Raw genomic sequence first — 144,179 nt, forward strand, 5'->3', positions numbered from 1 at the left:
TCAGCTCCAGTGGTGTTTGTGCTTCCAATTTCTTTCCTCTTCTCTCTTTTCAAGGGTCACCAAAGAGCAGATGTGAGCATGCCATTCTCCTGCCTAAGAGCTTTCTATGGTTTTAGAGGATAAATTCTAAATACAAAATCACATTTAAATACAGATGCTTCTTGACTTATGATGGGGTTACATCCTGATAAAGCCATGGTAAACTGAAAATACTATAAATCAAAAGAACATTTTCCATTTGCCGTATTTTCAACTTAAAATAAGCTTATTGGGATGTAATCTCATAAGTCTAGGAGCACACTGAATGCATATTTCTTTGACACCATCATAAAGTTGAAATATCATAGATCAAACCATCTTAAGTTGGGGGCCTTCTGTACTAATTTTCCCAATCTCCTTGTATCCCTCATTTCTCAATTTGTGCCTTGCTCATGATTAGTTCTCTTTTTACAATGTCTTTACTCATTATCTCTTTCCTTGTAAAAATATGACTGTTTGAGGATCTAGTGCAAATACTACCTCCTAGACATTTGTATATCTAGAGCATATTGCTGTAAAGTATTCATCTATAGGTTTATGTGTGTGTGTTTCTTTACTCTCATGTAGGACACTACGGACCAAGAAAGGTGTTCACAATTGCATGCCTATACAACTCTGGCCGTTAATTTTTTTTTTTTTTTTGAGACGGAATCTCACTCTGTCACCTAGGCTGGAGTGCAGTGGCACAATCATGGCTCACTGCAACCTCTGCCCCCCAGGCTCAAGTGATTCTTCTGCCTCGGCCTCCTGAGTAGCTGGGATTATAGGCACCTGGTTAACCACCACGCCTAATTAATTTTTGTACTTGTAGCAGAGGCAGGGTTTCACCATGTTGGCCAGGCTGGTCTTGAACTCCTGACCTCAAGTGATCTGTCTGCCTCCCGAAGTGCTGGGATTACAGGCATAAGCCACTGCGCCCAGCCAAATTTTGATTCATCAAATTGGATTTCCCAGGTCATAAAGGAAAAAGGAAAGAATAAAAGTTTGTTTTTTTTTGTTCTCAGCACATATTACTTTTCTGTGGCATAAATTTTACATCATAGACGTGTTGTATGTTAGATTCTGCACTGAATTCTTTTTTTTCTCATGAGACATTGAGTGACTGGCACATCAATCATTTGCGTTCACAACTTAATACAGGAAAATGAAGTGTTGAAATTTTGGAATCCCTTCCTCTCCCTCAGGATAGTGAGAGTGGCAGACAGAAGGGGTGGTGTCTGAGTATTGTGCTTGAGGCCAGCTCAAATCGTACCACCAATAATTGCATGAACCCACTTGTAGCCACCAATAATTGCCCCATATTGAAATGTAACCCCCAAGGGTTCTCATCTGTCTTCTTGACCACTGTGTGCCTAACATATAGAGCAGTAGACACTGAATATATTTGGTGTGTGATGAATAAATGGATGAATGAATAAATGCACATGTGTATTAGATACCTGAATAAGATCAGACTGCAGTGTTGCCTAAAGAATTCTTTTTCTCAACTTGAAACTTTTTAACCAATGTGAAAATTATATTTGTGACTGTCACTTCATCACTGCCAAGTTCAAACACTGTAATGATTTTTTTTTTTAACCAAAAGGCCCCTCTCTAACCACCTGAGGAAAAGCAATTAAAAACCACTTATGTTTAGAAATTCAAGAAATGCTTCTTATGAGTTTGCCAAAATTCTCATTAGTTATTTATAGAATGTTATAAGTCAGGCCTTCCCTCAAAAAAATATCTTGAGAAACCACAAAGCAAAGAGAGTGGCATGCATCTACGAGCTTCTTCCATGTTAGGCTGGGAGACCATTCTGTAACAGGAAACCACCGTGCTCATGTGTGCCCTGAGAGAGAAGAAAATCTTCACACAAGAAGTAGAGAATAAGGAAAGAAATGCATAGCAATGAACCTCAGAGGCAACACCTGTATTTGCTGTGAGCTGATAATGTCACTTGGAAGATAACACATAAGAGGTTGTTCCCAGCCCTGCTCGTCTCATGTAGGACATGTAGGACAAACCTGTGTATTTTGCTTTCTGGGGAGAGGGTATCAGTTGTATGCCTCCCTTTATTATTTCCTCTTCACCAGTTCTGGTTTTCTAGGTTTGAGGACTGAAATCCTGAGAAGTAGGATCTGATCTTCCCTCCAAGAAGCTCTTCTGTCCCCACCTGTCCCTGTGTTCTTTACCCCATCAATAGCTAAGGAGCAGAACCTATCACTTTTTCTTAAATGTTTTAAATTAAGCAAATAGATACATTATGAGGCTGCATTTTAAACTTCAGATTTTCAAATAAGACATGCAATATAGAGTCTTAAGGTAAAACAAAAGAGCATAATGCTATAAAGCAGGCAACAAAAAGGAAGCTAGAGCTTTGAACTAGCTAGTTAGGTAAACAGAGCCCTTTGATCGTATTTTTAAAAAACACACACACCCTAAATCTTGTTTTATAGAGGAATTTTACTGTGTCATGGATTTGGAGCACATTCTTTACTTCTCAAGCCATTTGGTGTATCCTAAATTCTAGATATATGTGAGACTAAAGGAGAGATTACTCACTGATGTGCCTCCATAGGGAGTGATAGTTGGTGCATGGGAAATGACAAGGGCTGTTTTGTTTCATTCTCTATTCCCTTTGTGACTGTACCTTTGTATCCCTACAGAAAATCTGGGCAATGCTGAGAGGTTAGAATTGTGGAGTTTCTGCTAGCCACCTTTCTTCTGTTTACTTATTTTGTTAGGATTCAAGGGAGAGGACAGACCAGAACACTCACTGCTTTTCAGTTAACAAATATTAAGGCAAACTTGCTGATGTATTTGCTTGTATAATTTTTAGAGTGTGTTTCACTGACCATCAGCATCAGAATCACCCCTGGTGTTGCTGAAAATAGAGATCCCCTCATGAATCAGAGTGACAGGAGTAACAGGCTAGTAGGGGAAAAGTATAGAAGCCTTCACTTTTTAATGCATTTCCTGGGTCATTTTTTCATACTCTAAAGTTTGACAATCATTGATAGGGTTTTAATAACTGGGTTTATTGATTGTTTGGTGGTTTATGAAACTTAAGTATTTTAAGTTTGCTTTTTCATATAAAACATTAAGCAAACTGCTAGAAATGTACCAAAGAGTTGAAACACATTGATTAGTAAAACTCCACAATGTCTGTAAACTAAGCATTTCAGAGAGTATGTTGTTCCCCGTGGTTTCTATTTTCTACATAGATGTGAACTAGAGAAATACTCTTAAGGTAGGATCAAGCCACATAGAAAACATTTAATAAAAAGTAACAAATTTTGCCACATAAATGCTGCTAGTCAAGAAGATGTATGCAAAGTAAGTTGCATGTATTTTTAAAAATCAGAATTGTCAAATCTCCAGAGATAAATAGAAATGTCAACAGCAGGTGGAACAGGTGACTGTCCAGAAGGCAGCAACTGTTTGGCATCACTGTGCTGTTGTGTGGGACCTGTGTCGGGTTGGGTAACAGATCATGCTCACTGACTGTGGTGGCCAGGAGCTTCAGAGGGGCCTGTGAATCACGGATGGGGGATGAGGGTAGAGACGAGACTTTTCAGTTTAAGGAGTGTTCCCCTGGGAACAGGGCCAATTGGAAAACTCCCAGGCACCAAGGACGTGAGATAACTCATAGGGAATGAGAGGCTCAGAAAGCCAGAGATGAAAGGAGTGGAGGGTGTCAATATACACAGATGTGATGCAGAGTTACCAATGAAATCAGGTAAAAGGGATTTCTCCAAAAGAAGTAAGAGAATAGTATAAAGATTCTACTCACATGCAAGGATGTTTGTCTCAGTGGCATTAAATATGTGAATAATTGAAAATAAACTAAATGTCCCGTGACAGGGAAGTAATTAAATGATGTATGATACATTACAATGTACCATAATTGAGGACAATGGAAACAACGATCACACACAGACTTTCTAGTCAGAAAGACGTGGATCCAAATCTCAGCTTTGTTTTTGCTGTGTTACCTTGGGAAATCACAGAAACCTCAAATTTCTAGCATATAAAATAAAGGCAAATTAGGAATAAATTATATAATTCACATAAAGATCCTAGCTTACTGCTTGACTCATCAGTATATCAGTAAGCAGCAGCTATCACTGTTGTGATATGATGATGGAATATCATGCAATCATTTTATTTTGAACACTTTAATTAAATGGGAAAAGACATAAAATATAGTAGTATTTTAAAACTAGGATAGGTTTCCAAATTATTATAATCTCACATTTAATTAAATATGAGACTATATATACACTAAGATACTGAGTGATAAATCCTTGATGAAGGAAATATGTATTATTTGTGTGTTTCCAAGTTTTCATTTTACCACAAGCATTTATTATTTATAAAACTGAGGGAAAAGTTCATATAAATGAAATACAGGGCAAGAAAAAACTCATAGGCTTTAGGATTTGGGGAGCTTACAGACCTGTGAAGAAAAGACTTCATCTTAGCTTTAATAAGTAAAGTTTACACTGAACATATTATATTCACAGTAAATGATTAAATTGAAAGCAAAAAGAAAATACTGTGTCATCTCACATTATCAAAATTGAGTACATTCATGTTCTTTTGGTCTTAAAATTTTACTTTAACACACTTAGGATTTGTCATCAGTAATTTGTTAGGCACTATCTAGACTAAAAATAGGTATTAATTTATTAGAATTGTCAAATAAAATATTTCAAGCAAAGTTTGCTTAATGGAAACAACTTTAAGCCAATTAAATATGTTCACTTTTTAGCAAGCTAAGCTGCTCCCTATTTCTCCTGTAGTAGACACAATTAAAGTTAATCTTTGCACAGTGAATTGCATTTCTATGCAATGTAACAGCAGTCTGGGATGGAACCTGCATTTTGGATTCCTTGGGACCCAACAGGCAAGGTTCAGATCTGGGCTCTACCACAAACCATTTGTGTAACCCGAACCTCCCTAGTCTTCAGTTTTCTCATCTGCTTTACAAAATTGCTAGAACATAGTTTTATGTAAATGTTAGGTGTTAAAATTTATTTGGTATCTACTATTTGTTAGATACGGCTTCTGCTCTCAAAAATATGTAGTCCCAGAAATGATACAAAATGTTCACAGAGATGTATTAGTAAGTGCCACAAGAAATCTGTAATGGAATGTTCTTACAAATATTAAGTGTGCACACACTGATCTTTTTTTAGCAAGAGAAGTCTCAATCCTTTCACGTTTTGATCACTACAGCATTCCTTTGGAATCAACAGCAAGCGTCCTCCTGTGGGGAGACAGGTATCCTGTGAGTTTCTCTCATCATTCAGGAAAGAAAGCTGTTAAAAGCTTACTCATTTTAAAATTTTAAACAGGTTATTTACCTTATTATAATAAACAAATTTTTATTGGGAATTTACCTTATTATAATAAACAAAATCCATTTCATTTCTTGTTGAATATTGTTCTGGCAGGCAGTTTAAGTTATTTATTAAATAAATAAATTGAGTCCTTTTGAGGTTTCTTAAGTTTTCTTAGGGCAGGTTTGGTGGAGACTTTGGGGCTAACTTATGTCGTATGCTGAGGGGTGGCTCCACCAAATGTCCAGAGTTTTCAGAGGAAAATCTTTCCTTTCCACTGCCTCAAACTTCAATAAACTTGCTACTCACCGAGATGCCTTGTGTGCATGGGACTTTCTGTGGAAACCAATAAATGGAGGCTGTATTTCACACTTGGGGTGATGCAGTGTGCTACAGTGCTCTGCAGGAATATGTAGCAGAAAATTGAGCAAATCAAGAGGAAGGAAGAGATCGGAGTGGTGTGTAGGCAGAAAACTACAACAGGCTGTCTAGAATACCTAGACAGTCTAGGAGCACTCTCACATCCTTCCACACAGGGAATGGGACACCGCCTATTTCATCTGAATCTGAATTATAGGATTCACACAAGTGAGCACTTGGAAAAGGAACTTCAGGCAACGCTTCTAGTAGTTAATAACCATCTTTACCATACTAGTAATACTGCAGCAGATGAAATTAACATTTTAAAGGCGATAAGATGTTTATTTTTTTTCACTATAACTCTCCCTTTCTGTAAAAATTTCCTATTAGAAGAGCTGATTCAGGTTTAGTGAAGTTCAAAGTCCTACTTATTCCAGTTTGAAGGTTAGTCTCAGTGTGGTGTGATATCTGAAAGAAATACAAACCTAAACCCAAAAGTTTTAAAAACACGATGCCGTTACCAGATGTCTCCTAGTAAGAAAACTAGCAGAAAAACACAGAGTTAATAATGTGTTTCTAGCAGGAAAACACAAAGTTAATACACTTATGTCATAGCAAAGCTTCTGAAAGGCAACAGAAGGCAAATTTGGTTATCTTGGGAGTGTGAGAGAATGTATTGGAAGGATATCAGAAGTTTACAGATTTGATAGGTGTACAGTGAAATAGGAAGCAGAAGCAATAGATATTGTCTTATAATGAGGGCAATACAGATAATCTCCTATTTTAGTTGTCCTCATTATGGCAGTTGAAGTTTCTTTGCAAAAATGAAAGAAACAGAAATCCCAAATACCAGTCATTTTCAGTTATGCTAATGCAATTCTTATCTCACACAAAATTTTTATATAATCATCGATTAATTTAAATTCCTCTTTGTGGCCTAACACATAGAAATCTTATGAGGATATATATGATTATAAGAACACTTCTACATAATAAAAATAATCCTGAAACCCTCTGTATTGTTGATGGATTCATAGTCTCACAAGGCTGTAAAAAATAAGGTCAAAGCAATGAAATAATTTGGATGCTTTCCTGGAGACCAGAGCAAGATTTAACTTGCAGATACAACTTCATTTTCTACAGTTATAATTAGGTATGCTATTTCTTGCAAGAATAACATTAATAATTTAAACCCTGCCAATACATTTTAGGTTTAAGCAGAAAAGAAAAACAAAAGGAAACACTTTCAGTTTTAATCATTTTTTTTTATTAAAACATTAACATTTCTAAACATTTTCTTTAAGAGAAAGGGATTGGGGATTAGGCATTTGTGCCCTCTGCATTAAAATATCTTTCATCTTGGAACAGCATATTTAAATAATGTTCTAAAGCTTTTGAAAAAGCAGACTGGAAAACTAGATTCATTATGTTGCACCTAGTTGTCTTCTTAGCATTCTAAAACAATGCTAAGATAAAACTTAACACTATAGTTGAACTTTCATATTTTCTTTTATTGAACAATAACAACGATGTTGCTCTAAAACTAAAAGTATGTTACTTTGGCTGAATAGCCAAGAAATAATAAGCAAAATTCAAGACTCAATGATAGCAATTAATGTATCTCAGTTGCCTTACTGATACCTTATTATTTTTATCTACTTCATATTTTTAAATTTCCTAAATCTTCTTTTTCAAAAGTAGGTGGGACATGAACATTGATTAAATACACAAAATGCTTGTCTACTCTCTTCTATTATGTTAATGCCAACGAGCAAAGACCAAGATCAGGGAGCACATATCTCCCATCACCACTTCACAGCTACCTAAGACACCAACCCCAAGAAAAGGACTGGCATTAGAACACATTACTCTCAAACTTTCTAAGAGTTCTTCAGGATTACTTATGTCATGACTTGTACCACCAAAAATCGAAACTTCTCAGGTTATCCATTGTCTCTGAAATCCTTATTCTCTCATGTATGGTACTTATATAATTTAACTTCCAAGTAGAACACCTTTTAGAATGAAACAGGGTGCTATTAAGAAACAGATACCTTGGAATGACATTAATAAGTCACGACTGTGTAGGACAAACTGAAATTTATGATCTAATATTTCATCCATTTCTGTGCCCTCACATGCTTCCTTCTGCCTTCCAAAATACATAGTCTGAATCCAGAAAAGTCACCCTAGACCCTTAATCTCTTCTCTGACCATTTTCTTCACCTTGTTACTGTTATTCTTGAGTGAAAAAACCTTCAGGCTACCCTCTGAGTATGACTTTTGTCAGAGACCTATCAAGTGGTGGCCAATTTTTCCTTCCCACATTCCTGGGACAGGTAGATGTCTTCCTCCCTCATCATTGTCACTGGCAATGAAGACCATTCTTCCTCCCTTCTCTCCAAAAACGGAGTCTCACATTCTTTGGTGTGAGTGCCACTAGACCACAACACCCATCATACCTTCTTGCAGACACCTATTGGTGTCTAGAAATTAATAGACATTTAGATACTCCTCCTCATTCATTAAATATTTCAGCACCTAGTGCACTATTTTTTATTTAATTCACCAATCCACTCTGTTTTCTTCAAAACATAACCATCCAAATTCTCTGATAGCTCAACTACAAAGATCTTTTTGCACCATCTCCCTTCATTTATCTATTCTCATGCCTATATTTTTGATTTTCCAATAACCTCTAACTGTGTCACATCCAAAATTGAAATTTCAAGCATCATTATCTCTAAAAACTTCCTGTTAGCTTTCTAGTTCTCTTACTCTAGCACTTCTATTCCAAATATTTATCAAAACTGGAAAGCTCTATCACTTCATTGATCTCATTGATCATTGCTCATAGGCTCATAGGCTCATTGATCTCATTTTCTTCCTTTCTCAACTTAAATTTACTTATTCATTGCTTTCATCCATTGTCCCATAACTCTCAATTCCTTCCCCCTTCTCCCTCCTTTGTAATCACTTGGCAAGACCCCATTACTCGATAAATGCCATTTTCTACCTACTTTGTGATTTTTACTTGAGCCTTGGAACATGGGGCCCTGGAACTCTCATTCCTGACCCACAATTGTACGCTGTTACGTAAGTTCAGAGATTTTGCAAACAGTGAGACACAACCCAGTGGAGGGACATAAGATTAATTTCAGAGGTGACAACATGCATTATCAATGAATTAGAAGACAAGAACAGAAATTGTCAGAGTATATTAGACATAGGAATGGTAAGTATTGTTCACAAAACATTTATTCCAGATTGCATATATGAATTGCAGAAGAGTTCACAATATTATAAATATTTCCTGTAATGGATTAGAGTCAACAATTCAAAACACTGACCTAGTCAATTTTCTATTTTACAACTACTCTTTTCTCAAATCTCTAACCTGCCTTCCTCACTTCACATCTGATTTCACATACAAAATAGGAGAAGAAAACTCCCTTAACTTTCCACCACCAACAATACTAGACTATCAACATCTGTACCATATACACTGACTTAAATCCTTTTTGAATGAACTTCTCTTCCTATTTAAGGCAGCCACTCTATTACTACATTGGTTCCTATGAACTTTTGCTTCCTCGAGACCTTTGTTCATGAAATGAAACCTCTGTCTCCTACACTGTTAATTATTCACTTTTGCCTGGATCATTCTCATTAATAAACAGAAATGTCTAATAAAAATGATAGGTATCATGTACTTAGTAGTTATTATGTGCCATATCCTGTTGTAAAATTTTACACATGTTACTTATTTTTATTCTCACTCAAATTAGGAATTCTTTTTCTTACTCTTTTATGGACTGAGGCACAGAGGGTTAGGTAACTAGCTCAGAGTGACAGTACTCTGATGTGACAGAATCAATATTTGAACTAGGCAGTCTGGCTCCTGAGTCTGAATTCTTAACCACTATGCAATTTGCTTCTTTCATATGAATAAAACTTCTTTACTAAGTTGCCCTTCAGCTATTTTTAAATTTTCTCCAGCTCCCTTTATGACACTGTCACAAATCCCTTTTGTGCGGCATACCACAACCCCTCTTCACTGGGTTGTGGCATAGCTGAGGCTGATGGTTCCTTTTATGCTGCCAGCATTCACCCACAGCACCTGTGAAGTGTCTCTTGGTCTGTGTTTAGGTACGGCCCTGGAGATCAGAAGAGTTATTGTTCCTCAGGCCCCATTCTCAAACAAAGGGGAACAGGAGTCAATGAATATGTGTCCTAGGTTCCAGTTTGTTGAGCAGACCCCCCAGTGGTTTCCTGCTTTCTAGTGACCATGCTTTTGTGTAATTTTCTTTCTCTGGAACATGGGTAGGACTTATGAGTTGCTTTTCATCAATAGAACATGGCAAAGGTAATAGGATGTCATTCCTGTGGCTGTGTTTTATAAGACTCTATTTTAGAAGACTAAAGAAGAAGTTTTCCTTGCTAGCTTGGAAGTAATAGCCATGTTAAGGAAGTCCATGTGGTAAAATCCTCTAGAAACTCCAGGTGGCCTGTAGAGTTAAACAGTGGCCTCCAGCCAATAGCCAGCAGACAGCAGGCCTTTGGTTATACAGCAAGAGGAAATCTGCCAAGAACATGACTGGGCTTGAAAGTGAGTCCTTCACCAGTTGAGCCTCCTGATGAAAACACAGCCCAGCCAATGCCTGGTGAGATTCTCAAGCAGAAGACCCAGCTCTGCCATGCCTAGACTTCTGTTACACAAAAACTGTAGACAATAAATATGTGCTGTTTCACACATAGAAGATTTTGGCAGCTTAGGGTTACTTAGTAAAAAATTTTTGTTTCAGAATATAACTCTGAGGTGCATTCTACATCATATCTTAGAGGGTATAGCCCACAGGATTATACTGCATAAATCAGCTCAATAACACACCTTTTATTGATTTTTATATTTACCCATTCTCTGCCTCTGCCTCTGGGTTTATATCCCGATAGAATAGTATCACTCACATCTGTGTTTCAGGTTCTGCTTTCAGGAGAACCAAGATGTGACAGGTGTGAGGGAATAAGGATCCGAGAAACATCTGGCTCTGCCTTGTTTTCTTTATTCTTTTACCTAGTCTATCTTTGGTTCTTCACAGTCATATTTTTCTCATCACCACTCCAGTAAAACTTAATTTCTTGTTATCACTGATGACTTTATTCATGTCAAATCAAATGGTCAGTGTTTAGCCCTAATCTCACTTGACTCCTCAAAAGATGGTGCCAGAGTTAATTACTTCCTCTTTTTTTTATTTTTATTATTATTATACTTTAAGTTCTAGGGTACATGTGTATAATGTGCAGGTTTGTTACATATGTATACTTGTGCCATGTTGCAGTGCTGCACCCATCAACTTATCAGCACCCATCAACTCGTCATTTACATCAGGTATGACTCCCAATGCAATCCCTCCCCCCTCCCTCCTTCCTGTAATAGGCCCCGGTGTGTGATGTTCCCCTTCCCGAGTCCAAGTGATCTCATTGCTCAGTTCCCACCTATGAGTGAGAACATGCAGTGTTTGGTTTTCTGTTTATGCAATAGTTTGCTGAGAATGGTGGTTTCCAGCTGCATCGATGTCCCCACAAAGGACACAAACTCATCCTTTTTTTATGGCTGCATAGTATTCCATGGTGTATATGTGCCACATTTTCTTAATCCAGTCTGTCACTGATGGACATTTGGGTTGATTCCAAGTCTTTGCTATTGTGAATAGTGCCGCAGTGAACATATGTGTGCATGTGTCTTTATAGCAGCATGATTTATAATCCTTTGGGTATATACCCAGTAATGGGATGGCTGGGTCATATGGTACTTCTAGTTCTAGATCCTTGAGGAATTTCTATACTGTTTTCCACAATGGTTGAACTAGTTTACAATCCCACCAACAGTGTAAAAGTGTTCCTATTTCTCCACATCCTCTCCAGCACCTGTTGTTTCCTGACTTTTTAATGATTGACATTCTAACTGGTGTGAGATGGTATCTCATTGTGGTTTTGATTTGCATTTCTCTGATGGCCGGTGATGACGAGCATTTTTTCATGTGTCTGTTGGCTGTATGCATGTCTTCTTTTGAGAAATGTCTGTTCATATCCTTTGCCCAATTTTTGATGGGGTTGTTTGTTTTTTTCTTGTAAATTTGTTTGAGTTCTTTGTAGGTTCTGTATATTAGCCCTTTGTCAGATGAGTAGATTGCAAAAATATTCTCCCATTCTGTAGGTTGCCTATTCACTCTGATGGTAGTTTCTTTTGCTGTGCAGAAGCTCTTTAGTTTAATTAGATCTCATTTGTCAATTTTGGCTTTTGCTGCCGTTGCTTTTGGTGTTTTAGACATGAAGTCTTTGCCCATGCCTATGTCCTGAATGGTACTACCTAGGTTTTCTTCTAGGATTTTTATGGTATTAGGTCTAACATTTAAGCCTCTAATCCATCTTGAATTAATTTTCGTATAAGGAGTAAGGAAAGGATCCAGTTTCAGCTTTCTACTTATGGCTAGCCAATTTTCCCAGCACCATTTATTAAATAGGGAATCCTTTCCCCATTTCTTATTTCTCTCAGGTTTGTCAAAGATCAGATGGCTATAGATGTGTGGTATTATTTCTGAGGACTCTGTTCTGTTCCATTGGTCTATATCTCTGTTTTGGTACCAGTACCATGCTGTTTTGGTTACTGTAGCCTTGTAGTATAGTTTGAAGTCAGGTAATTACTTCCTCTTGTTGACCAACTGTCCTCTGGCTTATGGGACACCACGTTCATAGGATGCTCCTCCTCAATCACTGGCTGCTCCTCCTTAGTCTAGGCGGAGCTGGTTCCTCTTACCCTCTGACTCTAGGAGTTGGAGTACCCATGACCTCTGTCTGCGTTCACTCCCTAGCTTTTCTCCTCCACTCCCAAAGTTTTAAAAAATACATCCCAACTGGGATCTATACTAGGCATATCAAATTTCATATGTTCAAATAAAATCCCTTGATTCTTAGCCCAAATTATTTTCCCTCATAATATTCCCTATTTAATACTCATTCTATTCACAAAATTAGTCCAAAACCCTTGAAAGGCACTCTTTAGCCTTAGTCTTAGTCTCCTCTTTTTCTCACAATGCATCTCCAATCTATAAGCCAGTCCTGCGAGGTCTAACTTCACGTTGTATTACAAATCCAAGTTTTACTTCACCTGCCATTTGTTGGCCTCTACAACCTGCCCTCTAAAATCACTCTCGCAACAGCCATAAGTGATTTTAAAAATGTATAAATCAGATCATACCACCCTCTGAATCCTTCAGTGGCTTTTAAGAACACATGAGGTTAAAACAAAACCTAACCTCTTTAGGCCATTGAGTTGTTTTTTATCTTTTTTTTTTTTTCTACTTCTTGTTCTAGTACTCCTCATTACCTCATTCTGCTCCAGCACCTGTGGGCTTCTCTGTGTTCCCTGAACGTACCCAGCTATTTGGACAGGGCTTTTACATTTGTAGTTCTTTCAGGCCAGAATACTTTTACTCCAGATCATCAATCTCTTCTATCATTCAAGTCTCCAACCAAAGTTCACATCTCAGTAAACCTTTCCCAGGAAACCTCTCTAAAATACCCATTTGTCAGGCTATTTAAACTAGCTCAGTTGTCAGGGCTGTTTGGACTTCCTAAAAGAGGTGTGTCAGAAAATTTTTGTTTCAGGCATTATGCAGTCATCATTGTTAATTACGTGTGGCCTGAGAACATTATTTATGTTCCAGTTGAGAGTGTGAGTTAGAAAGACAAAAAAGTAATTAAAGTTTGAGCTAAAAAAAGAAATTAGGACAAATCAAAACAAAAACAAAACCCCATAACCTCTAAGTAGAGAGGAACAGAACTATTTCAAAGAGAAGTAGGGTTTGATTTCAAGACTGGCATAAACTCTTTACTAATAAGGTATTGTATTGCCCCATTTAGCATGAAGACAGTCAAAACACCTATCTTTGTTCCATGTTTACTCAAGCCTTAGATAATCATTTTGGCTATCCAAGTAAGAAAAGAATACCAAAATAATGTGGGGATATATTTTTCTTGCTAATGACTGTGGACATCAAAGTAAATTGTGAGAGTTTTGTCTACTGCAAGCAGAAGAAAATCTTAATGGCAAGTACAGTCTATCTGGAAGTCATATAAAACATCAAGATTCAGGGATTAGAATAAATACTCTTTTCCTTCACATAGGGAAGAGAACCATTAGAAGCTTTCTAGCCATAAATATTTCACTAAAGATAGGAAAGATCTGGACATGAATGGTTATGTGGGAGAAATACTTTCTTGATGTAGGTTTCTACTGAAACTTGCTTGAATCAAAGGAGAGATGTTGCAAGTAAGAATAATGGAGTACAGATAACAACAGTCCAGGCAGTACAAGGGGTAGGACTGCAGTACACTTTGTTAAGTCTACCATGAAAGGACCTCATGAAATATGCAAAAGTAGATCTAAGCCTTTCTCGTTAAAACACAGATTAGACAGATTATATAAGTGCTGCAAAGAAGGCTAAGAAATGGTGAATGGAGATGTTACTTCTAAGTCAAAATAAAACAGTTTTTTTTAAAGAGTTATTTAAGAAAGTGCCTCTTACAAAAACCCAGAGACCTGAATTCTTCCAAAATTGGTCTCATCATTTCATGGGTTTTATATCTCTGTCATCATATTTCAGAGTAAGTGAAGAAACTTCAGGTTCCCAGTGGTGCACATGCTAATGGTTATGAACCACATTTTGAGAATAATTTATCTAGAGTAAGAATTGCCTCCCTGACCTGTATATTAGGGTGTCCAGGGAAGCTTTTAAATAATGTAAAACATAAAATATAGAGCCCCCATCCCCAAAGATTCTGAGGTAATTGGTTTGAGGCGGATTCTGAGGTGGGGCCTGGTGGTTGGTGTTTATTAAAAGCTCCCTAGAGACACCAACATGCAACCAGAGTTAAAAAATATTCCTCTTGATGATAATGCTCCTAAACGTGTAGCTTCACTTGTGGACGTAACAGGCCTTAGTCAGTTCTGACCCAGGTGCAGCTGAAACTTCCCACACCTTTGAGTCATTTACAGAGCTGGGCCTTTGTCTTTCATGACAATAAATCTTATCTTGGCATCCACAACAAAACTTTAAAGGGTCTTTTGGTTTAAAAGTTTAGATAGTAATGCTCTAGAGAAGATAATTTTGCCTTCTTCTTTCTACCTACAAATTCACCCTGTGAAAAAAGAACTTTCACAGTTCTTATGAAAAGGAGGAATAGAAATAAAAATTCAAGTTGTGTTTTTAACAAATAAAAGATAATTCCATTCAAAGTGCACAAAACTTAATTTTTTTTTTTTTTTTGAGACAGAATTTTGCTCTTGTTGCCCAGGCTGGAGTGCAATGTCTCATTCTCAACTCACTGCAACCTCTGCCCCGCCGGTTCAAGTGATTGTCCTGCTTCAGCCTCCCAAGTAGCTGGGATTACAGGTGCCCGCCACCACGCCCAGCTAATTTTTTGTATTTTTAGTAAAGATGGGGTTTCACCATGTTGGCCAGGCTGAAATTTCTTTTAATAAACATTTAAATAATGTATATATTATACATAATAAATAAATTTTCATTAACATTTAGTAAACATTTTTGTTACAAAACAATAAAGAACAAACAATCCAATTGTACTTACAAATGGCAAATAAGCATAGGAAATATTACTCAACATCAATAGCCATCAGAGAAAATTCCAAACACAATGAAACATAATGTCACTAGGGAAATGCAAATTTAAACCACAATGAGATACCCACAATGGCTAAAATTATAAGACTGACAAAAATGTGCTGGCAAGTATGCAGAACAACTGAAATTCACATACATTACTAAGGAAGAAGTGAGAAATTGGTCTGGTAGTTTCTAATAAAGTTGAGTACAGCATCTATCCTATGACTGGGTAATTCTACAAGTAGATATAAATACAAAAGAAATGAAAACTGGTATCTTACTAATATATTCAAACATATTGTATTAATTTAAAATATGTTGAATGAAAGAAACCAGACACAAAAGCATCGATACCATGTGGCATTCAGCCTTGAAGATGGGGTCCAATGATCTCTGCCTCCTGGATGTCAGTTCCCTGTGTAGTGCTCTTTCCTTAACTGTGGACTGTTCCTGGTGATTTATTTCTACCAATAGAATTCAGCAGAGGTGATAGGGTGTCATTTCTGATACTGAGTTACAAAAAGACTGTGACTTCCATTTTTGAAATTCTATTTTTCTCACATGTTCTTAGGGAAGCCAGGTATCCACGTTGTTTGATCCCCTAGAGAGGCCCTTGGGACAAGCAACTGATGTCTCTGGTCAGCAATCATCAAGAACTGGAGGTCTGCCAACTGCTACGTGAGTGAGCTTAGAAACAGATTCTCTCTCATCCAGCCTTGAGATGAGTGCAGCCCCAGCTAACCACTTTGATTGCAGCCTTTGAGCCAGATATGGTTCGCTAAGCCATGCCTGGATCCACAGAAACCGTGAGATAAGTCCTTCCTCTAAGCCACTAAGTTTTGGAGTAATGCACAAGTGGTGTCTAGTAGATAAAAACCGAGGCAGCAATAGGTAACTAATTCAATGTGTGATTCCATTGATGTGAAATTCTAGAGAAGTCAAAACTATTCTTTTGTGACAGAAAGCAGAACACTGGTTGCCCCAGGGTAGGGATGAGTATGAACTGGGGTGAAGGAAATATTTTAACCTGAATGATGGTAACATAGGTATACATGTTTGTCAAAACTCATTGAACTGTACATTTATGGTCTATGGATTTTATTATATATAAATTATTACTCAAGAAAGAAGGAAAGGTCAGGAATATTCTTCTTTGGCCAACTGACTGGGAATAGGTGTATGGATCACCATAATTGGATCAAATGGAGAAGGAAAAATAATTTTCAAAATTATCCAGTTTTACAAGATTAAGAGGCCAGAGATTTGAAAAACACGTGGACCTACACCAAGGCAACTACATCAGACAAGTCAACAAATAATTCAAAACTTCAGTTAGTCTCTAAGTAGGAGATTTTATGGAACTTGTCAAGAACACTGTAATCTTACTAGGAGGGGGAACAAAATAGCTTTTTTGATACATGCCTACAAACCTACTCGAACTATTACTAGCTCCTCAGTTTTTAAATGTTCAGGCAGGACCTCTGTATTAGAGTTGTTTAGAGAAACAGAGATCTGGTAAAACCCGCCATAGATGTGTGTAAGTCAAGACTAGTGCTTATCAGTTAGGGAGGGGTGTAGCTTATAACATTCGAAAGACAGATGCAGATATGAGCCTTGAAAGCAATGCAAGAAAAGAAGTGGTTATTGTTCTGCGATTGCACCTACTCAATGAACACTAAATAGCTAATTTGTAGAAAGCTACCCCTCATCTAGAGACAAAAGACTTGGGAAACTGGGTAGGTTGAAAAGAAAAGACAAATGAAGATGAACAAATCTTGAGGTAAATAGCATTAATTAATATGTAATTATGAACTAATAAAATCATAAATAATTCTTGAGTTAAATAATTTGCTAGCCCATGGGGAGCTGGTGGCAAAAGTTGCCTCTCTGTTCCTGAGCTAGTTAATAGGCATCTAAACTGGGGAATACACCCGTTCTCCAGGCTGATGTTAAGGAATGGTCATCCTGAGCTTCTGAGAAAGAAGAAGGCTGATGGGGCGGTGAATCAGGGAATGACGCCGGGATCAATGACACATGAGGTCTGGCACTCAGCCCACTCACACCTGTAACCTTCACTCTTGAGCAATGCCTTCTGAACAGACAGATGCATACAATGAGTTCCTGGAGACATGTGAATATGCAGGAGAAACTGCAGTCTCACCCAGTGGAGAGAGATTTTTCACTCTAGAGGAAATCAAAGTGAAGAATTATGTGATGATTCTTAGATGAGGTGGACAAAAAATTCACCCTGTATCAGGGCTTGGTTATATGGCTTCCGTTTAGTTGCTATAAGAAGTTATCTCTCACACAATAGGGTTTTGTCTTTTGTGTGGAAATTACCATTCCTTCCAGCCAGTGGGAAGTTACTGGAAGATTGCTCCTCCCTCCTTAAAAGGACTGGTTGAAGAAGAGGATATTTAAAGGAGTCTGAAGATTTTAGTGGAGGAAGAGTAACCCCATTGTAACAGATCTTGACTCATTAATTAACAAGGAGAGACCGGAAGGGAACTTTTCTGAGCTTGGCACGCCCTATCTGGACTAAACTATTGTAATAGTGTTACTTAGACTGGACAATGCTGAATTTGAGAAATGTACAAATGTCCGACTTTTGAATGATTGTTGCCAAGGTTATAGTGAAAGGTCACATTTCTGTGGACGGGAGTGAGCTGTCTCCTGAGAGGAAGGGATAGTCCTAGTGTCAATCATCCTGGGGAGATATGATTCCTAGGAAGAGAAGTGAGGACATGAGGAGACCCACAGCAGAAGAGGGGGAAGGGGAAATGTCCCTGGAGGCCAAGGGTCATTTGGATCTAGAGTTGAGGTTCTCATTGCTGTGTGGAGTAGCATTCCCATGGGATTGAAATTAGCACCAAGTGCAAATTAGGTGCTTGCCATGGGTAAATAGGTGAGAAGGAGGCACATCGGGATTCTGGGATGGCTCTGCTAGTGGGCAGCAATGCATGATTTCTAATTGACTTTTGACTTAAACTTTCTATTATCCCCAAGGCCCCAGCAGTCTTTTGAAATGACCAAAAAGTCATGGTTGTTCTCACTAGTGTTCTGGGAAATCTGCAGAGCCTCTAGTCACACTGCGGCTATTGATCCTAAATAATATTCCAAACATGCTTCTGAGTTCATGTCCCATGGCAGAATTCATTTTTGTGCCACAAGGTCTACACAAATCTTTTACTTGTTTTTAATTCAAGCTTTTTTTTTTTTCATAAATTCCTCTGCTTTTTCTTGTAAGTTTGTCTCAAACCTCATATAGTTGACCTGGCAGTATTTTGTAGCAGTGTTTGAGGAAACCTACAGTTGCCATGTCACTGTCCAGGTAAGCCACCGAGATGAGTAGGTGTGTTAGACTAGCACCTGTTGGTGCTGAACTGTGCAAGGCAGCCTGGCTCGTGGGCCAGAGGTCAGGTCCCACCCCTAAGATTAGTTAGCTCTTCCATAGCCAGAGATTTCTCATAGGTCCAGAGTGAGAGTACTCTTCTTCATTATCTTGTTTGCTTTCTGCTGAATATGTTACAATTCACCTGAATTCCTGAAGTTTTGTTCTTTAGTCTAAAGTCACTTCCCATTTTTGATCCTTTGTTATTGCTGCTCTTACCCTTCAAACTAAGAACATAACAAGGGAAAATAATAAATTGTTTTCCCATTTTGGGTCATTATCGTTTTAGCAGTGACTTCCAGTTGACTTTGCAGTTTGAGAGATAGGGTATTAAGATAAAGACAGTTCAGAAAACTCTTTATGCTTTATGATACCTCATGATGATTTAAAATTAATTTTATAATAGAAAGCATCCAGTTCTAACTACATCTAAACTGAAGCTCATATTTTTTAAAAAATCAATAAACTATTTAAAATCATAATTTATATGGGAAAAATATAAGCAAAAAAATATAAGCAATTTAATTTATCCTCAAGTCATATTTATGTTGTAATCTGTAAAGATTCTTCTTTATATGATAAAAATGCATTGCTTTTCATTGGGACTTAGATTAATATGCTCATGATGGACAAACAGGAAATTTCAAAATCATTACTAATACTACCTTCAGTTATTAATGTTCATATTGCACCTAGAATATAGCAATACAAGTTAAAAATATCCATAATATGTTTTCTTCCAGTTTTTCTAAAGTAGATTCTTACAGCTTTTATTTTGCAGAAGCTAAAAATGGAAACTCACAGCAATTGTCATATTAGTCATTAGGCTTAACAATATCCTCTATTACACAGCACAGTGAAAACAACCAGAGGATAGCAGTTTTAGAGTTTTAGTCTGTCAGAGGACAGTCCTAACCGGGCCAGACTCTTATAAATCTGAAGATAAAGTTGAAATCATAGAAAGACTAAGAATAGTTAGAATAAAGAAAAACACTTTAAAGTCTTTTATTCCCTAGGTATTAAAGCCATATGACAGCACAAATGGGTTCATATGTGCAAACTCACCAAAAGTGACAATTCTGTAACAGTAGCTACCCTTTTCACACACTGAATAGATGGTTCTCCATTTCCGTCAGGATGAAATTAAATTCCTCAGCAGGGTTTGTCATGAGCCACCTTTTTTTTTTTTTTTTTTTGAGACGGAGTCTCGCTCTGTCGCCCAGGCTGGAGTGCAGTGGCGCAGGTCTCGGCTCACTGCAAGCTCCGCCTCCCGGGTTCCCGCCATTCTCCTGCCTCAGCCTCCCGAGTAGCTGGGACTATAGGCGCCCGCCACCTCGCCCGGCTAGTTTTTTGTATTTTTTAGTAGAGACGGGGTTTCACCGCGTTAGCCAGGATGGTCTCGATCTCCTGACCTCGTGATCCGCCCGTCTCGGCCTCCCAAAGTGCTGGGATTACAGGCTTGAGCCACCGCGCCCAGCCATGAGCCATCTTTCTAACCTAATTCCCAGCCACGGGAGTTCTTCATCTAACCAATCTGAACCAACCCCTTTCTGCTTCCTTAGCCTGGGGCACTCTCACAGGTCTCTCCGGAGCTTCTCATGTCCTGTTGATGTTGTGTTATCTTGGAGCATTCTCCTACCTTTTTCCTTTTCTTTGCTGGGCCTGTCTTAACATTTTGCTTCTTCAAAGCTTTCTCCAGCTAAGTTAGATAATCTCCTCTAAAATGCCTTAACACCTCAACCCTTCACTCTAACAGTGAATTCAAAGTGGTGAGGGAGGGAGATCGGTACTAGGGTCTCCTTTACTCATCTAAGTTCAAGAAAACCATTCTACTTGGGTTTCTGAGGGCTGGCTGGGGCTGGGGCTGGAAGCTTTCCCCGAGGTCATGCTGGAGGCACGTGGAGGATGGGAGGCGAAAACGCTGGAGTGGAGAGAAGTTTGGAGAACTTTCTCTGAGACTGGAAGGGCTCTTCCATACAGAGACCTCCACTGATGGGTGCCTGGGAGATTGGAACTGGGAAGCTCAACTTAGAGTGTCTGAGCCCTTAAAGCTGAGCCTCATGAATTTCAGGGAAGCCCCAGACTTCAGGGAATACATGGCTTAGACGATGAGGAGTCTATTAGACTTGAACCAGAGTGAGATGAATGAAGCTCATACCACCCTTTCATGATTACTTGGCTGTCTGAAATTCTTGACCTTGAAACTTTTGAATGGACCTCGAGGAGTAGCATCACATATCTGAGGGGAATTTCCTCCGGAATCCATAGGTGGGAGCTCGGGGGACATAAAAGTCAGTTTAGAGAGAAATAAGAGAATATCCCCCTAGTGTTACAAACGACATCTCCAAAAAGTGTAGCCTAGTGGGCTAGGAATGATTGCCTTTCGTCCCTTTCTGATTTGGAATTGTTTCCCATAGGAACTGGATTTTATGCGTTTCCTTTCTTTCAGCCCCTCACACAAAGCTTGGCCGACTTTGGGCCCTGATAAATAGTCGTTGCATGATGTAGAATCTGTAAGCCTCGTTTTAGAAGGTTTCGTGTGGTAGATATTCCATTGACCACCTGAAAAACTTCATTTTGGTACCAGTAATTAGTAAACCAATAATTTACATCTAACTACAAAGTCGTTTTTAGAAGGTGCATATAAGTCCCCCAAACTGTCAGTTAATAGAGCACTGAGTGTAATCACTCGTATTTTGGTTGCGTAAAAATGGTTAGATTCGAATTTCTTATATTTGGTTTTAATTTCTGACATGCCAAAACCTGTTTATTCATGCCATTTGGCATAAATTCCTTCTGTCGTGTATTTTGTCATGTTAGTCAAATCTGGAGAGAATACTGTACATGTATTTTGCTTTAATCTGAAAACATTGGCAGAATTTGTTCAGACGTCGAAGGGCAGATCCGCTGATCCAATGACAAGGGTGTTCCTGGCATCCAGCAGGGCCCCTGTCGAGGCAGGGATCCCTGCGGGCGGATTGGGGTTCTGCATTGAGATGCACCGCGCAGCGCCGGCGATGGTGCCGCCCTGGGACGATCTGGCCTGCCAGGGCCTCTCTGCAGGCCGGGCGGGGCGGCAGCGCCGCGGGGCAGGAGGGGCGTGGGAGTGCTGGCAGAGGGTGCGCCAGAGACCGCTTTCCAGAGCGCGAACGCCCCGGTGGCTGCTGGGGAGCAGAGGGGCAGGCTCGGGCAGCTCCTCAGCTGTGTCGGCGATGATAAAACTTGAGAAATATCAAGGAGTGGCCTCTCCGCGTCCTCTGGGTCCAATCTGGTTTCAGGAGTGAAGTTGCTCCCGGGCAGGCAAGCCTGAGAGAGGCCAAAGACACTTAAAGACAAGCAGCGGCGAGAAAAGCACCTCCCGCGCCCCACACCTCAGCAGGTCTCGCTCTCGGCACCCTCCCGGCGCCCGCGTTCTCCTGGCCCTGCCCCGCATCCCGATGGCAGCCGCTGGGCCCCCGCGCTCCGTGCGCGAAGCCGTCTCCCGGCAGCTGCTGTTGACCCTCGTGGTGAGCCAGACCTCGCCGGATAGGGCTGGGATGGGGACTGGGTGGATCCGCTCTGGACGCTGCGCGGAGCTGGGGCCAAAGCGGGCCAAAACGTGACAACCGCGGCTCAGATCAATGCTGCGGGTCTGGTAGCCGCCCCAAGTTCGGGCCTGCAGGAGTGAGGAGAGAAAACGCGTGCTTGCGGGTCGACTCTGGACTCAGCTTTTTTGTTTTGAGACACCGCGTTCGATTGGTGGAATTCTGAGTCGCGCTCAGGCTTCGCTGCGCTCTGGCGGGCGCCGTCGCGGGTTGGGCAGGGGGTTGGGATTCACGCTCCTCCCCAGGTGGTGGAGCTGCTGGTGGTGGTTGGAGGGCGCCTTTGGGTGGAGAGAGAGGAAGAAAGCTTGTTGGTCAGTATTTTAGGATCCCTGAGAGCTCAAAGCACAGACGGGAAATGGGATTTAGGGGCTGCCCCCTCCCCCGCTCCGGGTCCCAGTTGACCTGGATGGGTTCGTTAGTGTGTGCAGCCGGGGCTGTGTCCCTGGGTCCCTTTGTGGGGCTGCCCCTGAGAAGCGAGTTTCTCGGTATCTCCCCTAAAGGGTATTCAGAAGCTCAGGCATGCGGTCCACCCCCGCCAGCCTCCCAACCGGGGGCGGGATGTGCCCGGGGCGCGAAGGTGTGGGAAGCCTGGGCCAGAATGGGGGTTGGGGTTGTGTTGTGTTTGGGGGATGCGGCCGAGGTGGGGAGACGGGTAGAGAGTGACAGTGGTGCGGGATGATGGATGCAGTGGGGTTGGGGAGTACTTGGAGGAATGAGCGATCAGAGCACAGCCTGGGGTTTCGAGTCTCCGGAAACCTGCCGCCCAGGACCAAATCCTCTAGGAGAGGAAGTTAGAGACAATGCTCTGAGAACACGGGAGACTTGAAGTGTTCGGAACTCTGGCGGCGCGGCTGCACGCGAAGCTTCAGGCTTCAACAGAGTTTCATTCCGCACACTCAGAAAGGATCCGCGGACCCGCGACTTCCCCGCATCCACGGATGTGCATGGGGTCCGATGGGAGCGAGGTGTATAGTATCCGCATCGGCAGTGAGTTGAATCTGGTCTCGCGGATTCTTACTGCTTCCCGGCCCTCCACCCTGGCAAGTGGGAGTGGGTCTAAGGGTTGTCCTCCCTTTAGGTCAGCGAGATATGAATATGGGATTGGTAGTTATGATCTACGATATGTTTATGCAGAAGGAATTGGACAAATAAGCGCATCTATTTGCCCGGGAACTGTTCCGACAAAGTATCTGAGCTTATGAAATGACTACACATGCAAACTGCTCGCAAAATGTGTTCTTTTGTAACATATTTAAAAGCTTTTTCAGCTTTTCAGTTTACAAGCATGCATTTGGGGTTTTGTGTTTCCTTTACAAAGGGATTGAGGATGGGGAACGAAACTGCGCGTGCTACTCTCAGATTTTCTCGCATTCGCTCATGGCTTCTGGAGGCCATAGAAGACCAGGAGATGTCCTGGCAAGGCATGGGTGGGGGTGTCGGGCTGTGGCAAGGAAGAAGGTGCGTGTAAATCTAAATGGAGAAAGCTTCAGCTTTGATCTAGGACATACTGGTTTAAGATTAAAAAAAATAATAATTCCATTGAGTTTAGATTAAATGCTATATCTGGAGACTTAAATATCCGAAAGTGTACATAAAATGACAGTTGCTTTAATCTGCAATTGTCAATTTACAAACACTTGCAATTTCGGACCGAATGGGTAAATTAACACTTCTCTTGACCATCTCATGTCTGTATTTCCTTCCTTTTGACTCATACGACTCTCAACTTTTCACTATAATATTAATGACATAGCATTTTAGAAACACTTTTCATTTTATAGAGACTTTAATGGGTATCTTTAAACCATTATTTATCTTTAAAACATTGCTTGTTCTAAGGAGACAGCTTTTCAAAGCAAGTCTTTAACAAGAATCTGAGACTTGTTAAATTTTAGTCTTCCCAGTAAGCAGCCCAACAGGTTGAGGAATTTTCCCATTCTGCACTTTTCCTGTATCTCTTTTCCACCCTGTGCCCCACCACACTCTGAAGTGTAAATACGATTTCTAATAATCACACGCACAAAGAAAAAAATGAGAGGGGAATACTAAAAGAGAAGTATATCAGAGCATCTCACTATTGTTAAGTTTTTGATTGCCTCAGAAAGTGTATTTTCTTCTTAATGTAACCAGAATTGTTAGGGATGGCGGAAACTAATTTTCATGAGATCAGTTGTCTTCTGCCTGTGACAAATAATACGATTCTTTTAAAAATATGTGTTGATACTGTTACGAAATCCACTTTAAGAATTATGTTATCTATTATACATTATAAATGGCACGTACTTGGACACAGCTAATCCATCGTTTTGTTAAATGGGCTCCTTTTCTAAAGGAACTAAAATAGTTGAAACATTTGAAATAACTCCCCTCAAATCTGTACTTTTCCTCTTTGGAGTATATGAACTCTGCCTGCAACCTATGTTGATAAATAGGCATCCAAATTTTTATATTTTATAGGGTTAATGTGAATAATGTGAGTCCTTACCAGAAAAACTTGTGTGATTGTTTTGCTCTTGATAATAGTTGATATATTCATCATTTTAAAATAAAAGGGAGTATAGTAATTTCTAAAGACTTTTACATTCATGAAAAGAAGATTATGGCAAGTAAAGGAAGTAGATGAAAACTAGTTTTAAAACTGCAAGCTTAAAAAAGTCAAAATTGTAGTATATATATATTTAGATTGATGCTTTATATCTAAATATTTATTAGATATTTAGATCAGCTGCCTTATTAAAAGGAGATTGTTGATGTTCCTATTGAGATACAGCTAGATACGGAAGCACGTTCTGAATAAATAAATGTAAACTCATGCACATTTTTTGGTCCTGTTGTAATTCCCATGTGGCAGTCCTGTTCCATAGATGGTATCTGTGGTGACCTGTAGTTAATCATACTTTCCATTGAAAGTATGATAGCTGGAATTCCCATCTTACAATGAGTTTGGATAGAAATAAATTTATTATACTCATCTAAGTACTGAGAATGCAGAGCAGTAAATCTTACAATTTACTTTTTGAAGTGGTAAGAACTGGAAAGGTAATATTTCCGTTCTGAAGAAGACTTATGGCCACAGGAGAGATGAAGAGTTTAAAATTCTGTAATTATTGTGTTCAACCCAGAAGATCCTCTTCACATTTAAGACATACCATAAATTTCCATTCTTTTTCTTCTTTCTCTACTGAAGCAGGGTGTCATTTTAGAAAGCCTACTTTGTGTATTTACTATAAAATTAAACACTAGCATAAAAGTGAAACAACTGCAGACAACACCTTTAATTTTCATTCTCTCTTTGGCATTAAATTTTTCAATCAGGATTTAGTGATTTGTCTGATAAGCTTTCTATCATGCAATTAATACAATTTGCTTAGCACTGTAAAATGCAACAAACCAATTTATTTTGCTTAGGCTGCATGCAGTAGGTAATACTTTACATTATCATTTTTAAGCTTAGTTTTTTATATTTTAATTTAAAATATGGGCACTCCTGTATACAGAAGTTATTTTTATTATAAAATAACTTTAAAGGTCATTAGTTCATCATCGTTAATATACTAGTGTCTTTACATTTTTTACTTTATTTTATTTTCAATAATGCATCCAAACCTCACAAAAACATAATCTCAATTGAATTCATAGTTTCAAGAAACATACTATAACTGAAGTCTATATTGAATATTATCCCTTTCAAAACTTGTATTAATGAATTAACTGTACATTCTTTCTAATAATGTCCTATGTGGCAATGAAAATGAATGAACTACTGCTATATAGTTAGTAACTTTGAAAATATTAGTAATGTTCCATTTCTTAACCTTGAATGTGAGTACCCTAATGTTCATTTTATTATTTATTAAAACACGCACGTATGCTATATGGAATCTTTGGTATTTATAATATATTTTAGGAAGAACATTTTTAAAAAAGGAAAGAAATGAGCAGTAGAGGGTATGAACTAAACCAAACCTCTTGAGTATAGAGAAACCCTGCTCTAATTGATCAAGTAAAAACAGAAAAGTCATAGATAAAACAATATAAGAAATGAAAAGGAGGTACAGTTTTGGAGAGAACAAATGTTAAAAGTAAAATAATAATATTAATAGATAATTCCAATTAATTTGAAAATACAGACAAAACAGACAACTTCTTACAAAATACACATAACCAACATTGACTTGAGTAGGTATATAAAATCTAAATAGACCTATAACCATTAAATAAACTAAATTAGAAGCCAGAGAGCTCCACACACACTTCTTTAGATCCACCAGGCCCAGGCTTATGACAAGTTAATTCTTTCAAAATTATATGGAACAGAGAGTCTGTACTTTCTGTAAATTGTTTCAAACAACAGAAAAATACAGTACTCTTCTTAACTCATTTTATGAGGATTGTATGAAGTTGAAAAATAGTAGCCTGATCTTACTTACAAATATGTGAAATGTTGAGATAAGTTGAAAGCAAACCAATATATTTGTAAGCATAAATATATTATGTTCCTGTAAGGCTTATCTCAGGAAAGGAAGCATGGTTTCACATTAGAACATCTATTACTGTATTTTAACATAGTATCAATGGAGAAAATGTATCAACAGAGAAAAACTGATTATTTCAAAATAAGTGGAAACAGTTCATTTTAAAAGAATTCATATAATTCATAGTACATTCAGAATATAGACAATGAACTTTTTTTTTTTGAGATGGAGTATCACTTTGTCACCCAGGCTGGAGTGCAATGGCATGATCTTGACTCACTGCAACCTCTGCCTCGCAGGTTCAAGTGATTCTCCTGCCTTAGCTTCCTAAGTAGCTGAGATTACAGGCTCGCGCCACCATGCCCAGCTAATTTTTGTATTTTTAGTAGAGATGGAGTTTCACCATGTTAGTCAAGCTGGTCTCGAACTCCTGACCTCATGATCTGCCTGCCTCGGCCTTCCAGCGTGCTGGGATTATAGGTGTGAGCCACTGCACCTGGCCAAGAGTGAACTCTCTTAATGTAATGAAACATATCTAAGAAAAATGAATGAATGAATGAATGAATGTTATAAGGAAAAAAGAAAAAGACTCATAATTAATGGCAAAATTATAAAAAATATTCTCTTTAAGTTAGAAACAAAACAAATCCGTAATGGTCAGTATAGGTGTTTCTATTCAGCATTCCAGAAGAGGTCCTAACAAGCATATCAGATAAAAATTAGCAATAATGAAAGACTTGTAGGATTAAAAGAAAATACACCTAATTGTCATTTTGCCAGCAACAGGATTAACTACATAGAAAATCCAACACTATCTATTGACAGATACTAGAACTAATAAAAGTAAGCAAGTTTCATGAATATAAGCTTAATATTTTTACGTGATTGTATATATTATCAAGGGACAACTAAAAATATGTTAAGAGGAATCCTATTCATACAACAAATCAATGTATCTAAGATAAATGTAGCAAAAAATGTGAAAGACCTTTATAGCAAAAATTACAAAGCTTTATTGAAAAGCAAACATAATTCGGCTGAGTGCAGTGGCTCGTGCCTGTAATCCCAGCACTTTGGGAGGCTAAGGCAGGCGGATCACGAGGTCAGGATTTCGAGACCAGCCTGGCCAACATGGTGAAATCCCATCTCTAATAAAAATACAAAAATTAGCCGGGCATGGTGGTGCGCACCTGTAATCCCAGCTACTCAGGAGGCTGAGGCAGGAGAACTGCTTGAACCCCGGGGCAGACGTTGTAGTGAGCCGAGATCACGCCACTGCACTCCAGTCTGGGCGACAGAGCGAGACTCCCTCTCAAAGTGGGGGGGAGGTGGGGAGCAGCAAAAAGGAAACATAATTCATAAGTAATTGAGAATGAATCATGTTCATGGATGGAAAGTCTCAAGAGCCCTAAATATCAAATCCTCTTTAAATTAACATTTAAAAGAAATGGAATGTCATCAACATCCTAAAAGAAATTTTTACAGAACTTGGGCAGCTGATCATAAAATTGTTTTGAGAGTCAAAGTCTAAAAAGAGCAAAAATACTACTTTAAAAAAGAAGATTGAGCAATGGGGACTTTGAAATTTTTGAGTATCTGGTATACATAAAATTTTAATAAAGATGTGTCAAATAGAAAAACAAAATTGAAGCACTCTGTTTATCAAAAGATTTCGTAATAAAAAGTAAAAAGCAAACTATGTAAAGCTATAAGAAAAAAATAAATTTAAAAAATGCAAACTTAAGTGATTAAAGGAGAAGAATAGACAATTTACAGAAAATAAATGGCAAATAAACACAAGACAATACAGTCAATCTCACTGAAAATTAATACAATGCAAATTACAGCAGCCGTTAGGTTGCCAACATGGAAGAAGTCATAAAATTATTTGTAAGGGAGCATATGGGAAATAGAGAGATTTAATATGCTGGGGGCATTAATAGAAATTGATATTAGTACTTTGGAGAGCAACTTGGCAATAGCTAATAAAATTGAAGATGTTCATGTATGGCACAGTAATTTCCGCTGTAGGCAGTGCTGCTCACATAGCATCATTTGTAATAGAAGAAATGAAAAACAATCTAAATAACCATCAATAGAAAAATGACTAATAATAAACTGTGGTACATTTATGGAAAAATCTCAAACATACTGTTGGGTGAAAAAAGCAAATGGCAAAGGGGTGCATATAAACACATACTACCCAATACCAGCTTATATTTTATAGGCCCAAGCATATACTATATAATAAAAGTATAAAATCCTACTGAGGAAGTGTAAATTCTAACTTCTGAAAAAACTATTCCCTGGAGAAGAGTTGGAAATATAATAGAGCATAAGACTTTAGCCACTTCTGTAAATTTTGATTAAAAAATGGAGCAAAAATTGCAAAATATTCATTTTTTTTAAAGATCTAGATGGACACAGAGCATTTATTATGTTCTAATTGATTTAAATATTTCAGTTAGCTGAAATATTTTGAAAAGAGATGTGAATAAGTATATATTGGGCGTAGCGTTTTTTAGGATTCAAAAATAGCAACCATAGAGTTACAATATATTTCAGCCAATGGGTGGTTTGTTGAAGGAAACCATTTTTCATCCCAAGGTGGCAACTATATGCTTAAGGAAAATATTAAATTAAGCATATGTATGATTTTTTTTTTAAAGGGCAAACAACTTATTACTTCATTGTCCCAGTTTGCAATCTGGTTAGGATTTTCTGAAAATGATTTTTTGGCTTATTATATCTAAATTAAACAGCATTGTTACGTGTTGGCCCTATTTGTCCATATTTTTGAGATATTTTATTTATTCTGACTAATTCAAGTGAGGGTAAGGTGAATCTTTGAGAAGTACAATAATTTTAGATCACGTATTAGAATAATTTTGATAATGTATATATTTGTATATAGATATATTTACAGTTATGTTATGTTACTATGAGTTAAAATCATTTAATTTGTGCAGAAATCTGTTTTATATTTGATTATATCAGAAATAAAATACTTCTTTGTGGTTATTATGGCATTTTATTGTGCTGAAATTACTTCTGTGAATTTATAAATTTGACAAGGCCTTTCACTACCAATTTGTAGAAGTAACTGGAAGAGTCAGTTTTTGATCAACGTCAGTGCCCTTTTTTGTTTTAAACTGCATTATTGAGATATAATTTACATTTGTAAAATTCACCTTTGTTAAGTGTACAATTCAGTGAATTTTAGTAAATTTGAAGAATGTGCAATCATTACTATAATCTGATTTTAGAAGTTTTTCATCACCTTAAAAATAAGCCTCATGCCCATTTACAAGCACTTCCCATGGAAATTTACTTTGTTCCTGCATATTTACCTATTGTGGACATTTTATGTAAATGAAATCATATAGTATGTGTTGTTTTGTGTCTAGTTTCTTTGACTGAGTATGTTTTGCAGGTTTATCCTTGTTGTAGCATGCATAGTACTTAACAAAGTAAATTTCATTGTATGAATTGTTTTCACTTTTTGCCTGTTGTGAATAATGGTATGTACTGTGAATATTCATGACAAGTTTTTGTGTGGACATAGGCTTTTATTTCATTTAGGAAGAGTGGAATTGATGGATTATTTAAGTTTATGTTTAACTTTTTGAGAAATTGCAAAACTATTTTCCAAAGTGTCTGCACCACTTTACATTTCCTCCAGCAATGTATAGAGGTTTCAGTTTCTCGACATCCTCACCAATACTTGTTATTTTCTGTCATATTTATTTTAGTTATCCTAGCAAGTAGGTATTGCATTGTGATTTAGATAACCATTTCCCTAAAACCTAACGATGTTGGGCATCTTTTCATCTACTTTTTGGCCATTTTAATATCTTTTTTGGGATAATACCTATTCCAATCCTTTGCCCATTTTTCTGTGTTATTTGCCTTTTTATTATTGAGTTGCAGGAATTCTCTAAATACTTTTGATACCAGTCCTTTATTGGTTTGAAACCATTTTCTTCTATCCCATGAGTTATATTTTTCACTTTTGTAAAGAAAGTGGTATTTTTCTGGAGAGCAGAAGTTTTTACTTTGAATAAGTATTATTTAACAACTTTTCTTTATCACTGTGTTTTTGGTGTTGTATATAATAAATCATTTCCTAACCCAACATCATAAAGATTTGTTCTCAAGTTTACCTCTAAATAATAATTGTTTCTGGCATTTAAGTTCTATTCCATTCATCTATATATTTATTCTATTGCTAGTACCACTCTGTTTTGATTATTGTAGCTTTGTAGCAAGTTTTGAAATTGGTAAATATGTCTTTCAATTTTTTTTTGTTTTTCAATTTTATTTGGGTACCTTGTATTTCTATAAAGACTAATTTTCAATTTATTCAAAAAAGTTATCTGGGATTTTTATAGAGATTGTATTGAATCTGTAAATTAATTTTGGGAATGTGTATTCTGATCCATGAAGATGGGGTAGCTCTCTATTTATCTAGGTCTTTAAAAATTTCCTTCAGCACTGTTTTATGGTTTTCAGTGTATAATATTTTATTTCTTTGATGACCTTTATTCCTAAGTATTTTATTCTTCTTAATACTCTACAAATCAATTTTCTTGCGTAGTTTTCAAATTTTTCAATGCTAGTGTACAGGAATGTAGTCACATGTTCATCTTGTATCCAGTAGCCTTACTGAACTCATTTATTTAGACAGTTTTTTAGTGGATTCCTAGGATTTTCTATCTACAAATTTATGTCATCTGTGAATAGAAACAATTTTACCTTTTCCTTTCCAATTTGGATGACTTTGATTTTATTTTCTTGTGTAATTTTCCTGGCTAGAAGCTCCAGTATAATGTTAAATAGAAGCATGGTGAAACCCCATCCCTACTAAAACTATAAAAATTAGCTGCTCATGGTGGTGGGTGCCTGTAATCCCAGCTACTTGGGAGGCTGAGGCGGGAGAATTGCTTGAAGCCGGGAGGTGGAGGGTGCCGTGAGCTGAGAGCATGCCATTGCACTCCAGCCTAGGCGATAGAGCGAGACTCAGTCACAAAAATAAATAATAAAATAAATATAAACAAAGAAGCAGTTAGAGCAGAGCAGACATCATTGTCTTATTCCTGATGCTAGAAGAAATAATTCAATCTTTCTCCTTTAAATATGAAGTTAGTTGTTGTTTGCCATAAATGAACTTTATCATATTGAGCAAGTCCCTTTCTATTCCTAGTTTGCTGGGGGTTTATTATAAATGGGTGTTGGACTTTGTCAGTTGCTTGTTTTACATCTATTTATATGATTAGGTTTTTTTAATCTTTATTTTCTACTGTATTAATGTGACCTTTTAAATTCTAGATCTTCAGTCTTGCTGGTGAAGCCTGCAAAAAGGTGATACTTAATGTACCTTCTAAACTAGAGGCAGACAAAATAATTGGCAGAGGTGAGACATTTTAAAAGTCTGTTTACAGCAGAAACGTAGTTTACATAGCCTGGAAAGAGCATGATATAATACCTTTGCCTTTTGGAGATAGCCTGAATCTACTAACAAGGGATGTCCCTCCAGGGAGTAAACCAGAAGTTATCATTCTGTTAAAAATGTGAAGATGAGAGAAATATGTCATCAGTCCTGAAGATGTTTATTTTATTTTTTTGCTAAATGTTTCCACCTGTGACAGATTTAAATTAATGTGAAAACACGACTCATGGACTGAGCAAATGAATCCTTTGAGAGGTTGTTACTTATATGAGTAGTAATTTATCCATTTGCTTTCTGTTAAGACAAATAGTTGAAGAATGGGATGGATGACAGGTACATTTTGATGTTTATATGCATTTTATTACCCGTTACTAGAGGCCAGAAATCCCAGGGAAGAAAGACTCAATGTGGAATTTCAGTGTGGGGCCTTGGAAAGCTTGGAACACACAGAGTATCGTGGGCCTCCAGGGGAAATTGTGTACAGAAAAGTGCCAGTGGGAAGAAAAATTCGGAGATCAGACTTTTCTTATGTGACTCTTTACCAAACTCATACACTCCATCACTCTTTGGCTCATGACTTCTCACTAAATATAGGTGTATCTTAAACCCTCAGATTGTATTGTTAGGGAAACTCTTCTATATGTTTATTCAGGTGTGTTGGGGGCATGTAGCTAAGTTTTGTCATGATTATAACATGCCCACATCTTTAACTGGAAGGTCATTTTCATAAGTCTATTAGAAGCATATAAAGGTTTAAAACTTTATTTAATAAAAGGTTTATTTAATAGAAATATACAGTCGATAATTATTTTTTAACTGAAAGAAAATGATTATTTTTTAAGTAATGTAAAAAACAGGTTTAGATATCTGGTAAATGCAAAATGATTGGCTGATTTTATCCCACTTCATGGTTTTTAAATAGATTATATAAATTATTTTAACACATTTTTTCTTCTCATGTGTTTCCACCTTATAACTTGGAAATTTTTACTTGCAGTTAATTTGGAAGAGTGCTTCAGATCTGCAGACCTCATCCAGTCAAGTGATCCTGATTTCAGAGTTCTAAGTGATGGGTCAGTGTACACAGCCCGGGCTGTTGTACTGTCTGATGAGAAAAGATCATTTACCGTATGGCTTTCTGACAAAAGGAAACAGACACAGAAAGAGGTTACTGTGCTGCTAGAACATCAGAAGAAGGTATTTAAAGTACATTAAATATTTTCAGGCATTTTTTTCATTAAAATACTCTCATTAAAAATTGCAAAGAGAAACAAGGATAAATAGGGTATTTTCCCCTTTTGTTTTCATTTTGTTTCCTTTCCTTTCACTTCGCTTCCATTTTCTTACCGTTTTCCTTCCCTTCCATTTTTTTACCCTGTCCCTTTCATTCCCTCCCTTTTTCTTCTCCTTTCCTTCCCCTTCTCTTTCCCCTTCCCTTTCTTCCCTCCCTGTCACCTTCCCTCTCTCCCTTTTTCTATCTTTCTCTCTACCTCTCACTCTCTTGTCTCTCCCTCTCTCTCTTTCTTAACACTTGTTGAATTCTGGTTTTGGTTTTACTTTATTAAACCTAAATTATTTCTCCTCTGTGAGGGCTTCTTCTACCTCTAAATTCTAACTATTGTCTTTTGTGCACTGGTGTCGGTTTGATTATCCCTCTGTTATAGAATTCAGAATTTTTTTAATGCAAAGCCTTTACAGTGAGGAATGCCATTATGTAAGTAGTCACAAAATGATGAAAGGTTTAGACTGGATTACACCTAATCTGTGTTAACTGTATCAACAATAAAGCTAATTTAAGTTACAGCTTAGCACTTTGCTAAATGTTTAATGCAATTATTTATTAATTAATTCTCATGAAATAAAATACCTCCCTTGTTGCATCATGAAATGAGATGGACATCACTAAAATGTCTAATAGAACTTTCTCCCGTGATAGAGACGTGCACTGTCCGCACTGTTTGATATGGTAGCTCAATATTAATGGCTACTCTGCGCTTGGCATGTGGCTAGTGTAACCGAAGGATAGAGCTTCTTATGTTATTTAATGCCACTTAATTTAAATTTAAATAATCACATGACTTATGGTGGTCAAGGGCTACCGTATCGGACAGTGTAGATAGAGCACTGTGGCAGTGAAGGACATACATTTTCTTTCTCTGACCTAAGGGCATGAGCTTTTAACTAAAAGAACAGGTAAGTGCTATCTGGAGATTGTTGTAGAGAGAATGTGTTCTATATCTCTATTTGGGACAAAGCAAGAAGAGCTAAGCATATAATGGTGATTTTCCTAACATGAAAGTATAGTCAGTGTTAGAATGGTGTACAAAAAGAAATTCTCTGTTTCTTGAAACCTATAAAACCTGGATATATTCTTTCTCACCCTCCTAATGCAGAAAGACTTTATTAACTGGTCTAACTTCAGCGTGGAAATGCCTGAAATTGAACCTCTAAAGAAGGATTAGGTTTATGAGCTGTCCACTATTTTACATAAAGTAGACTGTGATGCTTTTGTTTATTTATGTATTTGTTTCTCTCTAAATTCAGGTATTGAAGACAAGACACACTAGAGAAACTGTTCTCAGGCGTGCCAAGAGGAGATGGGCACCTATTCCTTGCTCTATGCAAGAGAATTCCTTGGGCCCTTTCCCTTTGTTTCTTCAACAAGTAGGTTTACATCTTTTCTGGTTAGGATTGCTTTAATTCTAAGAGTCTGTTTCATTGAGATTTAATACCTCTTTAAACATATAAAAATAAACAGATCTGATTAAAGATGTTCATGAGGTGTAACAAAAGTAAAATGAGAAATAAAATCACTAAAAACCTAATAATAGGTTTTCCACTGAGAAAGGCTCTAAAGCCATTGAGTGATCTCTATTTGTTTATTCATTCATTTAGCAGGGAGTTACTGAGCACTTACTATATCCTGTGGGAGGTACTGCTCTAGGTCCTAAAGATAGAAGTAAATTTAGTCATGGCCCTTGCTCTCATGTGGTTTACTGGCCTTGTGAAGGAGACAAAAGTAGGATAATAATTACAGCGTTTAGTGATGAGTGCTATATTCTAATATAGATCTGTTTGGTGATTTGGTAACAAATGAGATGAATATTAAACCCTGAGGTGAGGTGGTAAAAAACAAGAGAAGGCTTAGAGAAGGAGACAACTGAGTTGAGTCCTGAAGAATGGAAAATTTTTCTACAGGTGAATAACTGTAGAAGAAAAGGGAAGTACAGAAGTGAGAGCTCCTTAGAGGAGCTCTGAGTGGCTTAGGCTTCCGAGTTGTGATGGAATGGAGCAGGTAGATGAGGCTGAAGAAGGAGGTAGGGGTCAAACCACTATGGACTATGTGCGTTCTACTAGTAAGTTTAACTTTATCTTAATAACAAGGAGAAATTCTTAAGCAGATTACTGACATGGTCAGGTTTACTTTTCTCATTAAGATCCAAGTGGAACATGCACAACTGAAACCATTACTGAAGTAGGGCTATGGCCTTCTGCTTGCCTTTTTCCCCTTAAATTTCCAATAGTGTACTTGATATTTAATACTAATGGTGTAACCTGTGTACTAATTGTTTCAGTTTTTAACTATCCTTCCACAGTCATTCACACTTATTTTTTATTCTACCCTAGTGCTAGACATTTGTTTATTCTCCATGAATATTATAACTTGAACACTGATGAAGCATATTAAGAAATGATTTCTAATTGCCAAAGCTGTGCCAATCATAGCTAGTTTTACCCTTTGCTTTGCAAAACCAGTCACCATCTTACTCCTCATTTCCTTGACATATTTACATTTGACATAGCTGACCTTTCCCTCCTTTTGGAAGTATTTCTTTATTTGGCTCCTAGGACACCATTCATCTAGTTTTCCACTTACTTCGTTGATAACTCCTTAGTAGGTTTGGTTGGATCTTCCTCATCCATCCTCCCAGCCCGCTGTCCCAGTCTCTAAAATTTGGAGAGCTCCAGGGCTCAGTCAATGAATCTTATCTCTTGTTTCTTGATATTTACTCTCTCAGTGATCTCATCAGATCTCCTAACTCTTAAGTACTATTTATACACTGAATACTTAAAACTTTGCATTTCCAGTCCAAACTATCTTTGCATATCCAGTCCAAAAAATGCTTGTTATTTCTCCTAGAAACAGCCATCTCAATTAGCAGAGTTCAATCCTTCTAACTCTCTGGGCATTGGAGTCTGATTCATAAGGTTTAAGCTGCAGAAAACATAGTTCTGTCTAAGTTCTTAACAGATAAGGATTTATTACCATTTATTAAAGAGTTTACAGAATTGTCCAGAGGGCTGAAGAAACAAACTTTAGGTTGAACTTTCAGGAACAAATCCTCAAGCTAGCTACACTACAGAATCTACAACCAAGGGACATATTGCCTTCTCCATGATAGAGAAGACATTATTTCAAGAACCAAAGTGCCACTGGCACAGTGAGGAAAACACCATAGCCATATTCCTCCTCATGCAACTTCAGAACAGTCTCTGAACTGTGCCAACCAGCATCAGTGAAAAGACTGATCTGTATCTTATTTTGTAACACAAAGTTGGCGAATATCTAGTAGTACATATGCTATTGCAGAAAAGGAAGGAAAGAAAGAAGAAAGGGAGGGAGAGAGGGAGTGAGGGAGGGAGGGAGGGATGGAGAGAGAGAGGGAGGAGGGAAGGAAGGAAAGAAGGAAGGAAGGAAAACAAACACATCTGAACTGAGATGTCAGAAAAAAATAGCAGAAGTAGCAAAAATGAGACACCTGCCTACCTCAAAAAAAGAAAGAAAGAAAGAAATGCAAACTGTGATGCCAGCAAAAATAACAGAAGCAGCAAAAATGAGACACTGCCTACACATCTGACCATCCATGTTTAAATCCAGAACTCTGGTTTCAAGAGATTCTGCAAAATTTGGGGATTTTGGTTTATTTTTGTTTGAACATTTCTAGCATCTGCACTATGAGAAGGCACTGTAGAAGGAAAATGAAACAGATATTGAGCTTCAACTTAGCCTATATGTCTATTCTTCTCATAGTTATTTGATTTCTGTATTATACAGTATTGGCAAAGGTACATTTTACTGAAATCCCAAATAATAGTGGCTTAAGCAAGACAGAAGTTTATTCCTTTCTTGTAAAAGTGTGATCTGGTAAAAAGGCTCTAATTTGAGAAAACACCAAGGACCCAGGTTTCTTTACTTTTTAGCTTGGCTGTCCCTGCAGGTTCCAGATGACTCAACTCTGTGTCCAACAGGGAGAAGACACTCTGTCACCTTCTAGAGCACAAATGGATTTTGCACATATCATTTTTGTTCGTGTTCCCTTGACCCGACCTTTGCATGTGGCTCTAACTAATTGCAAGGGTGACTGAGAAATCCTTTCTTCTGGGCAACCCTCTGATCACTACAAATTGGAATACTAAGGAAGATGGGAAGAATAGATATTAAGAGATACTAGCACCCTCCAACATAGCATCCTTGATTTCCATCTTTATACCACACATCCAATCCATCAACAAATTTTGATGACTGTACCTTTAAATTATGTCCAGAATCTAACCACTTCTCACCACCCCATGGCTCTCATGTTAGTCTAACTAACTACAGTCTCTCTCTGGGTTTTTGCAGTAACGTCCTCAGTGGTCTACCTGCTTTTTCCCTTACCCATCCAACCACATCTAGTCATGCTTGACAAAACAGCAGGTATTACCTTTAAGGATATAAATCAGATGATGTTACTCTTGTCTAAATTCTCCAGTGGTTTTCCATTTGACTCCAAGGATAAGGCAGCATCCTCGAATTCTCCAATGTGATGTGGCCCCTATTACCTCACTACCTCTTTATCTGCTACTTCTTTTTTCCATGCTCTTTCTATTCCAATCACAGTGACTTTCTTGCTACTCCTTGAACATGCTAGGCAAAACCCCAGCCTGTTCCCTTGCACTTCCTATTTTCTCTGCCAGAAAGATCCTTCCCTGTTTATCTTCATAGCTTATTCTTTTAATTTTTGTCAGTTTTCTTCCTAAGGTACATTCCAATTGGGATTCCCTTCTTCATATGAGAATCCCTGTTTGCCTTACCCTTGCCAACAATGGTTATTACTGTTCTTTTCTACCTTTTCTATTGAAATTGTCTGTTTAAAATGAAAAGATACATCGGCTGCATTTAAAAAAATTATAACTGAATTTAGTTTTAATTGTTTTCATACTTTTTTTCCACTTTTAGGTTGAATCTGATGCAGCACAGAACTATACTGTCTTCTACTCAATAAGTGGACGTGGAGTTGATCAAGAACCTTTAAATTTGTTTTATATAGAAAGAGACACTGGAAATCTATTTTGCACTCAGCCTGTGGATCGTGAAGAATATGATGTTTTTGATGTAGGACTTTTATTGATATGCCTAACTTTAAATTATTAAACTATGTTTCTTCTGATGCTTACTCCAGCTACTCTTTCCTGTCTCCTTGCACTCCCTTCTTAGAGGGTATCTTAGAATCAAAGGGAAATAGAATGTGCAACATTTTGGAATACTTGGTCAGCTCTTTGTCTCAACTGCTGTTAGGTAAGCCTGAAATGAAGCAAAGAGGTTCAATACTGGAACGTAAATTTCAATGTATTTAGATGTAAATGTCAGTAAATTTCCAAACAGTTGGTTTTGCTTATGAGATAATCTCTCTCTCTTTCTCACTAGTTACTGGCACCTTTTCCTCACTTCAAGGCATGTCTACAGTTGATTGGAAGAATCCTCTTTCTATACTGCTCTTACTTCCATTTTTGTCTTTCTTCCACACAGATGATTACTTGATCACATCTGAGAACAACATAAGAAAGTGAAAGTGGGAGACCAAACTCAAATAAGGGTTAATAAGCCAGTATTCTGATCTAGATGAGCTTATAGTCAATGGGAAATAACTCAGATAATTTTCAGTATAATATGGTATATGCTGGGAGGTCATGTGTCATTCCTGTGATTCCGATGGAATGATTATTGGAAAGAGAGATTCTGTTCCTACAAAAAGAGAGAAGAGATGCTGTGTAAACAAACATGACTGATGTGCCCCCACGTGACATGCTTTGCATTTGCTTAGAAAATTTTCAATTCAGTATTGTAATCACATGTTGAATAGAAATATATTCTATTTGACATTACATTGCCTTTAATCAGCAATGGGGAAATTAGTACATGTATTTCGTCAGAAAAATTCTTACAAATATGTGGTCTATTAGGTAAAATAATAACAGCTCAGTAGTTACAAATTGGGCATTGCTGCTTTATTTAGATAATGTAGTAGGAATTTTTCCCATTGCAGTGAGTTTAATTGTTCTCTCCAGCACAATTTTCTGATTATAGAGAGAATTTATATTCACATTTAATTCCTCAGTCTAATGGACAGAGTGAGCCCCGACTTCACTGTACTCTGACCTTGGTTTTATTTGCGATAGCCATTTCCACCACATACTGGATGATCTTTGCAGTAAAGTGTTTCTCCATTTGGTGCTTTGATAATTAAAAATATAGCGAATACAAAAACTTCAAAGTAGTTTATTATTGAAAAGATTTCAAAGCAGGTAGTAGAGAAAGCATCTTATTCTGTCTTGCCAGAATCTGATATTAATGGAACTTTCTTCTTGCTGTTTTGCAGTTGATTGCTTATGCGTCAACTGCAGATGGATATTCAGCAGATCTGCCTCTCCCACTACCCATCAGAGTAGAAGATGAAAATGACAACCACCCTGTTTTCACAGAAGCAATTTATAATTTTGAAGTTTCAGAAAGTAGTAGACTTGGTAAGTCTGCTTTTAAGAATAAAAAGAATCATTTTAAACATGTGTGTGTACATTTTAAAAGACATTGAGCTTTTTACACTCAAGGCCAGATCAGCCTGAGATAACGCTGAACTAGTATCTACTTACCAGAAAACACTTAATCCCATCACTTTCAATTAATATGTGCCTTATCCAGATAGTACAGAAGTTTTTGTCGTTGTCAATATGATACTAATTAACTGTAAAGGCAGCTAACAGTTATTCAAGCTTTGTATGATACTTAGTTTATATATTTTATTTCATTTCCTCATTATGTGAGTTTTTCATTATTCTCAACTCCAAGAGAGGACATGCAGGGTGGAATGAACAATAAAACTAAAATTGGTATGGTTTTTTTGGGGGAGGGGGGCTTTTATTTAGGAAGGTGTTAAATGGTTTCCACTGAGGGTACAATTTTTTTTTATGTTCCTATTCATATTCTCTTCTTTTAAAACTACTACCTCACTACTTCCAATTTAGAATGAATACCAGAATAACTTCAGAGAAACTTACATCAAATGTTCTCCATTCTAAACACTTGCTCTTACCTGTGGAAAACTGAAGTATTTTAGTTTACCTGGCCCTTAAAATGTGGCACTTATGATGGCTTCTGAGACTTGTAATGTGGAGAATAACTACTCACAATAAAGTTTAAAGGAGGAGGATTCAGTCATAAAGGATGACTTTGCCAATTTGCTTTTTAAAGTTTTCAGTAGTTGCTTAGATCTTCACTGCAATATTATATCTGCTTTTTCCCTCCATGTTTTCCTTTGTTAACCTGATGTCATAGATGTTAACTTCTATGGTACAGTTTTAAAATTTTTAAAAAATTATTGGTTTGGAGTTTAGGAAACCTAGTTTTGTTTCTTTTTAAATAAATTTTATTGTGTATACACTATTGTGTATAGTGAAGGTTTACAACATGATGTTATGGAATACACACAGATAATAAAATGGCCACTATAGCATAGAAAACATAGTTTTTGATGTAGGGTCTGTTACTAACTCACTGTGGAAACTCATGGAAGTCCCTCTGAAGTTTCTTACATGTAAAAGGAGCTCATTACATTAGATGACCTATAATGTTTTTAGCCTCACAATTCTATGACTTTACATTGACATTATATTGCCTTTAATTAATTAGCAATGGGGTATGCTTTCCCTTTTTCCAAAAGGGGTAATTGGTTTCAGGCTTTCTTGAGGATTCTGTTCTCTTCCATAGTAACAGAGAAAAATAAAGGACAAACACTTTGATGCGCAGCTTAACCCAAGGTACTTTAAGTACATTTTATCAGTAGGTTCAGATCAGTTGAGGCTGTGATACTAAACTGGTTTATTAGAATAAATCAAATCAGGAAGTAGCAAAAAGATTATAGAAAGGAGAGGCTGGACTACTAAAGGTCGATCGATCATCTATATTATTACTGCATACCCCTAATCAGTCTTGATTTAGCTATCAATCAAAAGTCCAATTTTTAAAAAATCTGATTATTAAGGACACATGGTTTATTCCTCCAGCTAGGTTTGTTATTGAAATATGTGCAGATATGTATTCAAATTATTTTTGACTGCCATTTAACTAATTTCTTTAGTAATTTATGATCAAATGTGTTAAACTGTGAGCAAAACAAAAGTATACCTTCATTTTCAGCATCAGAGTGTTTTGTGTGATAAATTTGAAGTTATCTTCATCAGTCCTATCTAAAGATGAAATAATACTCTGGTAATAAATACATTTTAAATTAGGTTTCCACCATCATTGTTAGCATTTTAAGAATTTTGAAAGCATATTTAGCAATTCTGAAGATTAAAGGCTCTTTTATTTTTTAATGTGTAGGTACTACAGTGGGGGTGGTTTGTGCCACAGACAGAGATGAACCGGACACAATGCACACGCGCCTGAAATACAGCATTTTGCAGCAGACACCAAGATCGCCTGGGCTGTTTTCTGTGCATCCCAGCACAGGTGTAATCACCACAGTCTCTCATTATTTGGACAGAGAGGTAGCTCATACACTCTGTAGAATTTCATTTCGCTGAGGATTAAGCTTCCCTCCCCCATTTATTATAACTTGCTATCCTGTAGATTAATAGTTTAATCTTATTTTAGACATAAGACAGTAAGAATTCCTAACATTTTTTCTGTTTTTTAAAAATATTATTTCTATTTCCTTATGTTAGAGTAGCCATAAGGACTAGAAATGCAGATCAATTGGCATTTAGAAGGGATGGGAAAAGGAAAAATTTCATTATAAATTTTTTTTTCTTATGTGTGGCTAGTTGGTTCCAATTCAGCAAAGGTCTCAATTTTCTTGAAGGACAATCAGTTTTGCTTGTTCTATGAGTGTAGATCATGCCCTGATTTCTACTTTAATTATTTTAGATATATATATATTTTTAGTGGGAAAAGGATTAGTTGAAATAAAATTGACAGATTATTAAAAATATGTAACACTTTTTTGGATGATAGTAATAGCATATTGTCATGTATCTAGCACTTTATATATTGAACTTCTTAATGCATACTTTTATTTGCCCTTTAGAATATTTTTGTTTGACTAGATAGGTTTTATATCCAATCTATAAAGGAAAAATGTGACAGAAACCTTGATTGACTTGCTCAAGTCAAATTATTGCACTGAATCTTATCTTTAGTTTTTATTGTTCTATTTTGTCAGCAATCATGCGTTATTGACTAAGGCAGATGAATCAATTTTATATGCACAAAATAGCTTTATTGGACTAGTTCAATGTTTCCCACTACAACTAGAATACCTTATACAGAAGAGTCAATATCACTGGAAAATATAAGGAAGAAATCAATGGGATTTGATGACAAAGAAACAGGGAGGGATGGTGGGAATCCCTGAGAAGTAGTACAAACGTTTTAATTATCGTTCTTTTTATTTTCTATGGGGCTGGAGCATTTTATGTTATAGATAAAATACATAAGGATAATAATAAGTGGGAAAGTTTTAAGGAGAAAATCCAAATGTGCTTTTGTGTCTGTGGAGTATGTAGAGATGATGTGGTAATCAAGTGAATAATCGAAACTTTGCAAGTTAACAGATTTTAATCATCACATTTTTAAAATGAAGTTTAGAAAAATTAAATTTAGGGGCCTACAACTTGTAAGATACAGTTTTAGGATTAAACCCAGGTCTGCTACTTTCCTGATGAAGAAAAAATCTACCAGGATTTTGTGGGCAATAACCATGGAGCGTTGAGGGGAACAACATGAGAAGTAAAAATCATGGGAGATTAAAAAAATGAATTTAGAGGAAGATAAACAGAATATCAGGGATTCTTAAAGCATATGGGAAGAGCATTTTAAGTTGGGAATATTGGTTTACTTTCTCTGTTTGTATTTTTTTTTTTTTTGAGAGGGGGTCTCGCTCTGTTGCCCAGGCTGAAGTGCAATGGCACAATCATGGTGTACTGCAACCTCTACCTCCTGGGCTCAAACAATCCTCCCACCTCAGCCTCCTGTGTAGCTGGGATTACAGGACGCACATGGTCCTGTAAAAAAAAAAAAAAAAGGCTTATTTTTTTATTGTTTGTGGAGACAGGGTTTTGCCATGTGGCCCACGCTGGTCTAGACTCTTGTGCTCAAGCAATAAGCCTGCCTCAGCCTCCCAAAGTGTTGGAAATTACAGGCGTGAGCCATGGCCAGAATATTGATTTTCAGTATGGAAGGGAGTTCAAGTAAAATAAAGACTGAGGGAAGAGACAGAAGGAAACAAAAAATGAAGAAAAATAAAAGAATAAAAACGTGACTAAAGAATAGTAAGATAAAAGAAGAAAGCCACAAAGATGATTGTACCACAAATTAATGACTTCAATTCACTATCACCACACCATCTGCAAAATTTCATTGCCAAATCTAACAGCAACCTTAAGTCCCTGTCTGTTGCTGACACTTGTTAACACTCTCTCTTCCCTTAGATTTCTGGTCTTCCTCCTGCTTCTGTGATCTTTCCTTTTTAGTGGCCTTTGCATAGTCTTCTTATTCCCTTCATGGTAGGAATGCTGTAGGTCCTTATATCCTAGGCTCTTCTCATCTGCAACCTCTCCTGAATTGAATAATCTGATTCCTGCCATAATTTCAATCATCATCTACATACTGATGACTTCTGGATAGACATTTCCGGCCATGATCTCTTTGGTACATATGAGGCCATATATCCAGGTGTCTTTTGGACTTTACTCCTTAGATTTCCTTTTGGCACATAAGATTCAACATACGCAAAACAAAACTCAGTATTTCTACCCCTTTGCCAACCTCAGTAGTGTTTACTTCCTCTGAGAATTGTTCTCCTGAATTTCCTGTATTGTTTGGGGGTGCCCCTGCCTTCCTATCTCTCCAAATGGGACACCTGAAAATCATTCTCCATCCCTTCTTTCTCTCTTGATTTGTATATAGAATTTACTGTTAAGTCCTACTCCATTTTAACTCCCAAGTAACTTTCCTGCCATCATTTCTCTTTGTCCTCATTGCTACTGCCTCAGATTTGGGACACCTGCCCTATTTATTTATTTGTTTGTTGTTTAGAGAAGAGATCTTGCTCTGTCGCTCAGGCTTTAGTGCTGTGGTGTGATCATAACTCACTGTTACCTCAAACTTCCACTCAAGGGTCCATCCACTTCAGCCTCTCAAGTAGCTTGGGAGTACAGACACATCACTGTGCCCAGCTAAACTTTTATTTTTTTGTAGAGATGAGCTATATTGCCCAGGCCTGAGTCAAACTCGTGGCCTCAAGCGATCCTTCTACGTTGGCCTCCCAAAGTGCTGGGATTACAGGCGTGAGCCACTGTGCTGGCCCAAGCCATCTGTTTTAGATGATTGCTGCAGGCGAGTTTTAACTAATTGCTTAGATTTTTCAGCTTACTCCAAATTATGCCAAAACTTCCTTAAGAATATATTTTTTAAACACTCAAATGTTCTGGCCGGGCGTGGTGTCTCATGTCTGTAATCCCAGCACTTTGGGAGGCCAACGCGGGTGAATCATGAGGTCAAGAGTTTGAGACCAGCCTGGCCAACATGGTGAAACCCCGACTCTACAAAAATACAAAAAAATTAGCCGGGCGTTGTGGTGGGCACCTGTAATCCTAGATACTAGGGAGGCTGAGGCAGGAGAATCATTTGAACTCAGGAGGCGGAGGTTGCAGTGAGCCGAGATCACGCCACTGTACTCCAGCCTGGGTGACAGTGTGAGACTGTCTCAAAACAAAACAAAACTAAACTAAACCAAACTAAAATGTTCTTATTTTGTGTTACCCCTACGACTTCCAAAAACCTTTTAGCTATTACCTGTTACTTAAAGCATAAGTACTATTTCTGAGTACGGGTCTTTGTAATTTATTTTTTATTTTTATTTATTTATTTTTTATTTATTTATTTATTTATTTATTTATTTATTTATTTATTTTTTTTTTTTGAGACGGAGTCTCGCTCTGTCGCCCAGGCTGGAGTGCAGTGGCCGGATCTCTGCTCACTGCAAGCTCCGCCTCCCAGGTTTACGCCATTCTCCTGCCTCAGCCTCCCGAGTAACTGGGACTACAGGCGCCCGCCCCCTCGCCCGGCTAGTTTTTTGTATTTTTTAGTAGAGATGGGGTTTCACCGTGTTAGCCAGGATGGTCTCGATCTCCTGACCTCGTGATCCGCCCGTCTCGGCCTCCCAAAGTGCTGAGATTACAGGCTTGAGCCACTGCGCCCGGCCATGGGTTTTTGTAATTTAATCTCTGCCTGCCTCTTCAGTTTTATCCTTGTCTACCACATTACTAGAGTCTGTGCAAATATGGAAAGCACAGACACACACAGATGTGTGTGCATGTGAGTGAGTGAGTGCAATTGAGGTTTCACTCATAAATCTAACAAACATTTTACAAGACTAGTTAAATATTTGCTTTGTTTTCAGGTTGTAGACAAGTACTCATTGATAATGAAAGTACAAGATATGGATGGCCAGTTTTTTGGATTGATAGGCACATCAACTTGTATCGTAACAGTAACAGATTCAAATGATAATGCACCCACTTTCAGACAAAATGCTGTAAGTGTATAATATCAAAATCTGCCTCTGTCTTGTCTGCTGTCATTTTTTATTTAAACTGAATTAATAAACTTAATACTTCATAAAGTATCATACTTTGAAGTATATATATTTTATGAATAAAATTAAAGTTTAAACAAATGATATGTAAATTTATTTTATTTATTCATATTAGTGCTCCTATTATCTCCCTTCTGTTAAAGGGCAGTAACATCAGTCTTCATTTGTAATGAAACTTCTTTTATTTACAAGATAACCCTTAATGAAACAATAGTGTTTGTGATTCATAATTTTAAAATAATCTATATAAAATTATAATGGAAAGTATTTTTGGAATAGAAGAAACTTTTTCTTTTTGTAAAAGTTGTCTATAAAGTAAAATTAGTAAAATTTCAATTTTCAATGACTTTTTTCTGTTTCAGTATGAGGCATTTGTAGAGGAAAATGCATTCAATGTGGAAATCTTACGAATACCTGTAGAAGATAAGGATTTAATTAATACTGCCAATTGGAGAGTCAATTTTACCATTTTAAAGGGAAACGAAAATGGACATTTCAAAATCAGCACAGACAAAGAAACTAATGAAGGTGTTCTTTGTGTTGTAAAGGTACAGTAATGTGTAATTGACAACTTAGCAAATTAACAGATTTTTGTTAACTAATAATTTAATCAACTAGTTTCAGATCATAGACTCTGCAAGTTGGAAGAGAATTTAAAATCTATTTAAACCACTATTCCAATCTCATGCCTGTCTGTCTTCTGTAATTTTATTGCCAATTGCCAGTCACCTAGCTTTTGCTTGAACATTCTCATTTATAAGGATCTCCATAGCTCCATTGGCCACTTATTCCACATTTGAAATGCTTTGGTTCTCAGAAGTTCTTACTTCTACTGTGCCCAGGTTATTTTTCTTATAACTCATGTATTTGGTTCTGATTCTTCCTCTAATGCTATTCAGAACAGGTATAATTCTTTTGAAAAGGCTGCTATGTTCATTTGAGACTTACCTTCTGTAAGATAAATATTCTCAGTTTCTTAATTCTTACATGATGTGACATACAAGCCCATATTCTTCTCGTTTTCTCTATAATATATGCCTGGTTGTATTTGATCCTTTTAAAGGTGATATTCACAATGAAATTTAGTGTTATCTCAGACAGCAATGAACAAACTTATTTTTTGTTCAATATGTTGTATATTTGGTTGTGCTGGTACATTCTAGGGTCCAGGGTAGGAAGAGGGTAGGAAGGGATCTATTTGAAAAGGATTATTGGTTTTATACTTCCTGCCTAGAGCAAAACAAAAAATTAATATTGTCCTGTGGACAAGAATAGGGGTCATTCATTGAGTGAAAGAGGCTTATCTGCCAAAAATAGTATAGTGGCGTCTTTGATACATAAACACCTCTATTTGCAGTTATTCCTCCATAAAAATTTCCAAGGGTCATATACTGAGACTTGGCAAGTTCTGTCCAGATGTGAAGAGTCAAATATTGACTCTTGACATCAAACCTCCCTATTTCATTTTTCTATGATATGATCTGCTCAAATTGAATACTAAAAACCAAGTACTTAAAAAAAACCACTATGCTTTACAGTTGACAGTAATAGGAAAGGAAATAAGAAAATACCGCTTACTGCTTTTGTTTTTTATTAGTCTAAATCAATCTAGTCTTTATTTGAGCTCTCCAGAAAGCAGAATGCAAGACAAAGACCTGAACATGGGTAGATATTTATGGAGTGGGTCCCAGGAAGCCAATGTTGAAATGGGGAAACAAGACAAGAAAGGAGGAAAAGCCAATCCAGTCTGTGTTATTGAGCTCGTCATCTTTGGTGTTCATCCATTCTAGAAACCATGTAGAACTTGCCTCATAATTATCCCCTCAAAGATGGATACCTGGGGCATTTACCCCTCACATCCCTTCTCAGTACCCAGACCCCACTGGTTGAAGGTGGGTTTCCCCCAGGGATCCTTAAATTCACCACACTTCTGGATTGGGCTGTGCCTGCTGTCTGCTGAAGGAGTCCTCTGGTTTTAGGGGGATCCTGAATCTGAAGAGCCAAATCTTTCAGTGCTTGAGATGTAAATCTGTCAGCACTCATGGGAACTGGCTGAGGGGCTGTGGTGTATAATTGTTCTGAAAAGGGCTACTGTGTATCTCATACAGTTTTCAAGGCTGAACACTTAGGTAGTACAGGCATTTGTTTCGAATTGATGTGATTGCAACAGATGTTTTGTTAAGTGTTCTCCTGGACACCCTTCTCCCCTCTTCCTCCTGATGCAGGCGAATCCCAAAATTGGGCCTCAGCCCATCCCTGGCTTCACCCAGAAAAGAATTTAAGAGCAAGACAGCAGAGTAAAGTGAAAGCAAAGCAAGCTTATTAGAGCAACAGACAAAGGAAAATGGTGACTCCACAGACAGAGCTGGGCTACTCCCTAGGCAGAGTAGCAATTGTGGATTGCTGACTAGCTCTATTTATAGCTACTCCTTAATCATATGCTAAATAAGGGGTGGGTTGTTAATGAATTTTCTAGAAAACGGGCAGGAGTTCCTGGAACTGAAGGTTTCTTCCCTTTTAGATCATATAAGGTAACTTCTGGACATTACCATGGCATCTGTAAACCTTCATGGCACTGGCGGGAATGTCTTTTAGCATGCTAATGCATTATTATGAGCATATAATGAGCATTGAGCCAACTAGAGGTCTCGTTCATCATCTTCTTGGTTTAACTGACTGTGGCTGGTTTCTTGACTGCATACTGTTTTGATGAGATTCTGTTTTAATCAGCAGGGTCATGACTGGTGCTCAGAAAACAAGTCCTGCTGATCACCTACCTCACCCCCACCAAGCCTGGGTGTCTCCTGTAAATAAGTCAAAGGAATAGTTTAAGATTTGGGAAGGGTGGATGATGCTAACTACACTAGCTTCTGTCAGAGACCCAAGCTGACCTTTTGGTATGCTGTCTATCTGTTCCTTGGTCAGAAGGCAGCTCCTCCAGTCTCTCTCAAGGCTGTTACTCAAGAGCCATATGGAGAAACTCTATTATTATCATTATTATTTAATATCAGTGGTTTTGTCTTGCTTAGAGGAGATAAAATTTAAATACCATTAGGAATTAAATTTCTGTTTGTAAGTTTTTTTGACCAATACAACATGAGCTCTAGTAAATTTTTTCAAAAGAATATACTCTAATTTTTAAAAAGGCCTAATCAATGAGTATATGTACTCAATGGTCTTTTGTATGTTTTTTTGTCCAAGGAGTTCTGACCATAGAGGTATTAAGAAAATATTTCCAAAGATGATTGGAAATTATAACCTATATCATGAAATATTTCTCATTCCATGTGACTGATACGCATTTGTTTCATTTCTGGGTAGCACTCCAGGATTCTCCAGAATGGGGAGTAGTTAGATAAATAATACTTTGTTTTTGGTTCAGATTAACCTAATTTCACATCTGGAGAATATCAAAAATTTCCCTAATACATTTATATACGTTTGCTTCCACTATTTTAAAACATAAGATAGTTGCCCTTATATTTGATATTACATTTTAATTTCTGCATCAAGGAAATACTTTTAATATTTTTAGAATTTTAAAAGAAGTTACCATGAATCAAGTTCCTTTTATGTCACAGAAAATGCTAGACACTTTACATAAGTTGTACGTGGTTTTCACATCCCCTATATGACAAAGTGTTATTATCCCTATTTTACATTGACTAAAAAAAAAAAGCAAACCCCAAAAACACAACAACCACCTAAGGCTGATGAAGGTAAATAACTTCCTCAAAGTCAAGCATATATTAACTGTCCACCCTGGAGTACAAACCTGGTCTGTTTTGTTCCTAAATTAATTATCTTTCCATTACCGTGTGCCATGCCTCATTAAGCCCACATGGCAGTTTGTATTCAGTCTGTCACAGAATCTATTATATCTGCAGCCCCTTATCATGAAATCCAATTATGTTCTCAGATTCATACTTCATATTAAATGCAAATTAACAATAATGGCTAACATTTGTTATTTACTAAATGCCAGACACTATGCCAAGTGCTTAACCTGTAGTATCTCATTTAGTTGTTTTAAATGTCAATAGATTATTTATTACATTTATTCAATAATAAAAATAATAATTTTAAATTTTTCAGTAAGCAGTTCATTAGTTCAAAGTTCAAAAGAACAAAAATTCTAAGTTCAAAAGAAACAAAAAGCATGGTGTAAAACGTCTCACTTTTACTTGGTCTGTCAGCCACTCAGCTCTCCTTGGAAGAATTAATACATGCCACCTGTTTCCTGTATATTATTCAAAAGATATTATCTATACACACAAACATGTTTAGGTAATCTTATCATGTTTCTTTTTTAAAAATAAATACATTTTACTTCAATTAGCATATCTCTTGAGTTCATTACATATACATTGGTAATATTTCATGATATGGTATGGACATATCATATTTTTTTAAGCAGTTCCATATCTATGGACATTTAGACCACAGCCATGGATATTCTGTATTCCTTATTCTGTGCTCTTCTTCATTCAACAACCTTTCTCTCAAGTCATTACACATTGGTATGTAAATAGCTTTGCTATTTTTTATAGTTATCTATTTTAGACATTACAGTAAAATATCCATCATATGAATGTAAATTATTATTTAACTAGTTCATTATAAATGGAAATTTAGACCATATCAATTGAAATTCTAATTTATTTTCATTATTTCAAAATATACTACAATGAATATACAACAATTTAAATGCAGGATAATTATCTAGAAATGGGATGGCTTAGTCAAGGACATGGCTATTTTTTCTGTGGTGGATTTATGCCTGATTGTCCTCCCGAGAGGTGGTGCATGTTGACATGCTCACCAGAAGTGTACACACATGCCTGTTGTAAAATAATTGCCAATTATATTTTCAAGTTTTGATATTTATCAGTCAAATAGCAAAAAAAAAAAAAAGAAAACGGTGTTTCAGTGTAGCTGAGCATTCCTTTTATATGAAGACACCATTGAATATATTTCATATCTTCAAGCTCACTAGTCCTGTCTTTTAGCCACTTTCTATGTTTTGCTCTTCTCATCTATTAACTATTCATTGATAAGAGTTTTATGGTAGGAAATATTTTTGCAAATATTTTTACCCATTTTTATTGTTGTGTAAGTTTGCTTGTGTTGGTTTTTGACCTCTAGGATTTGTTTTGTTGGCAGGGTTTGCTTGTTCAAGGTCACGATTTATCAGAGGCTTCTATGGTTATGAGATTTGTGTCGTTATGATGGTATTGACATTATGAAAGTATTTTATCTGAAATTCTTCTAATTTATTGTTGTTTAATTATCCATCCAGTTAAATTTTTGATCTGTATGAAATTTATCCTAGAACAAATGTGATATGAATTCAATTTTAGTTTTTCCATCTGTTCCAACACAATTCATGTTTTGACATATTTTCATTGTCATAAAATAAGATACATGTATATTTGAGTTTGTTCTTGACTTTCTCTTTTGTACCATTAATTCATTGTTTATTAATTAGCATCTATATGCTGCTGTATTATTGCTAGCTATTTAAGAATATCAAATATATAATATGCATTTTAGTATTTGCAGTGTTCCATGCCATTCTTACCTAGTGATCTTCCTTTGTGGATTTTGTTCTTATGAATAGCTTGCTTGTTTGTTCTTCCATGTGAACTTTCAGATCGGCTCCCAAGTTTAAAAATATTCCTTTTGATGTTTTTACAATTATATTAATTTCGTAGAAAGAGTTGGGGAGAATTAGCATTTTTCTCATAAGTCATACCCAAGATCATAATTTCATTTTTTCAGCTGTTGTGTCTAATATCTGTCTAGGATTTACATCCATATCCACAAAAATGATTTATCCATAGTTTTTCCTTTTGTATAATTGCTATTAAGTTTTTACTATCAAGTATTTGCTTGCTTCATAAAAATAATTTATTTTCCTTATTTTTTTTCCACGCTCTGAAACAGTGTCCCACAAAACCCCCCAAAAACATTGAATTAAAAGATTTATTCATCCTTCCAAAACAAGCCCATGTGGTTATTACTCTCATTCTTCTCATTTGCAGATGAGTAGACTGAATCAAAGAGAAATAACATGCTGCAGCCCATACAGCTAGGATAGGTGATTTGTACCCCACAATCAGGTGTTGAATGTCCAAACTATCTAGGAGAGATAACTCTGTTCGTACATCCAAGATACAAATCCAGATCTGTCTGATGCAGAGCTCTTACTCATAATTCCCGGGCTATTCTCCTTCTGGCTTGGTATCCTTGCTTCCCTTATGTCGCCTCTTTTCCATACCTGAGTTACTTAGCTTGATAAAGCCATAACTTCATTTGCACAAGAGGATCTTCTCTTTTTGGAACCTTAATTCATTTCTACTTTTGGGTGTTTCCTTTTTAAATTATATCCTTCTTCTGACATTACTAGCTCCTTTGCTAATCGTACCTTCTCTTTTCCTTTGAGTCATTCATATTATTTGCTAACATTTTGATTAATAAAAATTTGCTTTTGCCATGTTATGTTATCCTTTTCATATTTTATCCAAACCCTTAGAAAAGCTGAATTATCACAGGGCTCCTTTGATAGCCATGCTAGTCTTTGAAAGTATCTTATTCCTTTCCTTGGGAAAGAGTTGTGATTGTGTGGTTAAATCATGTCTTTAAGTACTTTTTTTTTTGGAGATGGAATCTCACTCTGTCTCCCAGGCTGGAATGCAGTAGTGTGATCTTGGCTCACTGCAACCTCTGAATCCCCACCTCCCAGGTTCAAGCAATTCTCCTGTCTCAGCCTCCCTAGCAGCTGGGACTACAGGCACACACCTCCATGCCCGGCTAATTTTTTGTATTTTAGTAGAGATGGGGTTTCACCACGTTGTCCAGGCTGGTCTTGAACTCCTGAGCTCCGGCAATCCGCTCACCTTGGCCTCCCAAAGTGCTAGGATTACAGGCGTGAGCCACCGCGCCTGGCATCTTTAAGTACTTTTTAATCTCAGTGAGTCACCTTTTATTTGAAAATCAAACCCTATATAATCAGGGTGTTCAAAACCCATCTTTCTGTCATGTAGGCTATGTACCTAATGATAAGTAACCTTTTGCATACTGATTAAGGAATGACATCACTATGTTGTTAACTCGAAAGGAATCTTCCTCTTCCGATGCCCTGGTTCTTCCTTGCTAGTGAGAATTGTATTCAGGGACAGAGTGCACCTTATTCATTCCTTTATGCCTCAAAGAATTAAGTAATCAGTAGGCCAAACCAAGAATTGCTCTGGTATACTTCTTTTAGCGGAATAAAGTTTGCAAACATTTTCTTGTTAGTTAGCGTCTCTTTTTATCGCATTACATTGGCTGTTAACAAAAACATACATCATTTACTGCCTTCATTTGCCTCTGCGACAGCTTGAGAGATTACTCAGAATTTAGTGTAAAGCACTTATTTTATGCTGTAGTGTTAAATGTCATTCTTACAACAATTTCACAGAAAAGTTAAAGAGACTAAATAGCTTTCCCAGTGCCACACAGCTAGGATGTAGTGTAGACAGAATTTGAACCTAGCTCTTTGACTCTAAGTATACGCTGTCAAGCACTATGTTAAATTGTTTTCCACAGCTGTGTGATCTTGGAAAGTTAGCCTCTGTGTTATCTGTAAAATGGGGACAATACTTCTCTCTGCCTCCTTAATAGCTTTTCCAATATAATATTGAATGTAAAAGCGCTTGGTAAACTGTAGGATATTATTATTTTATTTTTAAAAGTTATACTATGTCCTTGAGACTAGTGTTATACTGTTCCATAATAGATAACTTTTCTGTAACCACAAAGCATGAGTGACACGGCCTTTTGCTGAGTTCTGGGTAAACTCATTCCATCTCCGTGGCTTCTGTCCATTTGAGCAGCAGCAGTGACGCATGTGGGCTTGAGTGAGGATGATATTATTCTTGGTCATTCTCAACATGGAGAGTCCTCAGCTCCATTTCCACAGCTATCCATTTTCTAGGGAGTTGTCATCTCAGTGCAGATGTGGGATATTTTTAAACACTTTTTTTAAATGGCGAAACAAAAACGTACCCTGAGGTGGAAAAGAAGTTACATCCTTTCCTATTAATTAATGGGATTAACTAATCTCGTTCATCTTTGGGATTTCATCTCACCAGATTTTTAATTTTGGAGAGTTTTAAGCTACTAAGACAATATCCATCTTAAGGGTTGAAAAATGGGACAAAGAAACTTCAAGGCTTCAGTGAGTGTTTTCGGATCGAATAGTTGCACCTCCTCCAGTGCAGCCACTGTTCTCTACATTTCCATCCATTTCTCATTGCCAGCAGTTGCTCTTACTCTCCATGTGATCACACCAGCGCATGAAATTTGTGAAGCAGTGTTCATCAGCACCAAATGAACAGATATTAATATTTTTTTCCTTGACTTTCCAGTTTCTGGGATACTCAAACAAAATAAAAAAGATTTTACATACATTTTGTAGATTCTAAGATTCAGAAACTTTCTTTTTAGTAGACTCGTGATATTAGTGTCTTACTCCGTTAATACCTAGGTGTGGAGAAAGATCTAAAATAATTTTATTCACCCATTTTGATTATGTTCAATGTTTAGCCAGTGATTGTTCTGATAAGCAGAAAGAGAAATTGAAGAAAAAGTGCTTCAACTTTATAATACAGTGTAACATAATGTTTTATGGGTTTAACTTGATTTGTTATCTAAAACTGAATTTAATCAAAGATTGATTTGAAAATCTTTTAGAGACCAGTGAGCCAATTAAGCAGCACACGATAGCATAGGGATTATAGCATGGGCTAAGGAAATGGGCTCAGGTCAGCCTACCTGGCTTCAAACTCAAGCTCAAATGATTATCTTTTGGCCTTAAAAAAAGTAAGTTTAACTCCTTTTCCCATTTTCTGCTCTGTAAAATGAGGATGAGGCCAGTAATACTTAGTTCATAATGTCATGAGGATTTAGTGAGTTTATTTTCACTGTTAGAGCAGTGCCTGAGATTCAATGTCATTGAAATTAATCACATTGTATTTCCCTTACTCCTCTGTGTATCCACTGTGAAAATTTCATCGGATGAATTATAGACAAAAGCAAAGTATAATTCTCAAATTTTCAAAAATTTAATTTTCATAAAAATAGGTAGTGGGCATGGATGGATAAAGATTTTAACTCATTCATGAAGGAACCAGAAAAAAGACAAGTTGATTCCTAAGAAGAAATGAGCCTCTGGATGGATTTTGATAAAAGCAAAAGCAGAAATTAGATGGCTCAGTTAGATGCCTTAGAGGGCAATTATAACAGACATCTGGGCCCGGGCATGGTGGTTCATGCCTGTAATCCCAGCATTTTGGGATGCCAAGGGAGGTGGATCACTTGAGTTCAGGAGTTCGAGACCAGCCTGACTAAGATGGCAGAACCCCATCTCTACTAAAGAAAAAAATACAAAAATTAGCTGAGTATAGTGGCACGTGCCTGTAGTCCCAGCTACATGGGAGGCTGAGGCAGGAGAATTGCTTGAACTAAAGAAGTAGAGGTTGCAGTGAGCCAAGATTGTGCCACTGCTCTCCAGCCTGGGTGACAAAACAAGGCAAGACTCTGTCTCAAAAATGAAATAAAATAAAATAAAATGAAATGAAATAAAAAAACACCCAGACATTGGGGATATCTTTTCTATGAGACAGAAAATGAAATCATTGCACCTTTTGGTTTTGTGAAAGTCAACATCAAACTTTACAAGAGTTATAAAATGCCTGGGCCATAGTCAGTAGTAACTGATAAGCCAAATAAAGGCACCTTCCCATACTCAGGTGACCCTTAGCCCAGCCTGTTAGACAGTGCTCCAAGGAGGGCCATAAGAATACTGTCATCTGTTTGCATTAGTTTTTGAATCAGAATCATTTTCCTTAGTAAGAGTGAAATATAAAAATACTTCAGGAATTTCTTTTGTCCGACTCTGTAAAACCACCTGCAGAAGCTTTTGGACCATTCTTGGTAAAGGCTTAGCACAGGATCCACTCTCTTTCTAGCAAGGGATAAAACAGTGTTAACAAAATGTGAACATAGAATTCATGCATCACTGATCAGAATGACAAATGTTCATTTGCCTTTTGAAATACCAAATGTATTTTACACTGATAATGACATCCATGGACTTTATTTTAAAGCCACTGAATTATGAAGAAAACCATCAAGTGAACCTGGAAATTGGAGTAAACAATGAAGCACCATTTACTAGAGATATACCCAGAGTGACAGCGTTGAACAGAGCCTTGGTTACAGTTCATGTGAGGGATCTGGATGAGGGGCCTGAATGCACCCCTGCAGCCCAATATGTGCGGATTAAAGAAAACTTAGCAGTGGGGTCAAAGATCAATGGCTATAAGGCATATGACCCCGAAACTAGAAATGGCAATGGTTTAAGGTAAAAATAAATCTATAACCACATACTAATAATGTATTTGTAATCATTGAGATAGTAACGTATTTGAAAACATTTTCTAATGCTAAAGATTATTTTTTTTTTTATTAACAGGTACAAAAAATTGCGTGATCCTAAAGGTTGGATCACCATTGATGAAATTTCAGGGTCAATCATAACTTCCAAAATCCTGGATAGGGAGGTCGAAACTCCCAAAAATGAGTTGTATAATATTACAGTCCTGGCAATAGACAAAGGTAAAAAAGAAGTTTTAATCTGGTATTTTATAAAGGAATTAGAGAATAAAATATAATTATGCAGTTTTTTTGGTGGTAAGTATATGGAATTCTTTGAAATTAAAGACTCTTTCTGTCTCTCTTAATTATCTAACAAGGTGAAACTGGTGACAAGAAGCCATGTTTTATTTATCTTTATATCCCCAATAGGGCAGGACCTTATATTTTTATATCTTTCTGTGCTAGAGGACAAAAATAAAACTGAAATCTAAAACTAGATAAAATGGTCTCATCAGTCTTCCACATCTGTTTGTGTCACTTTAAATTGAGCTTTAAATTGAACTATATGTTCAGCCGAATATTACGTCAAAGTGATCCTTTTCTTGAATTCTGTTCCTTAAAGTAACCCAGAGTTTTTCAACCTTGTCTTCACATTAAAATAAAAAGAATACTCTGTAGATACTTTGTTAGAATAACTGAATCAGAATCTCTGGTTGTGGAGCCTGGGAATCTTATATTTAAAAAAATATCTTCCTAGTGGTTTGAATATATCCTGGGATTAGAAATCTTATCTGTAACCACTTTACTGCTCATTAACACCTGGCACCTGGAACCCCCAAAAATAGAGATTGAAATTGAGACATTTATTTTTATTTGGTAGTAATTCTGGTAAAAGATTTATTGGCAGTTGTATCTGATATTATCAGTAGCAATAGTCCTTTCAGACTAGCTGCAGATTCTATTTATCCATCTATATTCTTATTTATTTATCATTTCCTTTAATAATCACTTTATTTAAAAACAGATATCATATATAGAATGAACCTGGGAGGCGGAGTTTGCAGTGAGCTGGGATTGTGCCACTGCACTCCAGCCTGGGCAACAGAGCAAGACTCCGTCTCAAAAAAAAAAAAAAAAAAAAAAAAGGAATATAATTGAATTGACTTTTTATTCTTTAAGAAACTATAAAATAATTTTAAAATAACACTAAACCTTATTCCTCTGTCGTTAGATAATAGGTCATGTACTGGAACACTTGCTGTGGACATTGAAGACGTAAATGATAATCCACCAGAAATACTTCAAGAATATGTAGTCATATGCAAACCAAAAATGGGGTATACCGACATTTTAGCTGTTGATCCTGATGAACCTGTCCATGGAGCTCCATTTTATTTCAGTTTGCCAAATACTTCTCCAGAAATCAGTAGACTGTGGAGCCTCACCAAAGTTAATGGTATTTTAAAAAAAATAATGAGTTATAAACTCTGAAATAACTGAGAATAACTGGAGGATAGATTGACTTGCTTACTTACACAAAGCATGAAGTAAAACTGAGTCTCATTAATATATTTTAGAAGGATAAACTAACCTTTTATAAATATTGTATGGGGGCTCTGTTATATATAAAATGAAAGAAGTTGTAATTTTTATGAAGGCAAAATTTACATTTACAACAAAGAAAAGCTTTGTTAAAATGTTGGGCAGCTTATCATTAAGACAAACTGTGTGTGTATGTGTGTGTGTTTGTGTGTGTGTGTGTTTTTAAAAATAATACCGGTGGCTGGGCACGGTGACTCATGCCTCTAATCCCAGCACTTTGGGAGCCCTAGATGGGTGGATGACTTGAGGTCAGGAGTTCAAGACCAGCCTGGCCAACATGGTGAAACCCCCTTTCTGTTAAAAATACATAAATTATCTGGGCGTGATGGCGGGCACCTGTAATCCAAGCTACCGGGGAGGCTGAGGCAGGAGAATCTCTTAAACCCAGTAGGCAAAAGTTGCAGTGAGTTGAGAGATGGTGCCACTGCATTCCAGCCTGGGGCACAGAGGGAGACTCCATCTGCTCTCTTCTCACCAGTGAGGTGAGGAGAGAGCAGAAGATGTGTAGTTTAAATTGTATTGTAAGCTGACTCTGGAAGTGAGGAACTCAGGTGTATAGACTAAGCACTCTAGGGTATCCTGGAAGTGAACTTGGTGGGATATGGAAAGGGATATGAGAAGGACTGTTGAGGGGCTGCTGCCTATTGTAGCAGTTTATGGGGGGTGTCATGTTCTGTACTTCATCGATACTTCACTCTGTTGTTACTGCCATGTTCTTTCATGCAACTGGGCTTTTGTGTGTATAGCCCTATCTACATAGAATACCTCTTTTTCCGATTCTTAGCTTGATATTTATGAGTATGATATTTTTTCATGATATTTATGAACACCTACTATCTATTAAGCACTAGTCCAGATCCTGAGGATTTATATACAGATGAACAAGACAGACACAATCCCAGCTGAGATGCTCCACCTCTGAAGTTTGTCTTGAATTGGAAGGAGTGGCACCATGACCCTTTGTTATTTGCATTGCAGTGCCTTTCCTGTTGTATTAACATCTGATTACCTCTCCCTTCCAATACATGAGTTTCCTAGAGCGTTTGCAATTCATCTTTGTACTTCTAGCACCTAGCCTAATGCTTAGTAGATACTAACTGCTTCATAAATGTTTGCTTGTTCAATAATTGATTAATAATGTGCATAAAAGAAGAAACATACCAGAAGAATTAGTACATCCATGTCATTAGAGTTTAGAAAGTTTTAGTAAGAATGCCAAGAGGTTGGGTGGAAGAAAGGGTGGAATCTGGTGGTGAAGGGCCTTGTGTGCCAGGCTGAGAGGACTAACCTTGGTACAGTAGGCAACAGCAGTTATGCACTGGGAATGTGCAAGTAAGGCAATGCCATCCCAGGATTTACGTCTTTTAAAGGTGACACTGGTGACAGGAGGGCAATATGAAGGGAGCATAGGTGAGTGAAGGAAAATCAGAGGCAAATACACTACTGTGAATAAGACATTACTATGGCTCCACTTGTTGTCTTCAGGGAATGGAGGGATTTCAAGGATCTTACCTTAGACACAGTGTGGTATTGAGTGAGGAAGTCCTAAGTAAATCCAAGCGGTAATTCATGTTCCTCTAGGGAGCCTTCAGGTACGAGGTGTAGCCAAAATCTTTGAAATTCTTACAGCTACAGCAGAGCATTTAATCAAGGCTTAGGAATTCCAGATGACTTCCAGGGTGTGTTTTATGCTACTTTTTCATTTTACTTATTCTATTATAAAAACTCAGGGAGGTTGTAACTGCCATTGAAATTCTGTGGAGCTTTTGGTTAGTTGATACTATGGTCATTAACATAATAGACCAAGACTATTGGGGAAAATTGACTATCACAGTTGATAAAAGTGAATTGTTATATAGACATTTCTGTTTTGTGTAAGTCTTATAAGTAGCCTGAGTGACATTAATTAGCTTCTGGTACTAAGATTACTTCCAGATACAAGGCGTTAATCGTAAACAATCTATTGTGCTTTGAAAAAATTACCTTTTCCATATGAATAATGTGCAAATACTAGAAGGTCAATGGATAAGAGAATGTGAACTTCAGAAACTATTTGTGTGTACCTGTAGATACATTGGTACTAAAGAAAAATGCTTGAAGCGTATGTTAACAGCCAACCTAACATTATTAATTTGTATATATAAACATTACTAGAACACTACTGGGCCACTCCAATGCCAAATTATTTCTTAAGGGCTCCTTTCTAAGGAATTACAAGGGACAACACATATAAGATAATATTAGAGTTTGAAAGGGTTGAAGATAGTCCTCCATTTTTATTTATTTTCATGTGGCAGGCAGTTCCTTGAGAATGATACCTTCAAAAACAAGCGTGATGAAACAAATGATAAATGATAAATGATCACTAAAAAATAAACTTCTTTTATTTTCTTTCAGACACAGCCGCCCGTCTTTCATATCAGAAAAATGCTGGATTTCAAGAATATACCATTCCTATTACTGTAAAAGACAGGGCCGGCCAAGCTGCAACAAAATTATTGAGAGTTAATCTATGTGAGTGTACTCATCCAGCTCAGTGTCGTGTGACTTCAAGGAGCGCAGGAGTAGTACTTGGAAAATGGGCAATCCTCGCAATACTACTGGGTATAGCACTGCTCTTTTGTAAGTATTTTCACTTTCTTGAACTTAAAATATATAATAACAAATCTAGGTGCGGGAAAAGATCTTTAAAAAATAATCTTGTCCAAGCATCCATCAGGTGTGAGTCTCTTTCCAAGTTCCTTTTGTGTTATTACCTGAGTTCTGTTTGAATATTTTCTGTGAAGGGAACATGATCCTTCTTGAGATAAAAGACTTTATGCTTAGATATAATTGTTGAAAATTCCTTAGATTTCGCAGAATCTGACAAACAAATAGCCTTTATTTTTTGGTTCCAGTGCCATTCCTTTTAGGGCTAAGTAGAACAATCTAAAATTTCTGCCTTCGGAAAGTCCACTAAAAACCACTTTCATTCCATATCTTTTTGCCAGTCACACAGTTATGGAAGATGTTCTGTTCTCAGCAGTATCTCTTCTTGGGTATATCTTGCCGATTTTAAATTCTGTTAACCTCCTCCAGCCTAGATTAGCTTTGTTTTGTGGTAAGAGTAGAAGTTAAGTGCAAAAAACTCAGGAATCAGACTGCTTGGGTTTGTACCCGGCTTCATCGCTTGTAAGCCATGTGACCTGGGACAAATTGCTTAACTGTGCTTCAATTTTCTCATCTGTAAAAGGAATAATTGTAGTAGCCTACCATATGGTGTAGCACTGAGTATTAAATAAGGTAATGCATGTGAAGTGCTTAGAACAGTACATAGTAAATTTCTAATGTGTTCATTATTTTTCATCAAGTCAAAAAATAAACATATATCAAATACCTACTGTAGGCAGGAAACCGTTCTAGGTGCTTAGGAAAAATAGAGAAGGTCAAACAAACAAACAAACAAGCAAAAACAATCAATCTGCCTTGTGACAGTTAATGAATAAATTAAATGCTATAGAGGAAAAAAAAGAGAGGCAAATAATTAGGATCTGTAGTGCCATGGAGTGTGTTGGTGAGAGGGGTATTGGTGCCAGTGATTGCAATTTTCAATACAGAGGTCAGACCTGAGAAGATTATTTTTAATGATTTTTGGAAGAGGTGAAAGAGTTAGCCAGGTGGAATGCCTGGGGCAAGAACTTTCAGTCAGAGAGGGAAGTCAATGGAAAGACCCTAATTTGTGATTATGTCTGGAGAAACCAAAGAGTGGCAGGGAAACCAGTGTGGTGAGAGTGGACAAAGGGAAGAGGATTAGGAAATGGAGCCAGAAAGGTAGTGTGGGGCCATGTAGGATAGGCAAGAGTTGTCACACTTTTTCCGTAAAGGACCAGATAGTATATATGTCAAGCTTTGCAGGCCATGTGTTTTCCATTGTATCCAATCAAATCTGTCCCTGAAACAATAACATTGCTATAAAAATATATAAATTATGGGCATTACTGTGTTCCAATAGAACAATACATGTGGACTGTAAAATTTGAATTTCATGTAATTTTCACATTATAAACTCTTATTCTTCTGAATTTTTTCAACCATTTAAAAATACAAAGTCTTAGCTCATAGGCCATACAAAAATATGTAGTGGTCTGAGTTTGGGGATTTTGCCAATGCACTATAGGGTCTTTTAGACTGAAAGAATTGTTGTTGTTATTATTCTTAGTTTAATTATCATGTATTTTCAATCTCCCACAATTATGATTTAGAATAAGAATTCTTAATAGGCAAGATGCAAAGTAGGTTCAATTAAGATAAATCTTTTCTAGGAAAGCAGTCTGTCTTTTTCATGTTTTTTTGTACACAATTCTCTTTTTACATTTTCATGTGGGGAAATTATTTTGGGGGGAATCAGTAAATTTTTTCAAAGTCTTTGTCTTAAATGTTGGCGATTTCTTTTCTTTATGTACTGTTTAACTCATAATTCTAAGTACTTTATTTTGATGGGCAGAATTCAAACAATTAGAGAGAGATAATAAAAAAATACAGATGATTGCTTCTGATTCTAAAATCTAAGCTAGCTGGTGACATGTTAACTTAGAACAGCCAAGATAATTCATGGGAAGCCATGCTTAGTGGCTTTATCTTCTACTTTGATCCTTAGGTCGTAAGAAATAAATGATAATGATTTTATTCTATGTATGCTAAAATAAGTTATTTTATTTTTACTTTTAAATTCAGCTGTATTGCTAACTTTAGTATGTGGAGTTCTGGGTGCAACTAAAGGCAAACGTTTTCCTGAAGATTTAGCACAGCAAAACTTAATTATATCAAACACAGAAGCACCTGGAGATGATACAGTGGTAAGTAATTTTTAAATAAATATGTATTTGTATCTCTGATAATTTATTTAATTCATCCTCATAAACTCATTTCAGAATTTAGGAGTTAATTTATATTTTTAATTGAATCAGATTTAGTAGGCATAAATATTGTCTGTCAATATGCAAATGTTTATATAGCGGTAATTTATTAAACTTCTTGATCCAGATGTATTGTTTTTGTTATCTTTTTTGCACTCTAGTGTTATAGTTTCAACTTGTTCTTTGATGGTGAGAATATATTATAACAATAATTTGTTTTGCCTGCACTCTACAATGTATATTTCCAGATATAATTTGTTTATGTAACTTGTTAACCATTTATAATGGGGAAAAAAGCTTGCTAAAAGTTCTCAAGTTCACTAGGAAAGTATCAATGAGATATTTCTAAAAGAAAGGGAGAGGGATTTGGAAGACTACTGCCACTCTTTCCTTATATATTTCTTGGGACTTCTGAGGTGCTTTTATGCTTCTTGTTTTGTGTGAAGTATATATGTATATACAAAAGTACTTACAAGGCATGTTCTCTCCTCAAAAATGTGTCAACTTATTTATGAGAAATAGATCCCACTTTTATGGAAAAGCAAAACAGGAACATGACAATAAACCAATATGATAAAGCACTGTCAGCGTTCAAAAATTCCTGTGATACCTAAGTGTACTCATGTGGTTTGGATCAACCAGAAAGGCTAGTGACAAGAGGTACAGCTTATTTGGTAACTTAAAGAATAAGAAGGGTTTGAAAGTGAAGAGATGGTGAGAATAGCTAAAGGAGAGGAAAACAGCATAACCTATAAGACTTTTACTTAATATTTGTTCTTTGCCATTTAATGTTAGAGCTGATTATATTGAGTGGCCACTTCACAATATTTACCTGTTCTGTGTTAGGAACACTTCTAAAAGGAGCTTGGAAATATTAATTTACACAAAAACATAAAATTTCTTCTTGAATCTATAAACTTGCTTTAATACAATGAGTAAAAGTGATGATTTTAGCTTTGGATCTGAATTTCATTTGAAAGCATGCACATGGGGTTAGGAGTTGGGTGAATAATCAGGGCTGGAGAAGTAAACTTGGAAATTATTGACATGGATAAGGAGTTGTTGATACCCTGTGAGAATGAACTTTGGGAAATGCGGCTGTAGGAGGACAGAAAGGAGCAGAGAATAGAAAATATGAAAGCTGGCTCTGTAGGTTCAGCATTGCTTTAGTTTGTTTTAAATTCCTCTTTTATCCACTTAGAAATATGACATTTGAACTTGTGTTTATTACAACAAAACTGTACCATCAAGAAGATTTAATAATGAGGAGAGCTTTTTTCCTTTTTTGTAATTGAATTTTATTGTAACAGCAACCTAAGTAAAAAAATATAGGGTAGCACTGCCACCAAATGGCTACTTTTCAATTCTTTTTTTCTGGTATTTTTTTCTAAGGCAATATAAATATGACTTTGTAGATATATTTCAGGTTCATTAAATCATCTGCACTTGAAAAATCTTTCAATTTAGTTAAAGACTGCATTTTAAGTAGAAAAATATTTAAATTGATAAGAAGGTGGCACAAAGGAACCTGAATGTAATGGAAGTTCTTGCCCTGAAAGTAATGTGACTGTTTGTAATGAAAACTGACATGTCGAGATTACCACTGTAACTAAACTTCTGTCCTATAGCTCAGAGGGTTGGAGTGAAGTTCCAGTATTAAGTTAATGTTCAATGAAGACATTTTCATTTTAAAGCATTTCCTTGACTCTTTGTCATCCTCTAGTTCCCTCCAAATCTCTCTTTTTCTTTCAAACTGAACTTTTGGAAAGAAAAAACTATATTTGATTTCTCTATGATACTACTTCTTGCTTACCCAGCACTCCTTGCAAATTCTTTCGACAAAGGTGATCAATGGCTGTTCTTTCACTTAAATCCAATGGACACTTATACTTTAAGTGAACCCATTCTTACCTTGCTGTGATTTTTCTGTTGTTGTTAACATCATTGGTTGTTGTTAACATCATTGGTTGCTCCCACTCCTTATCATATTCTCTCTTCATGGCTTCAGAATCCTGCCTCTTTGGTTTTCTCTGTTGTCTCAGTGGCTACTCAGATCTGGCCTGTCACAGCTGTCTCTTACTCACCCCTTAAAATGTGATTTTTCTTGTGGTTCTATCCTTAGCCCTTTTTTCTTTTGGTTGACAATTTTCTCGGGATTGGTCTTCTATTCCCATGGCCTCAACTATCACCTATTTGGGAGTGACTCCCAGAATTATATCTCCAGCTCAAAGCTCTCATCTGAGTTCCAAATCCGCATATTCATATATTCATCTTGGACATCCCACATGTTTCTAAAGTTTACCGTATCTAAACTTTAGTTGCTCACTCTCCTCTTGCCCACAAGCACATCTTTCCTCCTGTTTCAGTGAGTTGTACCATCTACCTATTTGCCTTCATGGAACACACAACCAATCTTATGTGGTAGCTGTTCTCAACTGACTGAAGTTGCGGACCCCTGAAGGACATTGTTTGCCTTTTGCCTCCAGAACCTTCTGCAGTGGTTGCCTTGTTTGTCCCACTCCTCCTAGTCCCTAGTCTCTTAGCTCAGAGTTTTTCCAGTCTATTTCACTTACCCTGTTTGGATTTGAATTTTAATGCTCTACTTTTGTGCTCCTGTAACATTTTGTGCTCACCTACATAGTAGAGTAATTACATTCTTAAAGTATTTGTTTTTCTCTCTCCTTGGAATAAGAGCTTCTTGGCCGGGCGCGGTGGCTCAAGCCTGTAATCCCAGCACTTTGGGAGGTCGAGACGGGCGGATCATGAGGTCAGGAGATCGAGACCAGCCTGGCTAACATGGTGAAACCCCGTCTCTACTAAAAAATACAAAAAAAACTAGCCGGGCGAGGTGGCGGGCGCCTGTAGTCCCAGCTACTCGGGAGGCTGAGGCAGGAGAATGGCGTAAACCCGGGAGGCGGAGCTTGCAGTGAGCTGAGATCCGGCCACTGCACTCCAGCCTGGGCCACAGAGCCAGACTCAGACTCCCTCTCAAAAAAAAAAAAAAAAAAAAAAAGAGCTTCTTGGAGCCATCAGGAGACTATGCCTATCTTTATATCCCTAGGGTTTTGCATTTGCTATGGGTGACATTTGTCCCTAAAAGCTGATGTGTTGGAAACTTAATCCCCAATGCAACAGTGTTGAGAGGTGAGACCTTTAGCAGGTGATTAGATCATGAGGGCTCTGCTCTTACAAATGGATTACTGTCCTTATCATGGGAATGGGTTTATTATCATGAAAGCTTATTGTAAAACAAGTTCAGTCCCCTGTTGCTCCTCTCTTTCTCTCTCCCTCTCCCTCTCACTCTTGCTCTTTTGCCTTTCCACATTCTGCCATGGGATGGGCCCTCGCCTAATGTGAACTCCTTGATCTTGGCCTTCCCAGACTTCATAACTGTAAGAAATAAACCTCTGTTCTTTAAAAATTACCCAGTCTCAGGTATTCTGTTATAGCGGCACAAAATGAATGAAGACAGCAGCTGGGCACATAATTAGAAACTGATAAATGTCTGCTGAATGAATGAATGAATAAAAAGGTTGAATAAATGTCCTCTCTCCTTTGCCTTCTCATGACAACTTAGAATCCATTTCCTCTCAACATGAATTATTTTATTTTATTATTTCAGTGCTCTGCCAATGGATTTATGACCCAGACTGCCAACAACTCTAGCCAAGGTTTTTGTGGCACCGTGGGATCAGGAATGAAAAATGGAGGACAGGAAACCATTGAAATGATGAAAGGAGGAAACCAGACCTTGGAATCCTGCCGGGGGGCTGGGCACCATCACACCCTGGACTCCTGCAGGGGAGGACACACGGAGGTGGACAACTGCAGATACACCTACTCGGAGTGGCACAGTTTCACTCAGCCCCGTCTCGGTGAAGTGAGTTTCCTTAGGTGTTTTGACTCTAAAATTTAAACTTCTGAATGGAGAAGAGTAAAAAATTCAAATTAACGTATATTTTCAGAAACTGCTTTTCTGTATTTTTCTGTGGGCCCTCTCTTGCTTGCTCTGTTCATTTTCCTGTGCTCTTTGATTTTGTTACATTAATTTAAAAGAGATTTTATTTCACTTGTCATATTTCACTTAATTTATAAAATCCCATAAATATTGGAGATTTTTAACATTCTTCACTAAGATCTCACTTTTAGTTGTGTGTTTACCTCATGAACCCTTTTGATATAGAAGAATGTGAAAGCAATTCTACTTCCTCACAATGACAAACTTTTCAAACGAAATCTGTATTTCTCTGTGAAAACACAAACGTTTGAATGCAGTTTTAGGATAAAGATTAAATAGCATGATTTACATATTTTTTATTTTATTGCAAATTGACAAAATATAATTGAATGTGTTTATGGGGCACAAAGTGATATTATGATTTATGTCTGCAATGTAGAATGACTAAATCACACTTAACATACGCATCACCTCAAATACTTATTTTTTTGTGGTGAGAACATTTGAAATGTACTTTCTTTGCAATTTTGAAATATACAATATACTATTATTAACTATCATCACCATTGCAGGACATGTTTTAAATATACAAAGCACCATGCAAATGTAAAGTGCTTTTATTCTAAGGAAAGCAAGAATGTGAAAGAAAGAAGGAATTAAAATAAAGAATTCTCTGTTCATACCAAAATCCCCTATGAAGTGGAAGCTTTTTTCTTTCTTTTCTTTATTTCTCTTTTTTTTTTTTTCCCTAAAAAAAAAGACAGGGTCTTGCTCTGTCGCTGAGGCTGGAGTTCGGGGGTGCAATCTCCGCTCACTGCAGCCTTGACTTCCTGGGCTCAGGTGATCTTCCTATGTCAGACCCCTGAGTAGCTTGGACTACAGGTGTATACCACCACACCTGGCTAAATTTTGCATGTTTTGTGGAGAGGGGGTTTTGCCATGCTGCCCAGGTTGGTCTCCAATTCCCAGTCTCAAGTGATCCACCCACCTTGGCCTCCCAAAGTGCTGGGATTATAGGCATGAGCCACTGGGTCTGGCAAAATCCGCTATGAAGCTTTTAAAATATACTGATGTCTGTGTTCTACTCTAAGAGATTCCTATTTAATGAATTTGGGCTTTCTTGTTTGTTTTGTTTTTGTTTTACATTTCTGAGATGATTCAAATGTGCAGCTAGATAGAAAGCCACTGGATTAGACACTCTTCTGAACTAAATTTTTACCTCTTTTATCAGAGGATACCAGTGCCATTGCAGGACAAACAGTGGACCTTTCATCCTTGGATGGAATGCAAATGGGTGATACTCTGGTATAGGGCTGTAGGTTATGTATCCATAGCATTTTGGAGGGTCAAATTCAAGTGTTAATTCTTTTTCTACTTCTAGACAGTCAGTGTTCATGTAAGATCAGGTTGAGATGGAGTGAAGCTTAAGACATAGTCTTAGGAGGGTTCCTCAATTGCACACCAGGTAATGGGAGGTAAGGCTAACAACGTCATGAAGAAAGAACGTAAGTCATGCCAATGAGCTCCACATAGGCGAGGAGTGGGCGCCCAGGTGAGGAAAAGGAGGAGACATGGCAGTTGATGAGGTGGCAGACAGGCCAGTGGCAGACAGGGTAGATGTGGCTGAATGCATGGCGTCTTTATTACAAAAGCCCCGTTTTTGCAATATGGGTTATGTTCATTCTTTTTAATTTCATTGAACTTTTCAGTGCATATATATGTTTTGCCATGTTTTGGGTATCTTGGAAACTTGATTCTGAAGTTAAATTGGTAAATCCTACCTACTTTATAACTGCATATAATAGTGATTCTAGTTAAAATGTATTTTACATTTAATATGTGCTAGGCATAATATGTGTATTATGCATTATTATTTTGTCATTAATTTCTAAAATAATCTCATTAGGTGGTCACTGAGACTAAAGGATATTTGGTGACTTGTCCAAAATCATATAGCTAGTTGGTAAAGCTAGAGCTTTGACTCACAACCAAGATTGTTTGGCATCCAATCTCAAACTCCCAAACAGTATGACTATTATCTCTATTTTTTGGACTAACCTGACCTCTGTGTATAAAATTTAGAGATAAGCGTTTAATGATAACTTGAATGTATTTAAATATAACACTTGTATATATAATTTTTTACTTATGTGGATTATTAGAAATGTAAACTATACTGACTTTATGGTATGGTTGTAATATAGACCAATCATGTGCATTTTTTGTGTGTAGGAATCCATTAGAGGACACACTGGTTAAAAATTAAACATAAAAGGTAAATAAAAATAAATTTTATGTTCATATATTTAAGTTGTTTAAAACTATAATACAATTCATTTTTTTAAAAATTTTACAGAAATTGCATCGATGTAATCAGAATGAAGACCACATGCCATCCCAAGATTATGTCCTTACTTATAACTACGAGGGAAGAGGATCTCCAGCTGGTTCTGTGGGCTGCTGCAGTGAAAAACAGGAAGAAGACGGCCTTGACTTTTTAAATAATTTGGAACCCAAATTTATTACATTAGCAGAAGCATGCACAAAGAGATAATGTCACAGTGCTACAATTAGGTCTTTGCCAGACATTCTGGAGTTTTCCAAAAATAATATTGTAAAGTTCGATTTCAACATGTATGTATATGATGACTTTTTTTTTCTCAATTTTGAATTATACTACTCACCAATTTATATTTTTTAAGCATGTTGTTGCTTATCTTTTCCAAAAAGTGAAAAATGTTAAAACAGACAACTAGTAAATCTCAAGCTGCAGCATTGGAATTAAGGTCTCTAAAGCATCTGCTCTTCTTTTTTTTTTTTTTTTTACAGATATTTTAGTAATAAATATGTTGGATAAATATTAGTCCAACAATAGCTAAGTTATGCTAATATCACATTATTATATATTCACTTTGAGTGATAGTTTAAAAAATAAACAAGAAATATTGAGTATTACTATGTGAAGAAAAATTTGGAAAAGAAACACTGAAGACTGAATTAACTTAAATGTTGCAGCTCATAAAGAATAGGGACTCACCTCTACTGCACTACCAAATTCATTTGACTTTGGAGGCAAAATTTGTTGAAGTGCCCCATGAAGTAGCAATTTTCCATAGGAATATAGTTGGAAAAAAATGTGTGTACATATATTATTATTAATCAATGCAACATTTAAAATGAAAACAAAGAGGAAAATTGTAAAAACTTGAAATGAGGCTGGGGTATAGTTTGTCCTACAATAGAAAAAAGAGAGAGCTTCTTAGGCCTAGCTCTTAAATGCTGCATTATAACTGAGTCTATCAGGAAATAGTTCCTGTCCAATTTGTGTAATTTGTTTAAAATTGTAAACAAATTAAACTTTTCTGGTTTCTGTGGAAAGGAAAGAGGGAACCCGATGGAACAGTAGGTTTGCTTTGCAGTCTGTTTCAAGATTTCTGTATCCACAAGTTGGTAGCAAACTTGGGAATACTCGCTGTAGCTAGGGTTCCCTGTTTTTTGGTAGCAAGGGTCCAGAGATGAGGTGTTTCTTTGGGGAGCTAATAACAAAAACATTTTAAAACTTACCTTTACTGAAGTTAAATCCTCTATTGCTGTTTCTGTTCTCTCTTATATTGACCAACATCTTTTTAATTTAGAACCAAATAGCCATGTGCTCCCGGAGTATAGAGGCTAGAGGGAGCTGAGGGGTGGATCTCACTGAAAGCACCCTGGGGAGATTGACTGTCCTTAGGCCTAAGCCCCACAAACTTGACACCTGATCAGGGCCTGAGAGCTACAAAATTTCATTTTTCTCCTTACCACCCTTCTTCTGAGTGGTATTGGCGTGAATCAAGGAAAGCCAGGCCTCGTGGGCCCCCTTCTTTCAGCTTTCTGCTAACATTGTCAGCAACGCCTCCAGCGGAGATTCCCTTAAGTGACAAATACTCCAGGTTTTCCACCATCCTTCAGTGTGAATTAATTTTTAATCAGTTTGCTTTCTCCAGAGAAATTTTAAAATAATAGAAGAAATAGAAACTTTGAATGTATAAAAGGAAAAGATCAAGTTGTCATTTTAGAACAGAGGGAACTTTAGGAGAAAGCAGCCTAAGTAAGGCATTTGGAAGTCAGAGGGCAACATGAAGACGCAGGCCTTCTAGGGCAATGAGAGGACACAAGGACTATGGGTGAGAGTAAAGGCAACATAATCTACTTCATACTTTTTCCTAGGCTTGGCACTGCCTTTTCCTTTCCCAGGCTAATGGCAACTGCCATTTGAGTCTGCTGAGGGATCAGCCAACCTCTTCTCTATGGCTAACCTTATTTGGAGTGAGAAATCCAGGAGACAGAGCTGACTGAATGATGAGTAGGCTTGGCACTGCCTTTTCCTTTCCCAGGCCAATGGCAACTGCCATTTGAGTCCGCTAAGGGATCAGCCAACCTCTTCTCTATGGCTAACCTTATTTGGAGTGAGAAATCAAGGAGACAGAGCTGACTGAATGATGAGTCTGAAGGCATTTGCAGGATGAGCCTGAACTGGTTGTGCAGAACAAACAAGGCATTCATGGGAATTGCTGTATTCCTTCTGTAGCCCTCCCTCTGGGCACTAAGAAGGTCTATGAATTAAATGGGTATCTAAAATTCTGATTTATTCCTACATTTTTTGTTTTCTAATTTGACCCTGAAATATATGTGTTTTAGATTTACACTTTTTATTTTCCTTTTTTTTTTTTTTGAGACGGAGTCTCGCTCTGTCGCCCAGGCTGGAGTGCAGTGGCAGCGATCTCGGCTCACCGCCTCCCGGTTCACGCCATTCTCCTGCCTCAGCCTCCCGAGTAGCTGGGACTACAGGCGCCCGCCACCACACCCAGCTAATTTTTTGTATTTTTAGTAGAGACGGGGTTTCACCGTGTTAGCCAGGATGGTCTCCATCTCCTGACCTCGTGATCCGCCCACCTCGGCCTCCCAAAGTGCTGGGATTACAGGCGTGAGCCGCCGCGCTTGGCCTTATTTTCCGTTTAAAGTTTTCTTATTTTAATGTAATCATTTTGAACATGTGTGAAAGTTGATCATACGAATTGGATCAATCTTGAAATAACCAAAAGACAGTAGAGAAGCCAGGGGGAGAAAACTCAGGGCACAAAATATTGCTCTGAGAATGGAGTTCTCTGCAAGCCTCGTTGATGAAATTGTCTACTGTAACCAGAAGCCAGTTTTATCTAATGGCTACTGAAACACCCACTGTGGTTTGCACACTCCCTCACTCGCCAATCAAAACGTGCCACCTCCCCAAGACCTTACAAGTGCCGACAAACTTTCTCTAAGAGCAACCAGTATCACTTCCCTGTTTATAAAACCTCTAACCTTCTCTTTGTTCTTTGAACATGCTGAAAACCACCTGGTCTGCACGTATGCCCTAATTTGCAATTCTTTCATCTCAAATGAAAATTTAATTTCAGGGATTCATTTCTATGTTTTATTTGACTTTCTCATATGTAGTATTATTATTTCCTTATATGTGTAAAATGAAATTTATGGTATTTGAGTGTGCAAGAAAATATATTTTTAAAGCTTTCATTTCTCCCCCAGTGAATGATTTGGAATCTTTATGTTAATGTACAGATTTTTTTTTCTTATTTTTATAAGGAAGCAGCTGTCTAAAATGCAGTGGGGTTTGTTTTGCAACGTTTTAAACAGAGCTTTAATACTGCTGTTAAAAGAAGTTCCTTTGCTTTTAAAGAAACGTGGCTGCTTAAAATAAGCAGAAATTGGATGTGTAAAGTAATATTTACAGATATGGGGGGATGTAATAAAACAACATTAACTTGGTTTCTTGTTTTTGCTGTATTTAGAGATTAAATAATTCTAAGATGATCACATTGCAAAATTGTGCTTATGGCTGGCATGGAAATAGAAATACTCAGTTATGTCTTTGTTGTACTAATGGGGAATATTTTGGACAATGGGTCATTATCAAATTGTCGGCATCATTAATATATATTGTAATGTTGGGAAGAGATCACTATTTTGAAGCACAACTCTACAAATGAGTATCTATGTATACATATGTATAATACACTTTGATTGGGTATTAAAAGTATTAGAAGGTGGTTATATAATTGCAGAGTATTCCATGAATAGTACACTGACACAGGGGTTTTACTTTGAGGAGCAGTGTAGTCAAGGGAAAACATGAGTTAAAAAGAAAAGCAGCAATATTGCAGTCTTGATTCTGCCACTTACAGGATAGATAACGCCTGAACTTTAATCACAAGATGATCCAACCATAAAGGTGCTCTGTGCTTCACAGTGAATCTTTTCCCAATGCAGGAGTGTGCTCCCCCACAAGTGTAAGACTGATCATTTCAAAAATGTATTAGTTATATCAAAAGCCTTAAATTTTAATATAGGTTGAACCAAAATTTCAATTCCAGTAACTTCTATTGTAACCATTATTTTTGTGTATGGCTTCAAGAATGTTCATTGGATTTTTGTTTGTAATAGCAAAATACTGGATAAATTTCATGTGTCCCTCAGTATTGATTTGGTTGAATATTGGGTCATAATGGTTGAGAAGCATGGACGCTAGAGCCAGAATGCTTGGATATGAATCCCAGGTCTGTCACTTACTTTCTGTGTGACCTTTGAAAGGCTACTTATTTCTTCTCTTAGCTTTCTCATTAAAATCAATGAACAATGCCAGCCTCATGGGGTCGTTGGATGATTAAATTAGTTAATATACTTAAAGTACATAGAACCCTGCCTGCACATAGTAAAATAATTACAAGTGTGAGGTAGTTGGAAAAATTATGTAGTTGGATATACTACCGAACAATATCTAATCTCTTTTTAGGGAAATAAAGTTTGTGCATATATACACATATACATATATATACACACACACATATATACACATATACACATATATATGTGTGTGTGTGTATATATATATATAAAATCTCAAAACATGATTTCCAGACAATGGAATTGATAATTTATTCTTTCTGTATTGATTTTTTCACAATGAACACTGATAACACTTATTTTATTTTAAGTTCCAGGATACATGTGCAGGATGTGCAGGTTTGTAAGATAGGTAAATGTGTCCCATGGTAGTTTGCTGCACCTATCAACCCAATAGCATTTTTAATTTAAGAAAAAGGTTAATACTAGACTAGACAGTTTCTTTTGGCTCTTATATTATTTAGAATTAGGCTCAGTTTCATGGACAGAAAAATTAAATAGTATTCAGAATATGTTTACAGGCTTCTCTATTCGACAGATTATTTTGATTGCAAGTGTTTGAATCTCAGAACCTTCTTTTCTCTTTACTTAAAAAAAGTGATAAAATTAATAAAACATGGTTATGAGTGGTTAAAATTCATCATTTTCACCATTTTAAAGTGTATAATTCAGTGACTTTAGTACATTTGAAATGTTGTGCAACTGTTACCAATATCTAGTTCTGGAACATTTTCATCACCCCAAGAGGAAACCTTTTAAGCCGTTATTCCCCTCTTCCCCTCCCTGTATTATTCCCTGACAATCACTAATATCTTTTCTGTCTCTATGGATTTGCCTATTCTGGACATTCATATAAATGAAATCATACATATGTGGCTTTGTGTGTCTGGTTTCTTTCACTGAAATGAGGACGTTTCATGCATCTCTTTACTTGGGAATGAAATCCTAAAATATCTTAAAGGGCTTGTTCAGGCTTTTCTCAGGGACAAATATGATTATCAGTCTTCTCTCAAATTCAAAATGCATATTTTTAAAAGGAACGTCAAATGAGATAAAGCAAAAATCGATCTGACAATAAGTATAACAGCATGTACAAGTATTTGTTATTTGTGCAAGTATCATATCTTCTTGGCAAAAATTTTCAGCTATAAAAATTGGTTAGCATAAATGGTCACAAAGAAAACTGACAATGCAAATACTATAAATGGTTTAATTTTATATAAGGGGCCAATCAATCAAATGATTCAATTTTTACTGTAAAATGTAAGCAGAAAATAATTCCTATTCAAATAATTTTAATGAAATAATTTAAAAAATTAGTTTAACTTTGCTTTGGAAAAATTAAAATTGTTTAATTTTATTTAAGCTTAAAATACCTTATGGATAAAAATTTATAAATCCAGGCATAATTCTGATTATGATATCTATACTCAAAAGGGTAAAACCTTCTAAAAAGTTGAAACTTGAGTTGAAAATCTGCTGTTGTTCAGATCTGAACTATCTAAATGGATCCATCTTTCTGTCAACGTGCTCTATACGTTAGTCAACACGCTGTCTAAAATAGAATCCATTCTGGAGGGTAATGTCTGCTGAAAATAACATGCTACATTCCTGTGCCAGAACGCGTTCTGTGTAACACCACTGAACATCTTTAGGGAGTCCTTGCCTAGACTTTTTACATTCATGACTGAGAGTGGCTTGCACTAAAATACTAGCCTCTGCTCTAAAATAAGTTCACCAAAAAAGTAGCAGCATCAAATCTACTTAGAAATGATCACATTTGCCTCTGTGTAAGATAATCTTTCTCCCAGACTGTGCTTTACTGAATCTCAAGACCCTCCCCCCAACCCCCACCCCCTGCCCCAGCAGCTTCTGTCCCTCTCTGTGGGCTACCCAACATTTTACCTTCCAGAGAACAGAGAGACGACAGGATTTAGTATGGGCAGTGGGGTAGACCTGGGAAGATGGGGAAGAAATTAGTTTTCTCCTGAAAAGCATGAGATTATAATACACACAAATATTCTGTAACACTTTTTTTTTTTTTTTCCTTTTCTGGTGTTTGATTTGTTCTTATTGCCCAGCTCCTATCCCATTTAAGCAACTATGCCTCTCAGTGCTTGTTAGCTACTATGTAAGTAAACCGTAAAATTAACGTGGAAATTCCTGGTCTGAAGCTCCCAGGTGACTCTGACCAGGGTAAGTGCTGCCTCAGTGACCACCGGTGTAAGTTTATGACCAAACACCAGATGCCGTCCTTACCCAGAACTCTTATTACCCCATAGGAGTAAGCAAAATTTACACTCAGTCTCAGAAACATCGGGGTGAAAATAAAATCCCAGAAGACTGAGATTTATCTCTACTACTTTGATTCTGTTAGGACTCTAAATAGAAATTGACCAATAGAAAAATAAAGGAAGCTAAATTTCTGGAACATATGAGAAGTGAACTGAGATTCTTACCCACTAGTCAAACAAGAGAACAACTGGAAATGAATGACAGAGAGGCAGAAACATTTCCTTTCAGATAAACTGGTTTGCACTTTTCGTTGTTTTTCTTTTGGACTTGGGTGGGTTACGTAAGTTCCATGTGAGTCCTCCAGGTGGGAGAGCCTTGTTGTTCTGCCTTTGCCTCTGGGCACCAGTGTGCATAGCTCCTTTTCAAGTGTCTACAAGAAAGTGGGGGACACACCCTTCAGTGACTCAGACCTCTCCCACGCCCATGAACAAACAGGAATAGACACATGGGGCTGAACAGACACATTGACAGTGCCAGGACTGTTGTTACTAAAGACGATTTCAAAGAGAAAACGGTCTTCAGAAACCAATTTGAAGAAAGCTACAGCTGCAACTTACCCGTTCAAGAATATGCCTCTGCCTCCCATGCCCAATGCAACCATAGTGGGAGGAGCATACGCACTGTGAACGCTATAAACCAGTGTTTTTTATTGGTTCAAACTAATAGATGCAATATGATTCCACAAGGAATCTGAGTATTTTGCTACTGAATTCTCATGTGATTTATATTGATTTTATTGTTTTATTTTCCAGATACCTTAAGGTAAATGTGTGTTGTGCAATACAAATGTATAATTTATTTTATTAAAAGATAGATTTTAGTTTTAACCTTAATAGATTCACTCCCTGTACATATGTAATCTGATTCTATACAAATTGCATTACCCGTTATAGAATTGTGTTGTGACATTAAAATTATGGCTCATAGACTTTTCAAGTTTCTGTGACATAATGTGATGTGTTCCAAGCTAAAGAAGACTTTCCCAGAAATTTCTAATACGTTATGATCTCTCAGTTTTTTTTTTTTTTCTTAATGTGAATCATCACAGACACCTTAAAGCAGATATATATTATATAAGTTTATTTGGGGAAAGATTAAAAAAGGTCTTAAGCATATATGGCATAGAAAGAGAAAACAAAAGTAGAGAAGAAAGAAGTGACATGAATTTTCTTAGAATCATATTGGTTTAGTCACATTTTTATTCTGTGGTTCTACCTTAGTGAAGCGGGATATCTCTGATCCACAAAGCGATGTCTCAGAGTAGTGTAACATGAATACCTTTCTCAGTGTAACCTTGAAATGCTGTATTCTTCAAAAGAAAGCCAGTCACCTCATGCTCTTGATCCAGAAAGATCACATATAATTTAGAAGGAATTAGATTGTATTTATGTATTAACTTAGACTACAAATCACATCATCAATCACAAATTCTGATGTGGAAAATATGCCTTTATTTTTTCATAACTTTTGTCTTTATCTTGACTTCCTCCCCATTTAGGCAGGTGGCAAGAGTGAAATAAAAATACAATTTTATTAGGTTAAAATTAGGATTCTCCTCATTCTTCTATCCACAGATTGTGTCTGAATTTCAAGGATTATATGCCCCTTCAACTAATTGGAAATCAGAGTGAAGGATTTCTGCTCTTGAGATCTTCAGATGGAGGACTTGTCACATTTTTTAAAATGCTATTTTATACTAGTACTTCAAAAAGTTGTGACTTTTGAATCTAACCAATCTTTCTCACCAGATTTTCCTGGTAATTCAATGAAACAAATTATGTCAGTGATCTGGAGTAATTTCCTATCTCCAGTCTCTACATCAACATGCATACCAAACATATTAACAACAGAATCAGATTATTGTCTTGATAGATGAGGACAAGGCAACAAAAGAACAATGATCCAAAGAGAAGAACAACACATAAACACACATGCACACACACACACTCACACACACACGCACACACAGAGACACATGCATACATGTGCGCACACACACACACAGACACACACAGACACACGCACACAGATGCACACATACAGGTGCACACACGCACGCACGCACACAGACATGCACACACACACAGACGCGCACACACGCACACGCACACACATGGACACACACAGACACACACATGCACACATATGCACACACACAGGCACACACATGCAGACTCATGTACACATGCACACACACACAGACGCACACACACGCACACACATGGACACACGCAGACACACACATGCACACATATGCACACACACAGGCACACACATGCAGACTCATGCACACATGCGCACACACAGACACATGCACACATGCACACACATGCACACACACACATACACACACACAAAATATAAACCAAGTTTGAGTGCAAGTTATGTTCTAAACAGATACAATAGCTGTTTGGCTCATCATGAGAAAAATGTTTAGCTTTCCAAGTGACCTGGGTAAGCGACTTAGTTTCTCTGAGTTTCAGTTGGTTGTCTAAAACAGGGCTCTTCGTTCAATTGCTCAGTTATTCAGTTATTCAGGCATTCAAATTTTGACAAATATTTCTTGGTGAACTATCACATGCCAAGCACACACAGTTCTAGAGGCTAAAGATGTAGCAGTGAATAAAATGGTCAAAATCTGTGTTCTCTTGTCAAATGCATCCCAGAAACAAAGGGGAGACAGGTAATAAACAAATATACAAATACATGTATAATACATCATGTAGCAATAAATAATATGAAGAAAAATAAAGCAGAGTGAGGGGCGTAGAGAACAATGGCAGGTTTTTATTTTATTAAGAATGGTTGAAGGATGCCCTTATGAAAAGGTGGCATTTGAGTAGAGACCTGAAGAAAGTGAAAGGAAGTGAGGGAGCAAGCCATGCGGGCATGGGGTAAAAATGGGCAGAGACCTTCTGGGGAAAGGAAATAGCTAATTCAAGGGCCCTGAGGTGCTATTTTGCTTGATATGTTCAATAAAGTGGATGCAGCTGAACTTGATTGAGAGTGAGGAAGAGTGAGAGGAGATGACAAGGAGGCAACAGTGGGAAGCCAGGGTCTGTAGGGTCATTGACTATGATAGCAGATGGGAGGCCAGGCATGGTGGCTCACGAATAATCCTAGTGCTTTGGAAGGCTGAGATGAGAGGATTGCCTGAGATCAGGAGTTCAAGACCAGCCTGGGCAACATAGTGAGACCTCATCTCTACAAAAAAATTGAATACATTAGCTGGTGTGGTGGCACATGCCTGTAGGCCCATTTACTTGGGAGGCTGAGGCAGGAGGATCACTTGAGCCCAGTAGTTGGAGGCTGCAGTGATCTATGATTGTGTTACCGCACTCCAACCTGGGTGACAGAGTGAGATCTTGTCTCAAAACAGACGAACAAATAAAATTTAAAAAGTAATAATGATATGGGATCTCACTTCAACTAAGATCTATTGGATGGTTTTGAGCAGAGGAGAGTCGTGAGTTATAATAGTTTCTGCACCATAGGTTAAATGTTAGTACACATGTTTTCTTGTTTTTTCCCTTCTCTTCTTTTTCATCTTCTTTCTTTGCCTTTTCTGCTTTTTAAAACATTCTTTTCTTTTCTTTTTTTTTTTTTTTGAGATGGAGTCTCATTCTGTCGCCCAATCTGGAGTGAAGCGGTGTGATCTCAGCTCACTGTAACCTCCATTTCCCAGGTCCACGTGATTCTCCTGCCTCAGCCTCCCAAGCAGGTGGGATTACAGGCGCACACCACGCCTGGGTAATTTTCGTATTTGTATTTTTAGTAGAGACGGGATTTCACCGTGTTGACCAGGCTGGTCTCAAACTCTAGTCTGTTATTGGAATTACAGGCGTGAGCCACCATAGCCATCCCATTCTTCGATTTATATGAAATGTTTCACAAAGTTTGCATGTTATCCCTGTGCAGGGGTCATTGACGTAAAATTTAAGTATACTAAAATCTGTATCATTGATGTAAAATTTTAGTATACGTGTTGCAGAAGCCAACACTCTTTTTATTTTCTTCCCCCACCATCCGCCTCCCTCCACCTTCTCCTTCCTCTTTCTTTTGTGTTATTTTTTCTGCTTCATTGTTCTAACCCACAGTTAGAACTGAGTTTGCATCCTGGCTTTGCCACTTGCCAGATGCCTTATTTGCATGTCATAGTGGAGGCCCTATGTGACTGACTCTGGAATATCACAGGGAATATATAAAAAGACATGAACCAGCAAGTGTTCTTGAGAACCTAAGCTGCCAGGATCAACATTTGGCATCTTGTTCTAACAATGGGACTCTAACTTGCCTTCTAACATATCTTCACAGCAAGGAGCCTGATCTGATTTCAGATCTGATGTCTTCCCTCCAGCCAGCTTACATTACCTTTGAATGTTTTGACTCCACCTCAAGTCAATCCACTCTTGTTACAATGCTTGGAAAACATCCCCTTCACACAGAGCCCACATAGCCTTCCAAACCTTATGCCATCTTTTGGTCCCTCAGTCTAGGTTTCCTTTTGATCTTTGCACCAACAGTTCTACAATTTACACGGTGGTAAGAAGGGCAAAAGATATAAATATTTAGGCTCCGAGGAGCCTGTGAAACAAATATATGGATCAATCTTCTTTATGATTAAGCAGATTAAAACAAAGTTTTCAAGGTGATTAAATTTGGAAATTTGTGTAACTTTTATAATAAAAATCATATCAGTTGTGTCTACTGACATTCTCTATAAAATAGACGTAGGGTCACTTGTCAAATTGTTTTACTACGGAGTTAATTCTACCCCTGAGTTTACGTATGTGTCTAAGTAACATATTTTAGATAATTTTTGGAGGGAGTCAAACATGACTAACATATGATATGGTAATTATTGATCCATTTATTATTAATTACTTCAGCTGTACCTTAATTCATAGTTAATACACTGTTTTATTTTCTTTGCTTTTCCCTTCTTTATTTAAAACCAGATGCTTTATTTTACATACCATAAAAGCTCAGTGCAATTTAGGTGTGGTGGGTAGATATTTGTAAGTGCTTTCTTCCTGCTGCTTTTACACAAATTGGCCAGGCGCAGTGGTTCACTTCTGTAATCACAGCACTTTGGGAGGCAGAGGTGGGTGGATCAGTTGAGGTCAGGAGTTCGAGACCAGCCTGTCCAACATGGTGAAACCCCATCTCCACTAAAAATATAAAAACATTAGCCGGGCGTGATGGTGCATGCCTGTAGTCCCAGCTACCTGGGAGGCTGAGCCAGGAGAATGGCTTGAACCTGGGAGGTGTAGGTTGCAGTGAGCCAAGATCGCACCATTGCACTCCAGCCTGGGTAACAGCAAGGATCCATCTCAAAAAAATAAATAAATAAACAATAAATAAATACATAAATAAATAAATGTACTTGAGATAATTTCCATGATAAGATTTATTTATTTTCCATACCTTGTCAACATTAGGTGAAAAATCCCAGTTTGGGATTACGGCCTTTTTTTTTTTTTTTAATTCTGTTAAAAATTCTGTAAAGTTGATGAGGTTAAGATTTCAGGATAGAGACTGATCTAGGCGACTTTTTGAAAAATACATAATATTGTTAAAATGGCAATAAACCCTAGATTGATTTCAGATTCAACACAATTCCTATCAGAATCCTAGCTGGTTTCTTTGTAGAATTTGACAAACTGACACTGAAATTGATAAGGAAACTCAAGGGACTTACAATAGCCAAACCAAACGACAAAGAAGAACGAATTTGGAAGATCACACTTTCTGATGGCAAAACTTACTCTAATGCTTTTTTTCACTTGTGAATATTCAAGTAATGTTAGGTGGTGGTAAAATTAGCCTATCACCTCTTCTCTCTCTCTCGTTTTTTACATCTCTTCATTATACAATTTTAGTCGACAGTATTGTCTTTCATAGTGTTTACCTCTGTACTTTTAAATATGCTGAGACTTCTGTTACTTGAATTGCCCTCTTTACATGATATATTAAATATTTTGAGTCTCAGCTACTATAGATAAGGGAATTGGAACGTATGTTTTATTTTCCTCCTATTTCCCTTTTTCACTTCCATGTTTTAAAACAGATTTGTAATTTTCCTTTAGCTCTTTGGGCACATTTAAGACAGTTGTTTTAAATTTTTTTGTCTGGTAAGTGTGCTGTCTAGGCTTCCTCCCAGCCAGTTTACGTCAATTTATTTTGTTCTTTTCAATGAGTCATGTTTTCCTGTTCCTTATTTACCTTGTGATTATTTTGTTGTCGTTGCATTTCGTTATTATAATGTAGTAACTCTGAAAATCAGATTTTCCTCATTCTTTAAGGCTTTCTATTTTTTAATTGTTAAAAGCTTCAGTAATCCATCTGTTTTGAGACATTTTTAAACTATGCAGCAATTATTCTTCTATATGGACTCATTGAAGCCTCTGTTCCTTTAGCTCATGTTCAGCGAGTGCTTTGAAAGAGATTTCCTTGAATGCCAGGAGTCGAAATAGACAAATAAACAAAAACGTCACCCTGCCACATACACACACACACACACACACACAGACACACACACACAGGACTGAAAAGAAAGAACAACTACCTCTCCCAGTCTACACAAACTTACTTCATGCAGGGTCAGCCATTCATCGGTTAGCTAGGCTCGCTCTGAGCCTAGGCCTCACCTTGAGGTGAAAGCTTAAGGTCTTCTCAGGACATTTCTGAGTGTGAATCTTGGCTGGACATGCACTTGTGATTCTCTAAAATCCCCTATGTATGTAAGGAGTTGCTTTTCAATGTCCTAATTTCCCAGAGTCTTACCCCAGCTTCTCCTCTGGACCTTAGATGGTCTATTGTGTGTGATCTCTTATCCCAGGCATGTGTGGGTTTGTAGTTCCTTACAGCTTTTACGAGGATCTCGTTCTTTGCCTGTATTCCAAATTATGACAGAGACTAGCGCATCAGTTCTTCAAATAACCTCCAACCAGGTTAGAATAGATATGCCCAGTAATTTGCAAATAAGGTATGTTCTGCTCCCTTCTATTTGAGGATGAGAGGAACTAGAAACTGAGTTGCTTTTTCCATGACCAAGATTACCACTGGGCCAGGGACGGAGTGGAGAAAGTAAAAACACCACAAAAGGTCTCCTACTGTTTTGGAAATGTCTTATTGATTTGGTGTTTTCTTGGTTGCTATAAACCTTTGTTTTCAGAGCTCATTCAAAGTTGGTTAAGATCATTTCAGGGTGTTTTGTTGTTGTTGTTGTTATTCAACGTTTCTTTGGAGGAAAAGCATTTGGAGCTTTTTAGTCTGCCATTCTGCTGATGTTGGATTCTACAGAATTCTTAACTTTCCAAATAATTCCATTTGTTTTCATGTTTATATGCATCTTCTGGTATTTTACGTGTAAAAAGATGTGATCGGAAAAAAACAATCAAAGAATGCATTGTTTATTGTCTAGAAGTTTAGCTTTATTCCCCACTGAGCCATGAGTAGAATATTAAATCCTAATGACTCAGGCTCAATGATAACATTTGTCTGTGGAAATTATTTATAAAGTATTTCCTGATTTTGGTAATAGTTATGTAAAACAGCTTACATTGCTGTGCTTGATTTCCCTGTAGAGTTGGTAAATATACTTCAAATACTTTATATATACTTCAAATATCACTTATATTTATTTCAAGTCATAAAATTATTTGCTTTCATTTACAAATATATATATATCTGTTGGTTTTTAAAAAAATATATTTTAAAATACCTAGTAGTGTTGACTTTATGTTTAAAATCCTTTTTTATGTTTTTAAGGATTTCTTGTATTTTTTCTTTTAGAAGAAATGACACTCTTTTTCTGAGAAACTATAATGTGTGGACATAGGAACTGTCTTTGTGAAGGTAATTTTCAAAATCATGTTGACTTAATCAACTCAATTAATGTTGTAATTATGAAATATCCTCACAAGTAGGCTTTAAGGTTGGTTTTGCTTCCAATTACATTTTCAATTAACTAAGAAGTGCTTTATGGATAAAAATGTGTCCAAATAAGACCTTTGAGAATAAAGGGGTCATTTTGGAGAATGTCAACCAAGCACTTTCAAAGGATTATTTTAATAATGACACAAGGGTAAACATTAGAGAGAGGTGAGCCGCTCTACGGTGTTGACTGCCCATAGGAGTATGCTAGAATGTCAATGCCCAACCGAGTCAATAACCACTTAATATCATGATAAATCTTTCTACATGTATCTTTTATAAAAAACAGGAAGATAAAAATGTGTAACGAGATAATCATAATGTTCCTGTTTTTTAAAAGGTATAAGGAGATAATCATTATGTTTCTGTTTTTTAAAAAAAGATATTATTATAATAAAAATGATATATACTTATTATTAAAAATGTAAACATTGAAAACAAGTATAAATAACAAAACATGTATCATCCCCAAGTTCCACCAATCTGAACTATCCCAGTTGGGGATCCTTTGCATTCTTATGGTAGCAAAGTTTCATCCTCCACTCAGCCTAGTGCCTTGAAAGATGAAAAGCTGTGTATGATCTTCCTACCTAAGCTGAGGTCTCAAGGTGAACCTTGAAAACTTCTGCTTCCAGCAGTTTCCTACTCTTGGTGGTTTTATCTTTGTAATTTTCTTCACAGCAGCTGTCAGCTTATCTCAGAATTGAAGGCTATTGGTAGGAATATTCACGATTTAAAAAATAATTTCTATTCTTTCCTCAGTACTCTCTCTTTGAGGTGGGATGGAGGTCAGAAGCTGTGCTACATATAAAACCACAAGACTTTGTTTATTTATTTTGGTGTTTGTTTCTTTTCAAAGTTTGGGGGGGAGGTTGCACACGACCAGGCTTCATTTCTTGTTTGATTGCAACTGGTAAATTTATTTTAACTGGTTTTATTCTACATTATGATGAATTCAGCTTGAGATAAAACCATTATAGATTTATCTAGATGCATACATATTAGGCTGTTATACTCTAGCTTTGTGTATCAACATCAAAAATCTGGGTGGTAAAAGTAAAAGCTAATCTTTTACCTCTTACCTTAACCACATATATTTTATTGATATCATGTCAAGAATCCGTATGTTTTCAATACTAGACATTAAGAATTATCTGTCTTCAGTTCATGAAAACAATGGTAGTATTAAAAAAATTACCCCAGACAATTTTTAAAATATATCAAGGATGAATTATACACTTATTTAGCACCTACTTAGTCTTTTATTTCTTTTTCTTCTTACTTACTGTCTCTAATTTATATACAGATGTTCTAGCTGGAGAAAATAATGACAAAAATCTTAATGTTACAACAACATTTCTATATAATAAATATTTTCTTCCAAAATTAATTGCAAATTTAGACAGGATTTGTTTCCACGAGAGAATACCAAAGAAAATGTTTAAAAAACATTAATATAAATAATTGTAAATATTTTAAAACTGTACTTAAGATTTTTTTGTGTAATGCAGGAGTTTTCTTTTCCATGAAAGTATGGATTTTTAATTTCTGTGTGAGAATAGTGAAGAGGGAAAGAATGTCTAGACATTCTTTCCATATTAATGAGTAGTGAATCATTATATGACTTGGATTTTTTTTTTTTTGATGCGAGGATGTGGCCAAGATCTTCAGGAAAAAAAAAAAAGTGTCATACCTGGAGGCAAGGGAAATGGCAGACAAACATCCTAAAAAATGATTCTGTAAACCAAAACTGTAGTCAAAAATTTATTAAGTAACCTAATACAGATAGAAATCAAAATAAACTAGGCAAAATTCTTACCTAGAAAGAAAAAAGTCTATGTCAGAATTTGGAGAAAGGAAAGAAAAACCAGAGCTCTAGAAGCAAAAGCATTCAAGCGAACAGCATTCAAACTAAGGATTTAGATTATTTTATATCATGGTGGAATTTACTGGAGAAAAGGAAGGTTTTACTGAGACACCAAGGAAAAACATTTATCAAGAGAGGCAAAATGACAAAAATATGAGAAAACGAGAGGTAATACCAACTATAATTTAAAATAGGATGATTATCCGGAACCTCAAAATAATAACTGTGTACTCATGTGTTGATGTGGTTGTGTCTACTTGAATCAGAAAACAAGGTGAAGAGGAACAGGTGCAGCTGTCATAAAATCCAAGTATGGAAAAAGTATGGAATCCAGTGGCAAGACCTTATTCAGTGTGGATAAGAAAAGGAAGCAAATTAATCTAGTCGACAAATCAGATGAGGATGCGGCATCCTATTTGTGATACTGATTGCAAATGCTTCTTCAATTTGTGTCTCAGCAGCTGAAGGACAAGATATGTATCTCTATATTGGACCAGTTACTTCTTCTCCAGGTCACATTGATTTTCTCTTCTTCTTGTAAATTTGCTGAAGGCAAAAGTAACAATTGCAACCACCTGTAATTTAAACAAAATGTGACTTAAAAAAAAACTTAACCTAAAGTTAGCAGGAATGGATCTCTGTATGTCATCACAGTCCCATTTTATACTCCTCTGTCTTGCTATTTGCTATATGGAAATTAATGATCTAGCATCTTCTCTAGGAATGCAACTAGAAAAAGGAGGTGAGAAGCTGGTACAGTGATGGTGAAGGGACATGTGGCCACACAGTTCTTTGTCTGGTCACGCCAAGAGTTACTTTGAGTCAAATTCAAAGGTCTGAAAAACTATCACTCAGACTGATCCAGCACTGAAAACATCAATTCCCTATTCCTTCTCTTGGATCTTCCTGTAGTTTATAAGCCAGAAATGTAATATCTAAATTTCTCAGCCTCATTTGCATTTAGGGTTTTGGCCACAATTTAGGTTCCATCCATCAGGTGCCTTTGTACATGCCCTAGAAGTCAGAAGTGAGGCAGACATTTGGTTTGTGTTTCTCATGTGCTTTTCTTCTGAAAATAACTATTTTGGAGGTGCCTTATTTTTCTGCAGTTGTTTCCTGCTAATTAATGCTTCTTGGTTGTGACTTTGTCCCGATGGGGGTAGTTTCATAAGTGTAGTAATGGTGGTTTACTCCTGGAGCCAGTTGCTGTAGAACTATTCCCATAGTGACATTGTACTGCAGTGTGACTCAGTTACTTCCTACATATTCAACTTAGAATGTGTTTCCTCAGACTTCTCAACAAGTCTGTAAACAATTAATGCTCTTAATTAATATTTTTGCTAAAACTACTTGAAGTATAGTCTGTTCTCCTTGAACCCTGACCCATACTGTCACCTATTCATTGGTGAGTTCAAATATCTAACACTGGTTCAAACAGTACAGTTAAATATTGACGGTATTAAATACTGGCTAAAACGTTCATAGTATTGAAAAGCTGGCTGCTGAAATGTGTGCATTGGCAGGTATTACTAGTGTGCATGGCTGGCAGCGAGATAACAGTGTTCACTGCTAAACCATTTCCCAGCTACTGCTTTGGATTGAGACACAGGACAATTTCTCAGGTTTCAAAGACGTGGTTGATGTGTCATTCCAGTTCAGATGTCAGATTGCAAGCTCTCTTGTGTGTATGAATGTATGCAGTAGGCAGTTAAAATAGGCATTTAGGATAACTACAAGTCTCATCAAGAAACCTATTCCTTTTGTGACAGGAAGACCTCTAAGATGGTCCTCAGTGATCCCAATATCCTAGAATTTAGACTTCTGTGTAATCTCTCTTTGAACGCAATCTGGACATTGGGACTCTATTCTAACCAACAGAGCATGGCAAAGTTAAGGAGGTGTGACTTCTGTAATTTGGTTACAAAATATTGCAATTTCCATGTTGTTTGTTGACTTTACTGCTTTTTCAGCTTCTACTATTTGATGAAGCAAGTTTCCATGTTAAGGATGCCCATACAGCAAAAATCTGAGGACTCCCTCCAGCCAACAAGTTAGAGAGAAACTGAGGCCCTACCCCGAGAACCCATGAAGAACTGAGTCCTACCCGCAACCATGCTAGCTAGGGAGCAGTTCCTTACCTGGGTGATCCTTGCAATGATTATAGGCCACTGGCATCATTATTATAGCCTGTGAGAGACCCTGAAATAGAACAGATTTCTAACTGAAAGGAACTGTGAGATAATAAATATGTCTTCTTTTAAGCCCTAAGTTTTGCCATGATTCGTTACTCGGTAATGGATACTTGCGGCTTAGTTTTATTTAGCTGTACTAAATTGGTAGTTTGTTCATTGGAAAAGCACCTGATGTCTCTGCTGGCAAGCAGGGAGTGTGATCACTTCCAACTGTCTTAGTTTAGAATTGCAAAGATTAAAAATATTTGAAACAAGATGGAGAGGCTTCTGTCATTTTAGCGAAGCATTTGAAAATTGTAAGCTCTATTGGTTAAGGATTGGTTAAGAATATTCACTTTGAAAAAGACCATTCTCTTGCTCTCTCATTTCCGCTGGTCTCTCAGGTCAACTATCTCAAAATTGTCAATGGTATGTTAGCATTATTTTTAATCATTATTTTCCGAAATATCTTTTCTGCTTTCACATGATAACTATGCTTATATTTCCCCAGCTGCTTTTTAACTTCTTTCCAACTGAACAAGTTATGAAAACTCTACTTTTCTACCCCACCTGCCGCTTTCTGGCTCCCCCTCTCTCTGGCTCTTGCACTCTGTGCCCATTTCTCCCATCTCTGGCTGCAAGGAAAGAAGATATCTTAGTCCTTGAAGGAAGAGTCACTCTAAGCCAGGATAAAAGCATCCGTAGCAGGCCAGCATCATTTTGAGTGGGACCATTGTGAGACTGAAGAGCTGACCTCAGGTGTTTGGGATTTATGAGGAGAGACTTCCAGGTGCCAGCTGTGCATAGTGTCAGCATAGGGAGGTCATGCAATTATATCCAGAGTCCCCAACTGTCTGCTGTTTAGTTCCCATTTAAGAGGAAATGTCACACTGCTTGCTCCAAAAGTACCTGCATTCCAGTTCCAACGTGTGAGTACGAGCTACAAATGTCTTAAGTTTTCTTGGCAATTTTTGGTTATCTTATGAAGATTTCTGCTCCATAATGGTTGCAACATCTGAATCTCTTAGAAGATTCCTGGACACCTGGTGAAGTGGGTATGTGGTTGAAAATGGACTCTCATCTGTACTTTTGGGGTTGAACTGGGTAGTTTAACATCCTCAGCCTAGGGAAAAGAGAAAGTAGGCTGGAAGATAAGCAAGCCTGAATTCCATGATGAGATATAACATAGTTAACACAATTGACTGGAAAGAAATACGTATCCCAAAGTGTTCTCACTGAAATAGTCCCAATGGACTGCTAAGGAATGATGATATTAGTGTTCCACTAACCTAGCCTTATGAGGTCAATCTCCTCTCTGCACAGACGGCTTTGCGTACAGTTTTTCTTCTACTTGGAATTCTTCCCATTCTCTTTACCAGCCTTTTATTCAAGCCAATTTATATTAATTATTGAAGAATCATCTTAACTTTATTGTCTTCCAAACCTTTAATACTGGGTTTTATTTTCTTGTGAGCAGTTACTCAAACTGTGTAAGTAGAGAAAATTCACCATCGTTTCCTTCAATACCATCACCATCACTACCTATCACTCACTTCCAGGTGTGTTGCTTGGTTAGAAGAAAAAGTAGAAGAATAAAAGACTTATTCTGACTCCCTTTTATGTAAGAAAAAAAATGAAAAATTCCATGTTCACAAACCTAACCTCACATCCAAAGGGAAGACCTCCCAGTAATTTTAATTTCAGAATGTCTGCTGTGTCTTTATGTAGCTAAGACAGTCATCAAAGGGTGTATGGCTCTGTAATGTACCCAATTTATTATTTGTTTTATATGTGTCAGGAAGCCTTGGAACATAGGCTTATAAAAAGGAAAATGTGGCCAGGTATGGTGGCTCATACCTGTAATCCCAACACTTTGGGAGACTCAGGCAGAAGGATCCCTTGAGGCCAGGGGTTTGAGAGTAGCCTGGCAACATAGCAGGTCCCTGTTTCTACAAAAAACAAAATAATAATAATAAATAAAAATCCAGTTGGGCGTGGTGGTGAGCACCTCAGCTACTCGAGAGACTCAGGTGGGAGGATCCCTTGACCCCAGAAGGTAGAAGCTGCAGTGAGCTATGATCCTGCCACTGCCCTCCAGCCTGGGCAGCAGAGCAAGACCCTGTCTAAAAAAATAAAGAAAAAGAGGCTGGGCATGGTGGCTCACGCCTGTAATCCCAGCACTTTGGGAGGCTGAGGTGGACGGATCACAAGGTCAGGAGTTCGAAACCACCCTGGCCAACATGGTGAAACCCTGTCTCTACTAAAAATACAAAAATTAACTGGGTGTGGTGGTGGGCACCTGTAATCCCAGCTACTCAGGAGGCTGAGGCAGGAGATCGTTTGAACCAGGGAGGTGGAGGTTGCAGTGAGCTGAGATTGCATCATTGCACTCCAGCCTGGGCGACAGGACAAGACTTCATCTCAAAAAGAAAAAAAAGAAAAATGAAAAGTAACAAACGGAAACCACCACTATTCTCTGGGAGACAAAGAATGCTGCCTCTATGAACAGTGGAAGGGGTTGTTTTAGGAAAATATGTCTTTTTCTTATTGTCAATTTAAGCTTTATGCCCCTGAAGATTGTGTGTGTGTGTGTGTGTGTGTGTGTGCACGCGTGCGTATGTATGTGTGATGCACCTGCTTGTTGGGTTTAATAGTTACCAGCTGGATGAATAACTAGGAAGAAGGAAGCGTCTTTGAATACCTCCCAGGTGGACAGTCTTGACTGCTATGGGAAGATTTGAAAAGTCAGGAGTTTTCTTAGAGAAACATGGATCCAAGGACAGGGAGGAACTGCTAGGAAGTGAGGTGCATCCAGAGGTGTCTGCTCTGAAGGATGTAACTCTTGGCAAAAATTTTTTATTACTATGGTAATGATCATGGTTAACATGCAGTTTTCTCCTCCAGGTTGTAACTCCTTTTTCTTTATCCCCCAGACACTTAGTACTATCTTACGTGCCCTTGTGGTCTTTTGGTTTGGAATTTTGAGACACAAAGGAGGAAGGCAGTAAAGTGGGTCCTCCCACATTTACTGAGTTCTTCGTGGAGCAGCAACACCATATTGGGAGGTGGTGGGTGATTCGTGCAGTGACGAGCAGGGAATAGACTTGGAGAAGCAGCTGCTGGTGCAGAAGTGGGTAGACATGTGAAAACTGCTCTTCCCTAGTATGTTAAAGGAGGGTGGTTTTTGAATGAGTAGAACTGATTCTCATACTCCAGTGAAATATTTTTTTTGCATATAATTATGTGTTTACCATTTATTTTTTCCCATAGATGTCCCATGAAGCAGAAGTTAGATGTATCTTGTTTATCATTTATTTCTACTTACTAGCATAAAAGACACCAAATAGCTTTTTAAAAAAGTATTTGTTAAATTAATGAAACAGTAACTACATTTAGGGCTTGGCGTTGGAATATTTTATCACTTTTGGAGCTGGCCACAAGCTTAATTCTAGTTAGTCACAATTAGCTGATATTACAACTATTACTTCTTGTAAAAGGCAGTGTGACTATCATCAAATTGAAATGATTAGAACATTTATAAATTAAATTGCATGTAAACAGCCAAGTGGGAATGTGTATGCGTAGGCAGTTCGAAGGCAGTCTGACATTAGACCTCTTAGAAGTAGTGGTTAATTATTATTTACTCTTAAGATATATGCAGTAAATTTTGAAAAGATGGATAAAGGAAATGAAAATTAAATAGGTTCCCTAAAGAAAGTGGTCCCAACAAATTGAACTGTTATCTTAATGGAATTGTAATAAGTTAGTTTGAATTCAGAGATTATCTACTCTACAATTATCTTTCTGGATGTAATCACTGCAGTGTGGCTCTTTTGAGGCAAAAGTCCACTCCATTTTCATATCCAAAGTGTGATTTAAGAAATGACCACTAGATGGCAATATATATTGATACATTCAATCATTTTCATGGGTCAAAGTTACACGATACACAATCTTCACAACAATCATTTAAAAATAAATAGAAGGACTCACATTAGTTAAAATGTACGAGAGACTTTAAAAATAGAGTTAAAAATTCTTTCAGGAATTTTGGAATTTTTGAGGAGTTTTTTGATGAACAAATATGAGTGGACAGCAAAATAGATTGAAAATTCAGTATTTGTGATGTCAACATGTCTGTTGTATGTGAGATATTATGGATCTTGAAAAGTAATAGGAACATTTTGGCTTATATGTACTAAATGAGTATTTATTAGTGTATGTTAATAGCAGGGTTTAAAAGCCTAATATTAATGTCTATATCCCTTCTCTTCAAAAGGAAGAGTGTGTAGAACTTCCCAAATGGAACTCTTTATAAAATATTTCCATACAGCACATTTTTTTTAGGTCAAGTGCTGTTCTAAGTGAGGATTTTTAAGCATGACAGATAATATCATTTGAAGTATTTGTAGCCACATGAGGAAACAGGAAATATATATAAAGTTAAAAATGTATATGGAATACGGATATTTCAAATCCAAAGTAATTTTTGAAAGATAGTAATTTTTAAACTTTGAAAAGTACCTAGAATTAATTGGATAGTTCATCCAGCTTTGAAATAAATTATATCCTGTTCTGCAGTGAATAATGGGGAAATAAAAAAGCCTGTATTAATGAGCCGAAATAACTTGATATAATCAGAATGAAGTTTTGCACATTTTAATTTTATCATTATAAATGAGGGAAATGGGAACAGAGACAAGAAACTGGGTATTGCTTCCTAAAAAAGAAGCTCTAAGGCTGTCACGCATAGATCTTTTACATCTTCTCTAAAGCTATACTATTTCTCACTACAAATCATGTTCAGATTGATAAAACTGTGATGCTACAGGCCTACAGCATGAAAGGCAGATTCTGTTATGCCCGTTTTACTGGACTAAATTGAGAAATTTCTTGGTGAGGTGTCGTTGCAACCACACGCACAGGGAGAAGTAAATATCACCCACACTTTCCCCATGAATGAATTTGCCACCACTTCCATGTGGTAGGCAGGAAAGGATTGAAGTCTGATTAATAACTGCTGGTGGATGTTTTTGAATTTAGCAATCAATTTTGATTTATCGTCCTATGCTGCCATCCTGTGGTCACCTGAGAAATGAATAAAGTGGAGAAATCCAATGTTTAAAAAAATGGTTTGAGCCATCTGCTTCCGCGGCATAATAGAAAAAAGAGACTCAAGCAGACATGTGCCTTCTGTCTCTAGAAAGAATGACATTCACTGGCATTCCTTCATTTATTTTTCTCTATCTTCCGCCCCTCAGAGATAGGCTGAGTTTGAAACAGTTGCTGCATAATGTATGAAGGAGAAAAATCCTGAGAGGACTTAACCGCTCTGAGAAATAATTGTCTCTTATTCTTACATATTTCCATGGGGGGGGGGAAGGGAGGAAGGACATTTATTTTCACCTTAATTTTCATTTCATCAGGAGAACTCATTCCTTTCTGAACAGTTTGTCTAAACTAAGCTTTGAAAAATATCCATCATATCCACATAGTAATGAAAAAGCGAACGCTCATCAGCGCAGAGCTGGGCTGATTTATTTTGGAATGCCACTACTGCAGGTTTTATCTTTCTTTATCTTAATGAAACATGCTGCTATTATGCAAGTGTTCTTGCTATTACCTGCAGAATCATCTACCCTGTAATGGAATGAAAGTCTCTTTTAGGCAATCCAATGTAGAAATACTTTCCCTTATTCACAGCAGATAATGAATTATCTTCTAAAAGAAGGATAGCTTCTCGTAACCTATTTATAATTTAAAACAAATGACTCGTTCTTTCACAGTTGCATTTAATGAAAAAGTAATTTTAAAACACTATGTTAACAATGAACTTAAATCATATTAATATTCGTCATTGTATTAATTGTTAAACCAATTAAAGTCATTAGTATATACCAGGAAGTTTTCTGTTGATAGTTCTATTTTACATAGCTATGATGAGGTTTAGTATGTAGCTCAAAGTCAAAAAGGAAATAAGTGGAAAGAAAGGTAGGATTCTGAACTATCGATTCAGTTTTATGTTTAATTACTCATTCATACAACCCTGGATATTACATTTCAGAAAACATTAATTATTGTAATTTTCATATTAAATATTTATTCCTGGCACTTTTATGTTAAAATATTAACAAACCACGACTTTGCCTGATTGAAAGGAAAGCCGTGATACAAGCTTGCTAAAGTTTATTTTCCCTCATTTATGCCTTCTAGTTACCTACTAAATGAGGACATTATTTGTTAAATACTACTGTGTTGAAAATCTAACTGGGAAGAATATTGCCACTAAATAAGCCTTCTATCTTTGGAATACAGGTTGAATTTAGTAAACATCATATTAAAATGCAGTCACCTTATCAATTATAAGTACATAGTTACAATCATGACTTCAAGTTATATTTAATTTCCCTCTAGGAGGAAAAAGTTATATACATAACAAATGAAAGAGGTAAACAACAACTTGCTAAGTAAATAACATAAAGCAATTCTCCATCAAAGCCTCAGTAATTACTTGGTGGAGCAGGCTGCCCTTAATAAAACAATTAATTAATTTTTCCAAATGAATTATGCAAGCCAATATTTTTTCTTCATTAATGTTTTGTTGAAGTAATTAAGTTTTATTAATGAATAACAAAGAAGGAATTGGGTCTTTATTCTAACTGATAGATATTAATGTGCTTAACTTGAACTAAATGTGTTTCCAGTATGTAATCAAATTTGAATCAATCAAGTCAATTTACCAGTCAAATGTCCTTTTGGAGCTCCAGCTGCTTCCTGTGAAGGCTCTTCACAGAGAACACGCAGCAAGTGACCCAGAAGACTCTGGTTCTGCCAAGTATCACACCAATTCTTAATTACAATCCGCTTGATTTTCTAAAGGACGCTACTGGTGCCTCAAACAGAACTCTATTATCTGATTCGAATTATGATGAATTTGGATAAAAGCTTAAAATTCATCAGTGTAAAATAAATGACTATTAGCTGAGATGTCAGTTTCCTCTCCAAAGAAGTAAGAGGACAGAAAAAGTCATGCTAGTCTTAGTTCTACAAGAGTATGAACGCAGGCAGGTATTACCATTCAATTTCCACGAGATGTAGGGCCTACAATTCTTAAAAGGATACCTGAGGTTGGGTGCAGTGGCTGATACTTGTAATTCCAGCATTTTGGGAGGCCAAGGCAGGCAGATCACCGATGTCAGGAGTTTGAGACTAGCCTGGCCAACAGGGTGAAAACCCATCTCTACCAAAAAAAAAAAAAAAAAAATTAGCCAGGCATTGTGGTGCGCACTTGCGGTTCCAGTTACTCTGCTCGGGAGGCTGAGGCAGGAGAATTGCTTGAACCCGGGAGGCGGAGGTTGCAGTGAGCCAAGATTGTGCCACTGCAACTCCAGCCTGGGCAACAGAGTGAGACTCCGTATCAAAAAAAAAAAAAAGGGTATTTAAAAAAGAGTGACACAACTCATTTTGTTTACATATCATTGCTGTCTACCTGGAAACGAAATATGTTGGTTACTGAATTACTTTACACATGACATCATGAAATAGTCTTCCTCCTGAGACAAAGCCTGAGCATACCCTGATATAATCTGTGGAGTATCTGAACAGGAACACATTCTCCAGATACCTGTATTAGTTAGTGGGTATGTGTTGCTTAAGTACCAGTATTTACTGATAACTGAAGTTGTTTTACTTGGCAGTTTTCAAATAAAATCAATGGATTTAATGCAATTCCTATCAAAATTCCAGCTCTCACATATGTATACATCTGTGTGTGTGTGTGTGTTTGTGTGTGTAGACATAGACAAACTTATTAATATAAGATTTTTATGGAAAGGCACAGGCACTAAAACAGCTAAAAATATCTTGTAGCTTTTCCATCTTGTGATTTACCTAGCGGACAGACTTCGTTGCTGCTGCTCCTATGAAGGTTACATTTTGCCATCACTGGGCTCTGAGTCTCTTTCCATCTTACTCTCCTTAGAGCAGGCCAGCATTCTTTGAATCAACAGAAGCTCCGCTCTACAGAGGTAACTGTAACACCAGTGATATTTCTCACTTGTCTCCGTTTTTTAGAAAGAAACTTCCACATTTCTCATCAATACAACACTCTATTTTCCAGCTTGGTAGTCCTGAAATGAAGCATCAAAAGTTTTTAATTATGGGGCACCACACAAAAGATGATGATAGCATATCAAAACCAACATTATGCTTCTGAAAGAGCAATGAGTGCTTTGAGGTTCATTTAGGAAAGCTTGAGCAGTTCAAGTTTGGTTGTGTTTATGTTCTGACATTTATAATGACAAGCCATCTGGATGAAAAGTAGAAGTTCTGTGAATTAACCAGATGTGTCCAAATATCTGAATTTGCAGCATCAAAAGACTGACAGTTAATTAGCTTCTTGCCTGACTGTTAGATTAGAGGATTATTACACCGTCAATGGTGTGCATCTCTCAGGTGACATTTAGCCATCATCCCTTGATTGTAAAGAGTTGGTAGAGAGCCACTAAGAGTGGGGCCTTGGGAGTTAGACAACACCTGGCTTGAATCCCACTTCTCTCACCTGTTAGCTGGGTACCTTTGAGCAGGCTATGCAACTTCACTCTTCAAATTATGAAAAATGTACAGTACAAAGATTTTAATCATGAATACCTTCTAGAGTGGATATGAGAGTTAATGCAATATAGGCATCATCTGGCATAAGTATTAAATATGAGGTATAATTATTGTATGCATTGACTTTTTTATGTGTATAGATTTAGGGGTATGAGTGTAGCTGTGTTACATGGATATATTTCACAGTGGTGATATTGGGGTTTTTAGTGTATCCATCACCCACATAGTGTACATTGCACCCAAGAGTGAATGCATTTTTTATTATCTACCTATATTAATGTTTTTAATGGCAAGGACTAATTTAATATCTTCCACAGTGCCTAATATGCAGAAAGTACTCAGTAAATATTTGTCATATTTGATAAATAAATGTAACACAATGCTATGTTACATCAGTTACTCCTTTCAATATAGATTAGGTTTTTAAGTCCTCCAAGTTCCACCTCTGAGAGCTTCCATAAACTGATTAGTGGTGTCTTCTTTAGATAAGAAAGTCACAGCAGACACATCTTTTAGAAGAGTAGTTGAGAAAACTCAAAAATTTTCAGTCTCAAAATTAAAAACAATGTCAAAATAGTTCATTTTACTTTCTATTACTGTGGATAAAAGTCTTTCCACTGTCGACGAGAACAGTGGGGGTTAGAATTTTGCTGAAAGTTGCCCCGATAAGAAATAGAAGTGGGATGTGAACTAGGTGTTGTCTAACTCCCGAAGCCTCTACTTTAACTCCTGGCCTCTATTAATACCTCATAATCAAGAAGTGATGGCTAAAAGTCATCTGAGTGACACATGATTAATGGCATAATACTTCTTCAATCTTACAATCAGGCGAGAAACTAATTATCTTAAGATAAAAATTTAGTCAGTCTTTTGATGAAAATTTTGATATTTATAAATTATCACATTTTATGGCAAAGGCACATCTTCTAGGTTATAGAACATATCATTTTAACCAAGTTTAAGAAAAATATGTATGAATTTTACTTTATTCCTTCATGTATGCATTCCATATGTACTTATGGTCTCTGAAGCTCTGGAGATGCAGAAGGGAATTACATGCTTCTTGCTTCCAATTTGTAGACTGATAGAAAGAGGCAGGCATAACAACAAATAATTAGAATACAACTATAATGTGGTATTGTAGATATGCACTAAATATAAAAGTGGCAAAGAGACGGAGTGATGAGGTCTACCACAGGGAGGTAAGGGTAAGGTCTGGACAGGCATAACAGAGAAGGTGATGCTTAAATTGAGTATGCAAAGAGTAGATCTTCAGCATCAGGACCAAGAAGGCCACTGTGGAGAGAGAGAGCATTAAAATCAAAGACAATGGCACAAAACCCATGGTCCATTTGATGAATTGCAAATAACTCAATTGGTTGTGACACAGAGTACAAGGGAAGTACAGGTTATGGAAAGAAATGGCCTTGGGTAAACAAGCAGGGGGCAGATGTTGAACTGTGCAGACTCAGTGCTGGAGACAACATTAGGCAGTGAAAGTTCTTACATACAGATTTTAAGCAAGATCACTCTATTGGAAATAAGGAGGGTTGGAAAGACTGAAGACAGAGGAACTAGTTTAAGGACTATTATAATCATGTAGTTAAAGGATGATTTTGGCTTAGATAAATGGTTCTTTGTTCTGGCTGCATAATGAAATGCCTTGGGGATCTTTTTAAAATTACTGATTCCTGGGCTCCACTCTGGATGAATTAAATCAGAATCTTCATGGCTAGAACCTGGCATTGGTTTTTACAAAAAAAAAAAAATCCAAGGGATTGTAATATGCAGCAAGTTTTGAGAACCCACGGCTTGGCTTATGATAGTTACAGCAGAGATAAAGAGTGGGAGTTGAATTTGAGGCATTTTTAAGGTGTGAATTTCAGAGCAGTGTATATACATTACTGTATATAAGAATACCCAGAAGATCTTGAAAACTACAGATTCTGAGTCAATAGGTCTGAAGTGAGGCCTAAGATTCTGCATTTCTAACAAGCTCCCAGGTGATGTCAAAGCTTCTGGTCCTTAGACCATACCTTATGGAGGAGGATTATGCAGTTTGCATAGGGAAGAGAGGGAGTACAAACTTTAAGAATAATTTATTAATTCTGACTTTGGTGACTAAGGGAATCTGATCATAAGAATTTGGAGAAAGATCATGAACTCAGTTTTGAACATATTGAATGTAAATGTGCCGCCCATGAAAAATCAGAGAGAATATGCAAGTTCTAGAGCTTGGAGGAGGTGTCTGTACAGGAGACAAAGATGTGTGCATCATCAGCCTTCTGAGAGTAGTTGAACCACAGGAGTTGATCAAAATGCCTGGGTATAGTGTGGAGTGTGAGGTGGGCTAAAGACAGATCCTGAGAAAAGTAAGAAGAGAACACAAAGGTGAAAAAATAAGATTTTCCAGGATATAGGAGGATAACATATCATAGAAGCCAAGGGAGGAGAGAGGAATTCAGTAAGACAGCAACCAACTCAGATAAAGTCTTCTTGAGAGTCCTCATAAGATTACTGAAAGAGGCTTATGCAATATCTCAATAAAGAGGTCACAGATGAACCTGGTGAGAGTGGCTCCAGATAGCTGTTCTGGAAAGCTGACCACTGTGAGTGAACAAGTAGATGAGTATCTGGAAGCAAAGATGTATTAAAAATAGGACAATATTTCTTAGCCATGCTGCCTGGGCTGTGGAGGGAAAAGGAAGAGATAGATGGTAGAGGTAGTCTTGGGCGGCTAGGGCTAGGGAAGGTTTGTTTTTACTTTCTTGTTTGTTTGTTTTTTTTTTCCTTTTACCAACTAGATTTGGCATTAATTTTGATCATCTCTCTTTCTAAGAGTAGGTTTATTATCTCTTTTTAACATATCAAAAATACATTTTTATTTGATTTTGGCCTGACTCATTATCTTAGTTTACACTCTGCTCCTAGTTGAAGTCATTAAATACGTCCTTAACATCTTCCTGTTACTAATTCTGTCCTTAGTTCCGAGTATAAATTGTTCACAAGTGGCCTTTAAATTCTTTCAACATTGACAGTCTACCCCATTCCCTGGTTCCCAGCTTCCCTATTTTTGATTTCTCTTCTCATGCAAGTCCACCTCACAACATCTGTTCTCAGTACCTTCTTCGTCTCTGCTGAACCTGAGCTGGTAATAATTTCCTTACTCAGGACTGCTCCTTTTACCCAGAGTTCTATAATCTAACACATTAGAACAGATTTTTGTCCTTGATTGTACATCAGAATCACTTTAAAAATACAGATGACTTGGCTTCACCCAAAGTCATTTAAATCAGAGTCTCTGTGGTCCCCAGCATGTATTTCTCATGTGTGGTTGATGTGGTGCAGAAAGTGCTACCCCAAAATAGGGCTCTTTGGCATTTGAGGAACCAGCAGAAGCAGGAAGGCCACTCTCACGCTTCCTCCTCCATTATCCCCTGAAGCAGGTCATAAGACCTAGGAAACCTCTCCCATCTACTCCGCTGCTTCTCCTCTGAACAGCCTCATTTGAAAGGTGTCCTGCCCTAAAACCGGAGGAAAGGCATGTCACTCAGAAACACCGAGAAGGATCTGGACAAACAAATCTTGTCAACTTCCCTTCAATTTCTTACCATTCATACTTCCGCATGACTGTCCATAACAATGCATAGTTTTCCCTGGGTCTTTCTGTCTTCATTTTTGAAGGCTCCCATGACATGAACAACTGCCTTTTGCCGTGAGGAGTCAGTCATGCACCTTATGATGGGTGAGAAATAAATCTGTTCTCTACACAATTGGGTTTGAGAAGCACTGCTTTATAGGCAGTGGAATGTTGTTTCTTCTGCACAATTTGAAGAAAACCAAAATACCTATTTTAACCAAGTTAACAGATTTCTTCATCTATATCTAGATGAACATATTGATCTTAGGAATGTTATTTTTATAATGTCACAAAGACTTATTGAAGGAAGACAGAATGATTATAAACAGAAAGTGTACGGCTAGGATAATTCCTGGAAGGAAGTGTGAATTAAGACAGGAGGCGGAAATGAGGGAAACGTCTGGAAACAATGTCTGAAGATTGAAGAGACTAAACAGAAGCTTGGAAAGATACTAGTGTCAAACCACAAGGAGCTGGAAGAGTGACAGTGAAACTGTAGCTAGGATAGGGGTCCAGGGGAGACAGATGATTTTGTAGAATTCCATATTTATAATAGCGAGAAGCAAGTTAGCTTAGGTGGCAGTTAGGAAAAAACAACTCTCCTCCAAACATGAAGTTATGTCTGAATCACATACTGATACAATTTTGCTTTCATCAAGAACTCAAGAAATATTCAGGCTGGAGCTAAACCATGTTAGGAAGGAGAAAGCATGGTTTTTCCAATCCTTATTACCTAGTTCTTTACTAATAATTTGCCAACATATATCTTTGTACCCTGAATGCCTACTTCATTGACAAAGATAAATCCTCCACTCCTTATGGTTAGTTACTCCTAATGAAAGAGTAATGGGAAATGTTGAAATATTAAGCTGAAATCCAGGGTGAAACTAAATAGAACTTCCTCTATTTCTTTGGATGACCATGGCATCTATAGGCTAGGAAGAACCATTGTTTTGAAGATTTTGGAATATCCAATTTTTTTATTTTGTAGACAACATTTAGGATACTTGGAGATGAATGACAACTTCTCACTTCAGGGTGTAATGATTCATATTAATTTTATGATTGAGATATAGACAGTTTAAGCGAACTATGTTTAAACTTCTATTTCTGGCTGTGCTTGTGACCGTTGATTAATTTGAAGAGTTTGTTTCTACTATGGGCACAGATGACCCACCAGTCAGCTGCTAAATGATCAGTGCAATTTATACACAGACACTCAGAATTGAATTTAGTAAGTACAAATGACCAGTTGAAATCACTAAATTTAAATGGTCTTTCATGACTGAATAATTGCTTAGTTCTCAATGATATAAAAGCTGAAAAAGTATAATCAACTGGATAAAAGTTAATTCAGGGCAGAACTAATGGAGTGTAGTTTTGCTCACAGTACAATCGATTTTAGTAGTTTTCAGTCTTTTAACATTATTGAAATTAAAAATTAGGACGTTTTTAAGATATCTTTTGTTTCCTTAATAGCAATGTTACAATGTATCAAGGATAGATGCTAGTAGCTCTTACAATTACACCACATTTATCACAGTAATTATGAACATGCTATTGTGTTTACTGTTGATTAATTTGATTATAAATGCCAAAAATGGTTTTATGAAATACTTCTTTGTTGGTAAGGAAACATTTCATATGAGTATATTGAAACATCATAATTTGTCACAACATTAATACATAATCATTATAAAAGTGAAAAGTTAATACTAAATAAATGAACAACAATTAAATCTAAGGTATTAGAAATTATTAGATGGGGAACTATAATTTACATTGACATAAAATAATTTAGCTTAGGAATTACTACTTATTCATTTGGAGAAAAGATTTTACTTCTCAGATTTTTTTTTTTACTCTAGAAAAAATGCTTTTTTGTTTGTGAAGGAAATAATGTATTGTATCAGCAGTCCCCAACATTTTTGGCACCAGGGGCCAGTTTTGTGGAAGACAGTTTTTCCACGGACCAGTGAAGGAGGATGGTTTCAGGATGACTCAAACACATTGCATTTATTATGCACTTTATTTCCATTATTATTACATGGCAACATATAATGAAGTAATTATACAACTCATCATAGTGTAGAATCAGTGGGAGTCCTGAGCTTGTTTCCTGCAACTAGATAGTCCCATCTATGGGTGATGGGAGACAGTGACAGATCAGTGACAGATCATCAGGCATTAAGTTCTTATAAGGATCGTGCAAATTAGATTGCTCACATATGTGGTTCACAGTAGGGCTTGTGCTCCTATGAGAATCTAATGCTGCCACTAATCTGACAGGAGGCAGAGCTCAGGTGGTAATGCAAGCAATGAGGAGTGGCTGCAAATGCAGATGAAGCTTAGCTTGCTGCCTGCAGCTCACCTCCTGCTGTGCGACCAGGCTCCTGACAGGCCAAAGATCACTTGCTGTCTGTGGCCTGGGGTTTGGGGACCCCTGTATTAAATTATCTATGTTTCTCCTGATATGATATTCCCATTGACAGTAACTAATCTATAGTCTAGAACTGCCTTGACCAACACTAGTGCCACATGTGACTTTGAGTACTCAGCATCTGGCCAGTCCAAATCAAGAAATGCTGCTCCAGGTCGTTTTGAAGATAGCATGGCAAAAGGGATGTGAAATATCTTATTCCTATTGTTATGTTGATTTCATGTTGAAATAATAATATGTTGATCTATTGATGTAAATAAAGATGAGAACAAGCCTGCAGAGGTGGGCAGCAGTCAGAACAGGACCCGAGAGTCATGGGAAGGATTTTCAAGTTTTTTATATTTTGAGACAGGATCTTATTCTTTTGTCCAGGTTGGAGTGCAGTGGCACAATCACAGCTCACTAGAGCCTGCACTTCATGGACTCAAGGGATCTTCCTGCCTCAGCCTCCAAGTAGCTGGGACTATAGGTATGCACAACCACACCCGGCTATTTTCTTTGATTTTTGGTAAAGATGAGGTCTCACTATATTGCCCAGGCTGGTCTCGAACTCCTGAGCCCAAGGGATTCTCCTACCTTGGCCTCCCAAAATGCTGGATTACAGGCATGAGGCACCATGGTGAGTTAATTTTTTCTTAACTAAGAAGACATTGACAGGTTTTAAGAAGATAGTAACAGCATCAGTTTCTAAAGAAGGCATCTGATTTCTGTGAGAAGAATAGAAAGGGACAGGGGTGAGATCAATGTAAAGAAACTGAGACTGTTGTGTCAGTCCAGGGGTGGAGATGAATACAACTTACAGCTTTATTTTGAAGGTGGAATCAAAGGAACTAATGACAGAAGCAATGTGATGGTGAATTTTATGTGTCAGCTTGACTGGTCCATGGAGTGCCCAGATATTTCATCACACGTGATTCTGGGTGTGTCTGTGAGGGTGTTTTTGGATAAGATTTGTATTTGAATTGGAAGACTGAGTAACACAGATTGCCCTCCTTAATGTTGGGTAGGCTTCATCCAATCAGCTGAAGGTTTGAACAGAACCGAAAAGCTGACCTTCCCCAGGTAGGAGAGAATTCTTCCTGCTAGACCGCCTTCAAACTGGGATATCAGCTTTTTTCTGCCTTTAGACTTAACATCAATTCTTCCTGGGCCTTGGGCCTTCTAACCTGTGGACTGAAATTAACCCATTGACTTTCTGGGTCGCCAGCTTGCCGACTCACCCTGCAGACCTTGGGACTTTCTGGCCTCCATGATCATAAGAGCCAATTCCCTAGATATAATACATTTTATACACACACAAACACATATAAACAGCCTATTGCTTCTGTTTCTTCAGAGAATCTTTATATAAACACTAATCCGAAATGTACTTATAAAAAGATAGACCGAGGAAAACAGTTCGTTCAGCACACAGTGTCCAAGTTTGCTCTCTCTATTGACCCAGCTTACTATGAATCTCTTAAAGCTCAGTGTGTCTAAGTATACAGCATTGCAAAATATCAGAAATTCCTTAGTTGAATTTTAGAATATCAAAAACATCCATCAGAAGAGCCTCTACCTTAAATGTCTTCTAAAAGCATAAGGTTATCATAAGAACTCACTGACCCTACTTAATTACTATCATAGAGAGAACTGTATTTTACAGAGGTGAAGGTGATTTTTCATGTTATGCTATTAATCTTTATGAGCCCAATGAGCATCAAAATTCAACAAGAGAGTAAAACTAATTATCCAAAGATGTGGGGGGAAAGAATCTGTGCTTTCGGTGACTTATATGTTCTGCCCATTAGGAGTCTTTGAATCCAGGCTGCAATCTCACCCAATAGCATGCTTAGGAAAACGAACACAACTCAGACATTTTTACTTTGAGAGCCTCAGTCGCTATTTAACATTCCATCTTCATATGCTGTCTACATTGTTAAATTGCCTGAAACTGCAGAGCAGTCAAGCAGTACACAAATTAAGCCACAAAGTAATCGGATTTCAATCACTAAATATTCACAGCTCAATTAAGTTATTTACTGAGATGTTTGTCTTAGCTGTTGAAATCTTCACATATTTATAGCCACTTCACACTAACCTTTTAAAAATATCCTGATGTGAAAATAAAAAGCCACATTTGGTTTTATAAGGTAGGTTAAAGTTATGGCTCCAGGTATTTAAAAATAAATAAAAAGTCAATTACTTTCAAGTTTTCCAAGAGTATGATTTGGTATCTATAATAGAAAACTGACTACAAATTGCCTGATTATGCTTTTGTTTCCAAAAGAGAATATTTTAAAAAATTGTGATCCAAGTTACAATCTAATCTTTGGTTCTTCCTTCCATTTTGTGAAGTTATAGATGGATCATATTTCCCAGATTGAGCACTTCCACATTCTGCTTCATATTCAACCATAAAATTCTGAGCGTGGCTCCGGATAACTTTGTTCAATTCAACTGTCAAAGTTTCATTTTCCTGGCAGCAATGAGGGGAGGATAATATCTACCCAAGACAGGGTTGTTCCAGTGTTCCTCTGATAACATTATAGTAAAAAACACTTCTGAATTTTTGGTAAAGATATGTGCTAATATGTGATAACAGTGGCTAATATTTGTCACAAGAATTAGACACCTTTTAAAGTGCATTGCAAATATCACCTTTGGTCATTATAAAAACCCTATTTTTCATATCCATTCTACAAATAAGAAACATTTAGTCTTCAGGGTATTAATTATCTAGCCTAGTATTACACAAGAGTCAGAGCAGCATATTCTGACAGGTCTGCCTGCACTCAGAGCCAAAGCTCTTCAATATTGCACTTTCTTGATTCTCTTATACCAAGTAATATGACCCACTGCATTCGTTTCTTATAGCTGCTGTAACAAATTCCCACAGATTTAGCGGATTAAAGCAACGCAAATTTATTATTTTAGAGTCTGCAGGTCAGAAATCTAAAATAGGTCCTATGAGGTTAAAATCAGAGGCTGAGTTCCTTCTGGAGGGTACAGGGAAGCATCCATTCCTTGCTCTTTCTATCTTCTACAGGCTGCCAAATTCCTCTGTTTCTGTGTTCCTTCTCCTTCTCTGACCTGACCCTCTTGCCTCCTTCTTAGAAGGACGCTTGAGATTACATTTTGTCCACCCACATAATCCAGTAAAATCTCCTTATCTCAAGAACTTTAATTTAGTTGCACCAGCAAAGTCCATTTTGCCATATAAAGTAGCATAACCACAGGTGCTGTGGATTGGCATCTGTGGGGGACCGCTATTTTGCCTACCACACTCACATTGAAATTAAAAAAATGCATTTTAGTTTTGGAAGAATGGCTGCTAACTCCATATCTGGCAGTACAATATCCTATTTGGAGTGATACAATTCAACTGGTATTTTTAATGAATGAAAACCTGAATAAATGTGATCACTACACTCTATGGTTCTGCGGTTTGCATATTTTGTCCAGCATGAATTTAGAGCTTTACCATACAAGGCTCCTGCTAGCAGACAAATGCCTTCAACCAAGCACCATCTGTCTGGGGCAACTCTCTATCAGCTTACATTCACCAGACTGAGAGAACTTGTTTTATAATCAAATGTTAGAGTCATATCACACATCTAAAATTTACCATACAAAACACCGCAAGTGTAAGGACCGTGTACTTCATTATGAAATTATAGTCATTCTGGAAAAAAATGTCATTTAAGGTAAGAGGACAAGAAAGAATTGAATTTTTATATATTTTTTATGCCTCTTAGAATTAGAAGGTATTTAGAATGTTGGGAAGACATTTAGAGTATTAGAAGATACTTACAGAATTGAAAACATATTAACTTAAGGATTTTTTGTTTGTGTTACCTAAAAATAAATATAACATACCCAATCTATTATTATATTTTAAAAATGATACATATTAATTTCCCATGAATGGTTCAAAGGGAAAAGATTATCGCTATCATCATTAGTCTTTCGAGTTTAAGCTTTAACTTCATAGAGTAAATTTCTGTCCTTATCCCATCCTTCAAAATATCAATACAAGTAACAACCTTTTTGTTACATTCTGAGGGGATAATTTTATTTTTCTGTACTTTTCTTCTTTCTTTTCTCCTCTTCCTCCCATCCTCCCTTCCCCCTTCCTCTTTTTCTCTCTTTCCCTCTTTTTCTTGCTCCCTTTCTCCCTCTCTCTTTCCCCTTCCTTCCTTCCTTCCTTCCTTCCTTCCTTCCTTCCTTCCTTCCTTCCTTCCTTCCTTTTCCTTCCTTCTTTTTCTTTCTTTTTCACATTACCTCTTCTTGTGACATGTTTAAGAGTATGTTACAGTATAAATGCATATGGTCAGAATCTCTTTATGTCCTCCTGCCTAAGATTAATGACATTAAACTTTTCCCCAAATTTAAATATGGAAGGATATTTTTTTCTCCCACCCCGTCCTGTAGCTGGGGCATGGTATGTGCCAATTCTAATTCTGGCATCAGGCAGTTTACAGGTTAGAAACAGTAAGGGAGGAGAAGACTTTTTGCCCCTGAATGTCATTTGGAACAGAGAGACAGACAACTTAGCACAATGCACAGAAGAAATTACTCCAGTACAAGCATCTAAAGCCCTCTTCAGCATCAGAGAAGGTAAAAAGAGGCTGAGAGAAGAGGAGGAACCTTGAAGGGTGGGCGGGAAGCAGAGAGAAAGAGTGTGAGCTTCAGAAACCAATGGGGAGGGTGTTACAGAGAACCCAGGACACTTGAGGGATGACAACCAGGCCTGCTCACCAGTTGAAGGCGAGGTGGGTGAGTTGCAAAATTTCTGTGTCTAAAGAGGATGTCGTACATGTGTAACCCATGGCATGAGCCTGGGGTTAAGAGCTTTTCTGAATCCTTTTCTGGACCTATTTCTGTGCTACTGAGAAGCAAAATTGAGGTTTGCTGTTGTTGTTGTTGTTTCTTTACAGGAAATAGACATGCTGTTCTGACTTTCTGATGTGAAGTGTATAATGAAGGAGTTACATAAGTTTTAAACTTATTACATTTCAAAGCAAAAATGCTTTGTCAGGGAAGGGATTGAAACACGATTTCACCTGTTGGTGAAAACAAAAACACTATTGTCATATTTTCTGCTTTGAGGCTGACAGCATTGGTTAGTTCTGATAAGACAAGAAATGCAGAAGCTGATGAATGGATGCTGGTTTTCTTCATCCCAAACTGCTTTCTCAGTTGCCAAATCATCTTGTTATGCTATTAACTTTTCTTTCTGTAAGATATTTAAACATTTTCCTTTTTTTCCAGAAGTAATGAAGGTTCCTAACGGGAGCTTAGAACATTTTAGAATTTAGAATGAATGTGTGTGTTTGCTTTCTAAACTTTCAATAGAATGGTAACAGAATCTGTTATAATTATTTTCCTCTCAAATTCTATGCTTCCCCATAATGAGGCCTAACCCGCCATTGGAACAGTGGCTTCACAGCATCTCCTTGCTTTTACCACACCATTAGACTGAGAACAAGGACTGAAATTTTAGTATTTCACACACAAGATAAACTAAACAAATATCTCTTGGATGAATAATTAAACAACAGCTCTCTTTTGGTCTCAGATGTGCAAGTTAATAAATAGACTCTATTCTGGGTTGAATTATATCTCTCTTCCCAAAATATGTTGACGTTCTATGCCTCAGTGTCTTACAATGTGACTTTGTTTTTAATTACACTGTAGATGTAGTTAGTTAAGATGAGGCCATACTGGAGTAATGTGGGCCCCTAATCTAATGTGACTGGGGTCCTTCTAAGAAGATGGCCGAATAAAGAGAAACACAGGGAAAATACCATGTGACAGTCTCTGAGGACAATGTTAAAGTGCCGCATCTACAAGACAAGAAATGCCAAAGACCACCAGCAACTACCAGGGTCTAGGAAGAGGCAAGAAAGACTCTCTCCCCTACAAGTTTCAGAGGGAGTGCACCCCTGCCAATACCTTGATTTCAAGCTTGTAGCCACCAATACTGTAGAACAATACATTTCTGTTGTTTTATGCGGTGTGGTTTGCGATACTTTGTTATGGTAGTCCCAGGAAACTATAAGACCTTCCACATGAAATATTTCTTAATTATAAGTCTGAAGAAGTCTTAAAGAATCTTTCTTTTTACCATGATAACTAGGGATTATTGTGAACCTACCTAAACCAGCTTAGTGGTTTACACTGATTATATTTCTTTTTTTTTTTTTTTTTTGAGACAGAGTCTGGCTCTGTCGCCCAGGCTGGAGTGCAGTGGTGCGATCTCAGCTCACTGCAAGCTCTGCCTCCTGGGTTCACCCCATTCTCCTGCCTTGGCCTCCCGAGTAGCTAGGACTATAGGCGCCCACCACCATGTCCGGCTAATTTTTTTGTATTTTTAGTAGTGACGGGGTTTCACCGTATTAGCCAGATGGTCTCGATCTCCTGACCTCGTGATCCGCCCCGCTCAACCTCCCAAAGTGCTGGGATTACAGGCTTGAGCCACCGGGCCTGGCCAACACTGATTATATTTCTTGCTGCAGATATTAGTAGCCTTTGATGAATGGCGATGAGTGATGGCTATAGACTTCCTACACAATCTCACTGCCTGATTTTATATTAAAACACATATGTTGAAGTTCTCTCTCCCAGTACCTTAGAATGTGACTTTATTTTTAATTACAGTGTGGATATAATTAATATGAGGTCATACCGGAGTAATAAGGCCCCTAATCTAATGTAACTGGTGTCCTTCTAAGAAGATGGTGAGATAAAGACAGACCCAATTCTGCATACACAATTCTGAATATGTAAAAGCACATATTAGAGAACAGGCAAAAAAGTATAACCACGTATGTTTTTCTTGTAAGCTCTCTGAGGTCTCAGCTCTCACTATTTTTAAAAACTCTTATAAGAGGCTGATACAAACAAATTATAGAGTATCATCTCCCAATGTTTAAAAAAATCGTTTGACACCCTTGGCAACTGATACAACTGTGGTGAAGGAATGAGGTTACCCCAAGACCAGAGAGGCTTGGCTCATGGGCTTTGGCCATTTTGGGTTGTATTCAAGAACCCTGGGGTTCAGACTCCTCTGAGCAGAAGCCTGAACGGAGCCCTAAACTATTGGCATCACTCCTGAGGAGATGGATTATTTGGCTTATTAGATTCTTAGACCGTGCTCATGCCAGGGTCAAAGGGCTACACAGCATTTCAAGTCAATCCACATACCTGGGACACTACTTATTTTATCACTGGAGTCCCTATGTCAATTCATACTCTATTACGTTCATGATAAATACATATAATGTAAGCCTTTGTAGAAGCTGCATCTGGAATGAGGATACCTGGTAAGGGTATTTAAAATGATAACCAACCATCTTGGAGTGTGTAATCCTGATTAAAGCAGTACACATTTTATCTAACTGCCCCAAAGGTGAATTATCATACCTGCTACCACATTATTTACACTCAAATATTTTAAAATAAATTTAAAAAATATATTAGAGTGTATAGATTCATTTATTCAGTGAACATTTATTGAACATTTACTGTATGCTAGTTCCATGTTCGAGTACCATGTTCAAGTCTGGGAATATGAAGACATGTAAAATACGCTTCCTGTTCTCAGATTGTTCAAAATCTATTGCTGCGATATCTGGATGTTCGACAGTCAATTACTCGTGTTCCTGCGTGCCCTTGGGAGTAGGGTGGGCACTACAGACCTGGATATGGTGCATGAAATAATTCAGCTATGAAGTCATGGTAATATTCCTATGCGAATGCATTCCCAGCATCATATATTGGCAATCTTTCTCAAATCTCTCAAATTTCTTTGTAAAAAATAATCTAACTCTATCTTTTTTGTTTGATGCTAATAGTTTTTAAGCTTTATGCCTCCATTTTCCTCTCTACACCAGGGGAAGAAAAGCCCAGATTCTCCCTTTTTTGGTAGTAGTAGGAAGTCTAAACCACACATGTCCTTTTCTGAATGTGGGACCCCGTACCCTGGCCCTACTTCCTAACTACAATAAAAACCCAACTCAGTCTACTTTCCTTACTCTCTGAAGACATTTCAAACTAGTGAGGGAGGCCTACTTTACTCTCTCCCTGAAAGCCTCATTATATGAATAACTTTTTTTTTTTTGAGACGGAGTCTTGCTCTGTCGCCCAGGCTGGAGTGCAGTGGCGCCATCTCGGCTCACTGCAATCTCCGCCTCCAGGGTTCATGCCATTCTTCTGCCTCAGTCTCCCGAGTAGCTGGGACTACAGGCGCCCGCCATAGTGCCCGGCTAATGTTTTGTATTTTTAGTAGAGACGGGGTTTCATCGTGTTAGCCAGGATGGTCTCGATCTCCTGACCTCGTGATCTGCCCTCCTCGGCCTCCCAGAGTGCTGGGATTACAGGCATGAGCCACCGCGCCTGGCTGAATAATAAATGTTTTTGCACCTTCTTGGTGTATGTGACATCATTCTTGACGTTCAAACTAAATTTGGGGTGCAGGTTTATCCTGCTTCTTCAATGTGTCTAAAACCCCTTTGCAGTTAAGACAGGCCTCAGCTCCTAAGATCAAGGTCCTCCAGATATGTTCCATCCAGTTCACACAATGATATGTGCAGTGACTGCCACAGTATCAAATGGCTTCTGTCACTACCTAATTGCCTGATGATTGTTATTCTTTATCTTGCACTACAATTTCCTACAGAAAATTTGCATTTTAATATTCATCAGGAATGTCTTTCCCTGATACTTTGTGACAGGGCTAACACTATTATTTGTACAACTTTTGTCAGCAATTATGGATCAAAACCATTTCCCAAAGTATAAAATTAATGACCACAACACACAGGGAAGAATGCAGTCACCTCAGGCAGAACCATAGAAGATTTGTTGTTTGAAAACGTTTGTAACATTGACAGAATGGAAGGGTACAGTTAGCTATACTCAGCTTTCTTGGGTTATTAATTTAAGAAATCCAATGGATTTACACACACACACTCACACACAGTATTATAATGTATTAGATCTATTTTCAGAAAAAATATTTTCGAGTGTGATAATTTACTATGTCAGTTAAATTTGAGTGGTGCTGTGCCAGAGGCAAACACAGGATTGGAGGTAGCATCTCAAAGGTTGGTAGGGGTGTTGAACGCATTCCAGGAGGACATTCTGGAAGGACAACAAGTAGAAAAGCATAGAGGTGAGAGAAGAAATACAGGGGCCAGAATTTTTAAGTAGCATATATAGTAGGCCAAATTCTAAGATGATCAACGGACCCACACACTTGTAAGAGCCTCCTGTTGAGTGTAGGTAGAACCTGTAACATGCTTATAACAAATACAATGGGAGGCTAGTCCTGTACTTATGTTATATGGCAAAATGAAGGATTACAAATGTAATTAAGCTCCTTTATAAATGGATGCTGTTAATCAAAAGTGAGATTATCCTGGGTATCGCGATGCAAACTAATCAGTTGAGCCCTTCACAAGAAGGTCTTGAGGTCACAGAAAGGAGAAGCAGTAAGAGCTGCTTTCCTGTTGGCTCTGAAGAAATGATCTGCCATGTGTGGAAAGGGAACCTGGAAGAGAGCTGCCAGTGTCTTCTAGGTGCTAAAGCCTTCTGTCCTACAGGGAAGAGGAGCAAATTTCTGTCAACAACCAGTGAGTTTGGGAGAGGAAATGAACTTTAAATGAGATCACCACTCCTGCTGACATCTTGAGCAGAAAACTTAGCTAAGGTGTGCCTGATCCATGGAAACTGTGAGATAATAAAGTATGTATTTTTTTTAGCTGCTAGGTTTGTTGTAATTTGTTATACAGCATAAAAATTTATAAACATATTTTCATGAACATAATGGTATTTTAGAAAGATCATCTATTAGTGAAATGAAAGTTATTCATAGAGATATATTAGTTTTCTCTGTTTCCCTAACAAATTACCACAAACTCATTTGCTTAAAAATATACACATTTATTATTTTATACTAAAAATATGGTATATATATTTCATATACATTACATATGAAAATATTTTATTTATTTATGTTTATTATTTAATTCTATAGATCAGAAGATGGACACAGGACTCACTGGGCTAAAATCAAGGTGTCAGCAGACTGTGTTTCTTTCTGGAAGCTCTATGGAAAAATCTGCTTCCTTGACTTCCAGCTCCTAGGAGGCAGCTATGGTCCTTGGCTTCTTGCCCCTTCCTCCCTCTTCAATGACAGCAAAATTTCATCTCCATGACCCTTCTTATGTTCTCACAACTCTTTTGATTGCATCCAGGAAATGTTGCTGCTTAAACTCAGGGCTCATGGGATTTGATTGAGTCTATCCAGAAAATCCATGATAATCTCCTTATTCTGAAGTCCTTAACCTTAATCACACTGGCAAAGTCCTTTTCTCATGTAAGGTAACATATCCACAAGTTACAAGAAATAGGTCATGGGCATCTTTGGAGGGCCATTATTCTGCCTACCATGACACTAATTGGAGGTAGGAACTCTAACTGGAAAGTTAATATGGAGATCTTGGCAAGAAATAATAAATTACAAACTAAGGAAAGTACAATGGCAAAAAATGAGAATAACTTGAAAAAATGCTAGCAAGTAGAATGTTAGAATAGTCTCTTATTCAGAGAGTGCAGGCAGAGGAGAAACATAGAAAACCTCAATATTTAGTAACTAGGTAAGAGGCATCATGATTTATTAAAACAGGACACTCCTGATGAGGAGATGCTACAGGTATGGTATGAAAATGAGATTGTGCTTGATATACTGAATTTAAGTTCTTGTGGGTTATGGCGTTATAAATGTGCAGCAGATATCCCTTCAAAGATAATAACCCTAGAAATTTGCTGAGTGAGGAGAGGAGGATGGGGCACAGGAGATAATTAGCATATCCTGGAAGATAGAAACATGGAGGTGACCAGCAAAAATGAGTCGAAATTATGGAATGAGGTTATACAGTAAAGGTTGGAAAGAAATGTCAGATGAAGGCAGATCTCTGGAGCAACTCAATTCGTGAGTGATAAAGAAAAAAGAAACCAGCTAAGAGGACTGATCTAGAAGAGATAAAAATATAAGTGGAGAAACTGCAGAAAGCGCAGGCAATGTAGCTGAAAGAGCAAACATTTTCTAGGGAGTAGTCAGGGGGTCAGTGTTGCAAAGGGATCAGCTCAGATCAAAGCTGACAAATCACCATCACACTTGACATTAAGGAAGATTTGCATGTTTTAGTGGAGGTATCAACAGTGGCTGCTGGAAGAGAGGTGTATTTGGAGAAGGGGTTTTTCTTTGACTGTACAAATTTGTCTCCTCCTTTTAAAAAGTTTCAGATAACTTTGGTAATCATAATGAAAATTAGATTTATAGTCTCTGTTTTGCATACAGATATATACTTTTAATTTTGACATTAGAATTAAACATGAATGATGGGAAAGTTAATCAAAGGATAAATACATAGTGCTACTCAAAAGGGAAAAATGTTGATCCAATATTCTGCATCCTTGTTAGCATGGTCAAGATGGGAGTTTTAAGTGTAGAAACTTAAATTTTACAGAAGTAGAAATTTCAATTATTTTCTTACACAAAAGGGTCCCTACTTTGAAGAAATAAAATTTAATTATATTTGGTTTAACTTGAATGTAAACATAGTCCTGGTATTAGGACCCTGCCGAATTATCTCCAACACTACTCAATCATGGCGTCCGTTTCTTGCTAAATGGCACTCTCCATAGTAATGTTCAGGACATGACAGCTGGCTTTCCCCACATCAAGTGATGAGAGAGAGAATCACAGTGACTTTCATACTTAATCTTGGGTGTGACACATCATCATTCTTCATCACTTCTGCCTTATTCTATTGGTCACACAGGCCAACCCCAGTAAAATGTGTAAACGCATACAACTGGAAGTACATTCCAGAATATGTGAATCTTGGAGGGCTATCTTGGCAGTTGGCTAACACACTTGAGCATACTTCGTAGAAATTTTGCCTAAAAACTACATGGTAGCATTGAAAACTGTATTTTATAGACTGTAGCTATTTCAGTCTCATTCATAACTTTATTTATTATTAATGTTTTATCAATGATTAAATGTTAAAATACATATTTATCATACATGAAAATAAATTGTCTATATATTTTACTGCCATATATTTATAATATTAATAAATTTATTTTATTTTTTTCTGAACTTTATTGAGGTACAACTGACAAACTGAAATTGTAAATAATTTAAGATATTCAACATGATGTTTTGATGTATATATACATTGTGAAATAATTACTACAATCAAGCTAATTTCCATAATCATCACCTCCTATAGTTGTGTGTGTGTGTGCGTGTGTGTGTATGTGCATGTGTATATGTGTGTGAGAGAGAGAGAGATGAGAACACTTAAGATCAGGGCATGTAGAAACAATAGGAATACAGTTCTTTGGAATACACACAAACATACATCCATACACATACACATACACTCATTTTCTTCTGTTTGTTTCTGGCCATAGTATTTCAGTCATCCAATGAGAACAGTAAAACATGCTATAGTGAGTCAAGACTGCCCTAATTCTAGAGCACTATTTACACAATTGGGAAATCTGGATGATTAAGTATAATCTTGAATTTTAATTAGAGAGCTTTGGATACTTGAAATTCAGATATATGTTTCTCTCCTCACTGGTTTGTCTTTGCATCAATAATAAAATGGACTATCTTTAAATTGCTGATTTCCTATATTATGCCGTTGAAGTCTGTGAAGGAAAGAGAAAAACTCTACAGCTGAAGGTAGCAAATGAAGGTAAGGCTATTGGGAGTCAATAGTGTACAGTTTTATTTAATTATGTTCACTAACATAACTTATTGTAGCTCTAGGGTTTTTTTTTTTTTTATATTCTCAAGAAAGAGAAATAATTTTGACACCCATGAGACTAACAGAAATCTCTTTGTATTGCTACTCCTAGTTGGATTTGAATGATCCTAAATGATTCTTACCTTTGACCAGGGCTTATGTGGCCTTTTGCATAAAGGCCACCTCTTTGCAGATTAGTCTGCTTCTAAAAATGATTATTAAAAACTTTATTATTTTAAAATTGTACCAATATTTTATCAATCAGAATGGACTATACTGCTATGGTATTGAATTACCAAATTCTTTAGTCTCTGCAGTGTAAACTGCTGATTCCCTCTCTCTTCATTAGGTGTATAATGTCATGTAAACCTCTAAATGCAAGCTGGAATGAAAGACATCATTAGAAGTCAGATGTGGAGTCAGTCATCAGCTCCTTTCCAATATTTCCTTGCTGGCTTGGAAATAAAGGAAGACTAGTTGAATGAAAATAAGCAAAGCTATTCACTCAGTACTTGCTGTAGCAAGGGAATCAGCCACAATCACTGGCGGTTGGCAGAGACTCAAAGGCAGATAGGGAAATAAGCTTTATAGAGGAAAAAGGGAAGGCTTGAAGCAAGTTCTGATTGGAGGGAAAGGAGGAATAGAGTAGCTGGCAGGCCATGACTAGTCCTGTCTGCTCTGGGCTGGCTGTTGCAGGAATTGTAGCTCAGAGTTCTGTTGTCACATATGTTCTGTTCACTCTCCTTTTGTGGATTCAGTCTCTCATTGGAATCTTCGAGTTGAGGCACCAAGGTCTTATTTATTCATCAGATACTTAGGCACAAGTTTAGGGCTTAAGAGATGTTAGAGGACTATGATAATATCTAATATCTTGGACTAGAAAAGAAATGTTTGATGTAAAACTGAAGGACTAAACTCTAAAGAAACCAAATAATGTTTAGTTGGTGTTCACAAAAGGTAACTTGTCATTTTCATAATTTGAAAACAATCTATGGGGTAATTTTTTTTTCAATTCTTCAAAGTTGCAGATAAATATGGTCAATTATAATGAAATGAAGGGCTCACAGGCAGATAGTTTTAAAAGCAAATTTATAATACTCCTTGTAAAAACTTTTGAAGCAATTTTAATGTGGTTGATGGCGGCGTTTGGTAGGTTTATCTGTCAGCACCAGCTCTTGGCCTCAGTAAGATCCTGCAACGGAAATTCGGTTTATAATATGGATAATGGTTAAGGTTCACTTTTGCATTGTCCAGAATGATTCAGTACATTCTAGTTAAACTAAAAATTCTGCAACCGTCAGGCATCATTATAATTTAGATTGTGGAGGAGGAGCCTTCTGGGATGCTTTGGATACATCAGAGTGGCAAAGACATACTGTGCAGTTAATTAACCTCACAGAAAGATGAAAGAAAACTACCCAGCAGCACAAACTTGACTTATGTTTATTTTTGTATTTGTGCTTTTGTCCTCATTTGGTTTTCTTCTCCCCAGCCCACTGCCATATGCTGCTGGGACTCAGCTGTAATTATCGTGCCCACGGATGAAACACAAAGTGAAACAAAGCAAACAGAACCTTCACCACCACAATTCAGGGCTCTGTTTTAAGGAAAGTGCCCCACATTTATTTTAGCGTAAAACAAAACTTCTTTCACATGGAAAAATGATATTGAGACTTTTCATGCAAATCTATAGGTGCAACTACAATGAATCCATTACTCATTTCTCTGAGGTTGTATTAACATTCTTGGTGATAAATTGAAAAAAATAATTTTATCCACCAGAGCGCCAATTAAAAATACTTGGGATGCTTTCAATATACCCAGTTCCCAGCTCCACCAGAACCAAATAAATCAGAAATTCTGAGGGTAGGACTCCTCATGCACTGGTAATTTTTCACCCCGATCTTCACACCCGTAACCTCTGCACACATATGCAGATTACTCTGATGTGCAGTCAATATTGAAAACACTCAATTATACTGTCTTAATATTTTAGGTAATAGTACAGCTACGTGTTTTCTCTATGGCTGTCCTCATTTGGGGTAGTTTTGTTGATGATGAATTAATTAGTATTCATTCTCTTGTGGGCTAGTTAGTGACGATAAACTATCTCATTAATCTTCAGATCCTAACTCAGGGCTGCAGAATTTAAGCACTCTGAAGTGAAATTTTATGGACTTAATATTTTTAAAAATTATAATATTCAAGAGTCTCCTAGAAGTTGGATTTAATTGTTTAACCAAAGAGGTCAGTTTGCCCAAACAGTAACTCCATTCATTTTTTTTTCAGTAAAGTGTTTTGGAAGTTTTACAGGTCTACACACTGTTTTAAAACAAGTCGATAGAAGTTACTTAGCAGAGGTCTAATTTGAAAACCAGTAGTAAAGGATTCCATGTTTTTCTAAGTCTAGATGACAAATAATACATATTTAATGCTCCATTTTTTACTCACATTTCAAATTCAAAGAAACTTCACCAAACTTTATTGCCTGATAAACTTGAAATAATTGTATTAAATGTTGGCTAAATAGAGTCAATGAATGTTATGAAGAAAGAAAAAAACACACCTTAAAATGTTAAAACAAACTTTAAGCTAATTATGAAATACACAATACGTCTACTATTTCCTCACAATTCTTCAAGTATTCTGTTGGATTTTGTTTTGTTTTTAGACCAGAAAAGGTGAATCTGATTTTAATGTGTCTAAAATCTCCCCTAATGTGAACAGTTTCACTAGTTTTAAAAACTGGCTTATTTTACTTCTACTATGGCATTGTTGGCAGATAAATTAAATAGAAGATTAAACCTTGAGACATGGGTCTAAAGGTCTTTAAAAACTTGTAGAATTATGTCTTCTTTTAAATAATTAAGTTTACATTATTTCTTATGGAATTCTACCTCCTATGTCTGAGTTGACACTTTAAAGCAATGAAATGTGCTAATTTGTAAACTTTCAATTATCCTACACTTACTCTGAAGCAGGCACCTTCTCTGGAAGTGAGGTATGTCTATACATTGTGGCCAAAATGGTGTGCTTGCTAAAGCTAAAAGGTACTAGATGCTTCTTAGGATAGGAAAGAAATTTATAAGCTAGAAATCTTTTCCACTTGGAAATTACACACTTTTTTTTTTTTTTTTTTTTTTTTTGCCTCAGGGACCTTTACAATATCAAGGTATATTTGATCAAAACTTCTACTATGAGAGCCTTTGTTCTAAGCTAGAGTACTTTTAAAAAATGTCCAAAGAGTCTGTATCTCAAAGTCAAAAATAAAGTTGCCAAACTATTTCAGGTTATATATCAGCTTGGTCTGTGAACTAAAAATAAAATAATGATAGGTATCATGACTTCTCCAAAAGAATAAAGATAAAATTTGACAGCAGAGTGAAAACTTGGTGAACATTAATGTCATAGGAAGAACATAAAGAAACGACTAATATGAAACATAGAAGGCAAGTGCTTTGCAATGTTAATAAAAGGAGTTGTGATGCAAATAGTGTATGCTGAATGGTGGGGCTAGAACTCCAGGACTTTCACAGACAGGACTGGCTATATAATTTGCATGTTTCATCACAAAATACAAATATTGAGTCTTTTGTTAAAACATTATTGAGAAATTGAAGAGATTTTGGAGTGACAGGAAGACGGCAGAATAAAACTCTCCAGTGCTCATTCCCTAACAGAACCATCAATTTGAATAACCATTTATGCATGAAAAATCCTTCACAAAAGCTAAGGAATCCAGGTGAGAGATCACAGCACTTAGGTGGAGCACAAAAATAAGACAAAATGCATTGAGGTGAACAGGAAGGATAGTTTCACATTAACTATGTCACTGCTTCCCCAAGCCTGGGCAGAACAGCACAGAGAGAGATACTCAAAGCAGGGGAAAGGGCATGTGAAGTTTACATTTGACTTCACTGTGCATTCCAGCAACAGGCTTACCCAAATGAACCTTGATGTCAAGTCAGCTCCCATAGCCCCAGGGTCCAGGCTAACCACCACAGACTCAGAGGCCAGGCCCACCACAACAGTAGGCTATCCCCTGCAGCCCCACACTCCAGAATACCCAAGTTCCAGGCCCACTCTAGTGAATCCAGGGTCCAGGCCTGTTCCAGTAGACTCTGGTGCTTATCTGGCTACTGTGGATCCAGGCTCCAGGCCAGCCCCTATAACCCAGAAGCTGGGCTCGCATCTATAGAGTAAAGTTCCTGGACCACTCCAGGATCTGGCTGGCCCCTGCAGACCTAGCCTTCAGGTCTATTCCTATGGACCCAAAAGCCAGGCTTTTTCCAGTCCCACATCAGCTCCTGTAAATCAATGCTTCATGCTGGCTTCTGCAAATACAGGCTCTAAGATCCCCTTTGTGGACCCAGATTCAATGCCTATCTCTGGGGACCCAGTCACTAGGCCCACCCAGATGGAACCTGGCACCAAGCCAGCATATGGACCCAGATTCCAGGCCAGACTACCTAAGGATGGTAGTAGGAAGCCTACCAGTAGACACCAACAAATGGCTTGCTAGAATCTGTGAGCAGGTTGAATGGTAAAGTGCTTTCCCTGCGAAAGCCAGTCTGTAAGGACTGGAAAAGGTATCTACTTTTTCAAATGTGAAGACACCTATAAAAGTCCACTAAGATAATGAATAACCCGGGAAACACGACACCATCAATAATTGACTCTGATGAAATGGAGATCTGTGAACTATCAGACAAATAACTCAAAATAAAGAAACAAAAAAACCTCAGTGAGCTATAAAAAACATACATAGACAATGAAAGGAAGTCTGAAAAACAACATACAAACAAAATAAAAGTTACACAAAGAGATAGAAACTATTAAAAAAACAGTCATTCAGGAGGTAAAGAACACAATGACTGAATTGAAAAATTCTATGGAGACCTTAAATGGCAGACTTGATCAAGGAGAAGAATCAGCAAGCTTGATGACAGGTCATTTGAAATTATCAAGTCAAAGAAACAGAAAAACAATTTAAAAAATGAAGAAGCCTATGGGTTATGAGACATAAAGTAAAATGATATGTGCATTATGGAATTCCCAGAAGGAATAGAGAAAGAGAAAGAAGATGAAAAGTAATTTAAATAAATAATAGCAGAAAACTTCCCAAATCTGAGAGGGAAATGAGTACTCAGATTCATGAAGCACAGATAATCCAAAATAGATTAAACATAAGGAGATCTTTACCAAGACATATTATAATGAAATTATCAAAAGTCAAAGACAAAGAGAAAACTTTGAAAACAGCAAGAGAAAAACAACTTGTCACATACAAGGGGAACTCCTTAAGACTATCAAAGGATTTCTCAGTAGCAATCTTGCAGGCCCAGAAAGCATGGGATGATATATGTGAGTGCTGAATGAAAAAACAAAACAAAACAAAACTGCCAACCAAGAATACTATACATATCACAGGTATCCTTCAGAAATGGAGAGATACAGACTTTTCTAGACAAACAATAGCTATGGGAATTCATCTCCACTAGACCTGCCTTACAAGAAATCCTAGGTAGTTCTTCAAGTTGAAATGAAAGGACTAACAACATGAAAATATACGTAAGTATCAAACTCACTGAAAAGGTAAGAATATAGAAAAAATCAGAATACTCAAATATTGTAATAGTCATGTGTAAGTCACCTTTAACTCTAATACAAAAGTTAAAAAGCAAAAAGTATTAAAATAACTATAGACAGGCATGGTGGCATGCACCTGTAGTCCCAGCCACTAGGGAGGCTGAGATAGGAGGATTGTTTTACCCTAGGAGTTCAAGGCTGCAGTGATCTATGGCTGTGCCACTGGACTTCATCCTGGGTGACAGAGGGAGATCCCATCTCTAAAAACAAACAAACAAACAAACAGATAAAAACACACACACACACACAAACAAAAACTATACCTAAATTAGACAATAAGAGAAGAAGAAATAAACAAAGGGACTACAAAACAATCAGAAAATAATGAACACAATGGCAGTAGTAAAGTTCTTACCTACCAATAATTACTTTAAACATAAATGTAAATGGATTAAATTACCTAATGAAAAGACACAGAGTGACTGAATTGATTATAAAAAGATACAATTATGTGTTGCCAGAAGAGACTCACTTTCGTTTTAAGGACATGAATAGGGTGAAGGTAAAGGAATGCAAAAAGGTATTTCCTGCAAATGGTAACCAAAAGAAAGTGGGGATAGCCACATTTACATCAGACTAAATATACTTTAAGTCAAAAACTGATACAGGAAACAAGTAAAGTCATTATATAATGAGAAAGGGGGCAATTTATCAAGAAGATATAACAATCATAAATATGCTCCCAACATTGGAGCACCTAAATATATAAAACAAATATTAATGCAACTGAAAGGAAAAACAGACAGCAATATGATAGTAGGGATCATTAATACCCCACTTTCAATAATGAACAGATCATTTAGATGGAAAATAAGTAAGGAAACAGAAGACTTGAATAACACTATAGACCAAATAGACCCAGTAGATATAGATGAAGCACTTTATCCAACAGGTGCAGAATATACATTCTTTTTAAGCACACACAGAACATTCTCCAGGATATATCATATGTTAGGCCTCAGAGCAAGTTTTAACAATTTAAGAAGATTGAAATCATATCAGGTATCTCTTATAATTACAATGCTATGAAACTAGAAATAAATAACAGGAGAAAATAGAAAGTTCACAAATATGTGAAAATTAAAGAATGCACTCCTGAAGAACAAATGAATCAAAGTAGAAATACAAAAGAAATTTTAAAAAAACTGGAGACAAATGAAAACAGAAACACAACATATCAAAACTTAGGGAATGCAGTAAAATCAGTACTAAGAAGGAATTTTGTAGCAATAAATGACTACATTAAGAAAAAAAGAAATAACTGAAATAACCTATTATTTTACCCCAAGGAACTAGAAAAGGAACATTCTAATTCCAATATTAACAGAAGGAAAATAATAATAAACAGCAGAGCAAAACCAAAGAAAAGAGGCTGGAAAAATAGTAGAAAAGATTAACAAAACTAAGAGTTTTTTTTTTTTTTTTTTTTTTTTTTTTTTTTTTTTTTTTTGAGATGGTGTCTTGCTCTGTCGCCCAGGCTGGAGTGCAGTGGCTCGATCTCGGTTCACTTCAAGTTCCGCTTCCCGGATTCACACCATTCTCCTGTCTCAGCCTACCAAGTAACTGGGACTACAGGTGCCCACCACAACGCCCTGCTAATTTTTTGTATTTTTCCTAGAGACAGGGTTTCACCATATTAGCCAGGATGGTCTTGATCTCTTGACCTTGTGATCTGCCCATTTTGGCCTCCCAAATTGCTGGGATTATAGGTGTGAGCCACCATGCCCGGACAAGAATTTTTTTTTTTTTAAAGATAAACAAATTGACAAATCATTAGTAAGTGTATGAAAAACAGAAAAGATTCAAATAGATAAAATTATAAATAAAAAGGAGATTTTACAACTGATACTCCCCAAATACAAAGGGTCTTAGACTTCTGGAACAGTTATATGACAACACATTGCTTAACCAGAAAAAAATAGATAAATTCCTAGAAACATATTATCTACCAAAATTGATTTATGAAAAATAGAAAATATGAACTAGTCAGTAACAAGCAATAAGGTTGAGTCAGTAATTAAAAACCCAACAATGACAGCAACAAATAAAGCTCAAGACCAGATGGCTTTACTGGTTAATTTCATGAAACATTTTAAAAAGAATGAATACCATTTTGTTCTGAAATCCTTCTGAAAAACTGAAGAGTGGAGAACACTTCTAAACTCATTTTACAATGCCAGAATTATCATGACATCAAAGATAGACAAGGACACTAAAGAGAAAAGAAAATTACAGGTCAATATCTCTGATGAACATGAGACAAAAATCCTCCATGAAATACTAGCAAATTGAATTAAACAGCAAATTAAAAGGATCATATGCCATTTTCAAATGAAATATATTGCTGGGGTGTAAGATTGGTTTGATATTTGCAAATCAATAAATGTAAAACACTATGTTACCAGAAAGATCAATATTGTATGACCATCTTAACAGATGCAAAAAAAAAATCTGATAAAATTTAATATCATTTCATGATGAAAACTCAACAAAATAAGTACAAAAAGAATATACCTCAACATAGTAATGGCCATATATGACAAGACTACAGCTAACATCATAACAGTAAAATGTTGAAACTTTTTCTCCAAGATCAGGACCAAGATGAAAATCATCACTCTACCCACTTCTACTCAAGATAGTACTGGAACTTCTAGCCAGAAGAATTCAGTAAGAAAAAGAAATAAAGCCATCTAACTTGTTAAAGAAAGAAGTAACATTTTCTGTTCTCAAGCAATACAATATTACACATAGGAAATCCTAAAGCCTCAACAGCAACGAAGAAAGCACAACACCAACTGCTAGAACTAATAAACAAACTCAGGAAACTTGCAGGATAAAATATTAGCATACAATAATCAAGTTGAGTTTTTATGCAGTAATAGCAAATATCAGAAAAAAATAGAGAAAAAAATTACATTTACAATAGCATCAAAAAGAATAAAATATGTAAACACACACTTAAGAAGGTAAAAGATATGTATGCTCAAAACTACAAAACATTGAAAAAAGTTGAAAAAGTCAAAATAAATGGAAGAATTAATAACGCTAAAACATTTATATTATCTGAAGAAATCTACAGGTTCAGCATAATACTTATCAAAATTCTAAAGACTTATTTTTATAGAAATAAGTGAGTGAATTTGTCAGTATTACAGTGAACACATTTCACTTAATGATATGCTGATCATGAAACAAGCAAAGGTCTACTACAATAAACTGGAAACTGAATGTTCAATAGACTCGTGAAAGAAACTTATAAAAGTGGCATTAAATTTTTAAAGATTTGTAGTAATGAAGCATCTGTTGATCATGAAGCAGTGGAGAAATTTATTGATGGATTAGCCAAGGTTATGGCTAATAAAAATCTGATGCCAGAATAAATCCGTAATGCTGATGAAGCTTTGTTGTTTTGGCATTATTGCCACAGAAAGACATTGAATACAGTTGATGAGACAGTTCCTACAGGAATTAAGGATGCCAAGGACAACATAACTGTGCTGGGATGTGCTAAAGCAGCAGGCACACATAAGTTTAAATTTACTGTGATAGGCAAAAGCTTAGGTCCTCTGTTTTCTTATTCTTTCATTATTATGTTAACAGAACTCATAAATCACCAGAAACATCTTTTCTGATTGGTTCTACAAACATTTTGTGTCAGCAGCTTGTGGTCACTTCAGGGAAGCTGGACTAGATCATGACTGCTAGATTTCGTTATTCCTTGATAACTGCTCTGCTCACCCTCTAGCTGAAATTCTCATCAAAAAGAACGTTTGTGCTGTGTACTTTCTCCCAAATGTGGTTTTACTAATTCAGTCATGTGGACCAGGGTATTCTTAGATCAATGAAGAGTAAATATGAGAACACTATCTTGAACAGCATGCCGGCAGCATTGAACTGAGGTACGGATGTGGGAGGTTTCCAAAAGAAATTTGGCATAAAGAATGCTGTATAAGTTGTTGCCAGTGCTTAGAATGCAGTGACTAAGGACAGTGGTGCATGCCTGGCAAAACCTTTCGCTTGTGTGTTCAGTGATGACAAATAAGGTGGTGACTTTGAAGAATTCCGGAGGTCAAGTGGAAAAAAATGATGTCTGATTTCCTTACATATGCAAAAATATATACTTTCAGAGTCCTTCAGTAAGCTGAAGGGGATAATTGAAAAACTTTTTTTTTTTTCTTTTTAAGACAGACTCACTTTGTCACCCAGGGGCTGGAGTGCAGTGGCAAGTGATTTTCCCCCCTCAGCCTCTCAAGTAGCTGGGACTACAGGTATGCACCACCAAACCCAGCTAATTATTCTAGGTTTTCTATTTTTTGTAGTGATGGGTTTCTCCATGATACTCAGGCTGATCTCAAACACCTAGGCTCAAGTCCACCTTGGCCTCCCTAAATACTGGGGTTGCAGTCATGAGCTGCCGCACCCAGAGGAAAAACATTTAACATTGTTAATTAAGCTCTAGTTGTCACTCATGGATGGTGAAATAGCCAAAATGGTTTTGGATTACAGTGATCGTGATAATTGTGGCAATGAAGATGATATTGCTAATATTGCAGGAAAAGGGTCTATAGACGACATGGTGAAAATATGTGATGGGCTTATGGAAAGACCAGAGCAGTGCACATCCATAACAGGACCAGAAATCATGTAAGTTTATGCACTCAAAGAGGAACTTCTAAGACAACAACCCTTGTTAATGAGGCAAATGACTTTGGATGAAGCATTTTAAGAAGCCATTGATCAGAATGCCTCCTCATCCCTAGAGGGTCCATTTCCTGGTCCCACAACTGTTTCTGACGTTTCTTCTCACCTAAAAACAAAATGCAGTGTACAGTAACCTTGTAATGAAAACATGGCATTGTAGGTGGAGACTGAAAGTCTGCCATCGTTTATTGTTGCTATTGTTTAACAGCTGATGCAGGTATTCTGATGATGCTACTGTGCTGCTTATTTTCCCTGAGCATATTATTACTTTTTCCTGTGTAGATGATATGTCTTTTTTTTTTTTTTTTTTTTTGAGAAGGAGTCTCTCTCTTGTTGCTCAGGCTGGAGTGCAATGGCACGATCTCGGCTCACTGCAACCTCCACTTCCCAGATTCAGGTGATTCTCCTGCCTCGGCCTCCTGAGTAGCTGGGATTACAGGCTCCTGCCCCCACACCTGGCTAATTTTGTATTTTTGGAAGAGACGCGGTTTCTCCATGTTGGTCAGGCTTGTCTTGAACTCCTAACGTCTTCATCCATGGGAGCAGCACAGCATGGAAGCTAAGAGAACAGACTTGGAGACACCACCTGGTTGCGCATCTGTGACTTCCTAACTGTGCAACCTTGGGCAAGTCACTCAACCTCTCTGAGTGAGGTTCTTCATCTGTACATTGGAGAGATCCACAGTCACCTCTTGTGAGGACTGAATGAGTGGGCAGAAGGCCAAGGGGGTGGGTAGGCCCTGTGAATGCCCACTGTGGGTCCTCAGCCACCTCTGCGAGGCCCCAGGCTGGGGTACATGTCCTGTACACGTGCACACAGACTGCTCACCTCTTCGAGTGCCTGCCAGAGGGGCTCAGCAGCGGGGGGACAGGGCAGCCTGGAAGTTCGTGGATGGAATGCCCTGGGAACAGTCCTCGGCCCATGAAGAACAGAGCTGGTGGATAAAGACTCCAGTACGTCTGTCCTGTAGCCTCACAGGGGGCACTTTTTTTTTTTTTTAAGTGTTTGTATTGTTTTTATTTTATTTTGCACAGTTCTTTTTATCCTTAAGTTATATGTCATTAAGGATATAATATCTAATGACTATTTTAAAAATTTGATTGTGGCAAAATACATGTAATATTTTTCATCTTAACCATTGTTATATTTGGTAGTGTTAAGTACATAAACATTGTTATGCAACCAAACTCCAGAATTCTTTTCTTTTGAGACAGAGTCTTACTCTGTGACACCCAGGCTGAAGTGCAGTGGCATGATCTCTGCTCATTACAGCCTCTGCCTCCCCAGTTCAAGCAATTCTCCCACCTCAGCCTCCCAAGAAGCTGGAATTACAGGCGTGCACCACCACGCTTGGCTAATTTTTGTGTTTTTTGGTAGAGACAGGGTTTCACCATGTTGGTCAGGCTTGAACTCCTGGCCTCAAGTGATCTGCCCACCCTGGCCTCCCAAAGTGTTGGGATTACTGGCGCGAGCCACTGTACCTGGCCCACAATTCTTTTTATCTTATAAAACTGAACCTCTGTGCCCATTAAACAATTTTCCATCCCCCTGCCCTAGCCCCTGACACCCCCAATCTACTTTGTGTCTCTATGATTTTGACCCCTCTAGTGCCCTGTATAAGTGACATCATACAGTGTTGGTCCTCCTGTGGCTGTCTAATTTCACCCAGCATAATGTCCTCAAGGTTCACCCATGCTGCAGCAGGGGTCAGGATTTCCTTTCTTTATAAGGCTGAATCAGTTTGTTGTATGTATAGACCACATTTGGAAAAATAAATTCAGTCATCCATCAACACTTAGTTCAGTCATCCATCAACATTTTTGGCCATTGTGAAAATATGATTATGAAAAATACTGCTTTTGGATTGTGTACAAATATCCAATTGAATCGCTGTTTTCTTTTCTTTCTCTTTCTTTCTTTCCCTCCCTCCCTCCCTCCCTGCCTCCCTTCCTTCCTCCCTCCCTCCCTCCCTCCTTTCTTTCTCTCTCTCTCTCTCTCTTTCTTTCTTTATTTCTTCTTTCTTTCTTTTTTGAGACAGGGTCTCACTCTGTTGCCCAGGCTGGAGTTCAGTGGCATGATCTCAGCTGACGGCAGCTTCCCAAGGAGCTGGAATTAGAGGTGCGCACCACTACTGTCCGGCTAATTTTTGTATTTTTAGTAGAGACGGGGTTTCACCATGTTTACCAGGCTGGTCTCAAACTCCTGACTTCAAAGAATCCAACCACCTTGGCCTCCCAAAGTGCTGGGATTACAGGCATGAGCCACCATGCCCGGCCTGAATCCCTGTTTTCAATTCTTTTGATCACACACCCTGAATGGAGTTTCTGGGTCAAATAGTAGTTCTATTTTTTGAAGAACCACTGTACTGTTTCTGTAGTGGTGCACAGGAACTGAATCGTGTGCCTACCCTCAAGACACTGCTGCATCTGCAAGAGGTGACCCGTCTTTCTCAGAGGGGGACACTGCAGGCCCAGCTAGACATAGACACCAGGCATGCCCTCTCTGCAGGCAAGCAGGGTTTGGGGAAGGCTCAGAAGCTCAAAGAACCATGCTCTCTACCGTGACTGTCGGCAGCAGAAGTTGTCATCCCCCAACCCTGAACACACTGCTGTTCCAGCCTTGCCCATCACTCCCTGTCTCCCACCCGCAGGACCCAGCCCTGGTCTGGGCTCAACGTTCTCCATAAGCAGGAGGTAGATAGATGGGGCCCACATTTGCTGCTGCAAGCCTCCCCCAGTAGGCTCCTTCTGTGCTAGCTGGATGGGCTACTGTTCCCTTTTCACAGCTGACAACTCCAGATGGATTTGGTACACACACTTCTCCACATCAGAGTGAGAGGTCACAAATGGGGTGTGTGTGGAAGGGAATCCCTGACCAGCCGGTGGCTGTGGGAGGGCTCCCAGGGTAGCCAAGAATGTATGCACTTGACCTGCAAATGCAATCAGAAGATGAGTGCTCCAAGCAAGGGGCTCAGCATGTGCAGAGGCACAGACCAGATGCCCCTGGAGCAGCAGGGCCAGCCCTGCAAGGTCGGATTGTGGCAGCGGTGTGAGCACTAAGCAGTCATGCAGTTCCTGAGCTCAGCAGCGGCAGCTGCGAGGGGAGCCTGTCCACTTCCATAGGCTCAGCCAGCAAGGACAGAGCGAGCCCACATGATTCAGTCTGTTACTTACACAGATGGCAAAGGCAAGATCAGCCTGGTGTCAGCCCCTGCAGCCCCAGTCCTCCAGCACGACACTGGGCCAGACGGCACAGTGGTGGGTTCCTAACTACAGACAAGCAGTCTTGTCGTTTGCTGCTGCACCTGGAGGAGGGGGACCAAGGAAGACCCTGGCATGGCTGGAACCAGGAGGAGGGTGAGAAATGGCCTTGTGATAGGTCTTCATAGTGCCATCTGTCTTCCCGGTTCTCAGGGAATTCCATCAGGGTGAGGGCCATACTGAGGTGAAGCCTCACCTGCACAGCCGGGGTGGGGACCTGCAGGTGGGCTGTGGCCTCCCCTTGTCCCTAGTGCCCTCAGTACCAGGGTAGCTGGCCCAGGCGGAGGCTGCGTTAGACACCTTGGTGGCTCCGAGAGTGGCATGGGAGTGTGAGCTGCCTGCCTTTAGCCCCACAAGAGGCTGGCTTGGGTGTGCCTGTCTTTGCCTGTTCAAAGGGGCCAGGCTGTCCAAACAGACACCGGATCGAGGACAAGTGCAACACAGGTTAAACCACTCTCCCGTCACTGTGGAATCTCACCGCAGCTCAGGGTAACTTCCCCGGGTGCATTTCTTTCTCTATGTCTGGCTCATCAAAGACACAAGCTGGTTATTGCTGAGTAACATATTCCCTGAAAACTCAGTCTTAAAACAACAATATGCCAGGCTAGGAATTGGGATAGGTACAGTTGAGAAATTCTCCTGTTCCATGTGGCACAGGGTGAGGTGCCTCACTGGTCTGCAGTTGCCAGCTGAGTGGTCTAGAGGGCTAAGGGCAGCTTCCTCCTCTGTGGCACTTGGCAGAGATGGCAGGACAGCTGGTCTCACTTGCATCCTCAGTCTCAGTGGGGCTCCTCTGTGTGACTTGGGCTTCCTGGTGTAGCAGTATGAGCCGTGGTACCTCTGCAAACACTGAAGCTGAGTTGCGTGGCTGCCCAGGATGGTCAACTCTTACCTGGCTCTCAGGGTTCCTGGAGGGCAGGCAGCGGCTTGCAGTCTGTCTAGAGGCTGGGCTCAGCACCGGCCTCTTCTGTGGGCCCAGCAGGCCTCAGGGCCAGCCTGGATTCAGAGTGGAGTCAAGCTCTAGCTCTAATGGCAGGAAGAGCAAAGACTGTGCCACACACACACAAAAATCACTCACATATCATTCGACCTTCCTTATTTAAGACGGCAACATATTTTCTTCAAGTCTTTTTTTAAAAACCATATTGTGGTCATATGTTCTGCTTTTTTAACCTAACATTCCACTTTGAACACTTTCCTAGGTCACCAAAACTTCTTCCTAAGTTCCATTTTTGATCTTTGTAGGCATGCACCATGGTGTATGTAACTGCCTCCCAACAGCGAAACATTCAGGGTTTTCTCTTCTTTGATAGCAGAGACACGGCTGCCTTAGCTATCTTTTGTGGAAACCCTTGCTTCGCTTTGCTTGCCATGATGCCCTCAGTCTCGCCTGCTGATGCTGCAGGGAGCCTGCCCCTGGCCTCCCCTGCCTGCCTGGGCCTAGGCCTGATGCTCTTCTCCTGTGACTTTTGTCTCCTTGAGCTGTTCCCCATGCACATGCTTGGCCTGTTCCCTGGGCTGGAACTCTGTTTCCTTGGTGTTTCCTATAAGGCTCTCCCTTCTCAGTGTTGGAGTCTGAAGCACCTCGTAGAGCTAATGGTGGAGTCTTCACCATGGTCTGTGCCCTGCAGCCAGGGAAGCTGGAAAGTGGATGTTTGCAATTCTCATTTAGGGAGCCAGATTTCCACTCCAGGAAACTAATAGTAAATAAATGAATAAATAATAGTGAACGAATAGTGATAGTGAACCTCAAGCATTCCAAGAATTTGGTGCAGCCATGAGTGACAGGTGTCCACCTCATTGCCGATGAAGTCTAGGGGATGCAAAGGAAGAGGTTATGATTCTTGTCTGACAAGTAAGGCATGGTGAGAGGAAGTCATTTGCCCAAGGTCACACAGCCACTGCGAGGCTGAGCAGAGGCTCGGATTCCAGTCTGTCCATCTGCAAACCCAAGCTCTGGTGGGTGCCTGGGGCGTGACTGCCACAGAAGCTCAGCTGTGTAGTTGGAGCCGTCAAAGGACAGGGGCAATCTGGGGAGGAGCCGCTGCATGTTCTGCCTTGGCTTCCCTGATCCTGTTCTCAGTCTGGAGGCTGGGGTGAAGGAAGGGGCTCCCGCACCCTGACCTCCCAGCCAGCAACCAAGAGGAGGGAAGGCTTCTTCTCCCAACTGCAGCCCACAGGCCAAATTGAACCTGCCACCTATTTTAGCTGGTCTGAACCGGTTTGAACCGGTTTGGTCCAGTCTGAACCGGTTTGATCCGGTTTGAACCTGTCTGAACTGGTTTGATCCGGTTTGAGCCGGTTTTAACCAGTCTCAACCGGTTTGATCCGGTCTGAACCGGTCTGAACCGGTTTGATCCGGTTTGATCAGGTCTGAGCTGGTCTGAACCGGTTTGAACAGGTTTGATCCGGTTTGATCCGGTTTGAGCCGGTTTGAACCGGTTTTAACCAGTCTGAACCGGTTTGATCCGGTTTGATCCGGTCTGAACCGGTCTAAACTGGTTTGGTCCGGTTCGATCCGGTTTGAACCGGATTGATCCGGTTTGATGCAGTCTGGGCCGGTTTGATCCGGTCTGAACCAGTCTGATCTGGTCTGAACCGGTCTGAACCGGTTTGAACCAGTCTGAACCGGTTTGATGCGGTTTGATCCGGTTTGAACCGGCTTGAACCAGTCTGAACCGGTTTGATCCGGTTTGAACCGGTCTGAACCAGTTTGGTCCGGTTTGATCCGGTTTTTACCGGTTTGATCCGGTTTTTACCGGTTTGATCCAGTCTGAACTGGTTTGAACCGGTCTGAACCAGTTTGATCCGGTCTGATCCGGTTTGAGCCGGTTTGAAACAGTTTGATCCGGTCTGATGCGTTCTGAGCTGGTCTGAACCGGTTTGATCCGGTTTGATCCGGTTTGATCCGATTTGATCCTATTTGAACCGGTTTGAACCGGTCTGAACCAGTTTGGTCCGGTTTGATATGGTATTTACCGGTTTGATCCAGACTGATCCGGTTTGATCCGGTCTGATCTGGTCTGATCCGGTTTGATCCAGTCTGAACCGGTTTGATCCGGTTTGAACCGGTCTGAACCGGTCTGAACCGGTTTGATCCAGTCTGATCCGCTTTGAGACGCTCTGAACCGGTTTGAACCAGTTTGGACCGGTTTGATCCGGTTTGATCCAGTCTGGGCTGGTCTGAACCTGTTTGATCCGGTCTGATCCGGTCTGAGCTGGTCTGAACCGGTTTGAACCGGTTTGAACAAGTCTGAACCGGTTCGATCCGGTTTGATCCTGTTTGATCCGGTCTGAACCGGTTCGATCCAGTGTGATCCGGTTTGAACCAGCTTGAACCGGTTTGAACCAGTCTGAACCGGTCTGATCCGGTTTGAACCGGTTTGAACCAGTTTGATCCGGTTTGAGCCGGTCTGAACCAGTTTGATCCGGTCTGAACCGGTCTGAACCGGTCTGGTCAGGTTTGATCCGGTTTGAGCCGGTCTGAACCGGTTTGATCCGGTTTGAACCAGTCTGAACCGGTTTGAACCGGTTTGATCCGGTTTGATCCGGTTTAAGCCGGTTTGAACCGCTTTTAACCAGTCTGAACCGGTTTGAACCGGTTTAATTCGGTTTGATCCGGTTTGAGCCGGTTTGAACCGGTTTTAACCAGTCTGAAGCGGTTTGATCCGGTTTGAACCGGTTCGAACCGGTTTGAACCGGTTTCATCCGGTCTGATCCGGTCTGAGGTGGTCTGAACCGGTTTGAACCGGTTTGATCCAGTCTGATCCAGTCTGAGCTGGTCTGAACCGGTCTGAGCCGGTCTGATCTGGTTTGAACCGGTTTGATCCGGTTTGATCCGGTTTTAACCGGTTTTAACCAGTCTGAACCGGTTTGATCCGGTTTCATCCGGTCTGAACCGGTCTGAACCGGTTTGGTCCGGTTTGATCCGGTCTGAACCGGTTTGAACCGGTTTGATCCGGTTTTAACCGGTCTGAACCAGTTTGATCCGGTTTGATCCGGTTTGATCCAGTCTGGGCCGGTTTGATCCGGTCTGAACCGGTTTTAACCGGTCTGAACCGGTCTGATCCGGTCTGATCCGGTCTGAACCGGTCTGAGCCGGTCTGAACCGGTTTGATCCGGTCTGAACCGGTCTGAACCGGTCTGGTCAGGTTTGATCCGGTTTGAGCCGGTCTGAACCGGTCTGAACCGGTTTGATCCAGTCTGATCTGGTCTGAGCCACTCTGAACCAGTTTGAATCGGTTTGGTCCGGTCTGAACCAGTTTGATCCGGTCTGATCCGGTCTGAGCTGGTCTGAACTGGTTTGAACTGGTTGGATCCGGTTTGATCCAGTTCGAACTGGTTTGAACCAGTCTGAACCGGTTTGATCCGGTTTGATCCGGTTTGAACCGGTTTGAACCGGTTCGATCTGGTTTGAGCCGGTCTGAACCAGTTTGATCCGGTCTGAACCGGTCTGAACCGGTCTGGTCAGGTTTGATCCGGTTTGAGCCGGTCTGAACCGGTTTGATCCGGTTTGAACCAGTCTGAACCGGTTTGAACCGGTTTGATCCGGTTTGATCCGGTTTAAGCCGGTTTGAACCGGTTTGAACCAGTCTGAACCGGTTTGAACCGGTTTGATCCGGTTTGATCCGGTTTAAGCCGGTTTGAACCGGTTTTAACCAGTCTGAACCGGTTTGAACCGGTTTGATTCGGTTTGAGCCGGTTTGAACTGGTTTTAACCAGTCTGAAGCGGTTTGATCCGGTTTGATCCGGTTTGATCCATTTCGAACCGGTTTGAACCGGTTTCATCCGGTCTGATCCGGTCTGAGGTGGTCTGAACCGGTTTGAACCGGTTTGATCCGGTTTGAGCTGGTCTGAACCGGTTTGAACCGGGTCGATCCGGTTTGATCCAGTCCGGGCCGGTTTGAACCGGTTTTATCCGGTTTGATCCGGTCTGAACCGGTCTGAACCGGTTTGATCCGGTCTGATCCGGTCTCAGCTGGTCTGAACTGGTTTGAACCGGTTTTGTCTGGTCTGAACCGGTTTGATCCGGTCTGATCCGGTCTGAGCTGGTCTGAACCGGTTTGAACCGGTTTGATCCGGTTTGAGCCGGTTTGAACCGGTTTTAACCAGTCTGAACCGGTTTGATCCGGTTTGATCCGGTCTGAACCGGTCTGAACCGGTTTGATCCGGTTTGAGCCGGTCTGAACCAGTTTGATCCGGTTTGATCCAGTCTGGGCCGGTCTGAACTGGTTTGATCTGGTCTGAACCGGTCTGAACCGGTCTGCTCAGGTTTGATCCAGTTTGAGCCGGTCTGAACCGGTCTGAACCGGTTTGATCCAGTCTGATCCGGTCTGAGCCGCTCTGAACCGGTTTGAACCGGTTTGATCCGGTTTGAACCTGTCTGAACCGGTTTGATCCAGTTTGATCCGGTTTGAGCCGGTTTGAACCGGTTTGATCCGGTCTGATCCGGTCTGAGCTGGTCTGAACCGGTTTGAACTGGTTTGATCCGGTTTGATCCGGTTTTATCCGGTCTGAACCGGTTCAATCCGGTTTGATCCGGTTTGAACTGGCTTGAACCGGTTTGAACCAGTCTGAACCGGTTTGATCCGGTTTGAACCGGTTTGAACCGGTTTGATCCGGTTTGAGCCGGTCTGAACCAGTTTGATCCGGTCTGAACCGGTCTGAACCGGTCTGGTCAGGTTTGATCCGGTTTGAGCCAGTCTGAACCGGTTTGATCCGGTTTAAGCCGGTTTGAACCGGTTTTAACCAGTCTGAACCGGTTTGAACCGGTTTGATCCGGTTTGAACCGGTTTCATCCGGTCTGATCCAGTCTGAGGTGGTCTGAACCGGTTTGAACCGGTTTGATCTGGTTTGAGCTGGTCTGAACCGGTTCGATCCGGTTTGATCCAGTCCGGGCCGGTTTGAACCGGTTTTATCCGGTTTGATCCGGTCTGAACCGGTCTGAACCGGTTTGATCCGGTCTGATCCGGTCTCAGCTGGTCTGAACTGGTTTGAACCGGTTTGGTCCGGTCTGAACCGGTTTGATCCGGTCTGATCCGGTCTGAGCTGGTCTGAACCGGTTTGATCCGGTTTGAGCCGGTTTGAACCGGTTTTAACCAGTCTGAACCGGTTTGATCCGGTCTGATCCGGTCTGAGCTGGTCTGAACCGGTTTGATCCGGTTTGAGCCGGTTTGAACCGGTTTTAACCAGTCTGAACCGGTTTGATCCGGTTTGATCCGGTCTGAACTGGTCTGAACCGGTTTGATCCGGTTTGAGCCGGTTTGAACCGGTTTTAACCAGTCTGAACCGGTTTGATCCGGTTTGATCTGGTCTGAACCGGTTTGGTCCGGTTTGATCCGGTTTGAACAGGTTTGAACCGGTTTGATCCGGTTTGATCCGGTTTTAAACGGTCTGATCCGGTCTGAACCGGTCTGAACCGGTTTGATCCGGTTTGATCCGGTTTGAGCCGGTCTGAACCGGTTTGAACCGGTTTGGTCCGGTTTGATCCGGTTTGATCCAGTCTGGGCCGGTCTGAACCGGTTTGATCCGGTCTGATCTGGTCTGAACCGGTTTGAACCGGTTTGATCCGGTCTGATCTGGTCTGAACCGGTTTGAACCGGTTTGATCCGGTTTTAGCCGGTCTGAACCGGTTTGAACCAGTTTGAACAAGTCTGAACCAGTTCGATCCGGTTTGATCCGGTTTGAACCGGCTTGAACCGGTTTGAACCAGTCTGAACCGGTTTGATCCGGTTTGAGCCGGTCTGAACCGGTTTGATCCGGTCTGAACCGGTCTGAACCGGTCTGGTCAGGTTTGATCCGGTTTGTGCCGGTGTGAACCGGTCTGAACCGGTTTGATCCAGTCTGATCCGGTCTGAGCCGCTCTGAACCGGTTTTAACCTGTCTGAACCGGTTTGATCCCGTTTGATCCGGTTTGAGCCGGTTTGAGCCGGTTTGATCCGGTCTGATCCTGTCTGAGCTGGTCTGAACCGGTTTGAACGGGTTTGATCCGGTTTGATCCGGTTTGAACCGGTTTGAACCGGTTTGATCCGGTTTGAGCCGGTCTGAACCGGTTCGATCCGGTTTGATCCAGTCTGGGCCGGTTTGTACCGGTTTTATCCGGTTTGATCCGGTTTGAACCGGTCTGAACCGGTTTGATCCGGTCTGATCCGGTCCCAGCTGGTCTGAACTGGTTTGAACCGGTTTGGTCCGGTCTGAACCGGTTTGATCCGGTTTGATCCAGTCTGGGCCGGTTTGAACCGGTTTGATCCGGTTTGAGCCGGTTTGAACCGGTTTTAACCAGTCTGAACCGGTTTGATCCGGTTTGATCCGGTTTGAACTGGTCTGAACCGGTTTGATCCGGTTTGAGCCGGTTTGAGCTGGTCTGAACCGTTTTGAACCGGGTCGATCCGGTTTGATCCAGTCCGGGCCGGTTTGAACCGGTTTTATCCGGTTTGATCCGGTCTGAACCGGTCTGAACCGGTTTGATCCGGTCTGATCCGGTCTCAGCTGGTCTGAACTGGTTTGAACCGGTTTTGTCTGGTCTGAACCGGTTTGATCCGGTCTGATCCGGTCTGAGCTGGTCTGAACCGGTTTGAACCGGTTTGATCCGGTTTGAGCCGGTTTGAACCGGTTTTAACCAGTCTGAACCGGTTTGATCCGGTTTGATCCGGTCTGAACCGGTCTGAACCGGTTTGATCCGGTTTGAGCCGGTCTGAACCAGTTTGATCCGGTTTGATCCAGTCTGGGCCGGTCTGAACTGGTTTGATCTGGTCTGAACCGGTCTGAACCGGTCTGCTCAGGTTTGATCCAGTTTGAGCCGGTCTGAACCGGTCTGAACCGGTTTGATCCAGTCTGATCCGGTCTGAGCCGCTCTGAACCGGTTTGAACCGGTTTGATCCGGTTTGAACCTGTCTGAACCGGTTTGATCCAGTTTGATCCGGTTTGAGCCGGTTTGAACCGGTTTGATCCGGTCTGATCCGGTCTGAGCTGGTCTGAACCGGTTTGAACTGGTTTGATCCGGTTTGATCCGGTTTTATCCGGTCTGAACCGGTTCAATCCGGTTTGATCCGGTTTGAACTGGCTTGAACCGGTTTGAACCAGTCTGAACCGGTTTGATCCGGTTTGATCCGGTTTGAGCCGGTCTGAACCAGTTTGATCCGGTCTGAACCGGTCTGAACCGGTCTGGTCAGGTTTGATCCGGTTTGAGCCAGTCTGAACCGGTTTGATCCGGTTTAAGCCGGTTTGAACCGGTTTTAACCAGTCTGAACCGGTTTGAACCGGTTTGATCCGGTTTGAACCGGTTTCATCCGGTCTGATCCAGTCTGAGGTGGTCTGAACCGGTTTGAACCGGTTTGATCTGGTTTGAGCTGGTCTGAACCGGTTCGATCCGGTTTGATCCAGTCCGGGCCGGTTTGAACCGGTTTTATCCGGTTTGATCCGGTCTGAACCGGTCTGAACCGGTTTGATCCGGTCTGATCCGGTCTCAGCTGGTCTGAACTGGTTTGAACCGGTTTGGTCCGGTCTGAACCGGTTTGATCCGGTCTGATCCGGTCTGAGCTGGTCTGAACCGGTTTGATCCGGTTTGAGCCGGTTTGAACCGGTTTTAACCAGTCTGAACCGGTTTGATCCGGTCTGATCCGGTCTGAGCTGGTCTGAACCGGTTTGATCCGGTTTGAGCCGGTTTGAACCGGTTTTAACCAGTCTGAACCGGTTTGATCCGGTTTGATCCGGTCTGAACTGGTCTGAACCGGTTTGATCCGGTTTGAGCCGGTTTGAACCGGTTTTAACCAGTCTGAACCGGTTTGATCCGGTTTGATCTGGTCTGAACCGGTTTGGTCCGGTTTGATCCGGTTTGAACAGGTTTGAACCGGTTTGATCCGGTTTGATCCGGTTTTAAACGGTCTGATCCGGTCTGAACCGGTCTGAACCGGTTTGATCCGGTTTGATCCGGTTTGAGCCGGTCTGAACCGGTTTGAACCGGTTTGGTCCGGTTTGATCCGGTTTGATCCAGTCTGGGCCGGTCTGAACCGGTTTGATCCGGTCTGATCTGGTCTGAACCGGTTTGAACCGGTTTGATCCGGTCTGATCTGGTCTGAACCGGTTTGAACCGGTTTGATCCGGTTTTAGCCGGTCTGAACCGGTTTGAACCAGTTTGAACAAGTCTGAACCAGTTCGATCCGGTTTGATCCGGTTTGAACCGGCTTGAACCGGTTTGAACCAGTCTGAACCGGTTTGATCCGGTTTGAGCCGGTCTGAACCGGTTTGATCCGGTCTGAACCGGTCTGAACCGGTCTGGTCAGGTTTGATCCGGTTTGTGCCGGTGTGAACCGGTCTGAACCGGTTTGATCCAGTCTGATCCGGTCTGAGCCGCTCTGAACCGGTTTTAACCTGTCTGAACCGGTTTGATCCCGTTTGATCCGGTTTGAGCCGGTTTGAGCCGGTTTGATCCGGTCTGATCCTGTCTGAGCTGGTCTGAACCGGTTTGAACGGGTTTGATCCGGTTTGATCCGGTTTGAACCGGTTTGAACCGGTTTGATCCGGTTTGAGCCGGTCTGAAGCAGTTTCATCCGGTCTGAACTGGTCGGAACCGGTCTGGTCAGGTTTGATCCGGTTTGATCCGGTTTGAACCGGTTTGAACCGGTTTGATCCGGTTTGAGCCGGTCTGAACCAGTTTGATCCGGTCTGAACCGGTCTGAACCGGTCTGGTCAGGTTTGATCCGGTTTGAGCCGGTCTGAACCGGTTTGATCCGGTTTGAACCATTCTGAACCGGTTTGAACCGGTTTGATCCGGTTTGATCCGGTGTAAGCCGGTTTGAACCGGTTTTAACCAGTCTGAACCGGTTTGATTCGGTTTGATCCGGTCTGAGCCGGTTTGAACCGGTTTTAACGAGTCTGAAGCGGTTTGATCCGGTTTGATCCGGTTTGATCCGGTTCGAACCGGTTTGAACCGGTTTCATCCGGTCTGATCCGGTCTGAGGCGGTCTGAACCGGTTTGAACCGGTTTGATCTGGTTTGAGCTGGTCTGAACCGGTTCGATCCGGTTTGATCCAGTCCGGGCCGGTTTGAACCGGTTTTATCCGGTTTGATCCGGTTTGAACCGGTCTGAACCGGTTTGATCCGGTCTGATCCGGTCTCAGCTGGTCTGAACTGGTTTGAACCGGTTTGGTCCGGTCTGAACCGGTTTGATCCGGTCTGATCCGGTCTGAGCTGGTCTGAACCGGTTTGAACCGGTTTGATCCGGTTTGAGCCGGTTTGAACCGGTTTTAACCAGTCTGAACCGGTTTGATCCGGTTTGATCCGGTCTGAACTGGTCTGAACCGGTTTGATCCGGTTTGAGCCGGTTTGAACCGGTTTTAACCAGTCTGAACCGGTTTGGTCCGGTTTGATCTGGTCTGAACCGGTTTGGTCCGGTTTGATCCGGTTTGATCCGGTTTTAACCGGTCTGATCCGGTCTGAACCGGTCTGAACCGGTTTGATCCGGTTTGATCCGGTTTGAGCCGGTCTGAACCGGTTTGAACCGGTTTGGTCCGGTTTGATCCGGTCTGAACCGGTCTGGTCAGGTTTGATCCGGTTTGAGCCGGTCTGAACCGGTCTGAACCGGTTTGATCCAGTCTGATCTGGTCTGAGCCACTCTGAACCAGTTTGAATCGGTTTGGTCCGGTCTGAACCAGTTTGATCCGGTCTGATCCGGTCTGAGCTGGTCTGAACTGGTTTGAACTGGTTGGATCCGGTTTGATCCAGTTCGAACTGGTTTGAACCAGTCTGAACGGGTTTGATCCGGTTTGATCCGGTTTGAACCGGTTTGAACCGGTTTGATCCGGTTTGAGCCGGTCTGAACCAGTTTGATCCGGTCTGAACCGGTCTGAACCGGTCTGGTCAGGTTTGATCCGGTTTGAGCCGGTCTGAACCGGTTTGATCCGGTTTGAACCAGTCTGAACCGGTTTGAACCGGTTTGATCCGGTTTGATCCGGTTTAAGCCGGTTTGAACCGGTTTTAACCAGTCTGAACCGGTTTGAACCGGTTTGATCCGGTTTGATCCGGTTTAAGCCGGTTTGAACCGGTTTTAACCAGTCTGAACCGGTTTGAACCGGTTTGATTCGGTTTGAGCCGGTTTGAACCGGTTTTAACCAGTCTGAAGCGGTTTGATCCGGTTTGATCCGGTTTGATCCATTTCGAACCGGTTTGAACCGGTTTCATCCGGTCTGATCCGGTCTGAGGTGGTCTGAACCGGTTTGAACCGGTTTGATCCGGTTTGAGCTGGTCTGAACCGGTTTGAACCGGGTCGATCCGGTTTGATCCAGTCCGGGCCGGTTTGAACCGGTTTTATCCGGTTTGATCCGGTCTGAACCGGTCTGAACCGGTTTGATCCGGTCTGATCCGGTCTGAGCTGGTCTGAACCGGTTTGAACCGGTTTGATCCGGTTTGAGCCGGTTTGAACCGGTTTTAACCAGTCTGAACCGGTTTGATCCGGTTTGATCCGGTTTGATCCAGTCTGAACCGGTTCGATCCGGTCTGAACCGGTTTGGTCCAGTTTGATCCGGTTTGAACCGGTTCGATCCGGTTTGATCCGGTTTGATCCAGTTTTAACCGGTCTGATCTGGTCTGAACCGGTCTGATCCGGTCTGAACCGGTTTGAACCGGTCTGATCCGGTTTTAGCCGGTCTGAACCGGTTTGAACCAGTTTGATCCGGTTTGATCCGGTTTGAACCGGTTTTAACCAGTCTGAACCGGTTTGATCCGGTTTGATCCGGTCTGAACCGGTTCGATCCGGTTTGAGCCGGTTTGATCCGGTTTTTACCGGTTTGATCCGGTCTGATCCGGTTTGATCCGATTTGAACCGTTCTGATCCGGTCTGAACCAGTTTGATCCGGTTTGATCCGGTTTGAGCCGGTCTGAACCGGGTTGGTCCGGTTTGATTCGGTTTGAGCTGGTCTGAACCGGTTTGAACCAGTCTGAACCGGTTTGATCCGGTTTGAGCCAGTCTGAACCGGTTTGAACCGGCTTGGTCCAGTCTGAACTGGTTTGATCCGGTTTGAACCAGTTTGAAGCGGTCTGAACCAGTTTGATCCGGTTTGAGCCGGTCTGAACCGGTTTGTTCCGGTTTGATCCGGTTTGAGCCGGTCTGAACCGGTTTGGTCCGGTTTGATCTGGTTTGAGCCGGTTTTAACCGGTTTGGTCCGGTTTGATCCGGTTTGATCCAGTCTGGGCCTGTTTGAACCGGTTTTATCCGGTTTGATCCGGTCTGAACCGGTCTGATCCGGTTTGGTCCGGTCTGAAGTAGTCTGAACCGGTTTGATCTGGTTTGATCAGGTTTGAGCCAGTTTGATCCGGTTTGAACCAGTCTGAGCGGTTTGATCTGGTTTGATCCAGTCTGGGCCGGTTTTAACCGGTTTTATCCAGTTTGATCCGGTCTGAACGGGTCTGATCCGGTTTGAACCGGTTTGAACCGGTCTGAACCGTTTTGATCCGGTTTGATCCGGTTTTAACCGGTCTGAACCGGTTTGATCCGGTCTGATCCGGTCTGAGCTGGTCTGAACCGGTTCGAACCAGTTTGGTCCGGTCTGAACCGGTTTGATCCGGTCTGAACCGGTCTGAGTCGGTTTGAGCCGGTTTGATCCGGTTTGAGCCTGTTTGAACCGGTTTGAGCCGGTTTGGTCCGGTTTGATCCGGTTTGAGCCGGTCTGAACCGGTTTGAACCGGTCTGATCTGGTTTGATCCGTTCTAATCCAGTTTGATCAGGTCCGATCCGGTCTGATCCGGTTTGGTCCGGTTCGGTCCGGTTCGGTCCGGTTTGATCCGGTCTGGTCCGGTTTTATCCGGTTTTATCTGGTTTGATACGGTCCTGTTTGTTCCGGTTTGATCCCATCTGATCCAGTCTGATCTGGTTTGATCCAGTCTGATGTGGTTTGGTCCGGTCCGGTCCGGTTTGATTTGGTTTTATCCGGTCTGGTCCGTTTGGTCTGGTCTGGTCCAGTTTGGTCTAGTCTGATATGGTCCGGTTTAGTCTGGTCTGGTCTGTTCCGGTTTGGTCTGATCTGGTCTCGTCTGGACTGGTCCGGTTTGGTCTGGTCTGGTCTGGTCTGATTTGGTCTCATCTGATCTCGTCTGGTCTGGTCCGGTTTGGTGTGGTCTGATCTGGTCTCGTCTGGTGTGGTCTCGTCTGGTCTCGTCTGGTCTCGTCTGGTTTGGTCTGGTTTGGTCTGGTTCGATCCGGTCTGATCCGGTTTGGTCTGGTCTGGTCCGGTTTGATCAGGTTTGATCCGGTCTGGTCTGGTTCGATCCGGTTTGATCCGGTCTGATCCGGTTTGGTCCGGTTTGGTGTGGCAGTTTGGTCTGGTCTGGTCCGATTTGGTGTGGTCTGTTCTGGTCTCATCTGGTCTGGTCTCATCTGGTGTGGTCCGGTTTGGTGTGGTGTGGTCTCGTCTGGTCTGGTCCGGTTTGGTCTAGTCTGATCTGGTCTGGTCTGGTCTGGTCTGGTCTAGTCTGGTCTGGTTTGGTCTGGTCTGGTCTCATCTGGTGTGGTCTCGACTGGTCTGGTCTCGTCTGGTGTGGTCTCGTCTGGTCTTGTCTGGTCTGGTCCGGTTTGGTCTGGTTCGATCCGGTCTGATCCGGTTTGGTCCGGTCTGGTCCAGTTTGATCAGGTTTGATCCGGTCTGGTCTGGCTCGATCCGGTTTGATCTGGTCTGATCCGGTTTGGTCCGGTTTGGTGTGGCAGTTTGGTCTGGTCTGGTCCGATTTGGTGTGGTCTGATCTGGTCTCGTCTGGTCTGGTCTCGTCTGGTGTGGTCTGGTTTGGTGTGGTGTGGTCTCGTCTGGTCTGGTCCGTTTTGGTCTAGTCTGATCTGGTCTGGTCTGGTCTGTCTGGTCTGGTCTGGTCTGGTTTGGTTTGGTCTGGTCTGGTCTGGTCTGGTCTAGCCTGGTCTGGTCTGGTCTAGTCTAATCTAGTCTAGTCTGGTCTGGTCTGGTCTGGTCTAGTCTACTCCGATCTAGCCTGGTCTCGTATGGTATGGCCACTATTCACTGATTATTTCCTACAAGAGAAACTGTGCTGGGTAAAGTAACACAGCAGAGCCAGGCATTCCATTCCCCCAGTCTGACAGGCACTCTTGGAGGGGATAAAACTAACTAAGATCTAGATAGTTAAAACATCTCACAACATGTCATAAGAGAGAAATGACCCATGCTCTGGGCTGTTCTCTTTTTCTTCCCTAGCTATGATTAATTTTTCTTTTCCTTTGTCACAGCATCTTGATTTTCCTGCCGAGTCACCCACTCTTCCCTCCCAGGTTTCATGGTGTAGGTGGGGCTGTCTCCACCCCCAGGTGTGCAGGGACCCACATCACATGGACTTAGCCAGTCAGAACGTCCTCCCCCTTCTATTCCCGTGGTGATGGGTTCAAGGATGGGGACGAGACTTAAGTTACGCTGCTGAGGTGCAGTTTTGGGACATTTGTTTGAAATGTCAGGAAAGAGAAGCTCTTTTCATTGGTAGGAATGCAGGGCTCAGGAAGTCACGCCTGCCACCTCTTGGTAGAGGGCTTGCTTGGTAACACAGCCAGCCCCAAAAGAGACTGTGATGTTCCTCTTGATGTATAAACACCTGGATCAAGCCAGGTCTAGAGTTTCCAGTTTCTTGGGCCAACATATTTCCTGCTTTGCGGAAGTGAGTTTGAACAGAGATCCTGTCCTATACTGTAACAGATCCTGTTCAAAACAAATGCCAGGGAGGTTAAGTTGCGAGTCATTTCTTCAGTGTGAGCTCAGAAAAAACCTCACAGAAAAGGTGGCATTGGAGAGGCAGACAACGATGTTTTGATATCCGATGGAAAGAAGTAGAGCATTCCAAGGGGAAAGTAGTGTATAGCATGAGCTCAGAGGCAGGAAAAACATGGGCATGTGTGGATGGCAGACGAAGCCTAATTTGGATAAAGTATAGAGTTCTTGTAAGGTCTGCATGGAAGAGAGGTAGTAAATGAAGTTAGAGA

General features: G+C 38.9%; 1 protein-coding gene across 2 annotated transcripts; it reads left to right on the forward strand.

Moving 5' to 3' along the window:
- Positions 1 to 21,953: 21,953 nt before the first annotated feature.
- DSC3 (desmocollin 3) lies at positions 21,954 to 74,657 on the forward strand. Of its 2 annotated transcripts, XM_073006410.1 has the most exons (17): positions 21,954 to 22,309; positions 32,191 to 32,275; positions 33,309 to 33,508; positions 34,856 to 34,975; positions 38,532 to 38,687; positions 39,952 to 40,096; positions 41,952 to 42,118; positions 46,033 to 46,167; positions 46,590 to 46,775; positions 56,379 to 56,635; positions 56,747 to 56,889; positions 57,881 to 58,105; positions 60,649 to 60,873; positions 62,965 to 63,086; positions 66,769 to 67,026; positions 69,337 to 69,379; positions 69,461 to 69,559. In XM_073006410.1, the coding sequence occupies exons 1-16, from the start codon at positions 22,241 to 22,243 to the stop codon at positions 69,361 to 69,363; spliced, it is 2,520 nt and encodes an 839-aa protein (XP_072862511.1). In that variant the 5' UTR covers positions 21,954 to 22,240; the 3' UTR covers positions 69,364 to 69,379; positions 69,461 to 69,559. The 2 variants fall into 2 exon arrangements, with proteins under 2 accessions (XP_072862511.1, XP_007972569.3); XM_007974378.3 differs by lacking the exon at positions 69,337 to 69,379 and having other exon boundaries at positions 69,461 to 74,657.
- The last annotated feature ends 69,522 nt before the right edge of the window (positions 74,658 to 144,179 follow it).

This window comes from Chlorocebus sabaeus, chromosome 18 (genome assembly GCF_047675955.1).
Source record: "Chlorocebus sabaeus isolate Y175 chromosome 18, mChlSab1.0.hap1, whole genome shotgun sequence".
In the NCBI taxonomy this organism is placed as follows: domain Eukaryota; kingdom Metazoa; phylum Chordata; class Mammalia; order Primates; family Cercopithecidae; genus Chlorocebus; species Chlorocebus sabaeus.

Coding starts and splice junctions, on each gene's coding strand:
- DSC3 (XM_007974378.3), top strand. CDS start 22,241: ATGGCAGCCGCTGGGCCCCCGCGCTCCGTGCGCGAAGCCGTCTCCCGG. Junction 32,276..33,308: donor AGACAAAATAATTGGCAGAG/GTGAGACATTTT, acceptor TTTTACTTGCAG/TTAATTTGGAAGAGTGCTTC. Junction 33,509..34,855: donor TGCTAGAACATCAGAAGAAG/GTATTTAAAGTA, acceptor CTCTAAATTCAG/GTATTGAAGACAAGACACAC.